At 44.2% G+C, this 144179-nt stretch overlaps 3 protein-coding genes across 5 annotated transcripts in view; 1 reads left to right on the top strand and 2 right to left on the bottom strand.

Annotated features, from left to right (window-relative positions):
• Positions 1 to 2103, bottom strand: part of tnfsf13b (TNF superfamily member 13b) — a 4798-nt gene extending 2695 nt beyond the window's left edge. The window contains exons 1-2 of the mRNA XM_036540761.1: positions 1873 to 2103; positions 1539 to 1644 (exon numbers count right to left, since the gene is read on the bottom strand). Of these exons, the coding sequence (XP_036396654.1) occupies positions 1539 to 1644; positions 1873 to 2103 (337 nt within the window). The remainder of the gene's footprint in view (positions 1 to 1538; positions 1645 to 1872) is intronic.
• Positions 2104 to 4308: 2205 nt separating this feature from the next.
• abhd13 (abhydrolase domain containing 13) lies at positions 4309 to 9786 on the bottom strand. 2 transcript variants are annotated; one of them, XM_036540666.1, is made up of 2 exons: positions 9620 to 9786; positions 4309 to 6650 (listed from the first exon to the last, which is right to left on the bottom strand). In XM_036540666.1, the coding sequence occupies exon 2, from the start codon at positions 6600 to 6602 to the stop codon at positions 5571 to 5573; it is 1032 nt and encodes a 343-aa protein (XP_036396559.1). In that variant the 5' UTR covers positions 6603 to 6650; positions 9620 to 9786; the 3' UTR covers positions 4309 to 5570. The 2 variants fall into 2 exon arrangements, with proteins under 2 accessions (XP_036396559.1, XP_036396558.1); XM_036540665.1 differs by having other exon boundaries at positions 4309 to 6647.
• Positions 9787 to 41696: 31910 nt separating this feature from the next.
• Positions 41697 to 134142, top strand: LOC118786200 (transmembrane protein FAM155A-like). 2 transcript variants are annotated; one of them, XM_036541291.1, is made up of 3 exons: positions 41697 to 42419; positions 132940 to 133111; positions 133815 to 134142. In XM_036541291.1, the coding sequence occupies exons 1-3, from the start codon at positions 41697 to 41699 to the stop codon at positions 134114 to 134116; spliced, it is 1197 nt and encodes a 398-aa protein (XP_036397184.1). In that variant the 3' UTR covers positions 134117 to 134142. The 2 variants fall into 2 exon arrangements, with proteins under 2 accessions (XP_036397184.1, XP_036397185.1); XM_036541292.1 differs by lacking the exon at positions 41697 to 42419 and having other exon boundaries at positions 132844 to 133111.
• The last annotated feature ends 10037 nt before the right edge of the window (positions 134143 to 144179 follow it).

The raw sequence follows: 144179 nt of genomic DNA, 5'->3' as shown, positions 1-144179 counted from the left end.
ACACTCACCACATTCAAGCGACAGGCTTTCAGTCTATAAATACACAGAAATATCAAAACAAAACGCTGTGCCGACAGCACTGAGAAGAATGCGTATTTAACTGAATCCGGTCGACGGTTTGAGTGAACTGGTCGACATTTGAGTGAATTGCAACTCATCTGCTATTCCAGCAGGTGTTCTCTACTGTCTGATCGTGACATACACTACTCCAGCTCTTCTCTTCGTAAACCCCTTGGGAGCAGCATTTCCACAGACCCCTATCTGCATACCAGTCACGCCCACTTTGGTCACGCCCCCCATGCAGACTCACCTGTGGCCAATAAGGGCAAAGCATGGACTGGCATGAGTGGGAAGGCTTTTCCTCACTCTGTGTATGCTTGTGCTACATTCTATTGCTGCTTCTGCTATTTACCGTGAAGATTATTGCTAATCCGTTCCCTGCCAATCCACATCATCACCCTTATTCTTCAAGCTCTCACAATACATGCTGCAGTGTTGTACCACTAAGATTTGTAATACATAAGTTCCCTTGTGCGTCCTCTAGTGAACAACTTCGTTGAGTGGTGTGGGCTGAATCACCTTCAGCTCACCACAAAAAACACAAAGGAGTTGATGGTGGACTTCAGAAGACCCTGATCTACCCTGACCCCTGCCTCCATCCAAGGGGTGAATGTGGAGGTAGTGGAGGAGTACAAATACCTCAGTGTGTATCTGGACAACAAGCTGGACTGGTCCAGAAACACTGAGGCATTGTACAAGAAGGGACAGAGTTGTCTGTATTTCCTCTGATGGCTCCACTCCTTTAATGTCTGCAGGGAAATGACGTACATTTTCTATCAGATTGTGGTGGCCAGTGCCATCTTCTATGCTGTGGTGTGCCGGGGCAGCAGCGTCGTAACAGCTGATGTCAACAGAATCAACAAGTTCCTAAGGAGGGCTGGCGCCATCCTGGGAGCAGGGCTGGATTCTCTAGTGGAGTTCTCAGAGAGGAGGATGCTCCACAAGCTGCTGAGTATCATGGACAACCCAGACCACCCCCTCCATGGCACACTGGCTCTCTAAAGGAGTACGTTTAGCAATAGACTCATCCCTCCAAAGTGCTCCACGGAGTGTCACAGGCGAGGCGGTCATTTCTACCAGCAGTGATAAAACTGTTTAAGCCCCCCCTCTTCTGTCGCGGGGAGATCACCGTATGATCCCTCACAGTGCAATAACTCATGTGCAATTGAGCATGAAACCCCTCATGTGCAATAAGCGCAAGAAGCTCACTTAAGGGCATTACTGAAATTCTGCAACTTGTTACTTTAATGGTGCAGTTGCAGTATTTATTGTCCAATTTATTGTACTGTTGTTTTATGTTGATTTTATGTTGTGTACCTCTGTTCCCAACATGCTTGACTGTTGGCAAGGTAATTTCCTTTTTGGATCAATAAAGCACTATCTATCTATCTATCTATCTATCTATTTATCTGGGTAAGAATGCCTGCCCCCAAGTGAATGATAAAACTAGTTAAAAAAGTGACACATGCTTGTTGTACCTGTCCCTTGGTCTAGGCTTCTCTTCTTCACGGTGCGTGCACCCCGCTGTTCTGCTGTCTCTCTGCTGGGCTCAGTCTCTGGTTGGCCGCTTGAGTGTTGTGGAGCCTGTGAACCGTAGGACAGTGTTATGTCACACACATCTGCACTGACAACCTTGTGAATTGCAACAGACTTCATGTGCCACGTCATGTTGTGTGTGCTCCCCATATGCAGCAGTGCCCTGACGGTGTATCAGACTGCATTATTAAGACTGGCAGGTGCTAGAATCCCACCCAAGATTCTGATTTTTTTTTTTTTTTTTTTTTTTTGGGAAACATCTGAGGTGCGACTCACCACCTCTGGGGAATCCCGCACGTCCTGCCCGACCACAGCGCTCCGCTGCTCCCCTCTCCTGCGGAGCACCTCAGTCCTCAGGACGGCCACCTCCGCCTTCAGGGCCAGGACGTGGTAGAGGGACAGCGCGGCCAGGGAGGATGAGGTGACGGCCAGCAGGGCCAGTGCCAGCACCGCCCAGGGCAGCCCCCTCTGCTGCGCCCCGAGCTCGGCGGCAGCCGCGGAGCTCATCACGCGCCCGCGTCCGTGCGTCCACCCGCCCGTCTTCACTCGGACATGACCGAATTCGCCCTCGGAAACCAGCACCCGCGCTCACTGTTGGATGACTCTCGCTGTCACTAACTCTACACTGCACGGGGAAGAAAGATACACAGCTGTGAAATAAGAAAAAAAAAACACAACAGAGACCAGCCCTCGCAGTTCTGTGCTGCAAACTTCCTGTCAGGAAGGCCACAGTGCCTCTTCTACTCTTTATTATCTGATTGTTTCATTTGGCGTGCGCAAAAAGCAGAAGTCCTCGCCTCGCGTGCAGGCCTGTGACAAAGTCTCCCCTGTCAGCCTCTGCGCTCATATAAATCCACATCTTGAGCTGTGTGCGCTCCCAGGAAAAGAAAAACTTCATAGGGAACAGCCTTGTAGTACAATAACATAAGAGGGTCTGCTTTGGTCCAGTCTAGCCCCAGCGACATCACCACACAGAAGCGCACACGTGGAAATTAGGGAAGTGGAGAGAACCCCTTTCGGCACACAAAATACCACACGCGTCACTTTGAGTAAACAAAGTGAAACTGGACACATTTCCTCAGCCGATTCCTCTGAGGGGAAGAAGGGAGCGAGATGGCTGGTAAATCTTTTTTAAGATACCACCATTTCACACGCCGAAACTACTTCCCAAAAAAAAAAAACAGGAGACACATTTTAGAACCTTGACTTGAATTTATTGCATGTAACAGTACAGAAAATAGAAAGAGTGATTGTGTATTTAAAAAAAGATTATTATTGTCATTATAATTATTTAAATATAGAAAAAACTCACACACCGATGGATTAGTGCGATGAAATGTCTCTACCATGGTTAGTCAACATTACACAATGGAGTACAATTCTTGTCCTCTTGTCCATAAACAGACAGGAAAACCCAAGCTGAGTGGGCAGCCGATCGATTCCAGCTCTGTGAAGGCGAGGTCAATGACAGCCACTGAACCACTGAGAAGACATTCAATGACCGCATGGTCGTGGTCAGCACGGCATCAGTATGACTCATGTCAAAGGCCTCACTGCATTGAACTCATTATAAAAACAATCAAAACGAAATCATAAAAAACAGTATAAATATAGAGGCCTTTTTGAACGTGGGGGAGATCTAGAAATGGTTACCTTGCTATTTATAGAATTCACAGAATTTTGGAAAATAAATAAAGCAAAAACAAACCTTTGACAATGTGTGGTGTGTGTCCGGAAATCTCTTGAGTATGAAATAGAGATAACACATTCTTCTCAGTAAAGCAAATCCAGAATTTCAGTGCACTTAAATTAATGACCAAGTGGTCACTTACGGTGAGATTTGACGAAGAGCTCTTCAAACAACTGAGACAAATTCAAGTTAAAATAGCTGTGAACCACTCAAATCGAAATGAATGAACCCAAAGGGAACTGGAGCTGAACAGCTGAGGCAGAGAGAGCCTCTTACCAAGCTGGGCCTACTGATAATGCCCACACACAGCTAATCAATGCAGTCTGAGTCCAGGCACGCCGTGCTTGCTTATATACACGCAGGTGACACCTCACTTGTTAACCTTTTTTTTATCATTCAACAGGAACGGCAAAGCATGAAAAGCTCCTCCCACATATATCACATCAGATGTGGCAGCTGCATCTTCAGGGCAACATCAAGCCGTTCCTATAATTACAGTACCACAATGGTGGAGATGAATGAATCTGCAACCACACACAATACAAACAATGGATTTTTACAGGTGAACAATTATGAAAAACAGAGAGACATAAATGTATTGTAGCACTGGTTCTTATAGCACAGCCACATGTATAGTGGTTTCAGAAAGTATTCAGACTCCTTCACTATGATTTGACTGATTGCTGCCAAATGTGCTTCTACAAAGTACTGAATAAAGGGTCTGAATACTTGTAAATGTAAATGAGATACTTCAGTTTTTGATTTTTAATGAATTGGCAAAAATTCCTAAAAAAAAAGCTTTTGCCTTGTCATTATGCGTTGTTTGTAGATCGATGGCCAAAAAGATACATTTAATCAATTTTAGATTAAGTCTATAACACAACAAAGTGTGCAAAAAGTGAAGAGATCTGACTACTTTCTGAAGCCACTGTAGTTCATACGATTCCATATTCCTACCATATTTTTGATTACACACCTTGTCTTTCAGTACACTGTGCAGATTCATCATTTAATGTGTTCACTGAATCCACAGTCCATCGTGCACCTCACTAACTGGCACAGAATCTGCATCGATGTGCTGTGCTTCTTTTTCCTAACCATGGGATCTCCTACAAATATATAGGTTTTTCTGCATGGTTGTGCAAAGTTTGTGTTATCAGTGCGAATACTGAACGCGAGTTGTATTGGATCTGGTCTTGTAGGTCAAGTTGTTTTATTGGCACATTAATGTCTCTGTCCTGTTGGTACGTGCTGTACACTTCGACAGAATGCAATCTCTGCTGCCAGGATGAACAATCATTTCATAAGAAATCATGGGCTTAGTTACATCTTTAAACAAAGGTAGTGCTATCAAAAATACCCAATGAAAAAAAAAAAACACACACAGAACATTAGTCATTTGTTATCTAGCATGGTTATATTCCCTGGAAGACATGCAAATTAGCTCAATTCATTTAGGGCTGTTTCTCGAGAAGCACATAAGGTGATGCTGAATTTAAAAAAAAAAAAACAAAGAACTAACATTACTCAATGCCCAGAGACCATTGGTCTTAAGTCCATCAGACAGTTTAGACATAAGTAGGATTAATCATAGATGTTAGCAATACTCCACCATACAGCTCTGTGGTCTTGATATCACCACTACATGAACCAGCCAGAGGCCTTTACAGCAACAGATGTGCTGAGCCGTCACTGGTTGACATTCAGGCTCTGTGGTTTTGGGGGCCTCCAGATTTGAGGGACAGACCACACAGAGTGATGCGTCTTCCAGGTCACGGACTACCAGAGTTTCTGAGGTGAGGTGAACAGTAGCAGTTGTTCCAGGGGAGCTGCTGTTAGTTTGGACTGGGCTAAAAAAAAATCAAAATTACCTAGCTTATGTGTTCTCATATAAACCACAATCTGCAGTACTGAATGAGATTTAACCTATAATGGCGCTAAAAAGGATGAGATTCACAGAGCCCTTGGTCTCCCATTCATACATTGGGCTTTTCATTCATACATGAAACAAAACTGGTATATACTCTTATGAAGTAAGTCTTAAGAGCCTGGAAAAGCGTGTGCACGGAGGTCAACCAAATACAGACAGGCCGTTATTAACTGAAGCGGTTAACCGTGCACTCGCAGCTCTTACATAAAACAGGCCTCAAGGGGGCGCTGTGGGCCCCATGCCCACCTGCTCGTGGCATCTCTTGTTGCCTGTACTGCGAGGAGAGAAAACAAGGAGAGAAAACAAACCCGAAAGACAAAAACGGAGACAGTACATTCTGCTGCAGCGAGCCGCTCAGATGACGGTGACGCTGGCCACGTCCTGGGCCGCCCCCTCGTGGCCGCGGCTCTTGGCCAGGTCCTTGAGGAACTGCTCGAGCGCGGCGAAGTAGCCCTGGCACTGCCACGTGTCGTTGTGCGTGCCGTCGGGGAAGACGGCCAGGCGCTTAGTCCGCGCGGGCGACAGCTCGTACAGCTGCTTCATCATGACGGGCGGGATGAGCTGGTCCGACAGGCCCGAGACGAAGAGGGTCGGCATGCGGCACTGTGCCACGTGCCGGTAGGACAGGAACTTGTTCTTGTAGCACCAGAGCGGCAGGTGCCTCATGGGGAGGAAGGAGAAGAGCGTGGCGGCCATGTGCGGGATGCTGAGGAAGGTGTTCTCCAGCACCACGGCCGCCACGCGGTGGGGGTTCTCAGCGGCCAGGCGAACCGCCACCGCGCCGCCCAGCGAGCGCCCGAACAGGACCACCTTGGTCTTGTCGAGGTCGGGCCGGGTCATGACGTAGTCGAGGGCGGCCTCGGCGTCCAGCCGCAGGCCCTCCTCGCCCGGCTCGCCCTCGCTCTTGCCGTAGCCCCGGTAGTCCAGCAGCGCCACGTTCACCTTCAGGTTCACCAGCATCAGCAGCGCGTTAGGCACGCGGTGCCCGATGTTGCCCGCGTTGCCGTGGAAGTAGATGACGGTGGGGGTGGAGCCGCCAGGCGGGGCCCCGGCGGGGGCATCGCCGGCGTGGCGGAGCAGGATGAGGTTGAGGCGCACGCCGTCCTTGGCGCGGATGAAGACGTTCTCGTGAGGGATACCTGTGGGCACGGGGACATAGAGGCGGGACGAGGAGGGCTGGTCAGGGAAGTACAGCAGCACGTCCTGGAACTTGTAGAGGATGCCGGCCACCGACAGCAGGATGAGGCCTAGCAGCAGCAGGCCGCCGTACAGGTGGAAGGTGAGGATGAGCGCCAGCAGGGACACGCGGCATGCGCCCCACGACCAGGAGCCCGCCGCCAGCAGCCACCTACCCACCACCCCCCACAGCCTCGCTGACTTCTCCATGGTGGTGCGCGAGAGGAAAGGGGCTCTTCTTACAGCTCGGAGACTCTGCTGACACAAGGCAACAGGAAACACAGAAAGGTCAGAGGTCAATCGTTTCGGCTGAGCTACTGAATCCATAAGAGCGGGCAACAGTCTAAAGCAAAGGGTGGGGTCACAGAGGATCATGGATAAGAAAAACACTTCATCAAAACTGGATGGATGAAATCCACTGACATGCCTGGTGGCTATGTACTCTCTGAAAAGCACTCAGTGTCTCCAGACTGTTCTTGTGAGACACTGTCTGAAATCTGCAGAATAGACAAAGGACTCTGCTGCCATCTGGTGGCACATAATAGTATGGCCCACTTCAGTTCTGTTTCATAATGTATTTTATTATCCTCCTATTATCCCACTTCAAAGTACATACACTGTCATTCATATACAGTACATGAAAAATAACAAGGCAAAACAACACACACTGCCAGTTGCTGGCAATATCTGTAAAATCTCTATCCGTAAAAAGGGCCAGCAGACGGTTTCAAAGGCTAATATGACAGGTGTGACAGTATACTGACACCATAATTGGATCCGCATTGTGGGCAGATGGGAGGTCGTTGAGAAAAGCTCCATTTCAACAATTGTAACACACCAGTTATTTTCCCCATTTATGGACCAGAAATAGTTCTAATGGGTGACCTCTTCAATAATTCCTAACTAAACAGATATGCTCCTGCTGTTCAATATAAAGGCCTAAGATTCACCCAGGAGCTACCAAGTATCAAAGTCCAAACATTGTTTCTCTTGTATTTGACTGCAATGGAAAATGGATGATTACGCTCTGCACATCAGAAAGTAACACTTCAAAATGTTGGAGTATTATCTCTGACTGAAACAGCTGTGAGTTTTCTTGGTGACTTTCACAAGTAGACGCGTCCAAGAATGTTTTCATTACAATGATAATAGCATTTTATGAAAGGAAATGTGGTGGGCCTGCAAAAGTGCTGTGATGCAGTAAGTGAACTGGGATTGTAACGCGAATAAATTAAAAGTATTATTCACCATAATCTTAAATACCTGAACTGTAGGGAGAGTCGATGTTTTGAATAAGAGTGCTTCTCTTGAATATGTCCACCGAAAGTACAACAAAGCCGGTAATTAATTTCCAGGAGGATGAACTCTGAACGGTATGAATGACAAAAAAGATCGATCTGGACACCTCTGAGACCTGCCAGGACCGGCATCAGATATACCTGTGGGAGGTTTAATCTCATTACACAGTTCAGTCGCGGTTTTAATGGAATTTGTAAATGGCCCGTCGATAACTCATTATTTCAGTAATGCTCACGAGCGTCTACAACGTGAACTAATCCGACTCAAAGTGTGTAGTAAACTGCAATATAGCAAAACCACGTACATGTTCACCCTAAAGTCTCCACATATTCGTGGTCATATTCCATTACATTACTATGCACAGCCGCAGCTGGTAAATGCATCGCTTTAAGAAATCACTCTCTTGACATTTTCACACTCACTAGCACGAATCTCTCCTTCCACAACTAAATCATCACACTCTTATTTTCCTTACAATGGTCCGTATCCTTTCCGTGAAAAAGTACACCATTCATTACAAACATATTGGTACTAATGATGCTGAAGTATATCTGAAATGAGCACAGTCATTGAATTGTCTGTTACTCTGAGGGTCACGGTACAAATCATAGTATAGCATGACGAAACGATGTTGGTCTTTTTCAAAGCCCCGTAGTCTCCATTGCTCGGTTCCGCTCATGTTGGCTTCTACTAACCCTGTAAAGCCACGCAATTAGCCACATAGCTAATTATGCGCCGATACATGGTTGACAGTACACCTATCCACGCATCGATGCATACTTAGTGTCAGTGTCAACCACTTGGCTTGCTAGCAAGAGGCATTACTGAGATACCCTGTGCAGCAGCAGCTAACTACACCCCTCGTAACAAATCAATCCCATTCGAACATAATGCAGTCTTTCAAAGCAAACTTGAAAGCTCTCAGTCCAAGACGACCATGGATGAAATTCAGCATGGAATTGGCTGGCGATGGTGATGTCGGACCCGGCCAACCAGCTAGCTTCCTAGGTAGCCAGACTAACGTTAGCTGGTCGAACACCTCTGATTGCCAAGTCGGACATTAATTGTATTTATGACAAGCAGTGACCAAACTGGCAAGCATTAATTGCTAGACTAGCTGCCTACTACTTAAGGAGGAGGAAGGGGTGGGGTCAAAATTTTACATTATGCAATTCAACGAAAAAGACTGGTTTATCCCGTGGTAAAGTGCAATTTGATAGCTAGCTCAACACATCTAAGGTACTGTGTCAAAGACAGCCAAGAAACCACCCATACGCATTTTGTAGTTAATGCTCATCCTCAGCAGAGCTAACAAGCTACCGATGAGGACGCTAGCTGCAGTAGCCGGCGTAAACTGATGAGGTTGGTCCATCGGTGCTAGCAGGCTAATATTAACGCGGCTATGGAACACTTAGTTAACAAACAATTAGCTATCTGGCTAACTAGACGTGATGTAAAGTGAAACCTGGTAAGCTAGCTACTTAGCCACAACCGCGTAATATCTACTCTGCATCAGACCAGCCAGTGTGAAAACAAGGCCATGTCAGCCACCTAGGTATCTAGACTAGCAAGATAAACAGGTCAGCACAGACATTTGCTCGCTAGCGCTGATCCGTATAGTTCAGCAGCTTGCAAGCAAGTCGCTATTTTAGAGTTAGCTAGTATCGTATTTTGACAGATTGCTGACTTAGACGGGCTAGACAGACTAGTTAATCGAATGTGTCATGTAGAAAGCTACCTTCGAAGCTACACTTTATGAAAACTAGCTAGCAATACATCTGATCCAAAGCTTAACGTGTTCGCTGGCGTTTCACCAAAAACACCCTGATATTGAGCTAGCAACCTAGGAAGCTCGGGTACAAGTTCTCATTGTGTAAAAAAAAGTATGGCTAGCTTGCTGCTCCAACTCGTATATCTGACACGCTTACCTTCCTCTCATTCTCCTGGGTTGTAACCGTACACAGTGACAAGACGCCTTTGATGCGGCCAGTTGGATGGCTAACTATCCGATTTTCCCTTGTATGACACCGATCCCGTGAAATGCAGTTGCTAGCTTATTAGCTACTCCGTTTCAAGAGGAGCTTGCTAGCTACTTCCCCCGACTGTCCGCTGTGTCACTATTTATAAATTCCGACTGGAACACAGTAACAGAAAGACTGTTGTGCAGCCTTTCTAATACTATACACTACGGGAAATTGAATAGCCTAAAATCCTTAGAAGACCAGAAAGTCTAACCACTCTTGTATCTATGACAATTGAAGTGTTTACTCTGGCTACTTTGATACTGGTTAATTAACGCAAAACATCTGCTTTTTAGCGTAATCGTCTTGTTTCTTGTTGTAGGACGAACTCAAACAGTTGGTTTCCGCCCGTTTTCAACACGGAAGTTGACTACCGTGCTTAATTTCATTAACTTATTTGTGCAGTGAAGTGTCTTTGTCTTTGTTGCCACCATGTAATGGATAAAGGACACATGCGATGGGATTCAATGAACTTTAAAATAATTAATAATTTTCCTTTTTGAAAAAAAAAAGATGGATGTAATCTAACTAGAATAGTTTATTTACGTAAGGGTATCTAAATTAGCTATAATAGATAATATACGATTAGCTATAATAGATAATAGATTAGCTATAATAGATAATAGATTAGCTATAATAGATAATATGCTATTACTTCACCGGTAAAGTCACCTAACGTTAGTAGTTAGTAGTTAGGGTAGCTGTAGTAGCTAGATAGTTTTCATTCTGCTTTCTACCCAGGTTTCTAGTCACCGAACTTGCACATTGTGAAGTTTACGGCAGTCAGAATGAAAATTAGGAAAAACTCCGCTTGTATGAAGTTCCACCCATGCCCTCTTCGGACATTTAGCGAAGTAATTTGCGAATGTGTGGGGTAGTGGTAACAGCAGGGCTCGTAACCGAAACGTTGCTGGTTCGATCCCCTACTGGGGCACTGCTGCTGCACGTTGGCTAAAGTACCCAGAGTGACCCTAGTAAATATCAATCTGTATAAATGGTTAGCATGTAAAAATCTTAACATATGTACGTCGCTCTGTATAAGAGCGTTTGCTTAAATGTGATGTTGGTACCCACATATCATAAGAACTCAATTCATTTCTGAACATGTGAATGAGTAAGTTGATGGTCACTTTCACCCCTAATGCGTCTCGTTGCCATCGTGCGCAGGTCGTGTATTCAACTTTTCGGTACCTGTGATTATTTTGTCTCATTGAAACGGCCCTCCTTAAGCTTATCATGTCCATGTTCCCAGTATTTCACTTTGGAATACATTCTTTTATGCCCAAATTCTCTTAAGAGTTATAGTTTCTTGATTCAGCCACTAAAGACGTGTTTTTGTTGCACTTTGCTGAGGAGATGTGGTAAGGAAATGCCACTCTACCTGGATATCAAAATCCTCTTTGACTCGACACATATTTGCAAACTTGCTTTTGTAATGGAGTGGCTTGTATTGTGACAAACTTTAAGCCCCTACTGGGTAAATTAATTAGTATGGCTAATGATCCAGTTCGCACAGATTAGGAGTATTGAAATACATTATGACAGAGAGGAATGGTTTCTTGGATATTTTTATTCAGCGCTTTATTTTCTCATTTATATTTCATAACAGCATTTTTCAAGGAGTTGGGGGGTGTTTGTCCTTTCCTGAATTAATTGGTTCTGTTTTCTACGAAGGTATTTGGTGCATCAGAGATGGTGGGTCTCCTTTGTACCCTATGGTTTTGGCAGCTAAGGCAACTCTCTCTACGTGTTTGATTGAGAGAGTCAGCTATGTCTTCAGAGTGCTCCGCTCTTTTACTTTTCCAAATGTGTAACGTTACGTATGCCACAAACCATAACGCCCAAGAGATTTTTGATCTAGAAGCGTCCTACTGTTGAAATGACTCCCTTGTTAGTTCGCATTGTTATTACAGTACAGTACAGTAATGTAAAAGCGCCTCTGAAGTTGCCGCTGTTGCGTAGAGTCACTTTCTGCAGCCGCGGGTCATTATCATTTAGGTCGGTTGGACATGCATTGTGCGAATGTGAGGATTAATGTGGCTACTTGAAGCACTGTGAACTGTACGTAGGTGAAGCACTTGCTTATTACCTTGCAGTACACGAGGAGACAGGGCACGTATTTTATATTGTTATTTATTTTCTTTTAATTAAGTTATTTCCTTTGCACCCTGTAGATCTCAGGTATGCCTGTTTTAGTAGTCACACGTTAATTACCACTATATGATCACAGTGTTTTGAGAGCATATTGCATATTGAAACATTATACCAATATATTCTAAGTAAATGCAATGTATGTTTTGGATTGAAAGGGACAGAGATGTTTATCACTGTCTACATCATAACACTGTACAGCCTCCAGTGAAAGTCCCAGAAGTTCTCTGTTGTCATGTCCAGGTCTTGGTACAATCTAACTACACTTGCCTGCCTTTTAACATCCTGCAATATTAAAAGACCTGCATGAAGGCTTTTTTATTTTTTATTTATTTATTTATTTATTTATTTTGCTTGAGCACCTTTTATATTTTCCTGCAATAAACCATGACATGCCAGTGTGAGTCCATTCAGGTCGAGTGTTGGCTGGAGACTGAAACACTCCACTGCAGAGTTCCAGTCACATGCCTGTGAGAAGCAGGGAACTCTGCTCTGACAGCATGCTCAGATTTGTAAATAAAAAAGATTCAAAATCAATTGTTTTCATCAATTGATGAAAAAAAGGTGTACATGCCTTTAACCAGCCATGGGAATCTTAGCTAGGGGTATCCTGCCATTAACAAGGTAAATGATGGCTCACACTTGGTTGCTCTTACCCATGCAAGGTAGTGGCGATACCTTGTCATCAAGAACCTGCTGTATCTATTCACGCAGGGGCCAAATGTGGGAGCAGGAGTAGCTCATCTGCATGATCCAAAAACACATGGACTTAGGTGTAAGAGAACAGTGGGTGGTTCCAGTCACATACCTGGATGCCACAGATATGTCTTCCTGCCTTACTGTTAGTTTGGAATAAACACAAGTGATTCCATAATCCGTCTGCATTCATCAGTTATGTCTGCATTAAGCCATCCATGGCCTTCAAGACAAGCTGGATGGTGAGACCAACCAGCAGCGAAAGTAACATCTCGGGGCATGTTGCGTGCAAGTGGTGGTCTTATGATGCTTATGTACAGTGGCTCTGAAGTGCAAAATGCAATAACAAAAAGAAACGCAAAAAACTTTCGGCCCTGAGGTGCAGATTGAGGTGCATTTTTGCACTTCAGGGCTCCACCTTTTTGTTTTTGCATGTTGCATCTGCACCTCAGGGCTGAAAGTTTTTGTTTTTGCATTTACTTTTTGTTTTTGTGTTTTTCGCTGTACTTAGGAGTGCAGGCTGCAGTTTGACCACTAGAGGGATCTCTCACTCCATTCATGCTGTGTTCAGGTTGCATGTTTTTTTGTAAACTGTATGTTTTTTTAAAAACTGCGTCCTGGACCAAGAGATGGTGTATGTGACCATGTGGCTGTCACCTACATATAAGTGGCGTGACATCAAGGGCTTAGCCTAGCCAGATATTTGGACATGAGGCACTGAGGCAACGTGGTATCACCCTCCAGGCTGTCTTTAAAACCAAAGAAGTACAGTTACAACTTGGTGTCAAGGCTAAGACCAAAACCATAAAAGGAGTGGTGAATGGCCTCAAGGAAGTAATTGACAATCACTAACATTATATCTGAGGTTTGTATTTGAGGGTTTGTAGTAAAAGACTTTTTTCCTGGAGAGAGGAAAATGGTATTTGTGATGTATCCAGATCATGTCTGCAGATCCTTTCACAGATGCCACTGTGTGAAAGGAGTTCTGAAAAAGTTAAAGTTTAAATTTGTTAGAGCATGTGTTCCTTTCACTCTGCGTTATTACATTATTGTCACTTAACTGACACTCTTATCCAAATCGACTTGCATACAATTTTATCCATTTATGCATTTGGATATTTGTTGAGGCAAGTGTGGGGTAAGTGCCTTGACCTAGGGTACAACAGCAGTAGGCCAACGAGAAAATGAACCAGCAGCCTTTTGATTCTGAGCATGCCCGTAACCAGGTATGAGGTCACCGAGGTCTGGACCTCGGTAATTTTTTTAGAGCTAAAAATAAAATTTGAAGGTAAATACAACTGGATAAAAAAAAAATCAGTGGTTGAGAACTTCTCCTCCGGGATGAGTAGATGCTTAATTCAGTTTAGAATTGTTATTTAATGTCCGCTGTGTGTGAGAGTTGTGAGAGGGGGCGTGAGCACAGCCCCTTACATCATCAGCACTTCTACTGACAGCAGCAATTGGAATTTATGCACGTTGGCAGCAGCAGGTGGCTTGTGTGTGAACTGGTAGCATACCATTTGGTAAAACAAAGTAATGATCGTTATGCCATTATCTGTAAGAAACGTTCAAAACAGTAACCCGGTACAGCGTCTGGAGTAAAGGCAATTGTGTGAAACATCTTAAATATGCGTACTCTGGCCATGATGAAGGATAGGGTATTTCTTCACACAATGCCATTGAATAAAAAACAGCTTATGTAGGCGACGGTATCAATAATAGTAGGCCTATGAAACATTTCAAAGCCAAACTTGGAAATGAATATAAGTGTATAATGGCATGTAGGTGTATAATTAGCTTTTAATGGTGTTACTCTCAAGCATTTTTCTTCTATTTTTATAGCTAGCTAAGGTTTCTACGTTTGTAATGTTTACTATTTTTCAGACCCTGGTTACGGCCATGATTCTGAGCACCACCTGGCCTACAGCTACAGTCCAACTTTATGGAGGATTTTTTGTCTTTTACCATTTTGGTTTGGGACGATCATTTTGGAAATCATACCTGTGTGTAAACTGTTCAGAACTGCATATCTTTATACAATTGTTAAACTAAAACTGATGGAAGTTTTTTGTGTGTATTTGCTGTTTTGGAGGATGTATTCTGATGAATAGAGTTCCGTGCAGCTGAACTCCATATGCCTCTTAAAGGTGCAAAAGTGTCATATGTGTCAAATACATAAAGTATTTGAATAATCCATGTACCGTATCTAAGAGGTCATATTAAATATAGATTTGAGTGAGCATCAGAGCTTCCACTCTGTCAAAGATAATTTGTTTTGATCTACTCTCAGAACCCAGTTTGTTTCTTCTCAACAATAGCTTGCAATTCAACTCTCAGCTTACCAAAAGAAGATCTGGTTTGCCGGCCTTACTGCAGCTAAAAAGCTTTTGGTTCAACACTGGACTCCTCCTGATTCACTGTCATGGTGACCCTGGATGTCTGTCTTATTAGATCTTACTTCTGCCAGAGCAAATCGTGCTTCTGTCACTGTGATTAGTACGTGGGAGGAGGCCCATTGCCGACGTGTCTGCAATGATCATAGAGTAGCCTAATTAGCACAATTCATATTTGAATTATTGTTATTGGTATATTATTGGCTATTGGTATCTCAATCTACAGCTCTGTTTTTAAGTCCTTCACCCATGATATGTATTGTACATGCCAGTCAGTTGGTCTATTGTGGAAGATGTAGGCTGCTTGGGGTTGAGTGATCTTTTATATTATATTTTTAATTTCTGTAAAGCTTTGGCATTGATAAATTTAACAATTATTGCAAAAGAAGAGCTCACAATGCAACATGGGCACTCAGGCCAGTGTTGGTTCTGAGCGCAAACGCAGGGGTTAACGGGCCATGCGGCTGTGAGTAGAGCAGCTGACTGGGCTCCAGGGCTGGACAAAAATAGAGAGAGGAAGTGTCTATCAGCGCCGAAGACAGAGGGGGTCCACCAAAATAGAACCCATCTGAGACCTTGCGGAAGATCCGCTTGTGTTTTTCCTAAGGTTTCCACTTCAGAGGCGAGGAAATATCACGGGATGCGTGACACAGACTGTGGCCCACAGTACCCTTCAAAATGCGCCCCTTTGATTCTTTCTGCCAGGAGCATGTGAAAAAATAATACAGAATGGAAAGACGTGTCCATGTTGCCCTCGCCAGTGATTTCACCTGCCTGTTTCATTTCCAGTGACTGCCTCTAGAGGTCGCTAAGTGTATTTGTCTTGTAATGTCTTATCTTGTGTGGTATTCTCTGGGATACAATGACGATACAATACTGATCAACGATTTAAGTGGTTTTCTATCAATCATGGCGTCCACAACATACAATTTGCCATCCAGTCTAAGCCATCCTGTCTGTGTGTAACATGAGCGCAGACAGAAATACTTTATGTCAAATACTGGTAGTGACTCCAAATTATTGATGATGCAGTGTCACTGTCTGGTTCAGAACAATGACTATGCTGCTGTAACGATTAAGTAAAAGAAGAACACACATTACAATCTGTGCAGTGAATTACTTCACTCCTCTGTTCTGCAGACGTCAATTTCCAGAGTTACTTATAGCGCTGACGTTTGTCATGTCACCTCCTTATGCTGCTGTTGTCCTACCTGAAGAAACAAAAGAAATGTGTTTAAGGGCAGGGCAACCGTGTGCTGCTCAACCCAGTTAATCAATCTTGCTTGCGATCGCTGTGTCATGCACCCTGGAAACACTTTGTTAGTCACTGACTTTGAAAGGTCTTCCATCCCCAACCTCAGCCAATCACACGTTGCTTTATGGACACACCCATTCTGGCCACAGCTGTCCTCCAGCAGCAAGGTCAACACACGGATCAGGAGAGCTCATTTCCTTATATGGACATGGAAGGTGATTGGAGGAGAACAGTAGGGGTGCAGGCAGAGGAAACAGTATCAGACATTATGTGGTACATATTTTTTCAGCAGTGTTAGTTACAAAACAAGGGAACATTACTCATGTTATTGACATGGATGTGTAGCACAGGTTTTTATGAATTAGAATGTAAGAGATGATTATGATGCACTGTCAAACAACATGGATGAACAAGTGTACATGAAAATAAATCAAGGCCGTACTGTATATGGTAAATCCAGAGGTGTGTGTGTGTGGGAGTGTGTGTGTGCTTGTTCATGTATTGAACTTTATACATTCAAAAGCATGATTCGTGTCCTATTATAATGGAACATCTATATAATTTCATATTACCATTTACATTATGAGGAACACATGCTTTGTCATTTGTAACATGTTGATGCAAAAGTTTTGTCACATACAATTAAAGTTGGACTGAAACACTAATGGGTTTAATGCAGGAGAGAGTGACAGCTGGTAAATACTCTCACCGATTCCCTCGACTCAATTTCTTTAGTCACATCAGTCCAAACAGCCCCAGGCGTCCACTGTACTGCCGAGTTAATATTGGATTTAAACTCGCGCTGACAGTCTCAGTTTGAATATGATAAGATCACCTCAAGGAGACATGCTTGTCGCTTGCTGTGTTTGCTAAATTTAAAGGTATTGCATGTTCCAAGGGCCTTAAATCTCATACTCCGTAGGCCTGTGCTGGTTAGACATTGCATTCAAAGTTCTGGCCACTGTTCTCAAGGTTATTGTTTTTTATATTTTAAAGGACAGTTAAACTATTGGGTGGCATCGCTGTTAACGCTGTGAAGCATCCAAAATCCTTGAATTGCACACACACACACATTGCAGAACGTCTTTGCATTTACCACATTTGTTGTGTGCATTTTTAATGGACAGCTATGGATTGCTCCTTATGCAGTTGCTGTGAGACATCTCTAGACGATGACAGATCACTGTTGACATTGATAGATGAACAGGGAAGCTGCATCATTGCGGATATGGCATATGCACTTTCCTCCCTCAAGCTAAGTGTGATTGTATAACGATTGACCTCTGTCGTCTTTTAATATTGTTATGATTGCTTGTTGTAACAGCATGCATCTGAACTACGGCATTTGTTGTCTGATTCAGCCACATAAGCCAAAGACAGATCTCCATTTTATGCAAATGTAATGGACCATGAAGCATTTTGACTATGATTTTTAATTCTCCTACAGCATGCCCCCAACACCCCGTCCTGCCTCTTTCTGGGTTCTTCCTTCAGACCTCTGTAAGCTTCTCCCCTCAGGTCATGCAAGGTCAGCACTGTCTCTACTAGGCCTCCAAGAGGGCATTGACCTTTCTCTCTCAGGCTCCTACAGGACATGCCCTCCCTCCAGGCTTGCACAGGGCATCTGTGTGGAGGTATTTCCGCTGCCACCTGCCACTACCGTATGGTCAAGAGGGATTATTTTATCCCACCCCAAATGGCCGGTCCACAGCCTCATCGCCATGTCCAAGAATTTGGATTTGCCTTTCGGTCTTAGCCATTGTATGTTTCAGTGCTGAAAGTATGGCCCTTTAATTTCGGCACGTTGTCTCAGAGTCCACAGCTCTGAATACTTCTGCATATTCCATAGATGTACCTCTGTGGAGACAGCCACCAGCTATCTCATCACAGACAGCCGCATCTGCAAGGCTGTTTTTTTCACATTTCGTCAAAATGCGGATGGACTGTTTTGCAGCTTGCTGCATTCTAACATGGTGAAACGTGCTGTTTCTGAGGCAGCTGAGAAGCTTTTGTCTTCTGTGGTGTCCTTGAGGGTTTGGTGGGACATGTTGCAAATGACTGTTCTTGCAAATAAATGAAAAAAATACAAAACAAACAAAAGACAAGGAGAACATTGTCCGAAAATCAGACGACAGCAGAATGAGCATGGTGCAAACCAACCAGGTTGGGGAGGGAAAAAGAAAATGTTTTATGATACCTGCAATGCTGGTACTTTATTTACGAGTGCACAAATCAATGCAGGACTTTCTGCTTTTTCCTTGTTCGATGCCAATCTCAAATGACTAAATTACAGCTGAGGCGTAATCAGTTAAACCTAGTAATTGGACCTATTTTGCAGAGGGGAAACAAACACCCCAGAGCCTGCCTGCTAAAATAGACTAGCTGGAAACAGCTGCAATTAGACGCCCCCCCCTGCAGAGAGGGTGCAGGCGTTACCCAAAAAAGGGTGAATTTCCCTTGCAAATGAGCATCTCTTTTTACCTCCCTGCGTGGGTAAATATCCATCATTCTTTTAACCCAGGGGAAGGGGCGAGGGCGGGGGCGCGAGCGATGTGGTGTTAAAACTGCTCATGGTTCGGCGGTTCGCTGCATGTCGCCTCACGGCAGCTACAATCCATGCCGGTTGCCTTTTTCACCATAAAAACGTTCAAACTGCAGTATTTTTTATGCGTGAACCAATGAGGGCCACAATAAAGCATCAGCCTGGTTCCTTTCAACTCACTCATCTCTGGCTGACCAAGGAGCTGCAAGGAATGGTGACCACATGGTTGGCAGAACCTGTTGAAGTAAAAGAGCCTGAAGTCACAGAAGGCCAGGACAGTTGGGTTACGGAAAACCCACCCGGTCCCTGCATTAGCAAAACTGTCACTGCATCTTTTCATCGGAGAAGCACAACTGGGTCAGCCCGGCCCTTCAGTCCTCATCTGAGGACAGAGCTTTGTGGTTGGTCCTTTAACATATACAGACACGTGCTCGGCTTGGAAGAGTTCTTAGTCTTTGCCTTGCCTTGCAGTGACCTGTGTGCTTGTACATCGTGACCATCATCAACTCTCTTCAATAAACTGAACTTTACTGGAACCTGGCTGAATTCTCAGATGTCTTGTCTAAGAATTCTTACACATGGTGGAACCAAACAGTGTGAAGCTTCCAGATGCGGTCTTTCCTTCTCCAGAAGATAGGATCAGGTTTTTGTTGTGAAGAATAATTGACCGCAGCGTAATTACAGTTCTTTGCATGTTTTCCACAGCTGTGGGCTTCCCGGGCTCCTTTACGGTCATTACTGAGAACAATGCGGAACATGTTCTGCCAGTCCTAGATCCCCTGTTTTATTCAAAGTTCGAGATTAAGCTTCTACGCCTCTGGGAAAGCATTAAGGAGAGAAATAAAGATACGATTTGAGTGCATTCCTCTGAATACTGTGACTGAGAATCCCCATTCTGTTTTTATTCACCTATACTTTTTCTTTGAAACATGTACAGATTTGATATTCAAAGGATCCCAGTCCCCTTATCATCCATAGTATTAGCCATCTCCTTGGCCTTCTGGCAGTTCTGATTGAGAAAGAAAGCTGAAAAATCTACCAATCTACTAAAAAATGAGTGTTCGTCTAACAAAGACATTTGTGAGGTAGTATTTACTTGTTCTGTGAAGTGTATTCTTGGTCTACACAAAATGTCTGGTTAGACTGCATGTGCCAAATTCAGATAGTTATGCTGGACTGAACACTAGGCTGGATCTAGCTTGAATTTACCAAAATTAGAGATGAGCGATTGGACAGCTCCACCTCAGGCATTCCAGATAATTGGGCCGGAGATATGAGGGTACCAAAATATATGAATCCTTAACTGATGGATAGCAATATGGTTAGGTTGATGGGTACTGCCAGTGATGGCTACCAGTATTAGTAGACAGCTTGTTTGCAATTTTTTCAAGAGTATGGATGCCAGAGCACACTGAAAATGAATTTAACAGTACAGCCTTAAATTCTAGGGTGACACAACAAACTTTGAACCATGTCTCTACGGTGTATACCTTTTATTACACTTTATTCAAGAGTAGTAGGAGTAGTCAGAAAAAATGCATTTGCAATTGCTACTGGTTGCTATAGCAGCTGATACTTACAAACTGCTAAAACGTTAGATGAAAGGGGGGAAAAATGCAAAAATAGAAATAACAAAAAACCCAAAAGAAAGCTGCAGCAGCTCGTGGGTAGTCTGATGACAGCCCTAGCCCTCTACAAGGCCGCATTCGAGTTAAACTCTCCCTTTCAGGAGCACATTCTGGTGGTTTGTTTACCTCAAGGTTGTTTCATTCGCACTCGGTCGGACCGCTGTGTTTCTAACAAAGTGAGGAGTGTGTGAACTTCGATAAGCGGCGTTGCCATGCCAGCGGACACTGCACTTTGTGGTGAGAGGGTAATCAGGGGGCAAGTCAAGGAAAGGTGTGTGTGTGTGTGTGTGGGTGTGTTTGTGTAGGTTGGCGGGTGTTAAGATTACAAGCGACTTCCTGCTCCTGGTTTGATTCAAAGCCAGAGGTGAAGAGTTCAGCCATTCGGGGGCTTTGCTTTCTTGAAAACAAACTCCCACACTATCATGCAGACTCCATTGTTGTGCCATTTGCTGGACAATGTCTCATCTCAAGTTGTTGGTGGTTTCTCCAGTGGTCAACTGTCACTTCCTCTGAATAAATGCACTTGTTCCCAAATGTCACGGGGCACACACATACAACATGGTTGCCCTATATCACCAGGGTCAACAGGGTTGCCAGCTTCACTTTAAAATTAACATGTAATATGACGAAATCTGGTAGCCAGAAAAGCAAAAAAGCCAACATTTGCTTTTTTAAAAGCCAACCCCACTTTCTACAACAAACTAGTCATTAAGGAAATGTCAGTAAAGAAAGGTCAAAATGCCAGCTGGCCGTAACTGCAAAACATAAACCGCTTCAAGCCAAAACTGGCAGTCCTGGCAAACATCGTAAGCTACACTTACACTCACACCTACACTTACACTTACACCTACAGTCACACCTACACTTACACTCAGGTTGCCCACTCCCTGGATTCCCTAGTAAGCATGCCAACTAGCCACACACTGTCTGTTAGCCTACTGCTTCAACAACACCTCTCCATCAATCAAGTGAGGGAAGTTCTGTGTTTTTCAGAGCACTTGATAACTATAGGGGAGTCTTAAAAGGGCCATACACTAGAAAGATGAGCCTTAAAAGGGCCCTGCCATTGGGACTCAAAAGTGGCTCAGATAGTTAAGGCACTTTCTCCCAGCACAGGCCGAACCCCACAACTTGGACTCAAACCAGGCTATGTGATGAGCGGCCTGTGGTGTGTCAGCCAGGGTTCCCATTTCATGCCACTTTCAGCACCCGGCGACTACTTGAGCACTAATTAGTGGTTCGGGTGACATCAGGGAGATGTGCTAATCCTTCATTCAGCACCTGCTTCCTGGTGTGGGACTCATAGCCTGAAAATACTAGGAAAATCCAACAAAATTAAAAAGGAATGAGTGAATTTATCAATCAAATAGATTGTGGATGTTTTGTGTTTGTAGAAGGTGGCTTCGGGTCAAAGAGAGATGTCTGTTCTGAGGGGCAGAGCAGCATGCCACTGAGCACAGGCAATCCTGCACGCTTGTCCCTGCACGTCAACAGAGATGATGTTCATTTTGTATATTCAGGCTCTGGACTTGTCTCCTAGTTTTCTCAGGGTTGACTTCAAACTCTTGAATGTGCCAGCAGTCTGATAGAGTTACTGTTCAAAAAAAAAGTGATAAAAGAGAGGGACTTCAGTCTCCTGAGTTTTCCTGCAGAAAGAATTCAAATTAATACACGCTTGCCATTGAATCATCCTGGGGATGAGCAGTTGATATGCGAGCGAATGACGCTGAGGGGAAGTGGCTCGTCTGAGGAGAGGGAGTCCGCTTCGAGCATTAGCACAGAGGAAGCGCAGTGCGGGAGTCACCGCAGGGCGAGCGAGACAGCGGTATGTTCCCCCGGCCTCGCACCCCGCCCCTCTCTCCTCTCAGCAATAAGTCAGCTTAACGACCTCTGCCCGAGGGGAGCCCTGTGATTTAAGGAAGAGTTTACGCTGCAGATCCGAGGTGTATTTCTCCCCTCTCTCCCTCTCGCTGCTGGCGGAAGGAGGTTAATTATTAGGATGCTCTAAAGCAGACGGCGGGCACCACGTAAGTAGAACTGTCATGAGTAATGGCCCCCGAAGAGGCCGTGGGTGGGTGTGCTCCCACTCACAGATCTGCAGCGGCTTTCCTCGACATGGTGGGGGTCTCTGGGAAATAAATCAAATGAGGCTTGGAGCAGAGCGGAGCAGCCAACGCTAAGGTGCGTGACGTATGGGCGTGCAACCTCAAAGACAATGGAAGCTGTTTGCTCACAGCCAGACCAGTCCATGGTGGTGGAGACCCAGCAGAGGAAACAGCCTGGAGTTCTAGGAGACCTGGGTTATGTGTATCTGCCATGAACAGCCAGGTGCAGCACCCCAAAATGACTAGCTCCCATGTACTCATCTAAACCAGGACAAGCTTCCCTCAGAACACGGCACAAAAACACTGTTCTTGCCTCTCATTCCAAGCTTTACAAGCTTTATCTCAGGCACTTTCACAGACAAAGTGGTGCATTCTGCCTCTCCATCTTGGGATCCTGCCACCACTCCAGCAGACATAAAACATCACCACCCCCCAAAGGGGCATCACTTCACAGTGAACGACTACAGACATTAGATTAGCTCACTTGCTAAGAGCTAACGGCTAAAAGCAAATGCCCTTCCCCAGAGTGGCTTACTCCACTTACAATTTTTATGTGCTATCCATTTATACAGCTGGATATTTACTGAGGTGAATCAGCTTAAGCACTAAAGGGTAGGACAGCAGCCTCTGCAGCCAGGAGTCAAACTGGCAACCTCTGGGCTACGAGCCCCGCTCCTTACCACCACATCCTGCGCCCCCATCCTGTGTGGCTGCTCCACCCCGTTTTCCGGACAGCATGCAATTATGTCCAGAGCGCAGCTGAGGGGGTCATTATGTAAGGACACCGACATGTACTGTGTGTCGCGGGAGATGGCCCTCACAGACCTGGACGGCAGGCAGGCGTGGGGAGCAGGTGGCTTCTGCAGTAATCCCTCATTACTGTCGCGGGACGGGAGGGGGTGAGACACGGGCGTCCATCCTCTGCTCGTCTCTGTGGCATCATACATCTTAAAGGGAGAGTCGGTGTAAGATCATCTGGCTAACCTATTTAGCATTAGCCATCCTAATTACGGTTAAGAAGCAAATACATAAAAAAAGCTCCTGCTACACACTGTTATTGACCCCTTTCACAGTTGCCTGAATTTAATTTACAAACTTGGGAAGTGCTCTTAGAGCAACCTGCATATCTTTGAGAAGCAAATGGCTCAGTCCATCACCGGATATTTGTTAAAGCAATTTCAGTTCATTTTTTTCTGTCTCAAGGGTGCAACAGCATCGTGTCATGAGGCTTCTGAACCTATAACCATTTTGCTTCAGTGCTCTGTTCCCTGACCACAGCTCTACATATATGTATTTGTATGTATGTCTGTTTGCATGTGAGTGGGTGTGGGTGTGTGTATGTGTGTGCACATGTGTACGTGTGAGATTGTGTATGCATGTATGTGCATGCGTGACCAGCCTGCTAGATACTTTGCCTTCATGTAATCCATCATGTTCACCCACACAATTACAGTTCCAGTTTCAGCAAAGTGACCAATGGAAGCTTACTGCTGTGCTGCTGGTAATGCATATTTCACATTACAAGTGATCTAAAGGAAAACATATTTTCTGATATCATATGACATTGTGTAACTCTTCAGCAGCAAAAAGGTCTAGCACTGCTTACTGCTTTTTTGTGTCAACAATGATACTGCTCCATTTCCTAGAGTTAGGCTTTTTTTGTCTAACTTATGAATGGTGGTGATGTTGGATGACAATGAATGGCATTTACTGTATATAGGGCCTTTCCTCCATTTCAAGAAGCTTCAAGTGCTTTATAGTGAAGGGAATGTGATACTCAACTGCCATCTAATCATAGCTCCAACCAGGGAAAGGCAGCAGACTGCTCACTACACATCAACCAATGCAGAGAGGGAGGGATTTATCTAACCAATCAAACTGCTTCTGCGATGAAGAAGCCAGATGTAGAGAGTCAGATTGGGAATTCAACCAGGACACCAAACAACTTGTGCTGTTCCATTTACCTTTGAACCCATGAGCACCTGATGTCAAAGCTATGGGTCCTCTCTCCTTTGCTATGCCCCTGTTTTCCTTCCAGTCATGTGGATGCTTGGTCCTCTGCTGTGAGTGCATGTTCATGCCGCTAACACACTGCATGCAGTGTACATGGAAAAAACCTATCTGCATCCTGCCCCATTTCCCAGCAGGCACAGTGTTGTCATTTATCACGCTTGGATAGGCTTCGAAAAGGGCTGGGCTCTGGGGCAGAACCTGGCTTTGAGGAGGCGTGGTCACTCCTCAGCACTGTACATCATGCGATCTCATGTCCCCTCCTCCAATTCTTTCCACGGACCCTTCCTTCCATCCCACCGACCTCCTCACCCCTGCGCTTTTAATTCCTCCACCCTTGTGCCTTAACATCCTTCAACTTCAGACACCAAAACCTGGGAAGCTAGGAGGTCCTCCACCCTTGCTTGACTTTCCTTTGCAGTCTGTTGTGAATGTAGTCACATACATCACAGAAGTACAATGTTGTGCCATGTGTATAAGGTATCGATATTCTTTGGTGCCTTTTATCTGAAATACATTGCACCTGACTGCAGTGCTAATTTCTACATTTCTTTAAAATCCATACAGGTGCATAGTACAGACGGTAGTTTTTAGTGTTAGTGATACAGTATAGTGACAGTAGAAACATGGCAGACCCACCCGGTTGTGTTCCAGTGGTGAGGCGCACTTAACCATGGGGGATATGTAAACAGATCTCACATATGCCGGGACCTCTCTGCCTCTTACTGCCAATGTTCCTCTCCTGCCGGGCAGTATATTAACACAGGAGCTCTCAGTGATTTACGCGCTGTCACTCCGGCAGAATCCGGCCTGAATACGATGGCTACACAAATACTGCTGCGCCCCGGCCTTGGCCGTGTAAATCACGCGGCTTCGCCCCTTTTACGAGAGCGCCATCATCGGGATGTCTGACGCACCCCGGGGGCCCCGTGAGGGGTGATTTAACGGCGGTGTTTATCTTACGGCGGCCTGGCCTCTGTGTCGACAGGAAGCGCCGGGGAAGAGGCGCATTGAGCCGAGGTGTTTCGGCGCTATCGGGGTTTGCAGAGACAAACTTTAGCCCTGACACCATTGATGAGTAGAGGGGGAAGGAGTGACGTCGTGCACAAACGGCAGAAAAAAAGGGACATAGTGATCCATGAGCTCAACTATCATTTCGCAACAATTACGCATTTGCTACTGTGCTGTGGAAAATTTTGAACTGTGGCAGCAGCCATGCTTTATCGTAAGGTTTTCTTTTGAGTAGTTATGAATGTTTATTTTTATAAATGTGCCATAGCTTTTTGCATGCAATGTCATTGACACATTCTAGGGAGACTGCCAACCCCAGTGAAATATCACAGTAGTTAGGGGACCAAAAATGTGCTTTGTATGTCCAAGGGATTCATTTACAATTACTTCATTCTTTCCAGAAATTTTGAATTGTGATATATACTGTGCCATTGCATAAGACAAACTACTTATAGTTTTAAGAACTTTACCTCTCCACAGGTATACGATTGTATAAAATAAATCAGCCACGTGAAGCCATTAACTGAAACTGATTGTGCAGCAATCACAGAAAAAGGTATGAGAGTATGAAGACACAAATTAGCATGTATGTCATAACATTGCATTTCATTAAACCATAATGACAACTCCATAATGACAACTCCATTTACTGGCATTTACCCATGGGAAAGACATCAAACTTATAGCATTGCAGAAAGTGTGATGACTTCACACAATAATGTCAGTCGTTGGATGGATTATCTTACATAGTCATTCAATTAATATTGCAGAGGACAGTGGTTCTACGTGGTCGCCTAGGTTGAACAATCTACAGATTAATTAAGAAAAAACTGATTGCATGACATCTTTAATTCAGATTATTCGAAACCACAAAGTTCAATTTCACAGTCCTTCAGGGATTAACACTGTCTGCCCTTAAAGATCTGATTTTGAAAGAAAGTACTTTTGATCAAAAGGACATTATTGAATATAGTTCTTATTCAAAGTCAAGGTCACCCAAAGACAGAGCTCCAAGGAACTGTAAGAGCACATGACAAAGCAGCAAATATTTCCTCCTGTAACGAGGAAGTTCTCTGCAATATGGGATGTGTGTACAGTCTTCATATTATTAGGAGTATTAAAAAGAATGACCACTTGCTCAGGAGTGTCCAATTTTGCTCTTGGACAGATGCAGCTTAGCTGAAAGCTGAACCTGTTGCTTAGGGCAGGGGCTCCCACGTTTTCCAACCCCATGACCCACGTATTGAGTAAGTAGCTTTTCTGTGACCCCTCATTACCATGTTTTGCAACATATGGAGGAGGAGAAGTTTTGTTTTTGGATGTACGGCAACATAACTGTACATGCACTGGGCAGAGAGGTAATCACTTCTGATTGATATAAATATCTGTTACGGTGGCTGCCACATAGATGTCATCTTGAGCCCCCTTACAACCCACACAGGGAATCACTAGGTAAAGGATTAAACCTCCTATAGCTGTAGTCCCTGACCAAAGTCAATGCTATACTAGTATTTTTAAATGGGAGCAACTCCTGAATTCACAATTCCAGTCAAAAGTTTGGACACACCTACTCATAGAAGGTTTTTTTTAATTACATTTTTTGTTTTGGAAAGAAATTCATTCATAGGCATCAATTTCACTCTTTATATTTGGCTAAGAAACAAACTGTAAGCATTTAAGCATAAGTCTTTAGATGAAAATGTGTTAAAGATAATGAGAAACATGCATTCAATTAGGTGTGACCAAACTTTTGACTGGTACTGTATATAACATATTCCAATAGCATAATTACATCTACGGTAGTCAATACGCTTAATAACTAACTATTGAACCATTTCATCTTTTATTTCTTTTTCAATTATGAGACATTCTGGTTTTTCATCAGATGAATCCATTAGATTTACATAGTTAATTCACTATTTCAGTATAACGTAATGCCCCATTTGTCACCTGTGGTGTTGATATAATAATGATTTCCCCCTTTTAATGACTCTTTGTCTTTCCATTGATCTGTCATGTTTCCTGAAAAGCACAACCCAGAGATCTCCGCAGCACGGGGTCTCCTGTATAACCCCTCTGTTGTTACGGCACCACGGGCCCACAGCAAAGCCATTCTTTCCGTTGTGCTGAGCTATTCAACAGAGACTGTGAGGTGAAGTGCTGCTGATGATTGTGAACATTTCTCCTGTAAACACGTCACACCGAGGAGCTTTTCCCTCACTCTAAAGGCCACGGTGCACACCGTGCTGGTGCCTCTGCGTATTTCTGATCACGCTCAGTGGGGGCTTTGTGACCTTCAGATTATAATTTAGCCTCTAACCGCCAGTTTGAGTCTGCTTGCTTTTATATGCAGCATGCTTTCAGCACTTTTCTTCAAGTAGACACAGGGTTCGGAATTAAAAGATGCTGGTGTGATTGTACGCAGATGCCTGGATGCATCATTAGCGCCTTTATGTGTGCACATTATGCTTATGCCATATTTATAAAGCAAACATCACAATTCAGTATGTTTCATTTTCTTGCAGAATGTCCATCTGTACCATGCACCAGCATATCACTGATAGCATATTGGTCTGACTGTATGGTGATGTAGAAGACATCATTTTGTAAAGCAAACTGGTTTCCTTTAGCCCAAAGCTGTAGCTTGTATGCTTTCAGCCCCCTCTAGTCACATGCTCCCCATGTTATATAATCATATGAAAAGACATCAGTATGATTCCTGATATCTTGTTGTATGTTCTTCAGCAAATAAGTAGCCCTCAATTCCCATGCATATCATTCAAGCTACATGGTTTCTTTTCACCTCCACCCTTTATTGTATAGAGGCAAAAGGAAGTCATGGGGCTTGAATCAGTCAGGTGGAAGCTACCTGGCTACATGTGATTCACATGAGATTTTATAAAATGCATGAGAATTGAGGATACTTAATTGCAGGAGAACATATACAACATGCAGCATGTAAAGGTTTAATGCATATGCTCACATGCTAAGTACAAAAATGTCCTTCCTGAAAAAGCATTTAAAAGTTTCCAATACCATGAATCAGGAGTCAACAACATCCAACAGCTCCACTAAATGCATTGCATGCCACAGTGCTGTGCCAGAATTCACTGTAATCTGCAAAAGTGATTATCATCAAACACTAAAAAACAGCCACTGGTAACACTCTGTGATATTGTATGGTTATAAATTTTTTATTTATATATTTTTATTTGTATTTTTATTATGTACAATTCAGATCCGAATGCCCCATCAAGAAATAATAACAAACCTTATAACAGACCTTAAGCAATTACAACAGACATACTAACATTGCTGTAAAGTCCCACCTGGGTTGCTATTTTGTGCTTGTTGATGGTCATTTTTCAGGACAGTTGTGTCCAGCATTACATTTTGTGTAAGAATTTCTCATGCACATCACGAAGAATGCAAATCATCAAGCACAACAAATAGAGACTTTCTGTAATTTACCTCCTGTAATAACACTGGTGCCTCTCTCCATGGCTGCTATTGGCTTGTGGCAGTTGCTGCATATTCAAAAAGCCTCCTGCAGAGCTGGTCTCCAATGAGCTGCTGTTTCTGCTGCAAACAACACCACTGCCAGGGCTTAGGGAAAGGTGCTAAAAGCAAACTGGAGCAGAAATAACACTCGCTTACAAATTTTGATTGCAACTGACGTGATTGACCAGGAGTCACCTGTGCTCATCGGCCTGTGTTGTTTACTGCTGAGAGTGTGACACAGGGGTTAAGGCTGAGGAGCCTGAAAACCAAAGCCATTCAGTCTGTAACATTTCAAGTGGCCGAGCCATTTCAGTAAATCTCCACCTGAGTGTAGGTGTCATAGTGCTCTGCTCTGGATAAGAGCCTCTGCCAAGAAAAATAAATAACACCACCGTCAGCACAATAGTGACAAGGTTCAGCCTGGAATCCAATCCACTGGAGTCCTGGGAATTTCAAGGACATTTATGTCATCACTCTGGTGGCTAGTGGGGGCATCTGTGAGCATGAAGGATTTTTCATACATGAAAATGGGGGGGGGGGGGTGGGGGGGGTAGATACTAGAGACATGGTTTGATCTGGGAGAGGTAGCATTATCAGGGATGTACACACATAAGGTCACTCATCAATCATTGTATGAAGTGCTTAGTTTTTTTCTGTCAACCCTAGTGCAAAAGTACAACAGTAGCACAAAAGCTTTCTTAACATTCCCATGGACTCTATACTCTCCATACTTGTTTATTAATTATTACCATTAAATTATTGCCATTAACCCTTTGGAGTTGCTTTGGAGTTGTTCATTCTTATTCTGAAACACTTGGGCTGCTGTGTGCCCTCCTGGTCCAGTGGATGAGTTCTTGTCTCTCTCTGTGAGGTGGAGCTAATGATGATGATGGAACTGGCTGAACAGAATGTTCTCTGCAATGCGTTTGGAGTCTGAGAGTCCTTTTATGTCCGATGGAGAATCATTATTTCTGCGATGTGGATGACACGATTTTCATGCAGTTCCTTATCTTGCCCAATGCTACCACTTGTGGCCTGGTTTGAAGAGAGTTTTGCTGCTCCATGTAATGACACTCGGGGTCACAACTGGGCCCATTGTCATAGTTCTGTTTCCTGGTCAGCTTTTACATGAATCCACCCCCCCCCCCCCCCAAAAAAAAGAAGTGTCACCTGAGTATGACGTCTGAGGTGCCATTGCTGGCAGAGTAGTTCTAGTCTTCATGTTTCATCTTTCACACACGTTCTGAGTGCATTCAGTGCCTGCTTCTGAAATCTGTTTGTGGCACAGCTTCACTGATGCTTTGATAGGAAGCACCCTGCCTTTCTGGTACACGAATACCAAGGAGGGAAGGAGGGAAGGAGGGAGAGAAAACTTGAAAATCTTGAAAATCTTTTACATGTCCATAGCTTTTGCAAACTTTTGCTAACCCGTCTCACAAATGAAGCATTTCTGAATTTGAGAGAGCGAGAGAAGAGAGAGACAGGGACATTTTTTGACTCTGAAATCAGAAGTGATTACAGACAAATGAAAAGAGAGATCCAGAGGGAGACAGAGTGAGACACAGGAAGAGAGACAGAGAGATGAAGCTATCTGATGTGGGTAGAGACTCCATTCTGGATGCCCCCCCCCCCCCCCTCAGGGAAGTGGTGCGAGGCGGAGCCGGCGTTCGCCCATCTCCCTCCGGCTGCCACCTGAGGCGCGACGTGTGTACCCGCACCAGCCTCACGTTGGCGAAACGATCGTAATTGGATGAGGGAAACTCCCGCCGCCACTCCGCCGCCAATGCCAAGCGGAATTGACAAGGGTCCCAGTTCTTCAAAGGCAGGCGCTTTCCGAAGCCCGGCGCCTGGATCCGTTTCCTCGCATTTCGTAACGTTTGCGATGAGTCAGACGGCGTTTAACGGGCAGACATTACCTTCCGAATGACAACCCCCCTATTCCAGTGGCATTTGCCTTGATACGTTGCCTTGGTATTCAACATTTAACATGATATTTCGTTTTATGACTATTCCTCTGGTTTATCTAATTACCGCATTAGTCTTTCATCATGCACTTAATCAGACCGCAAAGAAGGCCTATGTGGATTGGCAAAGCATGCTAATTTTATGGCTTGTTTTTTTTCTTCCTGCCATGTAATTCTGTTACAGTCTTTGGCCTTCACAAGCCGGTCGGCGGACTAGCGTCTGCACCCCAGTGTGTCTGGGGTGTAATGTTTCCTCTGCGCCATGCAGGCTCCTCTCCGTGGAGGCGGGGGCGCGTGCGAGCGATCCGGGCAGGCATCCAGGCCTCTGTGGCTGGAGGGGTTAGGGGTGGAGGTGGGGGGTGGGGTGGGGTGGGCGGAGTCCGGCTGGCCCGGGTCTCCCGGTGGTCTGGCCTTCTGCTGTTTACGCAGGACAAGCCAATCTGCAATGGTGTGGGGACAAGGCCCATTCCATCTGGACTGGCGGGGGGATGGGGGGATGGGCATGCCATGGGCTGAAGGAAAGGACTCTGGCACTGCCCATTGATTGCCACAGAAAAACCGCCCCCATCCGTCAATGCCACATGCCAGCGATGCGTTCCGGCTCACAGCCAGAGGGACGCAGGTGGGCCGGATTCCATGTTTCTTCCGATCCCTTGGCTGTTCTGCTCGGCAATATCTGGGTCAAACTTTTTGGGACACAAACCGGTCATGGGACATGGGGACCCAATGCCGAATCCAGTGGGAAATTTAAGACAAAACCTTCCTGTCTCTCCTTGCAAGCAGCTTATTATTCCGTGCTTTTTGGCCTCTCTGGGCCTCCCCCTTTGAAGCAGGAGATGGAAACCCCTGTCTGGAAAATCTAGGCCAAGCGATCAGCTTGTGTCTGCCACATGCGCGCACACACACACACACACACACACACACACACACACACAGACATACACACACACATTTCATCTGCAGAGTGAGAATAGCAGCAGAGTTGTGACCACCTCATGTCCACATTGAGAAAATCCTCTTTTAAATTAACACCCACTATCATGCACCATACTAAGAAACACAGACGAACAGGAGCCAAAGATTGCATTCGCAGCACATGGATTCAAAGCCCACAATGTGCCTCTCCACTCTAAATATACGTGTGCTGTCGCGTCACCAAGGACAGCCAATGCATTGCTAATAAGGAGACAGTGCAAACTCACAGCGAGACTCCCTTAATATATTCTGACCATCTGGACAAACTGCACCCATCTTTAATGCCACGCCGGTCTGTTTGCGATGATGTTGACATCTATTTGTGGCTCTGACAGATATTCACTTCTCTTCATATATATGCTTGTGACTGACACAAGCAGAAGCAAATATTCCAACACACACATTATTTACATCAACAGGAAACTTATCTACATGCAAAAATATCTCTGGAAATCTGCAGATGGCATCTGGACAGGAAGGAGGTGTGTGTTTCATTTCATTGTAATTTTTTGCCATTTAGCTGTCACTTTCATCCAGAGGGACTGACAAAGTGTGAGTACGGAGTGTAGCCAGTGAGGCTGCATGAAAAGCTGTGTGCATGAATGTGCAACCGGGGTCGTCTCTCAGTCCGACTGTGCTCTGCGTGGGGAGGAGAGGAGAGATCCAGCTCCTAACTCCAATGCCTACCCAGCCCATGACTGTGCTGAGCTGATATGGCATAGGCATCACCCCTCCAGCTGCCCCATCCCCCACTTTGTGATAACCAGATAAGGAATTCCCATCCTGCTTGCTCCCTGCAGGGCAGGTTTTAAGGGCCTTTCACACGGTGGAGACAGTAACACATCGATCCGCTTCGGTCCACAGAATCCCTGAGTCTCGGCCCCAGTGTGAACTCTAACCTCAATTTGCACACATCCAAAGAGGGTTCTGACAGCATGCTGCTCATGCGGCGCGATTGCGGAAGTGTGCAATCTGTCTTCTTGTGATGGCTTGGTTGCAACTGGTTTCATCCGGCTTCAAGTGTCCTCAATGCTAACAGAGTTTTAGAGACCGGGGACTTTATAGAGTCATATGTAAGGATTATCATGTAGCTTCTTTTCTCTGCATGAGGGAAAACAGCAACTGAGAAAGAGAGAAAGAGACAGAGTGAGAAAGGACAGGCATTACCTGGCAGGGGATATTTACATAATCACTCCTGGTAGGAGGTGCGAAGGTTGTGACTAACAAAACCCTGCGCACATACAGAGAGATGTTACGACCCGCACCGCTGTGAACAGTGTGAAAGCTGCCTTTTAATAAAGGGGCCAATCTGTAGGCTTTTGGCCCACTCCGAGACCAGATTATGCCGCAGTGCCTGTCTGATGTGGCTTTGCATAGGTGAACGATGTTTTTGTAAAGCTGCTCTTTGAAGTGTGTAACAAATCTGTCAGAGCTCCCACAATGCTTAAATCTCCAGAAGATGATGTTATTTTCTGGCTAGTGGCAGTGTTGGCTATTCTGGGGCACCATGCAAAAGATAGTTATGGGGACACCTGACTGCCCATTTGCCACCCACTGACACCTCCCACCCCCCACAACCACCACCCTCCATCTCATTGGTCAGTCCAGTATAAGCCAGCCTGACAGGGGAAATCACAGTATAGCCCTAAAAAACACCTAGACTCGGTGGGGAATTTATTCATGTGTAGACATCCAGTCACAGATGAAAATCAAGTTAACAATTTTTTTTTGTTCTTTGAAGACCCCCTGGTAGCTGGGGGCTCTGTGCGCCAGCAGGAATTTCACAAACCGAAGGCTGGCCCTTTACCTGCTCCCCAGGTTTCTGCACCAACATCTCAGATTTACCAAAGAACACAGTCTTGAGAAGGTCAAGCTGTCAGATTTAATCATACACACAAAACAGTTTGTTGACGACTACGCTTTTCACTGGAGAAACCGACTGCAGCATCTTACTCCTTGCCTTAAGTGAGCACTTCAGTGGCAAACCTCGCTGTCAGACAATATAAGCACCTACGGCAACTGTAGGATCTGATTTCATGCTGTTTGTAAGTTTGTACATGAAGACAGATATGTGTAAAGAACCTTAAACACATACAGATGCTAGTCTCCAGACTCACAAAAGTATATGCACAGATCTGACTGTATGGTGTGCATCCTGAACGTGGCAGTGCTGGAGATCGAGGCAGCCACTTTAGAGGGATTACTTACTGTAACCAGAGGTGTGAGTGAATGCCTTAACAACACCAGTAGGAGGAATGAGGGAATACATTAATATCAGCAGCTCAGCAGTTATGGAGATGAGTGAATGGATCAACGGCAGAGGTTATAGGGATGAGTGAATGCATTAGCAGCAGGAGGTGTAAGTTAATGCAGAAACAGCAGTTAGCAGGATGAGTGAGTCCAGCAAAGCTGCAGTGTAGCACAGCAACAGGGGTAGCTGCAGCACCAGTGATTGGACAGGAAGACAGAAACACATTAACCCAGGGTTTCTTTTACTCTCCCCCTGCTCTGGGGGCAGGAAAAATAGCCAACACAAGGGACCTGGTAAGGGGCCCAGACAAAACAAACGAATCTACAGCAAGCAGAAGAGCGCTTCTCCCTCTCACACGGACAGCACCAACCACCAGCCCCCTCAGGCTGCATCCAGGTCTCCTTTATCTCAGACCCAGTGAAAACAACAAGCCTCACGTGGGCTGATTAGCAATCAACCTCAGCTGGGCAGAAGCCTGTGCATGAAGCCGCCGCTGCACCAGGTCCTCAAGCCTCCCAGGATTTGGAAGACAGTTAACAGGACTGACAGCAGCCAAACAAAAGCTTCCCCCTGTGCTCCCACTCTCCCCCTCTCTGTGTCACGAGCAGGCGGAGGGATGAGTGAATGCAGTGAAGGGCAGCAATTAGAGGAGCAGCAATTAAAGGGATGAGTGAATGCAGTGAGGAGCAGCAATCAGAGTGATGAGTGAATGCAATGAGGAGCTGCAATTAGCAGGGATGACAAAAATACAGTGACAGGATGCTTTTCAATGTATTTTTACCTGCTCCTGAAAATGCTTCTCTAAAAACACTGCCTCTTAATATTGAACTGAAAGTTTATCATGTATCATGTATCATAATAATCCTGGACATACTCTGAGCACTGCTCCATAGCTTGTGTCGCCAGTGAATACAAGGGGCAGGGGAAAGAAAGAATGAGAAAGAATTAACAGCCAGGCACAGGAATGCTAATGAGAAGCCGAAAGCAGCAGAGAGTGAAAAACGCCTGCGTCCAGAGAGCATGTGAGTGAGAGAGCTCGGCACCAGCCCACACATCCGGCTGCTCTGCTCTGCCGTCTCTGATCAGATACAGAGCCCAGCTACCAGCAGCACCAATACCGCCGCCGAGACCACAGCCGGGATGGCCAGTGCAGCTGGGGTTCAGAGCACTGCAGAGGCACAGCTGCAGACCAGTCACCGGTGTCTGCATCCGTGGGACAGGGAGAGAACAGTAGCTGTGGAGAGAGGGCCAATCGGAGAGAGAGAGAGGGGAGGGGCTGGGTGCAACAAGGCTGTGACTGATGCATTGCTAATGGGGACTAAGCACCAGGAAGCAGTCGATGCTGCTGCAAGTCCTCTGCAGAGCGGAGGGCATTCTGGGCGTCTGCAGGGCCAACTCGGGCTGAGAGCTGCAGCCAGGGAGCATGCCAGGTTGCCAGATGCGTGCGTATTCTGCGTGGAGGATAGGATTAACTCAGAGAGCTGGGGAAGGCACATAAAGCACAATGAATGTGTAAGCCAGGCTGTTGGAGGATTTCTGCACCCAGTAATGGATGCCACATTTTTGGAGTGGAACAGCAACACAAAACAAACTGTTGTTACCATAGTGTTACAGCCCTTCTGGTACATAACCCAGAGAGTGTATTACCCACCTTTGACCACTAGAGTGCGCAATTTGGTTCTGACCATGCTCTCCTCTCAGCCGACAAGGGCAATGTACAGTATGCTGATTGGACACTCACCCACATGCTCCTAGCAATATACACATACATACTCATAAACACCCCCCCCCCAACACACACACACACACACACTTGCATTAGAAGGGTTACATGTCTACATCAGACCAACAGAATATGGAATGCTGCTCTCTGTGTTTATTATGTCATCCTGATATGCATTATTCTGATATGCACATCCTGACATGTGGGTGAGTTATGAATTATGAATGCCTGATATTAAGTTATGTTGCTGCCATGGCTGCAGGTTGCACCAGCTGCATATTTATGGTTTAAGGCTGTCAACGTGAACTTCACTGAAATTAGACATGGGTGTCCAAACCAAAGGTTTGAAAAGATGCACAAGTTCTCCAGTAACAGGAAAGGCAGCGCTCTCAAATAATTATCAGAAAAGAAGAGTAGCCGCGCCAGTTACCGACCTCGTTTAAGTTGCCTTCAGTCTCCACCATTAAATCCGATTTGTGTGAGTCGTCCCTCATCCCCATGGAGAGGAACGTATATGGGTTTGTGAGGAGTCAGGAAACACCGGCGTGCGCTCGCGAGCGGACAGGAAAGCCCTAGGCCACTTATTAAAAACACACTCTGGCATGCAAGCACACATATGTTGTTGATTAGCCACCTCTCAGGTGTTAGGAGGGAGGCAGCCACGTGCTGTGTCCGCGCGGCTGTCTATCGGGGTCAGCACCCGTGCCATATGGCTGTCCCAGGCTGGGAAAACACCCCCCCCCCCTCCCCTGTCCCACCCAAACTGCCCGTTCCTCAATGAGACCAGAGCGCGGGAGCTTTCCCAGAATGCCAGGCGGGCCTCGACTGGCAACAGACGGCCCCTTGCGCTTCTCTGCCCGGCCCACACGCATCCCTGACAGGGCGATGACAGCGTCGGTCTGGGGCGTGAAAGAGCGAAAAGGGGCGGGGGGGTGCTTGCCAAATTCACACCCTCGGCCATCCATGCGAGGGAAGCACAAGCTGTGATGGGGCAAAGCGCTGGGAAAAAAGTCACACTTTCGAAGGCTGGGCTGAAGTCTCGCAGAATCCTGTGAGTCTTCAGGAAAGAGGAACCATACAGGAACCAGCTAATAATGAGTGAGAACAATTAAATCATTATGATGATGATGATGATGATGATGATGATGATGATGATGATGTTGATGAATACTATTATTATCATCAACAATGATTATCTGTAAAAATTATATGTAATAATTGCATATATAATATTCCCCTCTCACTTAAATATTTATTTAAATCATATTAATGATAACAATAATAAGGGGTACTTTGGAGGTGATAATTAGAGATAACAATCAAGAATAACAACCTTATTATTCTTCTACTCAGTTACAGACACGAGTCTGAGGAGAACCGATCCGAGCCTTCACCTTTCTCAAAGAGGGAAGGCTAATGGTAGTGGTGACAAGTCGTGCCATATAGCGGTTGGAGTGACCACACGTTGTCCATTAATGACCTACATGAACCAATCTAAAGACTTTATTGCCCTTCATATAACGCTATGATTGGTTAAAACCAGTGTCACTAATGGCAGCTACACCCATTTTGGGGTTCACAAAGTCTTGCACTCTCCATACTAACAGATAGGGTCCAAGCGTTTTAGTTGTGCAGTGGCATGTGTAAGCATGTGTAATAACGAACATTGACCACAATTATTTTTCCAGGACAGGATAGGAGTCCATCACAGTACTGCTATCGCCTTAGTGTATCATGGTCTATCCCTCTGTAGTCTTGTACAGCCATGGTGACGGGTGTACAAGTGTTTTGCACTGTGAGTCTCAACAAGAGAGCTTGTTTCGCAGACCTAAGGGTAATTCTGCCCTGAGACAGAATCCAGCAACTTCGTGTTACTCATATTTGAGTTTGTTAGCTCAGTTTCATTTATCCTCGCCGTGATCTGTTTATTCAATTAGCGCGAGCCCCCGGGTTGCCGAGGGACCTCTGAAATTACGGCGCATTTAATTAAAAACCGCAGTGATACGCGCTGTCGTCTTACTCAATCTCCTGTTTACTCAGAACCTAGCTAGCTTTGTCATTGTATAGCCAAAAACAAAATATCCTGAAGGACTTATATCTGAAGACCAGCAGAGTTAATGAGAAACACATGCACACCATAACCAATTTCTTTCATAAAAATAACAACAAAGATAACTAGACCTAACGTCCGTAATTATGCGAATCTACTAACGTTTATGGGCCTACTGTTTGCAATCTTAAGCAATCACGGCACCACCACAAAAAGTACTCCGGGTTAGATTCCCAGCAGTGCCCACCAGACGCCAAAGAAGATTCTATAACAACGAGGATTGCTCCGGCAACCCCACTTCTGAGCCGCAGCGACTTCAGTCACCGTGTGCCTCCGAAGGCAAGGTGCCAGACAGCACCCTTCCTGGAGTGACGGACACCTGCCTCTGGGACATTACATCTGGTGAGGGCGCCCGAGCCTTCGTCCTCCTGACGAAGACTCGGCGCGTAGGTATGTTTACCCTAAATCCCACACTATAAGTGACGGCAAAAATGGACTCCATTGGACGCTCTCCGATATAATAATACGATACACATCCCTTGGCAAATTCTCTCCTGTTTGGACGGGGGCGGGCGTTGTCTGGGCCATATCATATTAACTATTATTTTCCTCCCCCAGGACCCAATGTGCTGACACTGAAATTTCAGCACGAACCGAGACTTGGTAGTTCGGACGAAGATTACATTCCCGAGTTAAAACGGTGTTAAATATTATAAAAATTAGAAAAATAAAAACGTGGCCGTGTCACAAGTGGGCACTTTTTTGCTGCAACTGGGAAATGACGTTGATGGACACGAGTGGCATGTCCGCGAAACTTTGGTGAAACTCGGATAGTTGCATCTCAAACAAATTTCAGATTTTCAAATTGTTGGAGGATTTGGATGGGATTGAAGATGTTGCTATAATTATTTATTTAATTTATACAATTATTATTTAATTTACATAATTATATAATTATTTATTATTTACTTTTTATCTATGTTAGCTTTAAATGTTATATTTAAAGTTAGTTGTGCATGTTAATTCGTGGCGGTGTATTAAATCCAAATGAGATGTTAATTCGCGCAGCCTTTTGTCCAAATAACGACCAGTCCACGGCCATTCTGTTTCTAAATGCACAGTTTATAAGTCCTTAATAGTTTGTGTACCATTGCACACCAATGTCAGATGGCAAAGATAAAAATACCTTCCAGCAGTCTCGATGTAATGGTATTTCAGTCACCGTTGGTATATGTTTAATGGAGAATTCCACAATACACTTTTTAAACTTGCGCCAAGGTCATATTTATCGTTAGAGCAACAGTTTATATAAGCATAACGCCATTTCTTTTTCATATAAAGTTGTTAACTTCTAAGCTGTGTGGATAACATACAACTTTTTTCAAATCTCGATGCTCATTTAACCCTGCCACCAAATGAAAATTTAAAATAAGGAACAAATCATCCGACGCAATCATTAATTATGAATAGCCTACTTCTATCTAAGGAGTAGTTTTCTCTTTAAAATCTGAGAGTATTACAAATCATGTCGAGTAACACGGATTCTCATTGGCCGTGGGGATATATTTCACGTTTATGTTCACGTTGTAACAAATAAAAATTTCGAACCAGGCAAGATACACAAGTCATTATGCAATCGCATAAACACGCCCTAGCCAAACACTGTTCAGCTAAAATGACGGGGAATTCCAGACTGATCTGTGACAAATGCACATCTTTTGACACCTTAACTCCCCTTTTGTTTTGTGCTGAAATGTGAAATCCCAACATCTTTGCTGACCGATTGATGCTAACGACTGGACCCTGGCTTTCACTTTCTAAACCTCCTTTCCCGCTCCCGGGCAAAAATGCTCAAATATAATTTTGATTTCAGTGTTTACCATTCATAAAATAACGTGTGCATTAATAATAAACATATATATTTGTCGAGAGACTTGACACATGGAAACATAAGCTTACACTGCATGACACTTGGACATGAATCGTACTGAGCCGTCATTTTAATTTTTATTAAAACAGTAATCTCCGGATTCTTTTTTTTCAGCGTAGGCTATACACCATTAACATTAAATAACAGTGCCGCGTCTCAAAGCTATTTATCTTGACAGCGATTTCGACAGCTCTACGGATAGACATGCAAATACAGCTCTTCCCGTCTGTATAAGAGCGTCTTCCTTCCGAACCGAACATTTTATACTATAACAACTAGCACGTACTCACAGACACACATCCGTCTAAAATTAAGGCGATTATAGGGACCGGATTGCGCAACTGCTGGCAGCATGTGTGTTATAATAGCGAGGCCAAGAAGTCCACACTGCAGGGAAAAAAAAACACATGCGCTCCGTACAAACCAGGAGGATTGTACATAATCTGTAGTCTCTAAACCTCCTTGGAACAAGGTTACAGGAAATGCAGTCGTTCCACACAAACATACACAAACCTCATATGTCCGCGCTTGACGACAGCGTGAAACACAGTGTAGCCCCGCAGACCAAATGTATCTGTGTGCAATTCAAAAGACTCGTCACAGACTATGTTCCCATGCATACAAATAAACTCTCAGTTACAATATGAAAAGGCAACGACAAAGCAATATAGCGCTAGATCGCATCGATGAATAGCTCGGTATTACCTAACCTTTTCTTTTAGTAATGATAAAATCCTGCTGTAATATCCCAATGAATTAATAAATTACACCATGGGCGCATGACGCCAGGAATGACATTTTTACATGAAAACGCCTCTAAATGAAGCAAAGAGCCATGATTAAGGAAAATACATCTTCGTTTAAAATCTAATTCGATGGGATCTATTGGGAAAATAAACGCGCTACATTGCAACTATATATTTAAAACGCCTATTCCAGACTGGTCGTTACCGAAATCTAAAACTGATATTTCTGTTGTTTGTTTTTCTGATTGTTTGTTTGTTTCATCAAGGTCTAAAACTGATTTGGCATTTAGCATTTCTTTCCTGTCTTCATCTGGTCTAATTACGTTAGCAGTCGCACCCAATGTCTAAACTATTGGGTTAGTTTTCAACAAAGGCTACCTGTTACAGGTATGGTTGCACGTTTCGAACACACGTCCCCTGGACTAGAATGGTCAGCGTGCGGTAGCGGTTGTATCCATGTGTATTAACACGAATCAATTGCTTGCAAGCACATCTGCAACTGCGCCAGGATGGAGCGATCTCAGAGCTGGAGATGACGCACATGACCCATCTCCCCCAAAAAGTGTTTCAAGACGAACATGGCGGCAACTTAACACAGGACCAAGATGACTGTGGCTATCAAAAGAAAAGATCCAAGGCATTCCGCCCAGATACGGGGGAGAAAATCACTTGTCTTAGACAATAAGAGCTTGTATTTTTCTATTTAACAAAAACCCGGAAAGCCGGTGTGTGGAACAGTGGTTTGCTCTTGCTGGTCCACGGAAAGGGGAGAGCTTAGCCTCGGAGATTGGAAGGCAGAGAGGCATGTTGTCACAGAAAGCAGGGTTTTTTCTCCGGAGAGCCATGGAGAACGCGGATATGACAATGCTTGGCTTAATCTCCTTGAACGCACTAATTGGATGTGAATAGCAGATCGTCGCCAGGAGTGAAGCCGGGACCACTTCCAATCCAACGTTTAAGAGGGAAATATCACAAGACAATCCCGAAGTCAATGAATATTGTGGCAAAGGAACCCTCACGGTGGAGTCGGCCAGTGCTGCGCTTTCCCAAAATATGACCAGGGGTGCTTGGATGTGTCGGCAGCAAGATGACGGCTTAAAAATCTGGTGTGCACCCCGAGAGAACGAAAAGCCATTTACTGATTCTGAAAGGGCCCAGAAATGGCGACTGTCCTTGGCATCTCTCTTGTTTTTAACCGTTCTGCTTTCTGATCACTTGTGGTTCTGTGCCGAGGCTAAATTGACACGAACCCGAGACAAGCGGCTGGACAAGTTAGCATTCACGGACATGGGCGACTACCCAAGCGCAAACCATATACTTTCATCCAACCTCCACCCCCTTCACAGCAGCCTCACTCAAAAGGAAAATGCTATTTTTATAGGAAATTCTACCAAGCGTTTGTGGCGACTAGAAACTTGTCATCCCGATAGTTTATCGAAAAACTGTTTTACTTTTGACGACGCTGAACCTGTTTGCAGCGGCCTTTCCGACACGACTGGGAGGCAGTCGGCAGATTTGAATTTAAGCGATTTATATCTTTCTTTTTGTAATTCCTATTCTCTTTTGGATTTGTTTTATGGGTTCTCGAGTCCGGATAATTTAACCTGCAGCCTTGACATGATTACGGGTGGCGATCAAGTAGGATGCAGTCAATGTGTTGAAGCGTACCAGCGCTATGACCGGTATGCTCAGGAGAAATACGAAGAGTTTGAGGTTATGATTCAGAAATATGAAACGGATGTTTATTCGGTGAGAACGTGTATGGAAGAGTGCAAGGTAGGATGGATTTATTTATTTATTTATTTATCTATTTATTTATTTATCTATCTTTTCCCCGCAACTGTTTTCACTAAATTGATACCAGGAGTTGGACCTCTCAGTCGTCATGGTAACTGATGTCGATTAAATGCTTTCATGTAAACCAAAGTATTCGTGAAAGCGACTTCATGTCCTCCCTGCTGTTTAGGCACGGTTATGTTGTTAATCCTGTTTGTGTGTGTATACATGTGAGCGTGCGTGCGAGCGCGCGGGTGTACTATGAGGAGTTTTAGAAACGGGTTATCAATTGTTTGTGATATGTATTAACCTACACTCATATCTATGATCCTAAAACACATAACCACTGGAACACTAAAGCACTATTTATTGATTTCTCGCTGGTGTAGGAATTCTCAGAAACTGACTGACGCTTCTGCAAACAATAAAGCAAATGCGATACGTTTTATTCCCGTGGACGGACCCCAGACATACACTGTTCAACAGATGCTACTAGGTTCTCGGGTGTCTGCTCGAGAGATACCTGGCCTGGGGGGACGTCTCGAGAAGAGAGCAGGTTGGGCTTAAACCCATTGAAAACCAGGCTTTCAGCTGCATCTCTGTTGCGACTTAACCCACGCAATTCGTGGCCTCTTCTTCAGTCCAAGCAATTAAAATAATAATAGAAAAATCCTTCCAGGTGTGCGATGACTGCCGCAGAGAGCTAGCAATAGTGAACCGCACTACTGTATGGTGGGAGAATTTCAATAACGTTAATAGTGCACCAGTGATTTTCCATTCTAATCCACCGGAAGGCTTTTCTATTGTTCATTTTTTTCCATGTTTGCTCACCATTCTGCTGCTGCTACAGACAATTGTCTTTTAATAGCCATCGACACAACAATGGATGTCAAAATAGAATTGATCCAGATTTTCGAGCTAAGCTATTAAGTGTGAAAGTCAGGCAGGTTAAATGTGGAAGTAGAGGTAGTTATCGCTGACTGCGACCTACTTTTTCATATCTGTCATTGCACCTTTTAGAAATTAACCGTAAACTCTAAATACCCCTCCCCCGTTAGGCACTCACACAGTGTTCTTATGCATTTGAAAGAACCGACTTTAAATTATCCTTAAAATGTTATGACTGTAATTGTAATTACAAAGACGCATTGATACAGGTAAAAGTGTCCAGCGCTTCCTCGGCAGGTGTGCACCATGAAACCGTGCGTAAGACTATATAGTTCGTTGCGGTTTTGTTGCAACGTGCAAGCGCTGCAAAGACGTTCTCTGAACGGGGCGGCCAAGGCCAGGCAGCAATGTGAAGTTTGTGTGCTGTCCTTGGTACTGAAAGGGCCACGAGGCGAGATCACGTTACGCAGAGGCACAGTCTTCTTGTGGCAAACAGCAAATATCTTCTAAGATTACGCGCAACTTGCCGTCACAATTCAACACACCACGGGGCTTGTAACGACAGTCAACACCTGCAGTCTTTTGTAAAACAGTAAAAGCATTTTTTAATTCTGTTTCTGTCGTGGAATAACAGCACTCAGAACAGGTATGTGTTGGGCTTCCTGCTGGTCTTAATGACTGCTTCAGAAAAGGCACTCGTAAAACCGTGCAGCTCTTTTCCTCAATATCTTTATAACACAACACGGCTCTACAGTCACTAGTGTTATTGCCCTCATTATTGTTATTAATGTATGCACTTGTTGGGTTATGGGAGATCTCGGGTCAGAGAGATAGATTAAAATTCTCTCAGTGTGGAGTAGTATATGGGCCTAGTGTGATTTATGTGTTGCATGGACTCGATTCCCAGTATGTTGGCCAAAATGTAGGTGCATAAACAGACAATATGCACTGAGCAAGGGAACCTAATGTCTCAGTTTAATAAGTGATGCAGAAAGGCACAAGGGAACAGGGTGTGAATGACATATTATTTGTTGGGAGGGGTGAGGAGGGATGGACTATCCTATGTAGTACTGCAGGGGGTTTGGTATAATATTGACCCCTCCTAATTTTCTAAAGTTGAGCGCACCACCCGGTCTCCCCACACGCTTAACTGATTACATAAGACCTAACACTGAAAGCCAAACTTGCAAGCAGCCTCTGTGCTGAGGGTTACGTTACATCACCCATATCCTGCCTGAGAGGGGATGCTCTTATCTAGGGGCCCGCTGCAGTGCTTACTGACCAGCACATGCAACGATCTTACTGGAACAGTTCAAGATAAGCAGCTCGTCTAACAGCACAATAGCAGTAGTGTTGCGACTGAGGTTAAGACAACTCCTAGCAACCTCCAGGAGTCTCAGGCACACAGTCTCAGCCAGTGTAGTTGTTCTTGGTCCTGCATCATTTTGAAGGTGGCGTACTGAGCACAGTCTTGATGTGATCTTTCCAGTAAATGCAGTGACACAGCACCAGGAGAGCCCCTGAAGGTAAAAAGGAGCCGCGGAACAAACCACAGGTGGCGTTTGAAATGACTCCGAGCGGTGATACGCCTGGAGTATCTGCTCTGGGGTTTGTCAGACAGTGTTCGTCTGTCGTGGGGCAACATGCGATGGTGTGTCAGGGCGGACCATGGCGCCGGGCGGCATCCGAATGTCACATCACCTGGCGAACACACTGCTGTCTGAGTGAGGCTGACAGAGGGAAACAGCGTGCGGAATGGCGCCAGGTGGACACACCTTTAGTTTGTGCGCAGGAAGCCATCAGTCAGTGCACGAGGTACTGAAGTGACATTCAGGGAGGGAGGGGGGAGCCTACAAACCCCAGAGCATTCTGTTTTAATGTGTATCACATTATTCATTCCCACAAGCTGCATTCATCCAGGGCAACTTCTGCTCTCTCGCTTAACATGTCACACAGCTGGGCGTTCGCTGATGACAAGTGAGTTTAGGGCTTCACCAAGAATGCCACAGCAGTTCCCCAACTGGGATTCAAGACAGCAACCCATCCTCCTATTCCCCATGTTAGACTGTGTCGTTTCGAGAGAAGAGTGTGTAGTTGTGGGTGGAGGTTCAGGATTGTCACCAGGAGATTTTAAGTTGGAGGCCCAAGCCAGCTCTCCTGTTGTGTTCTAGAGAGAGATAGTAATTGACTGCAGTGTAAATCCAGTTTTTTTCGAACAGATCTTATCTAACATGCACACGGTGGCAGTTGCCCTGAATAAGACTGGCCGCTAAAAAATGAAAAAAACCTGTTTGTGTAATATCTGTACTTTTCTTTGTTCTGCGAGGCAAGGAAAGGTTCTGTCTGGTCGATTCTCCGCCTTTTCTTTGGCTGATCCATGTACTATTGATTAAATAGATTATTTTGCTTCAATGAAGCCGATGACTATGAGATGAAATAAATCCAATTTTATGGCGCATCACTTTTCAGCATAAATAGCTTTGCTGTTGTGGAATAGAAATGAGATTAGACAGATTTTGCGTGTAGCAAAGATAACATCAGCTGGAAAGGCAATGCAGAGTGCTTGCAGGAATAATGCATGGTAGTCCTAATGTTGCAGTGTGCTTTCTGCTACTGTGTGTACTGTACTGCCACCCCTGCTTCCATTAATTAATAAGCCACGGAAATGCAAGCTCAAGACTTGGTTTCAAACTCCTCACTCCCTGTAATTCAATAAAAGTCTGAATCTCAGGAGCTGGCAGCCATTTAACGCATCTAAATTGCAAATGTGTTCTAATGTTCGCCTGACCTTTGCATAAGCACAGCACTTGGTGTTTGAATGGTTGAATGTCAGTTTAATAACTCACGGTTTCAGAATTGAAATAATAATTCAAGGGGGAAAAAAAAAATCATGTTTCTTTCTCTTTTTTTGTGAACCCCCTTTCCTGGCCTTGCATTATTGCAAGGAAGTGGAGCTATAGTGGTACTTTTGGAGGGTTGCTATCGCTTAACTCTGTGGCTTGGGGAGGGCACATTTGTTAACTGGCTGTGTGGGAAAGAGACAAGAGAGAACTCTCCTCTGCATTTCTTCAGTATGTGTGGGGAGATCATGGCCCTTGAAGAATCCCCTTGTATCTGCCTCTGATAAAACGGAAATCCCTTCTACTGACACCTGTAATTCACCCATCACTTTGCACAGCACACAAGGTAACACTCTTTCAGCCATCCTCTTTCCTGTGCCTTTGCTGCCATTCACAGCTGGTTCTGGTAAGTGATGGTATTTTTTGCTTGCCATTTTCTGTAACTGTGCCAGACTGAGGAAGTCATGGCCATTTGGAAAAGTGCCCGCCACAAAAACGAGGAGGTGTGAGGTTGGCCATCCTCTCAGTTTGGTTCTGCAGGTCACATGGGGCTGGGGCCAGAGGCTCGCCATGTTGAGGGTAACGTTTCAGGCCTTTTGAACCATGTGTTCTTATGGAGTGTTCCTTGCAGTGTTTGGTTATGGTGGCTGCTGCTTCCCCCCATCCCCAAACACTGAGCCCTGGATAAAAAGCATCCTGTGGGTACCGTTTCAAAAGCAGGGCATCTTCATCTCTTGACCTGTAACCTCCCACAGCATTGCCAAGGAGAAATCCATCCGCTAAACCCCACTCCCCATAACCCCACAATGTGGTCACTGTGACCTCGCCACAGGCTATTTCCTGAGCCCTCAGGTTCGTATGAGTGGGGTGAACGTGCTGAGAGTCTGTCTCACTTCAGATCTGCAGACCATGTGGGATGTCTAATTGTTACCTCCCTTCAGGTACAGAGCAGCCTATCACCGTGCAGCTGAGCCCGCAGCGGGCCATGGAAGCCATCCACCTCCAGCTAGGCCATTTTATTGGCTGTACTGGAGGAGGAGCTGCGGGCAACGGCCAAATCCTTTCCAGCTAGATGGATTTCCAAGTCCTCTCAGTCAATGAACCATGCCTGGCTCCTGTTTAACCTTTTCCACATGGGCCCAGAGGGAAGGCAGAGATATACTCCAGAGGCTGAAAAAAGGCCTGCTGTAACTTCCTGGAACCAGTTTCCAATAAGCAGTGGTCAGAGGCAGGACAAAGGGCAGGAGGCAGAGCAATTGGTTTCCCAGGTACCAGTGCCACTCACTTTAGCACACATAATTCAATTTCTACAAATAAGGTGCCGATGCTTTGGCATACACATACAAAACAATTCCAAACATGGCAAAGAAGCAACAATTAAAATGGAGATAATACAGCCCCAATGGAGGGTTAGTCATTCCATTACTGACCCTGGGAGGGTCCTTATGGAGGAGAACAAAGTGGGTGGGAAACACAGCGGCAAACAGAGTGGTGTCATGCAGGAGCTCTGAATGGATGACGAATGTTTTCAGGCAAATTTCACCGGCTGACCAGCTGAGTCAGGAGCACCCAGTGTCCCAGCTCCTCAGGTTACTTATAATAAGCTTCCCTGCTATCAATCAGCCAGTAACAACATGTGCTTGATGTTGGAGTGTTTCGGTAACACCAAGGAACAGCTTCCTGGTAAAATCTGATAGGGTCCTACTAGCTCCTCCCTTTTTTCACTTTTTTTTTTCACATTACACATGGCTTGTGCTAGAACAGCTGTCAGTTGAGACTGGATTGAGAAGTACTGCTGATCAGGAAGGAGCAGTAGCACTGCTGATCAGGGTCAGAGATAGCACCTCTGGTCTCATCTCACTCTGTTTTTCCCCTCAGAAAAAGAATGGCCTTTGGTTTGGTTCCCTGACTTTGAAGTCTGTGCTGTGCCCTTAACATTCGCAACTTGGGAGCAGAGTAGCAGTTATTTTCCAGGCGCGGGTAGGAAGCTTAGCTCCATATCCAGAGAGACCGGGGAGAGAGGGTAATCACCCACTGGCGTCACAGCCAGACGGCTAGATGAGATTTTCGGGTAAATAAATCCAGCATGGTTTCAGCATGAGAGAGTCTGGGAGGGGTGAGGGACACTGATGTACAAAGCCTGTTAATGGTGTGTGTCTGTGTGGGCATGTGCGTGAGTGTGTGTGTGTATGCGTGAGTGTGTGTGTGTGTGTGTGCGTGAGTGTGTGTGTGAGTGCATGTGTGTGGGCATGTGCGTGTGAGTGCTTGTTTGTATAGGAGGGTGAAGACCACGCCCATTGCAGCACATTTGTCAAACAGGAAGTATTAAGACTGTGGAGGACAACCTCAAAAAGAACACTTATTGTTTCTCCTTTTTGTGGCTGCATTGGGACTGATCTTCTGTGAAATGTGTTGTGCTGGCATCATCCATGTGAATGGATCATTTCCCCTTAGGAGCATGTGAGGTACGTGTAACCTTCACTGTGTTCCTGCCATTTGGCTGATGTAGGAGTCCTTGCAGGTGACACGATTGTGCTCATCGTTCCTGTTCTCAGCTATTTCAGAACGGACCCCTTTGCTCCTCTCTCTCTAGGTTCAGCACCCTTAAAATCAGCCCAAAACTGTTGCCTCTCACAAAATCATACACGTGTGGAGAGAGGCTGAAAGGCACTTATGGTTATCAGTGTGGAGCTAAACCAGTATCAGCCAAAATTGGTGACCAGGTCTTTCTCTCCCTGTTTTTTTTTTACCACAAGGAGGGACCTGCAATAGACTGAAGGCAAAAGCAATGTACAGGATTGTACAGAAGTAGTCAATCAGATATGAACTCATCTCAAACCACTGTTAATATAGAAGACCCAAAAACCATGTGTGTTCAACGATGTTCGCTTTCAAATTTTGACTGACTGAGGTGTATTTCGGGAGCGAAAACATCTCACAGAGAAACCTCTGCTCGTGGTCTTGTTGAAGAGGGATTCCCCCTAGGGGGAAATTTTACCTTCAGGGTTCCTTTAAAGAGGCTCCTGCATGAAAGGGTAACGGGTTAAAATGCGACCAGTGAAAGGCGCCCCAGATGAGGCCCATCTGCCGCGTGTATAAATAATCCGGAGCTGGGAGATTCAGTTGCCATCGGCTGCTCCTCTGTTGTGCAAATCAGGCTTTGGTGGAGGGGAGGACCGGCCACCGCGCGATTGTTGACCAGCCATTATTCCCGATAAAAAGATCAGGGATGATATTGCCATGGCGGCGGCAGTAAAAATGATGAAAGAGAATGCTTTTCTCTCTCTCTCTCCCTCTCATTTTCCCTCTCTCTGTCTCTCTCTCTCTCCTCCTCTCTGTTTCTCTCTCCCTGTTTCTGTCCGTTTGTTGCTCTCTCATGCACGCACACACAAACAGACATACACACACACACACACACACACACACACACACACACACACACACACACACACACACGCACACACGCACGCACGCACAGGCACACCAGGGTGTTTCCTGCAGGTGCTGACCTGCCTCTTCCTCCTTGCGTAATTAAATTTACCTTCCCGTGACTCCTTCCATGCAGCAGCCCGCTCTCGCGGGTGCTCCCCAGCAGACTGTTTGCGTACCGCAGATATCCCTTATCGGCACGGCTGCGCTTATAATTCTGCACACACGTGCGCACACAAATCTTACAGTCCCACGTGTGGTCGCTCGGACGACGCCGGCGACCTCATTTACTCAAGCCGCGCGGCGGGCAGCGTTTCCGCCGCACCGTGCCGCCTTCATCATTTAACCAGCACGCTGTTCAAATCTCATGCATTTCAGCATTTGAGTGTAATTGGGTATGCGGAGTTCTATTTGCATGTGTGCAGTATGAACAGCATTATCTGCGGAATGATATAGTCCTTCAATACATATTGCTTTGCGCTTACATGTCAATCTAGTAACGCATTTATGATCTCAGCTCTGTGTTTGGCGCTGATACTCGCTCATATGTGGTTAGTGGTGTCCTGCTTGTGCAGTTTTTACATGCCACTTTATTAGGTGCACTGTGTAAGTCGCTCTGGAGAAGGGCATCAGTCAAATGACAGACACAATGTAAGCATAATGTAATGTAAATACCAGAAATGGTTCAAAGCGTAATGCACACACCTTTGACTTCCATATGTGGACCTCTATCCCTTGAGCTTACTGCTTTACAGGGAGCAGGGAAAATGAATGCCATTCTGTTCATTCAGCATTGACCCCTCAGTCCAGACCTGTCTTTAGGCCGGGGGTTGGTGGTTGGAGGGTGCAGGGGAAGGGGGCTCTGCTGCCCACAGCCTCCAGGCACAAGGAGACAGTTAAGCGCCGTCAACGTTTTTCCTGTCGCAAGCAGATGATGATTGGTTTGTTTACAGTCCAGCTTGCCTGCCGACCCCCTTCCTTAACGATCTCTTTAATATTCCGCCGCTGTCCCCGGCGCTGAGGAGCCCTGCATTCTGCCATGACCCGGAGCGATATGCATATAAACAACGCGAGTCTATTTGTTTCCAGTGTCCTGAATATGGGATGGCGGCTGGGGACGGTGGGGACGGGGGAGCTGAAATTAATTATAAGGATGAAGGTAATACCCTGCCTCGTTAGAACCCTCCCGGGAACCACAAGGGAAAATAAAGAGATCATTTGCATGTAATCTGACACTCAGGTGCATTTGTTTGCAGGGAATTCTTCCCCTCTCTGCTCAGACAGACGCCACACCGTGCTGAAAAAGGCTGTATTATGAGCGAGGAGACTGTGTGAACTGCAGCATGCATGCAGTGATCAGTCAGGTCTGTACTCGTTTGCAGTGAGCTTGCAGAGATATTCTATCACTTGTACATGGAAACCCGTTATGGGGGTGAACCACAGTGAGCCTGAGACAGCTAAGCTACTGCATTGTTTTTAAAATGAGCTTTTGTTGAGATTAGAGTGGGAAACAGGTTTAGAACAAGTGGCATATGTTACGAATTAGAGATCAAAAATCTCTAGATTTCTTTACCTTGGGCATCTGTGACTGTGTGCACTTTAGGAGCATGGATATTCTTGGCCTTTTTGCTCCTTTATTTAGGAGAGGCTTCTGGCTTTAACCCTCACTGTGGAAATAGTCCTCCCAAACATCTCTCTTATCTGTTTCTCTCTGTGGCAGCCAGGCCTGAGCCACTATTCTCTTTTGACTCCTTCAGTGCATTTTATTGTGTGTAGTTAATCATGGACACTGGATTCTGGAAATAGATTAACCTTCCATTCAGTCTCACTGACCCCCTCCTCCGCTGGGGCATGATGTTTTATTCATTGTGTGCCGAACTGCTGCGTCATCACAACGTCGGTATTGGCCCATGGTGTCAACAGTGGAGGCTCATTGGCTCTGAGGGGTGGATGAATAACACACCTCACCTGTCCTGCATTTGAAAATTCACTTCTTGTTCCCCAAATCGACCTCCAGTTGTTTTTTTTTTCCAGCTTACACTGAGTTTTCACTCTTGCCAACAACTGCTTGCAGATAAAGCTGCTCTTTTGAATGCCAGGGTACAGGTGGTGATGGGAGGTGTCATCAACTCTGTGACGGGTGGAGCCAATTAAAAGGCCGCACTTTCCATGGCGAAACACTTTGATTGGTTTCAATAGCAGAGTCATTGAAAACATGTGAGGGCTTCAGCCATCTAAACAAAGATGGACTACAGATTATCTTACTCCAGGTACATTCTGTCTGTGACATCAGATCTAATGTCAGTATGCCCACCCCCGTTACTAACCCAAATCATTTCCCTCTGATCCAGGATCAGTTACTAAGGACAGAAAGTGGCCACACTGGTCAACTAGCCCTCACTAGAGACAGGCTATTGGTATTACTCCTGGTTCTTTATGCTTGTGTCAACAGATCTTAGATCAGCTTGCCAGCCCCCAGTGTTATTCCCAACTGTTTGGTGTTCAGCTTTGATTCTGGTCCAAGACCAGTTGCTAAGGGACCACATGCTGGCATCCCACACACATCACAGTTTATAGGGGTTCCCCTCACTACCCTGAGGGCATTGGACAGTCCCTGGAAAATGTAGTGTCCCCTGGACTCCTCTTCTGGACTGAGGCGCAGCCAAATTAGAGCGCACAATGCAGGCTTCAGCTGCTGCCTGCACTGAGGTGGTAGGGGGATATTCCACTCCCCATCTTTGGCAGGGTCTCTCCAATAAGGGACACTATGCCACACTACCATTGTCCCCGTAGCTTCAACCGGTCCACTTGACAAATGGGATGAAACCGGGACTAAACATTCACCATTAAACTGCAAATGCTTACTTTGACCCCCCAAAAAAGGGGGGGGGGGGGGTTGGCGTGGTAGGAAAGATACACTGTGCTGAATTTCTGGCAAACTCCCTTCCTTTCTCCTTCTCTCGCACAAAGTTTCACAGCTCTCTCTGTCTCTCTGTCTCCTCCTCTCTCTCTTTGCCTCTCTCCCTCTTTGTAATCTGACTTGCAAATATTTGTTCGTATGACTGTGCATGTATCTGTTTGACGAAGAGTGGCAGGTCTCCTCTGTGAGGACGCGGTGAGCGCTGCTGCTTAAAGGGCTTCCCTGCTTGTTTTTGTATTCTGCCATTGCCTCCTCGTTGTTTGTGAAGCCATCGACTGTAATGCTTCTCCAGAGAGCGACACATAAGAAACAGATATTTTGGCCGGCGAGGGCACTTGAGCATAGATGATGGACGGTTTGGAGTAAATGGGAGTAAAAAAAATTGCTTCCAGTGCATTTTTGGTTCATTTGGCATGCTCATTGCAAGGCTGTATTAACATGTAAGATTTTGAATGTTCTACCAGGTATAAAATTGCTGCTATTTAAAAAATAATAATAATTTGTGTTATTTTCGTCTTATTATTATAAGGTCAGTGGCTTTAGTACCTCCAACAGGTCAAGTGTACAATAGGGAAGCCTTTAAACTGTTGCTGTGCAGCCGGAGTGTAATTCAACAGTAAACCACTTTTAAAAGCCAGAGCACAGAAATGTCACGCCATCCCTTAGGTCCGTACAGTATTGTCATGAAAAACAGACTAAATTACCTTATGTCACCAAGGTCAGACCATCAAGGTATTAGTGGCCTATTCATTCAGTATTTACAGCAAAACAGGGTTTTCTTCAAGCTAACACACAGCTAGCCCACAGTAAAGGCATTAGTGCAAATTTTGCTGAATTGCATGATTATATTCCAGCTAGTGAAAGAGCAAGCACAAATCTGCCAGCTAGCTATGATGTATGCAGACATCAGAAATAACTTATGGAAGCTATGAAAATGTCCTTGATTTATAAAAATACAATGCTTTCCTAAATCAGTAAGCCCCAAGTGGCATAAATATCAGCACACCATTTCTGTGTGTTTAGGTATGTCATAGATATTGTTGTTTGCTGGGTGGGCATTCCTGAGTTAGCTACATTCTCAAATACTCTGCCAAGCTGTGCAAGCAGCTACTAACAGAAAATAGTAATGATATAGACTGAACGCGAGGCTATTTTTCCTCTTGAAGACCTGACACTTTGGAAGTGGGCTTGTGCACTGATCCCTTTGACTAACAGTTCTGTAAGAGAGGAGCGCATCCACTCCACTGACAGTAGAATACAAATTCGATTGAATCTTTTGATCGCTAAATTTCAGTGGCAGTGAATTTGAATTCACTGTTTTTTTATTATCTGTTGGAGTAAAAACATGTGATATGTATCATGATATTCTGCTGGGGAATTAAGAATGGGGGGTGGGGGAGTAAGGCTGGCTGTATTTCTTAGTGCAGTGAGAGAAAACAAGAAAACAAAAAAAGAGCTACGAAATGAAAACAATATTAACTGCCACAAAGAGTGAGTAATTATATTTATGGTAAGTGACCAGTCTCATTAAAGACACTATCATCTCTCTCAGTGAAGCGGCCAAGAGGCCCGGCAATATGACGGCGTCTCCGAGAGCCGAGCAGAGCCGTTATTGGCCTGGCCATGGCGAGATCGTTATCGCTTCCTCGAGAGTCGGTGAGCAGACGCGCTGGCGTTGGATGGGGGAGAGAGAGAGCTGGTGTGAGGAGAACACTCAAGTGTCTTAAACCCTGACGCCTCCATCAAAGGCAGGTGGCACATCAGCCCTGGCAATAGGAAAAAGCTTTTATTGTCCGCTGACAACGATCGATAAAGCTTCTGGGATTTTGCCTGATGCTTGATGATCCTGGCGCCGCGAGACTGACGCGCGTGCATGCCGTGGAGCTGTCCGTCGCTCGACACCTGTCAATCATGTGTGCGCATTGTCCTGCTCCAACTTCAGGATGGCCACATAGCTTGTTTCTGTGCCATATGCACCTGAAATTAGGAGTGTGGCAAACAGTAGGTCTCCAACATGCCTGAATGATACCATGACCTCACACAGACACACATGTAGATACACACACACACACACACAGAAACCCTCACACATACATAGATACACATCAAGCCACCTTCAAATTCACACCAACACACACAGACACACTCACACATACATAGATACACACAAAATCACCTTCAAACTGACACCAGCACACGCACACAGACGCACTCACACACACGTACAGAACACGTGGAAGCTGGCGCTCACACACAGCTGCGTGGCGATATTCACACAGGCTGAGTCAGACTGCGCAGCTGATGTCCCATCCTGCTCCTCCGAGCAGGAGCGCTGCGAGCGGCCTCTCACTCCCTCCCTCGCATGCGACAACACCGAGGATGTCACGTGACCCGGTCCCCTCTCTGACCCCTCCCTTCCCGTCTGTCCCCAGTGCGACGGATACGCTGTGTGCCACGGCCCAATCCGCCTGTAGACGTGCCTTTGTCGTGCTTCGGCTCCACGCTCACAACGCCTCCTGGAGGACTCATCAGACCGGAGACGCTCTCCGAGATGATAATTGGCTTTAGCTCCCAGCTGGGTTCAGCTGCCGAAGATCGAAATATAGCGCTTATTTCTGCATGTCTAGACTAGACGATTTCACTGTTTGGGATCAGGGCTGAAGTAGCAGCCACTATCGAGGCCGTCTAATGATGTATGGCTGACTCACGGCTACACTCACCTGGAGGGTTTTTGTAGCCTGCGCCTTCTCAAAGTGTTCCGAATTTAAAACGAAAACAAACACAGGAACGAGGAAGGTGTGACCTGCTCACCGCTGGCATTTTCATGGCAGTGTGGAGTGGACCTGAATAAGTCACGCATTCAATGGGATTCAGGGTTATCAGCTACCATGCAATTGCAATCTTAACCATTCTGTGACACTCAGTGTGTCCATGTGTGTGCCTGTGCCCATGCGTGTGTGTGTGTGTGTGTGTGTGTGTGCTGTTGGATGTGTTTCAGTGTTGGTGTGTGTACAGAAAAAAACAAGCTGACTTTTAGTTCTCTTGAATGGAATGTCAAATACATTCACCTTTCATTAAAAGGTACACTGTCTAACAGCCACAAACTTACTATACAAAACATTGTGCAACACTCAGCACTGAATCAGCTCTGTCCCCCCACACCCCCCCCCCCCCCAAATAAAAAGGGAATAACAACAGAAACTACAGCATAAAAAACTGCCACAGAAATCGCACCCAGCTCTTCATCAGCCAAGCGGGTCACATGTCCCCTGCACACCATGTCCTCAGGAGCCTCCTCACAGCTTTGCTGTCTAAAGGAATTCTGTGCTCTGAGTATGAAAACCCCTAAAGAAAGAAAAAAAAAAACAGCAACATCCCCCAACCTCAAACAGATGCTGCCAAGCAAGTGGGATAAATGTTTGCAAGGATCACATTGGGTAAATGCATGCAGAACATCCTCAGGCAGGCTACAAAATGGACCCCCTCCCTGCTAGTGGGGTGAGAGTGCACAGGAGCAAAAGAGAGGCAGAGAGGGAGAAGCGGAGGGAGTGTCAGGCATAAGGAAAGTGGCATGGGGAGGGGGGGGTGCTGGCTGTCCCTTGCCCTCCCACTCTCTCCCCCTCAGGCCTGTCGGGGCCCTGCATTCCTGAGCGTGAGGCTAAAACGGGGCAGGAGTGGCAGCGTCAGACCCACTGACATATTCTCCGTCGGGCAATCCGTTCGGACGGCCATGCCTGCCTAATCCGGGCCATTTTAATCAGGAGATCTGAGGGGCGTGGCTCAGTTCTCCAGTAGCTAAGTAACGCGGCCATGTTTACATAAGGCCCCAGTGTATCTGCGGAGCTTTATTTGTGTTTTCATGGTTACGCGCTGAACTAGTAGGTAGGAGAACGAGCAGAGCCCGGGGTCGCTGTGATTCACTGAACGCTGTTATTATGTATCCCTTTCTTGGGCTCACACAGCCACCTACACTGCCACAGAGACTTAGCACACAAGCGTCTTTCACTGCCGTGATTGTGTCTACAGCAGTGTTTGAACCTGTGAGACCGATACGTTTTCCTCTAGCGAGGGGAATGTGGGACATCACAAACACCACCGGGGGTGAAGGTATCCTGGATTGACGCTGTTTTGTTAAAACTATTTGTTTAGAGTGATGAGTCGCTGATGACACACAATAGCTCCCACTGTTTTGGGGTTTGTGAAGCCCCGCTGGTGCTGTTTCAGGGACTGTGTGCAGACATTTGTTCAGAGCAGGGGATACACAAGACTTGTATATCTCCTGGATGGGCTGACAGTGGGCGCAGATGATTGAGATGATGAGGTTGCTGTGTGCACGTGATATAAAGCTCTTTTGAGGATTTAAACTCTTGACTTCTGCTTAGCAAGACTGACCCCTTAATAAATGCACCAAACCGCCTCCTACTGGCCAATATAATATTGATCAGAGGGCCACGAGCAAGGACTCAGAGGGGGAAGAGACAAGTTCCTTCTCAAATGAATTACTCTGAGTTCTAGTCCGCCCCACACTTGCAAGCATTGGATACAAGTGGAAGTAACTGGTTTGTTTCTTAGTGATTCACTGTTTATAAAAGGGATTTGTTCCAACGCCCACGCTCCGGTAAGCCAGCACAGTGGTCACAGAGGAATACGGTGCGGATCTGTGGAAACGTGGGACCAAAGCAGTCCATGGCGTTCTTCTCGCAAGCGTTTCTAATGTCTGACTGCCTTATCCATACACGCAAAGCAGTCCTGTACTCGTGCAGGTTCCAATGGTTAGGGCAAGTTCTGATCGTTTGGGGAAGCTCCGATTCAGTTATTGAACTGCAATTGGAATTCAAGTTTGAATGAAAGAAATTTAATTTCATTTCCACTGAACATAAATAAACATAACATCAAACATAAATTCAACCAAATTGGTTGGATGTGTGTGTACATGTGTGTGCATGTATGTGTGTGTGTGTGTGTGTGTGTGTGTGTGTGTGTGTGTGTGTGTGTGTGCATGTTACCCACAAAACAGTAACAGCTTTTAGCGAGTTTTCTTGTGTATAAGTCTATCATCCTCTTCCTGCTCTTCCACCTTCTTTCAGTGAAGTACTTTTGCCATTTCTGTATGTTGTGCTGGTCAATACACTTCTTTTTGAAAGTAGGGAACAACTACAGGAAATAAGCAATATACAGAGAAAAAATAAAATAATAATAACATATCATACATTCTTTGCAAGAGAAAGAAAGAAATGCTTGAGATGTTTATAAGTCATGCCTAAGATACAAATGAAGTTATACTTAAACCCCAGAACAATATCCTTTAAAAATGAGTGGAACTGAAATGGAATTAAATGGTATTTCTTTTCAACTTTTTTTTAGATTCCTGGAGATTTGTGTTTACCATTTCATTTCCAATTGCATTTTAAGAAATGAGCTCAGTCAGAACTAAAAATGGCTACTGATGTGAGAGGGCTGAATTTTGCCACAGAGCTCTTCACGACCTCCAACATTAGTGTCATTCATGACCAGAGGGACATTCTCTTTGGGAGACGCCCCCCCCCCCCCTCCTTATAGTATGCCCTCTCTGTCCCTCAGGGTATGATATGTGGCTACATATGGAGCTGCTAGAGGGGCTGTGGGCCTCTTCTAGCATGACTGACATCTTCTCTGAGTCAATCATGTTTAGGAAATGAGGGAGGACAGTGGTTGCCCTTTTAAAGGATATCTCCTTCACTTTGGGGTATTTGTGACACTGGCTCTGTCTCAACCTTGCATTTCACAGCAACCACAGAAGCACTACTCACTAGGAGACCAAAGACACTCTCTGGCCAGTATTTGCCTCTCTCTCTCTATCTCTTGCTTTTTCCCTCTCTCAGTCTTATCTGACTGGATAAGTTAAAAATATGTTTCTCTTAGTTGCTTTATTTTTAGGTTGAAATACAGGAATGAAAAAAAAACATCTGTACATGCTCATTACTTACATTTTTGGAGGCCTGCAGAGATGGACGGGAAGTCACTGATGCTGTTTTAGTTTTAATGACAAAGATAAAGGCCTGACTGAAACTGGAGTGTGCCTTCTATGAAGTGACAGAAATATGTATGACATTAAATTGAAATGTTAAAGAGCGAGATTTTAAAAGTGTTTCTCTCTATCCATTTAAAACAATCATTTAAAAAGAAACAAGAATGCAAAGATGAAACCATTTCAAAATCCTTCCACTGTGTAGATTTTTAGATCTTTAGTCGAATTGTTCTTCTCTTTTTTTATCCTCTTCTCCTTTTTTTCTTCCAGTGCTACTGAGGAGCATTTCTCTCTCTACCCCCCCAACACCGTTCTCTCTTTCTGTCTCTATCCCTACTGCTCTCTCTCCCACCCCCTCTCCCTCAAAGCAGTGCAGTCCTCCCCTTGCTCTAGTCAGATCCACCATGCTTTTGTGTTTATATTGTATAGTAGGGAGGTGTATCATTCAGCGTGAGCTACAATTAGGCTGAGTGTGTGCTGGGAGCGCCTGGCGGTTAGATGATGCCGGTTTTATCCCATAAAAGGTTTTGACACGTAAATGCAGAACTGGAGTTGGCGTGATTGAAAGTGCTCGGTCAAGGTGTGTCTAGATTGAGTCTGGCACATTGCCCAGACAATTATCCGTAGAGCGGTTCAGCTTTTATTCTTTCTTCCTTTTTTTCAGGGGGTCTGTGGTCGATTAGGCCCATACTCCACTCACTGTAACCTTGCCCGGACGTCGCCTAGGGCCCTCTCTCACGGGATCTAATCAGAGTTCTCTCTCACAGTCTCAGGGTCTTAGTGGAACTGGAGACACAGTTTCCATGGATCCATAGTTCCTAATCTGCAATGACCCTCGCCATCCTCTTCCATTTGTCCACACCATTCTCTTCCATCTTCACCATCATCGGCTTTGTTACCTTTATATTCATCATCCTCACCGTCATTGTCACAGTAATTTTGATCGTCATCACCATAATCTTTGTCTTCAATGTCACCATCACTGTTATCGTAATCTTCAATGTCATCGTCACCAGCACTGTTACCATAACTTTCATCTTGATCGTTCTAGTTACCGTAATATTCATTGTCTTTGTCATCACCATTGTTACCATAATCTTCATCATCATCATCAACATGTCATTGTTATTGTAATTGTTACAGACTTGTTGCTTCCCTTTCTCAGTGCCCCACCCTCTTTCTCTGTTGCTGATGTGATCCAGCCCATGTTGTTTATTTCTTGTTTGCCACATGCAAGATATTCTCTCAGCAGGACATCAGGATCCCTTTCCCCCATGCTTCACTCATAATAAGCTGATGTGAGGAAAAGCACAGATGAAGGCAGCCACAGGCAGTAATATCCTCCACACAATCGATTTTTCAAAGTCTCTGTGGCGTGGGTTTAGTGAAGCGGCTACTGAGTTCCACATGGGTCCCATGAGGGGTGGCATAGACATTGTCTTCATCATCATTATCATCATCAACCATCACTGTCATGTTTTCAGAGGATATTTAATGTACTCTTTGTGTTGTTGGATTAGGCCTTTCCTGGTTAGTCTTGGTATAATAATAAAAAACAACATTTTATCATATAAAAGTGCATTCCTCTGTCTTACATGCCAAGATCATGATAAAATTTATTAAAAATTTGATAGCTGAAACGCCACCTTCAAAGACGAGGGCCCATGTTTGCATAACATACTGTGAGGATGTTTCACATTAATGGATCAGCTCTGATAAAGGCAAGCAACCAGCCACTGATCTGAACACAGATATGCTGGAACAGGCTCAAAAGAACAAATGCTTGCTGGGGCGGGTAGCGTGTTTACTCATTGAAATAACGGGAGATCAGCATTTTAAACCAGCTCCTTTGAGCATTCCCAAAATAGCTCAGTTTGTTAATTTTATTCATATCCTGAGGGTCAGCCGTGAGAAGCTGTCACTCACTCATGTCCTCCTATGCCTCCATTCCAGCAGGATCAGGACACAGCTAGCTGCTCATGTGGAAAACACACGCGGACAGGAACTGTGAAACAGATGGGAAGTTTTACTGCCATCAGAGAGCAGCAACAATGAAATGACTGTAAATGAACGCACAGTGACACGAACCATCACCGACACATTTTTTAAGTTGTATTTTCAATGTAAGATAGCCGGAGGTAGCTTTTTTAATCATTAAATTGCCATTGGACCTAGATTGTGTCTTATTCAGCGGTCTCTGTGTTCTGTTCTGAGTAACCATCTCACCCCTGTGAGCCAATCAGAGATGAATGTGTTGGAATTTGATTGAAGCCAGCTATTGCTTGGTCTGTGACACAGCTTGCATGTATCCACATACAAACTTCCCATCAATGCCCACAGGAGGAATTTTGAGTAGATATGTTGACTTGCAGCTAAAGTGTCCTTTTGCAGCATACAAGGCATATTCCACTGCCAGTTTTCAGGTCTTTTTTTGGCAAATTTCACATCAGATTTAGTGGCATAAACCCAGGTTCAGGAGTGATAGAGATACCCTCTGTTACTGCTCATGCCAGAGGCATTTCCCATGGCATGCCGGGGCACTGGGACCTTAGGCACTGATCTTGCCAGATCTGCATAATTGGTTGGAATCCACATGTGAGTGTGTAGCGCTCTTAGAGAATGAAGCAGGGTGAGGAATCCTAAAGCAGACCTCAACTTGCTCTTCTCCAGTGCCTCACAAACCCCAGGTTAAGACCGCCGGCGTGGTTGGCATGTGTTCATCTCATGTAGGTCTCAGGTGCCAGTGCATACATCATCTTACTATGTGTGAATATCTCTGTCCTCAGCACAGTAAGGTGTGCCAGTTTCTCTCTGATGGATCCAGTGAGTGGCCCCATTTACACCAGGGTGTTAGCAGGAAGTCACTGATACATTCCAGGGTCTGCAAATCTGTGCAAAGAGAGTTCCTGCCATTTAAGGGATAAATTACACATGGATCACACGGTAACTAGCTTGTGCTGTGATTTTCCATCAATCAATTTTTTGAAGTGGCAGAGCTCGTTTTGAGAGTATGATGGCCAAAAATTTTAGGTAGGCATTGGAACAGGGAAGTTGAGGTGGACCCTTCAAGCGAGATGAGAGAAATGAAGGCTGAGACTTTGGGTGTGGGCAAGGAGACTGGTGGTATGCACAAAGGTTTATTTCAGTTTCTACGATGTTCATGAAGGGATTAGCATCAGGGGAATTAAGGATATAGTGAGCCACCGTTTCTGGCAAGGTCTGGTCATCTCTGACACTCCACCTTCAGCAGCGCCCTGTGAATTAGAGGAGTGAAGCCCGACAGCACTAAGACCGCTTGATCCCAAGGGTGGCCAGCTGAGAAGACAGTGGCGGGTCCTTTCTAGAGCCTTCTATACAAGTGAGCTCATAAAAGCAATTACGCAAAGAGGCTGCATTAATAGATCAATAATTTTTAAGCTCTGCATTGGGTCTACTTAGGAGGTGCTCTTATCAGAGCAACTTGCTTACAGTTTTTACGTCATGGATATTTACCGAGGTGATAAGGTTAAGTACCTAGCCAAAGGTGCATCTGGGTTGTGAGCCCTGCTCCATGCCACACCAGCATATATCACTCCCCTCTAAAGAAGCTGATATAGCCACATACTGATTTACATAAGATTTCAGCTCAGCCATTTTGCAGTATCACTGATACAGTATCATTGTTATGTAAGATCCACTTGGTACTTAGAAGCTTAAAATGCTATTAATATAACATAAGATGGTGGCAGAGACTTCTCTAGGTGAGGTGAGAGGGAAAGATGGGTAGAAGTCATTTTCCCAGCATACCATTCAGTCATTTTCCCAAAATTACATCTTTCTTTTCATGGGTATGCTCAGTCTCCTGCTCCCTTACCAAAAAACGCACCAACTGTTTACACTAACCTTGGCATGCACATTTTAAATGCCAGTATTTCTCTTCACTGTAGCAATTTTATGAAATCAAAAATGCCATGCTAAAGTGTATCATTGGTCTCTGGTTCATCCTTGGGGGCAGCAGCATGCCACCTGTGTGGTAGGCAGGCTTTCACTAAGCATTCAGCAGCTATAATTACACAGTGTGACCCTGTCGGAGAGGAAGGCCTTAGCTTGGCGGAACAGTACACCATTTCCTCTAGAAACTGCGGATAGCTATGCCTCCGGTGTTGAAATGCAGACACACTCCGGACTTTCTCTGCTCGGCTCCTAACTAAGTTTCTATTGCTGGTCTGTGCATTCGCCAGAAAATGACACCTGAGTGCCAGCTCAATGGGAGACGTGCGTTTACCAAGAGGACACTCGATCATTTTAAAGTCTCCCATACAACTGCCACTTAAGTTTTCATTCCATTCTCACCTGGTCACACGTGAACACATATGCAGCACTTCAAATGCCAGCAACCCAGACAGAAGCGGTTTGCATTGACATTTTAGAGTACTTTTTCTTGTAAGGTCTTTCTGTGTCCTGTGTACCATTAGTAGGGAGGAGCGGACTGGATGTTTGGCTTTACTTGGAATGCTGATGTGAGTTCTACTGAAAGCCATCTCCTGGGACAGTTGTAACCTTCCCATGTTCAGATTTCAGGCCCTGGAGCAGATGTTGGAGGTCAGGGGGCTCCAGTACCGGTGCTGTAGTGGAATCTTCCTGTTAAGTCTTTACCAGCCTGTGTTTACTGCATATGTGTATGTATGTGTATGTGTGCACATATGGATGTGCATATGCTTGCGTATATGAGCCTGTGGGTGTATATATGTTGTGTGTATGTATCTGTGGTGGTATCTCTGTGTGTTGATGAGTGTGTGATTGTACATACATTTTCAAGGGTGTTGTGTGTGTGTGTGTGTGTGTGCAGGGCTGGCTCTAGCCATTTTGGTGGCCTAGGCAAGATTAGGATTTGGTTATTTTTATTTTTATTTTTATAAATTAAAATTACTTCTCAGACAAACAAATCATGTATCAAAGAATGAATAAGTTGTTAAATATTACCAACTACCTTTACCTGTTAGTAACATCCAAGACACTGGAACTTGGTTATTGATAGATTACACCCTTTCTCAAACCCAGGCCCTTGGGATGTTGCTAATTGGTCCCTGAGATTGTTGGCTTACAAGTGTTTAGTCAGTTTTACTACAATTTATTACTATTATTAATTACTAACAAATATGTAAGCAAAAGTACTTTTAAAGCTGCAAGAGAAAACGGTAAGAAAAAAAATAAATTTCTTCAAACAAGACAACTTTGTGCGCTGTTTTTCATTCGTTCAGATTTATGCTCTAGAAATGAGACTGTAACCTTTTACGTTGGTCTAATACATAAATCAAAATATTTCCTGTTTGCAGAGAACATTTTCCCACCACTGGTCATGCCTGACAAGAACTGAAATATGTGTTTTTATGGATACAACTTTAGCCATTATCACCGATATTGGTCAGCGAAATTTCAGCACAATGCCTTACGTTCTAGGAAGGAGCAATTATCTAGATAGCAAGTTACTGGCCATTCAGATTGATATCCTTCAATCTGTATCTGATTCTAGCAGCTAGCTAGCGCATCATTATCATTAGCTTTATTGCTAGCTAGAAACGTCTACACACAAAATGGCATTTTAATGTTGACATAAGACGACATACCTCTATATTGGGCTTTCCTTTCCTTTCTTTCCTTTTTCCTCCATTTTCTTCCTTGCGCACCTGAAGGCTAAGTTGGACCTTTTCTTTATGAAATAGAATGTGAAAATAAATATGCCTGTTGACATCTGTCCATCAGTCAGTCAAGCAATCTCTGGCACTTCTTACTTGGGCTGTCTGTGATGCACATCAAGCGGTAACCCATTCCCCACTTTCAGTGTGCACTTTCAGTGCAGGCCAGAGCAGTTGAAAAATTGTGAGGAACAGGGGAAAGTGGATTTCTTTCTTTCTTTATTTGTTCATTTGTTACCTCAAGGCAGAAAATGAGGAACGGTGCCCACCGGCAAATTTTTATTTATTTTTATTTTTTATTTTTCCTTTGAGGGCGACCAGCGCCCACCAGAAGGTGGTGCTTTAGGCGACCGCCTATATGGCCTATGCCTTTAGCCGGCCCTGTGTGTGAATGTCTGTGTGTGTGTGTGTGTGTGTGTAAGGGCATATATGAAAGGGACTGAGCAACATTGCGGGTCTCTTTTTCTCTCTTATTACGGAGAAAATTAATTTTTATTCCTTCCTTGTGACTTCGATGTAGCCCAACTTGTGCTTAGGTCAAGAGGGAAGAGGGAAAGAGAGAGAGGAAGAAGAAGAGATTGAAGGAGAGAGAGGGAGAAGAGAGATGCAGAGAGAGGCAGAGACAGGCAATGCAAACAGTGTGCGCTGCTCACACTTAAGCGTTTCCCATGAAATTGAATTCTCTGCTATGCAGAGAACAGTAGTTGGTCTGGCGCGGCGGGGGGGGGGGGGGGGGGGGGGGGGGCAGCGAATCGATTGCCTGTAAGAAGCTTTCAACAAAGGCGGGCCTGCAAGCCTGACCGGCCGAACCGAGCCCCTTTGATCCTTGATAAAGTTACAGTCCCACCCCACATTAGCCATGGATGTCATGCATGGGCGTTTCATCAACAGAGCGCATTCTCAATAGCACGTCCCCCCCATACAACCCAATGAGACACCCCTTGCTGGTTCAGTGCCCCACCTGCCACACAGTTATGCACTCTCTGGGGACTGATGGGAGGCGGGCTGTGGATTGGAGGTGTGTGTGTGTGTGTGTGTGTGCTGCAAGGTGACCTCCAAAGTGCCCGCTGTCCTTCTCTGTAACTGACAGAAGGGAAGGGGAAGCCAGCTGCATTCGCCTGGTGTGAACTCCACAGATGATGTGGGCCGAGCACCAATCAGAGGGAGAGTGGAGGCGGAGGGCGGGGGAGAGGCAAGTGCTGAGGGGACAGGGGAGGGGTGGATGGATTGTTGGTGGGGGAGGAGGGAGTGTTAGGGGGTGGAGTGATTGAGTGAGTGGGTGAGTGCGTGAGAGTCGTGAGGGTGGGGGGAGAGAAAGGGGGGTGGAGAGCAGGAAAAAGGAGAGGTAGAGGATATCTGTAGAGAGATACGGAGAGGAGGAGAAAGAGCTTCATGATCTGTCCTAAACTATACTAAACCCCTGCTCTACACGCTCATACACATACACATACACACACATACACGCTCACTCTCTCTCTCATCCGTGTCACAGTTATGCTTTGTTGGGGGACGTGCTCAGTGAGTCCAAATCTCAGGAGATATTAGAAATGTAACATAGAATCTTTTACATTGAGTGTTAGGGATCAGTGCTAGACTGAAGCCATTATTCAAGTCAAAGACTGTGTGATCAGAGAGCAGCATTTATGCAAAATATACATGTTTATGGGAAGAATGGCAACACAAATAGAAGCTTTTTTTCCAAAAATACTATTATTATGTTACAGGTTGTGGGAAATTTGAGGCTCCGTTCCTTCCTGGGACAGGCTTGATGGCTCAAAATAGGAGTATTGATTAAAAACGATCTCGGAAATGATCTTGCAGCAGGCCCACGTCAGCAGAGTGTCACATGTTGACCGTGCAATGCTCCTTGCTGAAGTTTGAAGCCCCAAAATAAATATCCCAGTGTGTTATCAGAATGGGGAGCAGGCTGACTGGTTTCCTTTCATGGGCTGGGCTTGATTAGCATCTATACACTTCTGTTAAAATACAAGCTGTGTTAGCTCTGTCAGAGTTACATAGGCTGGATTACACTTGCACAGAGAGGGCCATGTTGTCTGAGAGGTGTAAGGTATCTGTAGCTTAGTAAGGATGGCAAAGTGTTACTTTGGTGTGTTGGTGTTGCAGACAGTTTGTTTGGTGTGTTGGGCTGTACAACTGTAGGTTTAGTGTGTTAATGTCTCAGGCTGGTGTGTAAATCTGAGGGTCAGATTGTGTGTTTGGTGTGCAGGGTGCCTCAGGTTGAGGGTTTGGAAGGTAAGGCTCAACAGCTCATGTGTGGCTCAGCTCTGTCTTTAGGACGTAGGGTGTAAGAGCAGCCAGTAGAGCAACAGTCATTCATTGCATAGCAGCAGCCTTGTAAATGACTTACTGCTCCCCACTGAAACCAATATCCTGACAATCTGTAGCAGCTCCTCTGCTTAATGTGAATAGGGAACCACAACTGCACACACACACACACACACACACGCGAACGCACACAGGCTCATACATGCATACACACAAACAATCACACACACACACACACACACACACACACACACACACACACACACACACACGCATACACAAACACACACAATTCTTGCACACACTGTTACTGTTCTCTGTGAAAAGCTGATTTCTAAAAGCCACTTCCTATACAATGCTCTAGTGGCTCAGAGATGCTAAAGAATCAGATAGCATTGCGGTAAGAAAGGTTTAAGCAGAGGTAACGGTTGCAAAGGAACTGAAGCACTGGAAGAGAAGACTAGGGAGTAGCAAAGCTGCAGTGATCTGGTATCCTGCAGGGGAATGCACCACAGTTTCTGCACAACACAAATCAGGACAAGACATCGCTTCCATTAAAGACATCAGCACATTCTTTTATTCTTTTTTCCCCCATTGCAGCTTCACTGCCACTAGTATTCACGTATTTTATTGTAGTCAGATATTTGACTCTGTGCTTTGCATTGAAAGTACTGTCTCTAGCTCTGAAGAAGCTGTAAGTGTGTTGATTTCCAGGCCTGTTATGAACAGTGTAAGGGGTGTGATCTAAAATGGAGCTGCTTCAGCTAGCGTAGTAATGCAGACCACACTAGAACCTCTTAAACAAGGAAATAAACAGGACGGAGGAAATGCAGCAGCCAAATGTCTTGTCATAATATAGAATAGCTGTGTTGTAACTCTGAGGCAATAATGAGAAGAATGCACAGGCTATTCTGCTGTCATTTTTCTGCCATTTGTGCAGGCATTTGTTTGCTGAGAGTCATTTAATTCCTTTTAAATACTGGTAGTATATAATCCTATTTTCCACATGGACAGGCAATCAGGGAAAATTACTCTCTGAATCAAACAAATGTGTCTGCTAGAGAATAGCATTCCATTAAGAAAAATCATTTATAATACAGTAAATATCATACGGCTGTCCATTAAATCAAAATATCATAGCCATCCTTCTGATCGGCCTGTGAAAAGCACAGCTTCAGGTCAGACAATTGCACAATGCAAATTGGCTTTGCAGCAAATGGTCTCGGCCCACACTCTCCGGCACGCATTAAATACAGGGGAGCCTTCGGATGGCTGCGGAGCATGCGGAACACTGTGTGGGAACAGCTTACACATCACCACGGCAACAGCATCAGCAACAAACACGGAGGAAGATGCTGCCGCCCGCTCGGTGTCGCAACTTTTTTTTGCCGAGCACGACTGGTCGTGCGAAGGCGCCCACCGTCCCGGCTGACAGGCACAGGCGGGTCCTGTTTCAGCCCACACAGGTGGGAAATGGAATAGTTTCCCACCCCCACCAAATATGCCCAGGGTATGTGCATATGTATATGCATATATGAGTACAAATCAAAGAGTCAGTGACCACCACAGAGTATCTGGTGTGACCTGTTGAATGAGACAACTGAAGGAGTTGCCCAGTCCAAAATTCGAAGAAATGCAAAGACGCGCTGTGTATACAGTGAGAAAAAAACAGGAGAAGACACTGTGTGTATACAGAAGGAAAAAATGTGTACCCGATCCCTTGATTTAATATCCTCCCCAACTGCAATAAATCTGAATGACCCCATGCCCCAAAGTAAACACATCCTCGCACACCCTATGAAACAGGAGGTGGTCATCAGTGATGCACTTCCTCCTGCATTTCATTCAATGTGCACAAATTCAGCGTTTTCTCACAGACAAATGTGTCATGTGTCATACCATTGTTCATGAATTATCATTGCGGTCGGTACCATTCCTGCGATTATTGTGATAATCATGATTCTTAGTATTGTAATAAATTGATATTTTTGTTTTGTATGTTTTGAAAACTGTATACTATACGGGTATAATTATTAGCATTTATGTATTGCTGTATACTGTGAACATCCTTTCGAAGTAGCAGTGTCTGCAGCCATGCTAATAAAGCAACTTGAAACGGAAAAACCCAGAGGGGGTGGGGCAGAGAGAGAAGGGAGAGATTACTAAAGAGAGCATTACTAAATTTCCACTCACGTACTCCGTGATGATCATTGAAAGAGATCACAGAGTGAGACATGGGTCTTTAGAGAGAAAACGCTCTGTGAGAGGCATTCCAGGCCACGCAGGATTAGTTATGGTTTGTGTGTGAACACTTATAACCGGCTGTTCCCGTTAATGAAGACAGGGGTTTCCAGCAAACTGCAGCAGCCCATGAGCAGATCCTCATATTCACACTGTGTGGATGAGTGTTAGGAATCAGCAGACATCTTCTGCCTCAGAGTGAAACTGAAATGATTTGATGCGTCTGAAAAGAGTGTGTTAAACTCTTTGTCTTGTCAAGCAGCTGCATTGCTGCCAGGGGTCTTATTGCACCATTTGAAGCAGCTGTACTGTGTATGTTATTGACTGGAGCATTTACCCCAAGTAATATTCTAACCATGTAGCCTTTGTACTAAGACTACTGTACTAAGTAAGCTAGTGAGCTAGCGTGCTAAGAAGAAAATCTCACAGACATGTTTTGATTTTAGGCTCCTATTACATCTGGGTCTCGCTGGAGAAACAAGCAAGTGATAGATAAAAAAAAAGGGTATTCCATGAAATATATTTATATTTTATAGTAATATATATAATATATAAATTGCATATATTTATGTATATATTTATACATGTTGCCACACACATGGTGAGAGATGGATCACCCTTCTCAGGAACCAGTAAGTTTTTTCACCAAACCGTGTGGCATTTCTCAGCTCAGAGCAGCTTCTACGTGTCACAGCATGAGCATAGGGCCCTGCAGCTCACAGAGGCACCTTGCAGAGAGGGCTGCTGGAAAACAACAGCCGCGCAGACCCGCACAGATCCATACAGACCCGTGCAGACCCGCGCAGATCAGTGCAGACCCACGCAGACCCGTACAGACCTGCGCAGACCCGCACGAGCGCTAGGCTCTTTTCACAAGAGACGCAGGCACACCTCATGAGAAGGGATTTATGGCCAATTGGGAGGAAAAGCTGTGAGCCTATACGTAAGGGTTTACTGCAAACATTGAAAGAACAGGCAAACAAACATTTCACTCAAGGCCCCTGGATAATATGTAGGGCCGGACTCACACGGAAGGCTGTGGCGAGGAAGAGCGGGACCCGGTCAGCGCGTGTTTGCCTGCATGTGTTTGCCTTTGATGTTGTTTGTTCATTTGCAGAAGGGGCTTGGGATCCATATGCAATGTTTGAGCTCTGCGGTGGGGCTGCAGACATGCTGGGATCACCTGGGGTGTGCGGTAGACTGAGGCCAGGGAGACACGGCAGGAGGTATATAGGCTGCCCTTGGTAACGTGTGCATTTCTCTCCATATACTGCAGGATTCATAGAATACCACACAATCGGAAAAGAAAAATCTTTTTTTTTGGACAAGGAATGCAAAATGTTATTTTTATTTTTTTAAGCCAAAATTGACTTTCTTTTCTTTGTCAGAGGTATACTTGCAGCTTTTATTTGTGTGGATATAACTGAAATCAAAAGCATATGAATTGTGCATGAAATTTAGTTATGACATATTTAATATGTGAAAGTAATGAATTCATGCAGTTGTTTTTGTGATTTTGTAACACAAAGGCCTCACTCAGCTGTGCTAAAAGCTATTTTTGGGTAAAAAAAATCCCAAAACAAAAACAAAATACTTTGGCAAGAAAAGGCAATTTTGTAACGTGAGCTGCCCTTTGTTAGGGGTCATGTTTCAGAACTGAGGCAGACACAGACCATCTCTGGGAGCGAGGTGGAGGGATCCTGAGTTTGCAAGCCCATGATGACCTCACAATCAGATATTTAACTGGATGGGTTCAGCTCTTTCCCTTTATCTTCAGAAGTAATGTTAACATAAAGTCTATCTGCTATGCTGGGCTGAGTCAGTAAAGAACTGGAAAGCTATGGTTTCTGCACTGTTTTCTTGGTCCATTCACAGATCTTAAACAGAGGATTGAACAACCAGAGACTCATATACAAAGGCTTTCTCTTCTGTAGTCATATTATAACGGGAAAAAGGTAATCTTACATTACATTGGGAAAAGTACAATCTTTGTACTTTGTACAATGTGCTAACACTTATCACTTGACTTATTTGGAAACAGCTAATCAGTAGTAATTGTGTAATAACATTCTCACTCTGGTTGTTGGAATACTTCTTTTACCATGAACTATCCTTATTCTAATCTTTGATCATGACTAAATATTTAACTGTTAATACTTTAATGTTATATTGTCAGGTGACATGGATGCAAAATGAAATCTGAGCAGAGGGACTGTCAAGGCTCAGGCAAGGACTCAGGCGCGGACCATGGGAGCTTCGGGTTCCAAGCGTCTTTAATGAAATCGTCAGGCAGATCGCAAATCAGAAACGGGCAGGGTCCAAAACCGGAAGGCAGTCCGTGGACAGAATGAGAATTGGGAACCGGAGCAGGCAGGGTCAGGAACCGGACAGGCAGGCAATCAGGCGAACGTGGCAAGGCGGCAGGCAAAAACGAGGTCTGGATACGAGCAGGGTACGGGGAGAATGGGGAAAACACGCAGACAGACGCAATGGCGGGGACGAAACAGGAGAAACACACTGTGACGAACTAGCAACAGGACAGGGACACGCAGGGAAGATATAGGGCAGGGCTAACGAGGGGATGGGAAGCAGGTGTGCAGGCAATCAGGCGGGCGGAGACCGGGCGGGGAGCGGGGCAGGGCTAGAACACAAGGAAAACAAAAGCACATGGACAAGGAAAACAAAAACACAACAGCTAAGGAGGCGGAGCACTGACAGGGACACTATTAAAAAAGTATTATAAGTACAACTACGTGCATAATAGTTTTGCCACTATTGTTTACAAGTACGTAAATAGGTTCCTAAAATAAAAGGAACTCAATATGGAATATCTGAATTAGAGATACTCTATATGGACAAAAGTACAGGGACTGTAATGACATTGTATTCAAATACATATACTTTAATATGGAGTTGGTCCCTCTTTTGCAGCTATAACAGCTTCCACTCTTCTTGGAAGGCTTTCCGCAAGATTTTGTGAGAATTTGTGCCCATTCATTCTGTAGAGCATTTATGAGGTCAGGCACTGATGTTGGACGAGAAGGCCTGGCTCGCAATCTCCGTTCCAGTTCATCCCAAAGGTGATCGATGGGGTTGAGGTCAGGGCTCTGTGCGGGCCAGTCAAGTTCTTCCATACCAAACTCATCAAACCATGTCTTTATAGTCCTTGCTTTGTGCACTGGGGCACAGTCATGTTGGAATAGAAAAGGGCCTTCCCCAAACTGTTGGCACAAAGTTGGAAGCATAGCATTGTCCAAAATGTCTTGGTATGCTGAAACATTAAGATTGCCCTTCACTGGAGATAAGGGGCCTAGCCCAAACCTTGAAAAACAGGTGTGGTCAAATACTTGTCCATATAGTGTATGTTTGGCATGTGAAATGGTGAAAGCTCTGAGGTTTCCAGTTAGACATACTACCAAGTGTTTCTGATAGCTCTTTCAGGAAAGCTCAAATTAATCCCGCTTTTGCATGAAGCCATGATTGCACAAACAGCTGCATACATAGGTGACAAGGCAGGTGTTGATACTAATTTTGTCAAGTGTTTGTGTTCCGAAAGGGGGGTTTGCCTGGTGTCTGAACGGACAGCAATACACAATCCCGCGTTTAATCTGCATTGTTAAGCTGCCCAAACGGCAGACATATGGGGGTTCCAAAGGCTCCGCGGCTGTTTCGGTGCCTCCAATCTGCGCATTTGCATGCTTCCTGCCAATGCTCCAGAAGCGACGGCTCCAAACTTCTGGCGTCCCGCGGCTTTGATGATAGTGCGACTTTGGGCTTTATTAAGTCCTCAACCTCCGGTACGCAGCCAAGCAAGGGGAACGTCACCCCCCACACAATCAGCAGATGTCAGAGAAGCCCACGCACAAACTTTCTCAAAGAAACCCAAACACAGCGCTGATCAGCTGCTAAGCAGTCAGATGACGCTAGTATGCAGTACGGCGTCCAATTGTTGGGGTGTACCCATTTTAAGACCCAGCTCTGACCCAGCATATTGTTGCACAAGTAACTCATCGCACTAAATCATTTTTTGTGGAAACTGACTGTCAGATTTGACATTTTTTCCATGTTTCCTTGTACAGCATAATGGCGGTTTGGATCCAATATTTGTTCCACACTGGAGAAATTCCTCTCCTTTCTGGCACAGACCTGGACAGTGTGTGATGCGATCTGGTTGTAAGCTTCAGCTGCTAAGCTCTCCACGCTGTTTCCGCACTTGACCAACTGGCCGTTTTGGAACTGTCTCAAAGCAGCAAAGGAAAACTAACATTCTTAAGATGTTGCTATGAGGTCCATTTACAATGTGCGTCTCATGAAGGCACAAGCACAGCTGAAACTCTGTCACATGCACTTTAAATAAACCTTCTAGAGCTAAACAAACCTTTCTTCTAAAGCTGCTGCCTAGCTTGTGCTGGACTTGAGAGACGTGTGCAGAATCGAGTCACCTGATCTCACACGTGACCTGGGGGTGTCAGAGACCACCAACAGCCCTGGAGAGGGAGGGGAGGGGTGTGTGCACGAGGAGAGAAAGCAGGCAAGAGGGCGGCACTTAATGGCCTCTAATAAGCAGGACAGCTGTACATGGTGGTACAGAGAGCCATGCAGAGGTAAGCATCCCCCCTGCTCTTTAATAATTCATCCTCCATTACCTGGCGTTACGCTTCGTTAGTGACTGTAATCTTTGCTCCGCGGACGGCGTCGGGGGCGCAGTTTGGGCCCACTTGCCTACTCTTGAGATGCCACCACAGGGAAAATGCACCAATGCCACGCTTGCACCATCGCTCCGTTTGGAAGAATGAAACAGATGTGTGCACAGATGGAGATGGTTTTTTTTTCAATAATGGTGAAACATAGAATGTGAACATGAGTAAGAACACATGCAACCACCACTGTCACAACACCAGCTGTAATAGTGACTGTCGCAACATACGTATATGTGTATAGAGATTAAGGTTACAATTAAGGCTGAGGATGCCGCCATATGTAGTGTGCAAGGAGTTTGACTAAAACAAAACACATAGAAAACCTTATTGTGTATCACCACATATACTGTACGTATAAGCCTTTATTTTACCAGTCAAAAGAGGAAAATAATGCAGCCGACATAAGTACAAAAGAGCTTACAGAAGCATGGTCCTCAGACCAATATCAACAGTCACCCCCACCCCTACTCCCTGCCTCTCACACACAGCCTAAGTCACTCCACAGAAGGAGGCCAGTGGTGAACCAGATCACTCTGCAGATCGCTGCTTAATTCAATAAGGGGTCTCGACAGTATCTGGTAGTGAGATACGAGTGGAAGGAGAACCTCTCGGCTAATCAAATGGATGTGATAGCCCCAGTGTCATATTTCAGCTCGCTGGCTGGGTGACGTTGGGGAACCTTGGCGGTGGCTAACCTGTGGATCAATATGCCGCGCTGTCCCGCTGTCCCTTTGGCACCAGTAAACGGCCACTCAACCAGAGTGTGGTTTGGAGTGAGTTTATTTCACCCCCGCTGTGGCCATGCTCTCCCAGATCACACGCTTAAGTACACTGAACAGCTACCAAAGAGCGGTTGGTCACATGCATAAAACATGACTGGTGAACTCTCTCGGCTGCATTGACGGCACGATAAAAAGTGACGGCTGGTCCAATAACTGTAAAAGTAAGACTGATGGGGATTTAGCCCGGATTTAAACACTGAGACAGTCTCTGAATCCCTCACATGGTGAGGTAAGTAAGGTCATCGTTTACGGGCCCGCTGCCAAAATCCCCACCACCTGTTTTGCGATGATATCTTTTGAAATTTTGGGGATGAAGGAGTAACCACCTGCCTGTGATCAGAAGATTAGCAGCATTAGATGGAATAATTGGCCTTCTAAAGTATGACACAGTTACCCCAGTCAGTGCTCTGTAAGTGAAGGAGCAGAATTTGAAGCCTGCTTGCTGTTTAACAACGTCCCTAAGAACACAGGCTGACAAGTGACATGCTGTAAGGTTTCTTGTGCGTTTTTTAGTCAAACTCCTTGCAGTAGGATTCTGTGCTTACTGCGAATTGTGGAAAATACAATGTAGACTGCCAGACAGTGAGTATGTGTATTACGGTCACCTAGCCTTGAGGAGAAGTGTTTTTGAGGATGAGTTTTTCTACAAGAGATAGGACGCGTTTTGAGTCTGGCAGTGTGGCAATCTCTTTGAGATTAAAAGGCCGCTCTGGAAAAGTCTTTTTTTTTCCCCACAGAGATACCGGGGTCTAAGATTACACTGAGATCTCAAACCTTAGCTTTTGGAGTTAAAACAAGCCATCCATATCACATATCACAGAGGCTACTGGGAGCAAGAATTTGTGTTTTCTCATAGTTTTATTAGAATAGTCCAGGTTTCAACAGCATGCCATTGCTGCCATTGGGGGCAGCAGTGTGGTGTAGTTGTAAGGAGCAGGGCTCATAACTGAAAGGTTGCTGGTTCGATTCCCTGCTGAGCCACTGCTGTTGTACCTTTGGGCAAGGTACTTAACCCACAATTGCCTCAGTAAATATCCAGCTGTATAAATGGATAACTCATAAAACTGTAACTGTGTAAGTCGCTTTGGATAAGAGCATCTACTAAATGACAATAATGGAATGTAATGTCATTAAATTCTCTGCTGTTAGAGCTTCCATTGGTTTAATAGAGTTGACAAGTTGTATATACTCCACCTTTTAATTGTAATCAACATATTAGTTCACAAACAATCTCGGCAAATCACCCAACTAGTTAAATAATGTTCAGTTAGGTCATATAAATTATACAAGCAAAGGCTACCATGTTCAGAATGTGTCTTTGAATGCATTGTCTTCTCCCAAGCACATACAAACAAAATTATAATACTGCTTTTTAATTTTTTTATTTAGCTCCACAGGGGCTGAAACACCTGAAATTGCCTCTGCTTTTTGTTACATTGGCTTTAGATGCAGATGCCCCATACACGAAAAGCCTGTTCCCTCTCTGCATGCTTCGATCAGAACCTGAGCAACTCAATCCAGATTTGTCTGAATAGGCACATGACACTGCTGATCAAAGAGTAAAGGCTCCCAGTGCTGATGATCCTGTTCCCCTTTGTTTCGGGGAGTCCATTTCGCAACCCCTGGACCCTGGCTAAGGGGCTGGAACAAGGTCCCGTGGTGAAATGCAGGAGTAATGGTTTTAAGTGAATATGTGACTCCGTTCCCCTGTCATAGGTGAGCCAGGTGTCAATTGATATGGACAGGCACCACAGGGAGAGCTTCCATCAGATCTGTGGGTGGATCGGAGGGAAATCATCGATGTCGGCCTTCTGAGCGCATGCAACGAGCATGGCAAAGAACCTTTGTTTGTGTCCCACTCTAAGCGTTACGTCCACTGCCTCTGCACAAGTAATTACACACTGTCTGGAGGGTCTGTGCAGCATGTAATTACTCCATGTCTAGAATGCCCCTGCAACATGCAATTACACCATGCTTGGAGCATTTACCCTCTGTGAGGTGGCTGAGAAGGGAGGCACGGTTAGACTCATTTATTTTATAATTTATTACCTGTGGTGAGGATATTCTTTCAAAGACTGTACAGAATATAAGCCTGGGCATAGTGGTGCAGTAGAACCAGTGCAACCCAGTGGGACAACTGCTGCATAGAACCATGTGCAGGTTCAAAACTGAAGAAAGAAGTGCTTTTATTTTCCATGTAGAGTGTTTATGGAAGCAGGGATTTTTACCACAGAACAAGAAGTGTAACCACAACAGTGGGACAAGGGGGCATTCCGAATCCAAGATGACAATGTGGGCGCCAGGGAGTTGATCGGAGATGACCCATGGTTTTCCTGCTGACGCAGTGCAAAGTGACCGAACAGGGCCTACTCATGGAGCATGACAGCATCAGACCCATGGGGCCTGCATATGGCCACTCTGACATACAGTAGATGCAGGAAGGCAATTGCAGCCAATTATCCCAAAGATGTCATCTTTTGACCTATTCCTTATTGCGTGTCCAGCCAGGCCCGGGACAGGCGCACATGCGCAGACAGAGGAAGGCCACAGACACGAGGGGCTCAGACCTCTGGGTCTTTACACAGCACTTTGAAATGGAGACCAAAGAGAGAAAGGGCAGCCTGGCGCATTTTGCCGGCGCCAGACGCATTTCGCCTGCAGACCGGGAGCCTGGGGCCCGAGCCATGCTGCACTCACAATCACGCGTTGAAAGCACCGGACATCAAAGCACACCGGCGAGGGGGGTCAGGTGACCATGCTTTTGAAGTGCGCTGTGTCTCCGCAGTGATAAAAGGGTGTCCGCCTGCTCCAGGTGTTCCTTGTCTGTGCCTGGCGGCCTCTCGTCCCTCCGCACCCTGGCCCTGTGCCCCTGCCCCCCCTTCCCTTGGTCTGGCCCAAACCGAAGGCCTACTAGGCGGGATCCATTTATACAGCGGCAAGTCGTTAGCCCCATCAGACCAAACATCGGTGAGCCTCTCGTATCATTACTTTTTGGAAAATAATGGCACAGCAATTGAGCTGAAATGGCACATACAGTATGTCTGATATTGCAGTTATTATGGTTATGTCTGATAATCCTGGGGAAAGAAGAGCCAGACACAGAAAGCGAGGGTGGACTCCAATTCTCAGCTCGGCGAACATGTGAGAAAGTCACCTCAGGCTGAGTGGGATGAGGAGTGGGCAGCAGCGTGAGGCGGTGATAAAGGAAATTGATTTGTAGCCACGGTGTTTGCAGGTTCAAATCTCAGGTGGGGTGCTGTTGTTGTATCCTTGAGCAAAGCATGTAACCTGAGTCACTTCCAGTAACTATCTGGATGTGTGGTAGAATCCTATCTATGGCATCTTAGATGAACAAGTCTGCTAAGCAAACAAATAGGAACAGGTGTTTTTTTTTTCCCAAAATGTGTATGAATCTCTGAAAAAGCCCTAATATCTCAGCCTTCTCTGTGTTCTCCTTGTTGCCTCTACCTTTGATGTTTGAGGCCGTGTTAGCATTGCCGGTACCGTCCAATAGGTATAGACGTGCACGTGGGTTGGGGCAGCTCCAGTTTGCCGTCTTAATTCACCAACTGACATCCCTTCAGCCCGCCCAGCAGGGCACCAGGCCTCCCCGTCCCCAGCCGCCCACCCCCCATCAGCCCAGAGCCTTCGGAAATGAGCCTTAATATAGAGCAGGCTCTCTTTCAGCGGACACGCAGAGCTCCCAGCCTCCAGCCCCTCCCCTGCCAATTCCCGAGCCTGCCTTTATTGACAGGCTCTGCGCTGGCCTGTCAATATTCCCCGGTGTCTGGGGACAGGGGAGCTGTCATTTAGCCACCACCTTAGGGCTAGAGGCACGGGACCCCACGCTGCTGCCGCGCCCGCATCCTCGCAGGGGCTGCTGGGAGATCCTGTCGTCTTTTCATAGCAGGTCGAGCGCACTGAATCATTCCTCCCTGTCCGTACTGTCTTTTTTCAGGCCTCGCGCCTCCTGCACATCTGAGCTTTTTCTGCCTGTCAGAATTTTTAGAAATATTTTTCATAGATTATTGAAACTTTTACAATGCTTACTTTGTAACAAAACAGACACATTGAACACCTTGAGGTCAATCGACTTCTTCCAACAAGAGAGCAGTCACATTTCAAAATGTCCATATGCTGGAGCTTTTCTTCTTTCCTTCTCAGAGCTAATTACTGAAAATTGTGCTCAAAAGGACAGAGCAAATCCTGGAAAGAGCACAATGGCTTTGAATTAACTCAGACAGCACCAAATGTGTTTTGACTATTGTGTCATTATCACACAGCAAAGGTGCATCTTATAGCAAGATTAATATTGGAGTGATATATGCAACTGCCAAACCCACTCCATGGTCATATAAATATTGGAGGCAATCTTATTCTCATTCATTTCATCAGTAAGACACTAGAGCTAAGAACTTATCCTATGGCTTACAAGGGTTCTTTTTTCCAACTAGCCAAGCTGCTACTAACCTATCTATTTGTCTACCCCTTTGACAAATGCCACCACCTCAAAATAAAAGGAAACATAAGGGGCTACTCCAGGGGGCTGTGAGGTAGCTTGTAAGTATACGAGCTAAAACGAGATCCAGTTTTTGACCCTGCGATTAACAGTTGTGCTCCTGGACTCGAGCTGTGGTCCGACATATTGACAATCTTGTTATGGGGCGGCAGCATTTAGTGACCCCCGGGGGCTCACACTTCCTGTTTATAAAAATGACGTTGTAACCTTTAATTCACACCGGGCCTCCAGCTGGTCTGCTTTTCAGGCTTGCTGCTGCTCACAAATGAGAGGGCCTTTCATTTGCTTCCCGTGTTTTGAAATGAAATGCCACCAGCTGCCATCCCAACATTTTAAAAGTGTTCACTTGTCTCTGTCAAAACTGATTTCATCATCAAGCGATATGGAAGGTAGGTTCTCTGTAGACAGAAGCTACGTCAAGCAATGAAAACATCTCAGACCACATGGTGTGCTCTTTAAAGTACTCAAGGGCTTGCTTACAAAATGCTGAATCAAAACTGTCCTGCTGATATGTTGGCACATTTTGTAAATCTGTGACACAATCTGAGATGTGGCCGCCTTCATCCTCAAAAGAAATGGATGTATCTGAGATAAGTTGACACAGTGTGCACAATACCCTGAAACATCTCAAAGACCCACAGACTCCCAACAATTTCCGGAGTCCGTGTGGACTTTGTGTTTTGTGCTCACTGTCTTTTTGGGAACACCCCACAGTAGGAACGGGCCCTGCAATGTCCTCATGCCTTCTTTAATATTGGGAAGAACACACAAGCTTTATGCAGATGCAAATGCAGACGCATTTTAACCCTTAACCTACGATCCCACAGCCATGTTGCAGTCATATGAAGTTGCCACATTCTCTGCTTAATAATTCAGACATTTTGCATGTAGAAACTTCATGTTTCTTTTACCATGTACAGCTTGTCATGTTCAATATGCTAAATACATAATCAGTAGACACAGAATTGGCTCTGCTTATATTTTGTACATCATGACACACTCTCTAGTTTACTTAGCAAAGAACTCCAGTTCATCTCCGTTCACTGCCTTGGTCATGTCATAATTTAGAAACATTTTCTTTTTTCTTTCTTTCCCAGAAATGTGGGTCTTAAATGGCGTTAAATCAGATAAATGACAGGATCATATGCAATGAAGATTCAATCTCCACCTATTGATAGCCACAGTGTATTCAGATGAGCATCTCTCTCAGCTCAGCTGACCACGGAGACAAGAAGACTAGATTCAATTATTGAAAGCAGTTTTTTGTTTTATCGGTAATATGACTGAAATATGAACTGATTTATTTTTACATACATTTCTATTTCATTGATCAAAAAATGTATATAGTTATCTATATAGTTATTATACAGTTTTATTTATTTTCTTTCATTATTTATGTAAATAGTTCACACTTGATATATACTTGTTTTGCATTTACTTCATATCACTGCATTAGTATGCAGTATGTTAAAAATATAATGGACAATACTTTTATCTAACTTTAAAATGTCTGAGCATATTTTGCCTGGCACTCAGCTGATACTTTTTCACACTACAAAGAAATGGAATGTCCCTCTGACAGTATTTACATATATACAACCCAGGCAATCTGTTCTATCCGTCTCTGTAGAATTAACTGACGCATTTGCTTTTGAAGGGGTATTCAAGCAAACAGATTTTTTCAACAGGCAAGAATTGTATTACCTCATATAAAAAAGCATACAAATTTCACTATGTCATGATTAGGCATTTTCCATTATACAAATTAGCTTTGAACAAAATGATATATGGCTTTTGCGTGTAGCTAGTCCTGTGTAATCCGAAATCCGAAACGTCCAAACAGGGCAGTGTGCATTTAGAGAAAAGACACCCCATACCTAACAGCTAAATGCTCTGAGAAACAACCCCATGAGCTCAATGATGTTCTGGGAAGCACAAAAGAAATGTATGGTACATAGTGAAACACTTGACCCTTTATTGCTACAACAAGAAGCTGCCTGGATGCACCTTCCTGATATATCACTCAGTGAAGAATTGAAGTGCTTTTAGAGTTGGACAGACATACCATTGCTGGGCTGGGAGACCAGGTTTAGGTTTGCAACACAGAGAAGCTAGTTTGTATTCCTTCCCTTATAATTCTGACAGCATTGGTGTTAGAGTGGGATATACCCAGGTGAGTCTGCAGCATGCTGACCTAAGGGGGCCCGGTCTCCCGTCTATTCCTATCAGAAGAGCAAGGCACGGAGCCCAGAATACAATGGCCAGCTTGACATCGCCAGGCCGAGCGATAATTGCATTGCGGAGAGGGCCTCTCTCTCTCTTCCCAAACCTGTCCCTGGGCTTTAGGGCTTTCCTGTTCCAGCCTGCGGGACAACTGTGTGAGCAGTCGTACCACAGTGGTGCCCTGTATATTGATTCAAGGAATTAAAAAGTCCTCTGTGCACACTCCTTGGTTGTTAAGCTGTCGTAAAAATAGGAGGCAGTTCCAGCTGCTGGAAAATACCGAGCCACAGAATCACCCGCCAGCCTTCTAATTAAAACACAGACTGCTGCAAACGCCTGTGGTGCGCGGGAAAAAAACGCGTCCATTCCTCGTGTTTTTCACCCTGTTGTATTTGAGGGGATTTTTTCTCTTGCGTAAAAACAGCTTATTCCTTATGCGACAGACTGAATTATCGCTGGTTATCTGTCCAGAGGGTGGAAAAAAATGATTTGTTAATACAAAAAAGGACCATAAGCTTGCTTGGACACATTGTACAGTCTATTTGACAGGCACAGGGCACGTGTTCGACTTCACGGCAGCGACCTGGAAAAGTTTAACATAGTTAAAGGTACAGTTTTACAGTGCAGTACCTTCCATTGATATCGCTGGCATTAGATACGCTTTGACCGTTCCAAATACCTGGTGGAAAAATAAAATGGGTATTCACGCAGGGCGCTGAGGAAGAATAATCATGAAATGACACGACAAACGAGCACCACTAAAAGCTCCAGGATTTTACGCAACGAGCAGAAATGTCAAAGATTAGGCTACACATCGTGGAAATGGGAATAGTAAACGCATCTGTCACAACCACACGTGTACGCAAATAATTATTCCTGCCAAAACATAAAACATCTAGGGGCTTTTTGAAATAAGCACAGCTTTTTCTGTTTGTGGGAATAAAAAAGAAACCAAAAAATACATGCAAAAATGTGTCTGTGTGAACGAGGGAATGTCATGAATAGAACGTTGCGTACGGCTGCAGGTTTTTTGCCGCAGAGCACAAACAGCTATAATTCATAGCGGCAACACTCCGCGGCGCTCCATTAACATATGACTGCAAGGACGCGCAGAGTTAATGGACTGCTTTGGCGTTATGAAATGATAGCATCTGCAGCCCTTTGAGCACAATTCACAGGAACACAGGCGACTGCAGCAGCAAAAACAGTGAACATCTAACATGGGTCCTTTAATATTTCATTAACTAATTAACTTGTGCGTGGTTTTCCGGGACGACGTACTGTAGCTCCAGGGCGTCATCGTTATTACAGCTGGCATAATCATCACTTATGGGTTTCTCATACTCAGGAAGTACAACACAGGGCTCTCTGTAGCCGGGTTTAGGGATGCAGAGTGAGACTGGAGCTCCCTCAGAGCACAGGGCTGGTTTAACGCCTTTCCCTAGCCCAAAACACAGGGCTAAACCCATCACAGCACAGATATCTGCTACACAGTGTTGGCTCAGTGGTTCAAGCAGTCATGGCAGGTGGTGTTCAGGAGCCCGGACCCTCCTCAGGAGTTGAGCTGAAATAGTGGGTAACATGTTTTCTTTTTTACCCCTGAGTACGGCACGGTAAACGACTCAAAGCAGGGGTTCCCCAGACCAACCCACTGTGGGGTCGTGGGGTCGGGGCAGGGGTTTGAGGTCAGCAGGTCCAAGTGGGGAAAAAACTGCATGCTTACTGTGTATTCATTTGTCAAAGTAAACATGGCATTGCCTAGCATACATGCAGGTATGGGACGTCATATTCCACATACCACCAACAGCCTGGTTACATTTTCATATGGGTACTGCCTTGGCCTGAAAAGCTTAGGAACCCCTGTCCTAAACGAAAGAGGTACAAAGTAGCAGAAACACATTATGGAAATAGATATGAGAAAAAAAGCATGAACATCGCAATTCTATAAATTGGTGCTGCAAAATCATTGTCTATGTATGAATTTCACTTTGTATTTCAATAGTTCATGATAATGATAACAATGGATGATTATGATAATGACAATGAAGATTATTATTATTATTATTATTATAAAAACAGGAATGTTATTGTGGACTTATTTATGGGTTTATGCATACCTCAGTAAAACACACAAATCCTCTAATGATCTGCAGAGCCAGCCTTGTCACACACACACATGCGCACACACACACACACACACACACACACACACACACACACACACACACATACACGTTGTTCACGTTGTGCCAGATCCTGATATGGGTGTTTCAATGAAGTCTTGTGTCTCTGGGCAGAAAATGCCCCCAGGAAGCGCTGTGCTTTCAAATCCACAAGGCTGCAATCTGACATCGCGGATAAGAGGCCAGACTTGCAACAGGAAGGCAGTGGGTTGGAATCCCAGGGGAGGATCTCTTGTCGTTCCCTTTGAGTAGAAAAGGCAGCCTGCATTGCCTAAGAATAAATCCTTATGCATATATGTCTGTATGTATGTATGTATGTGTGTGTATGAATGTGTTTGTGTGTGTATATGCATTTGTTTGCATATGTGTTTGAAATGTAAGCTCTGAAAATGGCCTTGGTTTCGCACATGTGCTGAGTGCATAATTCAACATAACAGCCCCAGTTTATGGTTGACATTCCACTCTTCCTCTCCTTCTTAGTACAGTGTCTTCGAGGCAGCAGAGAGCGCCGTGGAGACATCAAGGGGCGAGCTCTGTTCCTGCCTTCCCCCCTTGGAGCAGGAGTGAGATGTTTTGCCCCCCAGGGGCGACTCTCACAGGGAAGCGGCTCTTCTTGTTGCCGTGGCATCTGGCGGAGGCCTGTTTGAGCTTGCGCGTGTGCTCTGGGAGGCAGCGGGCCGCTGGGCCCGGGAGGGAGAGAGCGCAGCACGAGTGGAGCCTTGCTAATGAGAGTTTGACCGCCCGCGGACCCGCGGCCCCTGCCAGAGAAGGAGGGGAGAGGCCTGTAGGGCTGAGGGTTTGCAGCATGCTCCTCTCATCATGAGATGCAGAGGATCATGGGAGGCGCTGTGGCGCAGTGCTTAAGAACCCCCGGCTCGGAGCTGGATCTTGAAGGATTGCGGGTTCAATCCCTGGGCGATGTGCTGAGATCTGCCCTCCAGCAGGAGAATTAGCCTGAAATGTTTCTGAAATATCCAGCTGTTTGCACAGGGAAAAACTCAAATCCATATAACTGTAAAACTGGGGATTTGCATGTGGGAAAAGTGTAGTACTACTAAAAATACTTGTAAAAGTGTAATACTAAGGAAAAATAAATGCTACACCTGTAGAAAAAGAGATTTATGTTAAATTTATTATTCATTAAGGGGACTTGAGGTGCTGTTGGGATGTTGTTTTTTTTTTTTTCTTTGAAATCTTGTCAGAATATTGTCCAAAATTATTTAAATAAATTCAGATACTGAAAACAGTACGCTCCATGATTAGAATACAGTCAAAATACAGTCCACTCTGCATTAAAGGACCAAGGCACCTGAGAGGAAGCTCTTGATTACAATGAGAAGACTTCATGCTGGCTGTGTTTGCGTGCTGTAGCAGTTTTCTTCACGTACTGTAGAAAAGTCCACTTTACATTAGTTCAACCTAAAATGAGTAAATCTAAGATCTGTGGCCTGAGAGATCTTTCGCTCTGTGACAAGATGCGCAGATTTTTTAATGGAATCCCCCAGCTTCCATCTGTCCCTTTAAGACGACTTTTGGAACAGAGCTGCGTGAGTCTGCTTCCTGTCAGGCACGGCCTGATGAGCTGTTTTCTGTCTGCGTTGCGCTGATTTGAGGGTCTCGGTCCCTCATGAATGTGTGTATTTTTCCGAGCGTTGAGCTTCCGCAAGGAACCCCCCAGGGGTCACAGGACGACTTTGCTTTACGCGGTAGCCGTCCCCGGCGTGATTCATGCATGCATAATCATAGTTCATGACGTCAGAGTGGTGAAGCACCCTCTGGTGTAATGAAACTTAATAGCCTTCTGACAGCGCCATCTCATCTCATCGCCACGCAGTGTTTTCTCTACATATATGTCAGCAAATATTCTCCCCGACAACATGTAATTATTATTATTATTTTACATGGACATGAAAATTGAAATGATGTAGCATGCAACGTGCCCGAGTATAACTCACCTGGGAGCCCTGGCACTCTCCTCTTCATCTTTTTTCTTCAGTGTCATCTTCATGTCTGTACCGTAGTAGTGACATTTCACCACTAGAGTGCAGTAGGCTGGCGGAGTCACCAGAGAAGCACAGTGCCTGTTTGGTTTTCATCACAGAATCACTCGAGCACTTTGAACTTTTGTCTGATATGTTGTTATTCAGTTCTTAAGAAATAGCATGCAAAATATTTTTTGCAATGATTTGGGGGAATTTTGAGTGTTTGATTCTTAAGTTGAGGGATAATTAAATGTATCATCACCCTTTGGAATCAGCTACATAGGAGCTCTTGAGCTGCACTGACTGGGGTCTTTTAGCGAAGTGGGCCAAGCGCATCTTGATGGACACTTGTGTGGACACTGTCGCCGACACTGCAAAGGCTGCAGGGCTTCACCCCAGGAATGGTGGTGAGCACTTGGTGGTGACCACACTCTATGCAGTGCTGAGCCGTAGCCCTTCTTTGGGGGAAGAGTCATCCAAAAGGCGCTCTTTGCGAAGAGCCGTTGGCTTTGGCGCTCTCCCTTGGTGGCATGACTGAGGCTGCACAGCTGTTGTAAAAGCAGATGGCAGACAACGCCTGCATCGTCGAGTCCAGTTCGCTCCGCTGCATCTAATGCTGGTGTGCGCTTCAAATGGAGAGCAATCAGGGAAGAAAAGAAAAAGGACTACTTTTTAAGTAAAACAGGCATCTCTGATGTGCCGATGCCTTTGTATTTCAATTACAACAAGGAGATCAGAGTGCAGTAAAACATTTTTGATCATAATGAAGATCAGACACAAGCTATTATTTATTAATTGGCAAGCCCATTAATTGTGAAAAGAATTGCAGTAGATTAGCCTGGCAGGTCCTAAGACGTCCAAAGATGTGTAGATCCAAAGAGACTTGCATATCTTACAATTTTACATGTCTGTTTATATTCCTGGATATTTACTGAGACACTTCAGGTTAAGCACCTTGACAAAGGGTACAACAGCAGGTGTCCACCTGGAAATCGAACTGGTAACCTTTGGGAAACAGGATTTGCTCATTACCACTACCTCATACTGCTATTAAAGAGAGGTAGTTCACTGCTTGTGCCTGCCTCTGCCCCCTCCTCATTTTGGTGTCCCGGACATTTAAAAAAAAAAAAAGCTTTGTAACAAAGCTAGCTGCACAGCCTACCAGTGGCTATTTTGGGTCTGTCATCACTTTATACTCCTGATACGTAACTGAAGAGGACAGGAATCTTGCCGTGACATTCCCAGAGTAACTGGCTGCTCTTTCAGTAATGGTGGTGGTGGGGTGGGCCAGAGGAAGGGGGATAGGGTCACAGCACTTGCGTCATGTGACGTCAGACAGCCGCCTGGGTCATACGCTCGGGGGATGTGGGACCTGCCTGTCGGAGATTTACCTTCAGGGGAGGAAACTGCTCTGTCACCCTGACGCTCATGCCATTTGTGTGATGGGTCTGCTATTCTCCGTACGGGAAAAAGGGAGCCATGCCTGAGTGTTTCATGGTGCTGGTACCAGTGACATCCTGGGCTGCGTGTCAGTGCTGATTCAATGTGTCAGCGGCAATCCAGCGTGTCATGGGTCATTTCCATCAGTCCTGTTGAATTATGTTTGACTCACGTGCCCATCTAAAAACGCAGACATTTGTTGTTAGCCCTGGAAGGACATCAGCAATAAACCCATTTTCACACCCTTGCCCTGTTGTGGCCAGAGTTCTCTGATTGGTCATCTGCACTGAGTCTTTCTCCTCCCACGCAGTGTTCAGTACCTCCCTCTGGGTGGACACGTTCTCTATACTAGTACTTGCTTTAGTTGTGTCACTGTGTTAATTGTTTTGTGCGTTAGTGTGGATTTAGTATATTTGAACTGGTAGTTCTTATTTAGTTACTTTATTCAGTTTTCATGTAATTGTGTAGGCGTGTAGGTTTAGTGTAGCTTTCATGTATTGGTAGCATTGGTTTGTTGTGTGAGTGTGGGTTCATTGTTTTAGTTTTAGTGTTACTCGGTGTGTTAATATGGGTTCGTTGTGTTAGTGTTAGCATTGCTCAGTGTGTTAGTGTGGATTTTGGCCCACTTCGCTAGTGTCAGTACAGGTTATGTTGTTATGGGTTTAGTGTTATCACAGATTTAATATGTAAAGTAATGGTGATAGCATATTTGTGAGGATTTATTGGATTACTGTAGGTTTAGCTTGTTCATGTGAGTTTTGTGGGTTAGCACTGGGTAGTAAGTGCAGGTTTAACGCGTTCATGTGAGTTTAGGGTGTTAGCACGAGATTATTGCTACTGCAAGTTTAGTGTGTCCCTGTGTATTTAGCATGTTTGGGTTGGGTAATTGTTACTGCAGGTTTAATATGTCCATATGCGTTTAGCATGTTAGTAGTGGGTTATTGTTAATGCAGGGCTAATGTGTTCATGTAGGTTTAGTGTGTTTGCATGAGGTTATTGTTACTGCAGGTTTAGTGTTCATATGCGACTGCTATATTGGTACAGGTTCAGCATCCAGGCACTTCTTGCCTGTCTACTTTTCTGACAAAGAGGAAATGCAGTGTGAATCCACATATAACATTACACGAGATCTCTTGATTCTCACCTGCCTTGAGCACACCTGCCATGAACTGTATTATCCGGCCACATTTTCATAATCCCTCGCTTTTACATAAATCAAAGCAGAATATTTATCCCCTGCCATGGAGGGTCACTTGCAACTCCTCACCCATTGCATTAATACCAGCTGTTAAATGTCAGACGTTGACTTATGACATCAAAACGTTGTCATCCAGTATATTATTTTCCTTGCACTAAAGTAGCCCTTTGGGGCTCACGGCGAGTCTGGAGATGAGCATGGCACGTGCTCTTTGCAAAGCTCCCGTCTGTGAGATTAAAGGAAGCAGGGCTGACGAAAAGCTAGCCCCAGCTCTTGTTATTTCATTAAGACGCCACTGACGGAGTGATGGGTATTTTCGAGGACCCCCGGTGCTGGGAAGACCCACATGGGTGGGATTGTCATCCTCATCTCTCATTCGCTCGCCCGCTCCCTCAGCAGTGAAACACAGTAGTGACATTTTACCACAGGACGTCAAAGAGGATCACAAGCTTGCTGCCACCATCGAAAAATGCCTGTTCATTTCTTACCATTGTTTTCTTGACATTTTTTCATTTAAATCTTAAACATGAAACATATTATATGTTTTGTAATGTTTCCCCATACTAAAGGAATGCATTGGAAGCAGAAAATTGTGGGACTGAGTATTACATTCTCTACTGTGCTTTGACACATCAATAAGACATTAGACAGACCGTATATATAATACCACTGAGGGACCTCTCAGAAGTATATTGATCATTAATTAAATAGATGTGCCTATTAAACATAATGATATCCTTAGGTCAGTACTAAATAGCTTTAAATTGTTTGTACACCCTGAGCATATATGAAATGGATGATGCATTGAATAAATATATAATGAATGGTGCTTAATTCATAATTCTCTATGTGGTAAATCTTAGTTTAAGTTCCATTTTCAAAAAAGGTATGGATTTCTCATTTTGCTTAAAGATATGTTTCAAGGATAGGTTATGTTAGGTTAGCATTAGGTCTTAGCATGTATAGTCACACCGGTGTGATTAGCACTTTTGCACAGCAGGCAAACCGGTGTGATAAGAACACTAGATTGGAAATAATTTAACTAATGTTAGCTTTGAGGACATGGTGATTTAACATTACAAAGTGTAGCAAATGCAGAAGTGAGAAGCTTGAGAAGCTTAATAATGCTAATGAAAACATAAGGAACCATGTAATGTAACACGTGGCCTACATAGCATAAAATAAGTCACATGCGAAAGGGTTAAAGGAAAAATAACATTATAATAGTCTTACTAGGGTAATGAAACATAAAAGATAAGTCTCCTTGCTAAAAAAAAAAAAAAAAACTCAGGCCAAAAAACAAGATAAGTACAGCAACCGCAGTCTACAAATTAATTAGAACTCAAAGATAAACATAGTTGCTGAGGAATGTTGCCTTGGGTTTTTAATTACTGCTGATTGCTTGGCTGGCACCCCTCTGATAAGTGGGAACACTGGACAAAGGCCTGCATGGTCCTTCCTCCTACCTACCTCATGACACAAAGACAGCCCAGCACTGAGAGGGTTGATGCACTTGTTGCATATCATTGCTTCTTGTTGCTATAGCAATGTACTTAAGTATTGCTATCACTTGCGTATGCATAGCCATTACTGCAGCTGTAGCCTAAACTCTAACCATGGAAAGGGACACTTAAGTGCACAAGGTCCCCAGACAGCATGGCTTTTGCCGAAGTCAGTTATGGCTGAAAGTCATTGCATCTTTTAGGACCTGTGAGAACCCTTCAACCAAACAGTGTGGCGCCATCACCATGATGCCTCTACAGACAGACAGCCAGAAAAACATTTCAGAAATGAGAGGTAATTGGCATTGGAATCAGCAATCAAAAGGAAAGGGTGGAAAGCTGAATATTTTTTCAGCATTATTATCCCCCAGTACCCTAGGTTGGCAGGTGTGGCGCTGTGAACTTCCCTGTGTGGGGAACGAAACACAGGATTGGTTGGCCGTGTGTGGAAGACAGGTGCCCATGCTTCACCAATGCACTAACATGCGGAACAAGTTGTGTGGTGTTGGTGTTAAGTTTAACTAAGTTAAGTTTAGTGTTAACTCCGTTAAGTTTATTGCCCTGGCTCCCGCATCGCAACAGCAACAGCAACAGGAATCATCCCTTGGTTATTGGAAGCGGGGAAAACTTCTGTCAACCAAAGAGAAGGAAGCCTCCCTCAGCCTAGGGAAGAGAGGGAAAAAATGTCCTTTTCTGAACACAGATTAGACTCCACAGGATCAGTCAAGCAAAGCTCTTGCTCTGAGTGCAGGCCGAGCCCCACAGAACAGACTCAAGCTTGACCATAGGCTTGCTCATTAGCCGATGATGTTTGGCCATTCATGGAGGCGTAACATAATTGGCTTTGTTCCGCCCTAGCATAGGTGGCTTTTATCGTCCAGGGTACCCCTCTTTGCGTCTCTCAATGGCACGCTGCAGCAACTCATCAGCCACCTATGAGTCACTCTGATGATGTCAGGAAGATGTGCCTGTCACCCATTAGCTCTCGTTGTGGGACCTGTAAGGAGAAAAATAGCTTTTGTTGGTGAGCAAGTGCATCTGGGGATCACGTTTGTTGCGCTCCTGCACATTTTCAGAGGAAGTTAATGTGTGGCTGGCTAACTGTAGCGCCAGCAATTTCAAACTTAGGGTGGACGAAGAGGAGGACTGCATGCAGAACAATGAACCAAGGTAAAAGATTCTAGCCCCTGTGCGATAGCCCGGAGTCCGACCTCACCAGAACGTCATGGTGTGTAAACGCAGCAGAGAGACGTTGCGCTTTGAGTTGACGCACATGGGGCATCCTTGTTTTCTCTGCATGCGTGAGCTCTGGTGCTGCTACCGCTGCCGCTGAGGCTGCTTGAAGCTGCTGAAACTGGGTAACTCAGGCCGGCGGAGCTCCAACACCCCCCCCCCCCCCAAACCTCCCCTGCCGGGCTGCCAAAGAGCACGCGCAGACCAGCGCTTTGTTAAGCCCAGAAATAGCGCGAGGCGATAATGTGTGAAGCCCTTGCGTTCGTCTGCTGTAATCTCGGTAATTAAATATAGCAGGTACCTCGCAACTATGAGTCAAGCTCTTTTTATAGCCCACCGATGTACTCATTCATTCCCCCACCTGTGGGCACGCGGAGATCGAAGCCTCCTGTGCTGGAGCCTGCACTTTCATATCCGCAGTAAATGTACTCCTGTCTTTATGGCCTCTGATGTTCACATTACCGAGGGCTTAAGCCATATTGTGCTTTGCAGAGGGGGGAGGAAGTCTAGCGCCTGCACACAGAATATATTGCCAGACGCCTTTATTACTGTGCATTTTTTTAAAAAGCCTGTGACGTTGGAGCAAAGCAATATAGCCGTTTGCAGAGCAGGTTACATCAGAAAGCATTATGTTAAGTCAATATCTATAAATAGCCAGTTTTTGAATACAGCACTGCAAATATTAGGTTCTCAAACAGTATATTTCTTTGTGTGTTTTGTATGGTGACAGCTCAAATAATGTAAATGAATTTAATTAGTTTTATGCTTTATTTTGTTGTGTTGCAAAATGTACATGTCTCTCCAAAGCAAGCAGTACCTTAGCAAAACACAGCATAGTTCACTGAATAAGAGCATTCCTGATATGTTTTAGCAGTGTAGTCTGTGCGATTAAAGTTGTTCCCCATCCAAGGTCATTGACCTGCAAAAAAGGTGCACTCCCGCCCCCAACAGGTGGGGTCTGCGTGCTCTTTGCCACTGAGTCATGCCGCGTCGGCACATGGAATAAAGTGCATTCTGGGTAATGGGACCTGGGTGGCAGCCACGCACATCCTGCCTCACACAGCGAACATTTCATTAAGCGGGTCATTGGCCACAGCTGATTGGCAACTTCCACCGAGGCAGCAGTCATGTGATGCGTTTACAATCCGCCAGAGTATTGTTGACTGCGACTGCAGTTTGAGGGTCCAATCAGCTCTTAAGCTGCCAGATGGCCGACGTTCAACAGAGCCATTGACAATATCATTCAGTGCAAAGGCATACCGTTTATGGCTTTTATTAATAACCCCTACACAGAGGACGCAGGTATTGCATTGGACAACAATGGCCATAAGGAGGGATTGTGACTGGCCATCAGGGCAAGGTTGTTGGGCCCTTCTGCAGACATAAGAACAGGAAAGTACACAGAGGAGAGGTGGAGAAGGGGGGGTAGGGAAGGGGCCAGATGACTTCACTGAAACAAGAATAGGTAATGTGAGTTTTTATCTTTTTGAGAAAACCAGCTTGTCTAATTTAATTTGCTGTAATTGCACAGAGGTGGTCTGACAGCTTGTCAGCTCAGCCTTTCTTTAAAATGTCTAATTAATGCTCAGTCTATCTATTAACATATCAATATGTCCTTAGTCTCCCATTTGGCGATTTGGTGCTCTGTGGGAGCGAAACACAACCCTGGGTCCACACAATAAGGTAATTGTGGCTGCATGGTATATGAGACAGTGGTGTTACAGGCATGCCAATTGCATGCGTGAGACCCTGGCTGTGGCAGAGTGTAAACAAGGCCAGACTCGATAAGCTCAGGACAGGGAACTGGAAATGCCAATCAGGTCTGTCCTGGACAAATGTTGAACCACTGCACAACCCTACCATGCACCAGGTCACTCAGGTTTGTTGTAGTCTCTTGTGCTATAGCTTCCCATATAGGAATGAGGAACCCTCAACAAGGTGGGGGGGGGGGGGGGGGGGGGGTGGCGGTGGTAGGACAGTCATCTTCACATGGGGAAACAGTTCTGTTGTATCTTTAGCCCATTTTACTCTGAAAACTGCTGTTTCAACCCCAATTTTTTCACACTCTAATTTTAGAAAGGCATGGAATGGAGCAGTGTCTTTTATAATCATGTCACATGTGCCATTAACACATAACATTAACTTGCCAACCCAGAATTGAGGTAGTCCTGCGTAAACGGGAGGGAACCCAGTAAATTCCTGGGGTCCCTCAGCAGTGTAAAAAAAGACTTTTTAGATAATTTTACAGCTAGAGTTCAGTTAAGTAATTTTAGGCAGGGCATATGAACATATGTGCCTGTTTCCTTTTTTTCTTTTTTTTCCCTTGTGGAGAAAGTTATCCACTTTAGCAAACTATTTATGAACTTGCCAGTTAACTTTTTTTTGCTTCACTGGTAACTAGCTAGCTTATAGGTTCAGTTATTATATCTTACAGTATCATGGTGACATACAGAATTCTGAAACAGACATGTTGATATTTTTGTTACACATAATAAAGTGTGCAGCGGTGTTAAAAGAAAAATGTAGTAGCCTAATGTTTGCTTTTTTCAATAGGCACTGCTCACACACCTTTTGAACAATATTGTGCTCTCTGTCAGTTAATATATGATGCTAATCTGAATGCAGTTCCCTGCAGTCTTGTGACTCTGCAGTTTGAGAAGCACTGGTTTATCCAATTGAATCATGTCAGATCAAGTCAAGAAAGGAATCTGAACTAAAAGTTGGCACTGAAGAAGAAGACACAAGCTTTTTTGATAAACTTCATGACAGAAATTGTGGGTACAGGTGTTGAGGAGTGTGATGTGTGCAAATAATGGAGCCTGGTTTCCCCACTGAGGCCTACCTAGAAATTTTCTAGGTCAGACCCAGCTCCAGATCTAAGTAATGCTCCGGAGTCCGATAACCATGGAAAAGCCATTTATACCAAAGGCAGACCCAGGTAATCCCAGGAAAAACCTGGGTTTCCTCGTGAGTGTAAAAAGGGTCTTTGAGCACATCTTTGAGTGCTTTAGCACCCCATTATTTGAATGGGTAATTACATAAAATTGAAGTGACAATCACAGTGGTTTCGTGATTGCTGACATGTTTGCTGTGGTTTCTGGGATGTAGTTTTTACTTTACTGTGTGTGATATGTGTACACATTGTGCATTTATATTACAGGGCAGGGCTTTCAGTGTAGAAGTTGGATTATTTTGGCCAAGACCACTCTTTGGGCTGGTTCTAGCTGTGTGGAGGGCCTCTGTCATTGCCAGGAGTGCCGTTTCAGTCGAGTGCCCTGGTCTGAACCCGGACTGGTGGGGATCCAGGAGGTTGTGCTTGTGGAGAAAGGGAGACAGTTGGTTAAGAACTGTACGTTCCAGGGATTTGGATACAAATGGCAGGAGGGATACTGGACGGTAATTGTTCATGTCAGATGGGTCAGTGGTAATTTTTTTTTAGTAGGGGGGTAACCAGAGCATTTTTAAGATCTGTGGGAACAAGACCAGTAGTTAGAGATGAGTTGATCAACATCACATAAAATGGACAATCCTGGAACTATCCACCCACTACATTGAATACCCTGGACTTCATGGGCAATTTAAAGGACCATTTATGAAAGGTCACGCTCAGCTTGCCCTCTTTAGGCAAGCTGAGGGTGCTCCAGCCTTGGCCTCAAAAACGACGCTGTGTGCGCTTGTATCAACAGGCCATTTTCGCCCTTGTATATGCAGCGAGCGCCCGCCATCGCCTCCCGTCACACATCTTTGATCCACGGGCCCTCTCGAGAGCGGCGATTATCTGAGAACAAATAATCAATACGTTCCACTTTACCGAATAAGGATAGAGGTTTCGGGTAAAAAAAGAAGAGCATGCCGGCTGAAGAATGCAGCATTGGCATCATTATTCATAAGAGGCGCCGTTGGTGAATCTGTAATGAGGGCTTGGCAACCGCATGCTGTGCATCCCGGAAATGAGCTTTCATGATAAATCCTTTTTTACACATCAACGTGTCTGTGAAAAAAAGGTGTCAGCATACGTAGGTCCTTCACCTTTCGAACAGCTGCACATTTTTTGAAGGTAAGGAAGGTGTTAAGGCAGCAGACAGGAAGTGGAGCATTACCCCATCAACCATGCTGTTTGCCTCTGTGGCAGATTGGTGGTCTTAAATATTTCCAGGGTACAGCTCCAGCTGAAACTTGAATGGATGGCAAATACAGAGGAGTTCTGTTGTTTTTTTTTCAGGCTGGTCAGGTTGTTGCGTTTGGCCCAGCGCTGCTGTGGGTTTCGGAATGTGGAGTTGTGTTTGCGCCCGGGCCTGCTCCACTCTTCTTTTCCCTCCTTCCTCCTTCACTTTTTCTACAGGGTCCCATTCTGAGCGAGAGGAGGCTGAGGCTGTTCAAGCTGGGCGCGGTTCGATACAGGCCTGTACTGCTAAAACGCAGAGCAGAGCCGGATAGCAGCGCATGTGTGGTGGCGGTATTCTGTGTGCATTGTGCATTTTAATGTTGAGTAGAGACAGCACAAAGCATCATCTTCAGCAGCTACAAACCTGGGCTGTCCTAGGGGACCCCTATTCGTTAAATACACAATGCTATAATAATCCATAATACAAAAAAATTAGCAAGTGAAGACAGGTTTGATCAGGATGTGTGAGACTTATTAGGACAGGATTTGGTGTATGTCTGTGTGGTATGTTTGTGTGAAGGAGCGTTTCTTATTATCACTGGAGACAGCGGAGTTCTTACCTGCACATATATGCACAGGTTATCAACACAAGAGCCACAAACCATCAAGCCATCAGCAGTGTGGTGCAGGTGGCTATGTGTTCAAATCCTTACCAGTGCAACATTTCTGACTGAGCTCTGTAAAGCCTTTACCAACACAACCCAGCTTTTTCCACAAATCACAGAATGCTCCAGGATATTATAACCTAATAAAAGCTGAGGAAGGCCCTGTGAAAGCCAAGCATCCATAATCCATTTCTTTCTGCATTGACTTGTTTACTCTTCTGTAGGGAAGAGGTAAAAACCTGAGCAAAGTGTGACTCATACGTCGATGTGAGGAGAAGGTGGTGGAGTAACATGAATCAGGGCACGGCTGTCCTTGAGGCTGATGCCTGAACTGCATCACAGCAGTTGAAACTTTCCTCCACCGAGACACTATATCATCTGAGCTGTTACTTCCTGAGAACGAACGTCAGCCTATCGTGTGGCCGTACCACATTCATCGACTCTCCCTTGTCCGCTATTCTCTCAGTTGTATCTGTTTGGGTTTTTTTATGCTTCCTTTGGCCGAAGGCGGCCGCGTGGCTCTGCGCCGGCTTGCCGAGCCTGACGACCGGATGGATCCTGCCGCTTTGGGTCTCAGGGATTTTTACTGCAGATGTATCGATTTTTCTCTTATCGCCAGGCGCGAGTGAGAGGAAGGCATTCTGGACGTGACCCCCGAGGTCCCAGGAGATGGGTCATAAAATCTGCCGTGTATAGAGGAAGCGCTGATATTTACAGCTGGGTGGAGGGTATGCGTCACGCTGGAAACGCTGGTAGAAAACCGGATTTAAGATGAAGAAGCGCAACGTTACACAGAGCCTGTGTTGTCTGATCCTTGCAGCACAATAGTGAGATTTATTCAGCACTGCAATGCACTCTGGTGCTGTTATGTGCTGATATAGAGCAGCCAGAGGTTTTCTAAGACCTCCCTGTCTGCTACATTCTTCTATTGTTTATTACGGTAGGTGGGATTTGCTATTAAGATTGCTATTATGACATCATTTCCTGCTGTGGCAAGTTGTAGGCAGCCACAGCGGCCAAAAGCAGACACTTAATTCTCCCAGTTTCTGTCACCCAGTTGATCGAGCGTGGCTCTTTGTGAACTTCGACTCAAACCCTTGACCTCCGCTGCTCATACAAAGAGGCTCTCTGGTAACCATGGTGATGCACTCCCTCACTCGCATCCACTTCTGTGGCTACGCGGCCGACATTCCACCGTCTGCTGTAGATTATACAACCCCCCCCCCCCCCCCCCCCCCCCCCCACCCAATCCATCCCTTCCTCTGGAGGGACAATTACCCATGCAGGAGCAGGGCTCCACTGGCGTGGCGTTGCACCCATCACTGTGTGCTGTGGTCATTTCACTGTTCACCCATCCGGTCAACATGAAGGAATGCCATCTGATGCAATGTTGCCTTAAAGGTTTTTTGGAACATGAACAGGTGTGAACATTATACAATTGCATGCTTTTACAGCTTTACATTTGTGAAGATGAGCGAATGTGATCCCTGATTTCCGAATCTCCTGAAAACCCCTGCAGGGGAGAGGTCGTGTCACATGCGGGACCGTGTGTGAAGCGTGGCATGGCTCGGCTGAGCGGAACCGCGGGCCTCCCTCTGTTTGTCTGGTGATAATAAAGCCTGGTGCAGTCCATCGCTGGCCTGGTTTCTCTGTTGTTATTCCGGCATTAAGATTATTAGAGCAGTATGAACGATCCTCAGAGACAGAAGTGCTCCTGTGCATTACTCTGTGGCCTGGAAAGCCTGTTCTGCTGATCTGTTGCAGGTTGGGGCTCATTCATATAACACAAGACTGTTTATAGGGGAACTAGGGCACAGCAAGCCACCGCTAACACATTTATATAGAGCGCATTATAAAAGGTGACCCTTGATATTAGTACTTTGTCTAAACCAACACCTGAATGCAGACAAGTGTATTTTTTTAAGTCAGCTGGGTCAGTGCATGGTGGCACAGTTTAAGGTCTGATGCTTTGGATGCCTGAATGAATGGGCCATCTTCCATTGACATAATGTTCTGATATAACACCCCGGTCCTCCCCCAGGACACACTTCAGCAAATAGAACAGAAGGTTGCTTTCATCAGATGACTGATGGCTAGTTCAGAGTGGAGAAGGAATAAATATGACCTGAGCCTGTGTTGTCGAACGACAGTATCGTATTAAGTCTTCTGGATGTATAGTTAAACCGAAGTGTTTAGCTCTTGACTTCCTCATTAACCTTCTGCGGCATCCGATTGGTGTTTGCCTAAGCACATTTTTTCCCCTCCCTCCCATTGGCTGAATGTTGGCTTGTGGTTCCTGTTGCTGTTGCTGTTTGTTTCTGTTTGTGCTGCACGTGGGCGGAATCCAAACGAGATGTTTTACTATCTGAAGGGATGGGGTGTGATTCAAATATTCACAGCCGCCGAGATCTCTTTCTACCTATGGTGTCGAAGCTCAGCATGCACCAATCCTACGCTTGCACAACCTGTCCAGTTCCAAGACACATCAATACAACATCAATACAACACTGGCACAGCCAACAAACTTTTCCTCTGACACCCAAAGCACAGAGGTGACCGCTTGGGCTTTGGCTGTGATTTAACATTCAGCTTCTGTTATAAATGTTTTATTGACATCTTGTAGCTGCGTTTCGGCCAAGTACTGTCAGGCCAGCTGCCCGAGCCAACATATCAGGCCTGCGGCCAACATATTAATCATTTGGCCACAGACAGCAATTCCAAGTTACCTGCAGGTAAAAACACACTCAGTAATGAATGGGGAATTGTTCAGAGAGAAAGGAAGCTATTGGCTCACACCTCCCCGGCTGCTCTAGTAGCCCCTCCACTGGATACTGACTCAGTTGAGAAAAAAGGCTTCTCCCAATTTTCCTAGAGCACACCTCAGCTTAACCCATTCTCTTACAGTTCCCCATCACATAACAGTTGTGTTATCATGAACATGGAGAGTGTTAAGACACAAGGTGCACATATTACATATATTTCATTGTTTTCATTGGCACATAACTTCTAGTGTTAATGCTCCACTATGTTTTAGAACAATCTGTATTCGGTGATTTAGGAACCACTCTCAACCTCCAACTCACCCTAGCAAAAAATGACTCAGCAGACCACTGGGAATCAGGCAGCAGATTGACCCACAGCCACTACAAATCAGCCTGACCAGTAGGGGTCGTTTTGAGAGGGTGTGAGATTCTTGTCTTGGAAACTGCTCTGTTCACTTTGAGACAGTCGCCCTGTGCAGGGGCTTACAGCAACATAATTATCCAGGCCCTGAAGTCCTGAGGGAGGGGTGGGGCTGCAGGGACCTCTGTTCAGCTGAGTTTCAGATCAAAGTGCTTGACGGGAGGGGTTTACACAGGGCCTTATGGGAAATGCAGTGCACTCAGTTTGAGTCCTGCAGCAGTGTGGTGCGAGTCACCACCTGTCACTTCCACTCCATTCCTGCTTTTGCTGGGAGAAAGACACTTTGCTATCAGGCCTGGAATATCCAGTTCCTCCCAACTGCAGAGCACAGACAAGTCAGGACAGTTCTGCGAATACATTTGGTGGGGATAATGTCTTTTTTTACAGTATCACAACATGACAGCCACACCAAAAATCCATCTAGGATCAAGTTGAAATGGTTTCTCGCATGGAGGCGAGCCATGGCGTATCTCGCATTTACAATCCCCTCTGCTGCAGCACTGCATGTTACATCAATAAGAACGCAGTGAAAACCAGAAGGGAAAAACTCTTGTGTGTGTGTGTGTGTGTGTGTGTGTGTGTGTGTGTGTGTGTGTGTCTGTCTACTGGGTGAGCACCTGCACACTTATTCATGTGTGCACTTGTAGTTCCTTGCAAGACATGACTAATCAAGCACTGAATATTGAAAATTGGCAGGTCCCAACCCCAAGGCAGCAGTAGACTTCAAACACAGAGACTTGGATGTAATTATTTGTGTGCTTGTTTATGTTTAACATGTTCAATGCAGACTGCCTTCTGGCTGTCTGAGGCCAGGAACAATGCAGAGATTAAATTACTACCTTAAATGTGGCCAAAACTTATCATGTGAATGGCACATGTGGTTGCTTGTTTGTGTGCGTATGCGTGTTTGTGTGAAACCAGCAGCATTGCAAGGCCATCAGCATTGCAGGGTCCACCTGTTTCACGGTCGACGTTAGGCCTTCCTTCCTGGTTGCTTACTGATCTGTTTATGCATTCCCAGTCCATTCCCATCTCCCCTCACTGCCGGCTCGATTGTGTATTCTGCGTTACGAAGACTCCAGCCCCTCCCCTTCCCCCTCCTGACTGGCCGGATTTCTCCACCCCATTACCTGTTTGCATTGGAGAACAGTAGATCCATGCAAGCTCATGCACCCCCCCCCCCCCCGCCCCCTCACCCTCCCATAAAGCATGAGGCCCCTCCATAACACGAGCAGATTCCTGAGAGGGGCTATCTCAGTTTGAGACGCCAAAGCAGCTCTTGGGGGTTTTGCATATTTAACGTTGGAGCAGGCACTGACGCGGGACAGATCAGTGGCAGCTGATTATTAACGGATTTGGACGATGCTGTTCCCACCTCTAATTATTAGCGAGCAGCAGAGCGGGTTTATAGTGAAACGCTCGTGGTATGCTTGCTGCAATGCTGCATTCCCGTATTTCCAAAACAAAAAATGAAAGCGGCTTCCGGTTGACAGCTTACTGTTGCTTTCCCTGTGCGGTGAGCGTGCGACACCTTAAACTCTGCGCTCTGAACAGCGGCCAGGCTCCGAGCGAGGAGCCACAAACACCCCCAGGGCGCTGAAAAAACCAGCTCTCTCAAAAGTGAAGCCATACATGCAAACACAGAGGCTGGCAGGTGCAGTGGCAGGCTGGTGTGTGTGGAGACAGATCCTGTCTGCCTGCTGCACAACAGAGGAGAGGTGGATATGTCAGCTGACTGCTGGGGCAGGGCTGGGGGGGGGGGGGGGGGAGAGATAGAGAGAGAGGGGGAGAGGGGAGAGAAGAGAGGGAGAGATAGAGAGAGAGGGGGAGAGGGGAGAGAAGAGAGGGAGAGAGAGGGACAAATAGAGAGAGAGGGAGAGAGGGGAGAGAAGAGAGGGAGGGGAGGAGAGAAGAGAGGGATAGAGAGAGGGAGAGAGGGAGAGAAGAGAGGGAAAGAGAGTGGGAGAAATAGAGAGAGAGGGAGAGAGGGGAGAGAAGAGAGGGAGGGAAGAAGCGAGAGAGGGAGGGAGAGATAGAGAGAGAGACAGGGGGGAGAGAAGAGAGGGAGAGAGAGAGGGAGAGAGGGGAGAGAAGAGAGGGAGGGAGGAAGCGAGAGAGGGAGGGAGAGATAGAGAGAGAGACAGGGGGGAGAGAAGAGAGGGAGAGAGAGAGGGAGAGATAGAGAGAGAGGGAGAGAGGGGAGAGAAGAGAAGGAGGGAAGAAGCGAGAGAGGGAAAGAACCTCAGGGTAGATGTTTTAGCCGTTTATCAGCCGGTCAGCTGACAGACTTCCCTCAGTCACCGGAAGAGGCAATGATGACTCCCCATTCCCCCTGCAGGAAATCTGCACAAATAATTCTGATCAGCTCAGTGCAACCACATGACATACAGTATTACAAGTGAATGATATGACACCCTGTACACTCTGCGAAAAAGAGACTGCCTCTACAATAATTATGGTTGAAAAGCAACATGAATTACTGTGACGCACCATACTGTATGTAAATAGGTTCAGTGTGTGGCTTCTAAGAAATGACATTCGCAATTCCACACGCTGTGATATAATAACTCTGCTCAGCAGAACACTCCCTGTTGTTTCTGATTAGGATTTCCTGGGAAAATGGATCGGCGGCTGTGCCTGCCAGGGCCTGCCCCCCCTCTGCATGCATCATGCTAAGCTCTTCCTGTTTGCATATGTATGAAGCGTTAACAGCTGGTCTGTTCATCGTGGTCATTATGGATTTCCTGGAACTGATCTGAAGATCGAGCGTGCAGGGGACACACGGCGACTCCGCAACATGTCAGCGCAAATGAACATCATTATTTTCCATGGAGGGGAGGTGGTAGCATTGTACAGACAGAGAGGAGCAGCATGGGGTTCAGAATGGGGATGCATGAGGTCACCGTTCACTGTGCCCCTTTGTGACATCACTGGGCTCCAGCCAATCAGGTAAAACTGAGAGCCATGGAATTGCGCACATTCTGTTACTATGTCACAGATACGAAGACAACACATCTTGGTGCCTTAATTAAGGCTTGACAACTTACAATTCCCATTATGCAGTAAATTCCGGTATTTCTGGAGTCATCCACTTCAGGATTTTATAATTGATATTCAGCTGAAACAATGAGGGTTGACAGCCAGCCCTCCCTTGGTTATGCAGTGATAATTAAGTACTGCACCTATTGTGAAACGATATGAGCTCCTTCATGATGTAATAGAACACAGTCCCTGAAAAAGTGGAGATAAATTAACTGATATCTGCTGTCAGATAACACAAAATGGAAAGGTTCAATCTCTTAATGAATCTTAATCCAAAAAACCCCAGATAATTTCTGTGTTACAGAAAAAAATGGACGAATTAATTTTAAATCCGTCCCATGCAATGTTTCTCGGGGCTTGGGCCAAAGGCAGGTCATTTCTGTTACTTAGGCTCAGTGATCCTATGTATCTTTGCATTAACATTTGTGCACCCAACAGTAGATGGAATGGACAGAGCTTGGTAAGACAGGCATCTGCTGGCTCTAGGACTGCCCAACGCACCAAGTGTTCGGCTAGTCCGTTGCCTGCAAGCTCACCTTGATAAAGTGACGGCCCCATCTGATGCATCCTGGTCATCAATCTTCGCCTCTTGTTCAGCAAATGTCGAGCTTTTAGATCATCTTCCCTGGTGGTTCAGAGGGAACTCGGGGTGGCAGTGAAGGCCTGTTGAATTTACAAATTAAAGCAGCACAGAAATGTATTGAATAATGCTTGTCTGCTGACAAAATTTACTTTCATAGTAGCATTGCACAGCACAAGCAATATTTTTAGTACATATTGAAATTTACTTCACAAAACACAAGGGTCACATTTGTTCACACCCCTGTTTTTAATAGGGGAGGAAGGGGGGTTCACAGTATAGCCAGCAGCAGATGTGACAGGAGGCAAGGAGTGGCCTTTAATTGAAGCATCCTTACCCTGGGACTGGGGGAAGGACAGAAGACTTCAGAGTGTAAATGCCAGGAAGGAGGAACCACAGCACAGCACAAGCAGGGGGTCACAGGGAGTGCCGTGAGTTGCCGATCCACATGGCCAATCACGTTTCACTGAGGGGACCCTCCTCTGAATGGTCTGCTGGTCTTTTAATCTGGGGCCAAGGAATCTGCTGCCTTCCCTCCAGTCAACAGAGCTGATTTTGCTTTTAATTTTTAAGTTTTTTTTTTTGAACCGCAGCCTAATTGCTGTGGGGGTTAAGGAGCCATCAGACACAAAAACACATATTGACTTTTGGTTAATGAAGTTTCGAGCTGCTAACTACAGGTAGCTTTTCAATTTACACAATATGCTAGGCCCCAGCGCAAAGCATCGGATGAGTGGATAGCTATCTTGTTTCATGGGTGGGCTGGGTGAGCCCTCCTACTGGCATGCTTTTTGGAAACAAGCGCGCCAACAGTCTGAATCAGTGTGTACTTTACAGATTTAAGGGAAGAGGCGTGGAGATGTATCATGTGACATGAACATGTGAGCATGATGCGAGCATGTGAGCAGCAATAACACACATCCCAGGGAGTCCACAATGGTGCTTACCTCACATGCATACACACATACACACACACACACACACACACACACACAGATGCAGACACACGCACACGCACACACACACACACACCTGCAGGGCTTAAAGCAACAAAATTTTGTGAGCCTGAAACAGGACACACGTCAAATTAACGTTACCACAACAGCTTTAATTCAAAATTGTGAAACAAAAAATAAATAAATAAATACAATTATTAATACAGTTTTTGTATTACAGTGCTCAAATTAAAAGTGCTTCCCTTTTTCTTAAATGCTATTAAAAATGAAAAATGCAACTTCAGTAAAAGTTGGTCGAGTAGCAAGATGCTGTTACAACTTTGTCCAAGTCATCATCATAGAATTGGACCAAGACCTTGAGAATTCTGTCCATGTTGCGGTTTGTTGACTCATAAATGTTCAGTGAAAACAGTGTTTCGACAGCTTGTGCGCTAAACATTGCCTACTGTGACAGGCAATGCCGTGAGTGGATAGGTAGCTGGCCTGTGTATTTGACATGCTAAGTTTGGAGAGTGCAGTTCTGTCCTGTGAGGATGTTTTGCACAGGTCAACTAGCGCTGGCGCTATCCTGAAAGACAGGTCATATTCCACTATAAATGTACAAACGCTGACTTTTTGATTGCACACGAGGTCTTGGATGGATGAAGCGGCAGCAGCTACAGTGGTCACAGCTCCTGGCAACGTTGACGAAGAGCCCGACTAGCTGCTTTGCGTGAGGGGTCTGTATCATGCAGAGACAATGCCTTTTGCCGCTTGTCCCATACAGGTCCCGGTCACATTTAATTTGTGACAACATAAGCCGAACGTTTGTCTGTCATTACCGTTATCTAATCATGCCTATCGTCATTTATTTTTCACCTCCTGTTCTATTGTGCTTGTGTCTGCGCCAGCCTTCACAAGTTTCGCTTCTGTGCTCCATCTATTTCAATGGATGCTAGCCTATTGTACAGTAATCAACTGATACAGTCCCCGCAAATACTTCCTGGCACCACCTCACAGAAAGTTGAAACTAGCTGCCGATTGGATAAGAACAGTACTCTCATGCCAGTGCATCGCCTAAACAGGCTTGGTTAAAACTCATCTGAAAAAACACCACGTCAGTGATAGTTTTTTAATAGAATTGTGCCTGGTATACGCTAGTAATAATTCACTGCTTGATCTAAAATCTCTGCCGGCGTGGGGCTGGAGATCTTTAACCAATATTCACCTGACAGCAACTATCTGGGGCCATAAGGATTATAGAGGACTTGAAAGATATCTCCCCTTATGCTCTCTCCTCTTATGTCTTGGCCATGTGACGTTCACTCAGGTGTGAAAGAGAAGAGAAATTTCATCAATATAAGGAGGAAAAAAGATGGCTGCTGTGAGGACACATGTAATGATATATATACTTTTTTTATCTGGAGCTGGAGCCTCTAGTCTAGGGTCTAGTGTCTCATCACGTGCTGTTTAGATGAGCAGAATGATTCCTTCATCTTAAATGCAGTGCATATGAACTCATTCGGGAGTGCAGGCAAAGCCTGCAGGTGCTGTAATCGCATGACACTAATGCCTGATGCTGATGACATCATGAGGCAGTGCACCTGAGTCCCAGTTCTGTCGTGGCTGATGTACCAGTGAACACAGGCAGATCTAAAACCTCGCCCCAGCGCAAAAAGCTTCAGGGCGGGATAACCTGGCATGAGCCATGTGGGCACCTGGACACACTCTGGATGAGGATGTTTGCTAACTGCTAATTCTAAAGGGGTGGATTAAGGATTGCACTGTAGAAGCAATCAGATCAGCACGTGGAGGAGATGACTATTTTACTTAACTGGGTCAGGCCAGGTGCAGCTGGAGTTATGGCCTGGTGCTGGAGCATCCGCATCTGGTCTACATTTGCAGAGGGGCCCAGGGTAATGCATCAGCGGGTTTATAGTGCTGAATGGAGGCAAACAAATGGATTTGAACCTGCGGTACCAGGTGGTCTACGTAATGGGGGAAGCAGAGAGCACGCCTGCTCATGGTAAAATTTCTAAATGTGTTTTTTTGTATTACTCTGCTTCGTTGACAAAGCAGGGGGCATTAAATGAGGATCATACGTTAGCAACACATTCGTTTTAACTTGATTTCATTTAATCTAGTAGTCATGCCATTCACATCATGAACAAAAGTTAAAAATTAAGGTTAAAAACTTAAAAATCTGTGATGATTCGTCATAACTGTAATTACTTAACATAACCGGATCTCTCTGTTCCAAACAGAACCAATTCAATGCAAGATGTACAAAGGACATGCTGTCGCACAGTAACTAATTAAATCAGCTGCTGCGGGGGATCCTGACTAAACCTGGCGAGATTGGTCATCACTTAAAAAAGCAAGTTAAGGGCCATTAAAGTTATATTTTCTGCCTTGTGGTGCACTGATGTCACAATGTAGTGATGTCACAGGTCAGTAGACTGCAGGTTCAAATCATCACAGCTTAATCGAACCCTTCCACCAAAAGCGGGAATGAAACCTGTTTAATATAGTACGGGACAACTGCATTTGCGCCAGCCTAAATGGTTTTGTTGTTTCCTGAAAGAGACAATGTTTTTTTCTCAGTTACAAAGAGGCGAGCCCTGAGGCTTGATTGACTGACCTTGGCAGGGAAAGCATGTTCTCAGTCAGCCGCGCTCCGCTCTGACCTGTTTAAGCCAGAGGGAGGCTAAGGGGATCAGAAGCGATGGATCTTCCTGGAAAGAAGACTGCTGAACATCAATTGGCAACCCTCAGCAAGAACCGTACCCCACCCCCTCCTCACCCCCTTCCTTCCTCCTCCCAGGAACTAGCCGTCCAATCAGAATGGGCAGTTACCGTGCGATCACAATAATTTCTTGGACAAGTCCAGACTGAATAAATAATTTGATTCAAAGTTGCATGTTTTAGATGATAATTTACATTTTGGATATTGGAACTTTGATTCAGATACTGTATTTACGTACTTTTAACAGTTTTAAAATTACTTATATATTTTAAAACATTTTTTAGATTTTTTTTTTTTTGAATAACTAATTTGAACTAAAGCTTTTTTGGTAACACCTACCTTTGTTTGTTTTAAATTTCTGAATATTATCAGACAACTTAAAATGTGAATCAAGAGCAACAACAGACACTGAAAAAAATGAGAATAACACAGCAAAGAGGTAATTTCCAGTGGCATATATGAATGTGATGATAGAGAAAGAAGGAAATGCACCCTATAGAACAGGAACACGTATTCAACGTTTTTAGGTTTTCACCTTGTTGGTGGAAATCAAAAGCATTCTAAGAAATACTTTTGAATACTCTGCAGTTGTGTTGTATTTCTACATGGGATAATATCTGACAAAACCACAGGAAGTATGCATCATTCCTCTCTGTGACTTAAATTCAAGGTTGTTTCTTTTTCTGAGTTTTTCCTGTGCCTTCAATCAAATCGGGGGACGACCTCGAGCCGATTAAACACGGTAAGTCTGTGTGCAAGGCAAAAAGATCACGGCGGTGAAAAAGACATTTGGTTTGCACACCGTTCGTGTCACATTGTAAGGCTTTCTCGGAAGAAAAGATGCATTTACGCAGAGAGTTGACAAAGATGGATTTCTCTCAGGGTCAGATTAGGTAAAACGCCCCTTGTGTGAGAGTAACAGCTGCATTTCTGCTGGGGCTCGTAGGCTTTCAGGAACCAGCCAAGGGCTCTAAGCATTATCAGACTGTCACTCCCCCACGGGTCTCTGCACCCAGGGCGTCCGCTCGCTGTCACTCCGATTGGATTAGACATGATTTGCTTCGCTGATGCCCTCATTTGACTTGCATCGCAAGTTCCTGCCTCAGCGCAGGTGTAGGGCAGCTCCGGTGCCTAAGTGCCAGGGATGTTTCTGGCCTCCTCGTCCACCCAAACCCTAAATTAAACCTTAAAACCATTAAGTCATCAGTTGAGCCAAACAGTTACAAGAGACCATGTACTAAAGTCATTCTGTGTCATTTGAGTATTGAGTGTTGTTAAGTAAGCCTGGAAAATCAGCGGGGCAGTGGCATTCTGGGAAAAAAGGGCAGCTTACCCTTGGTGCAACCCGTTTTCATAACTCAGTGTTTACTGCAGTGAATGATGAGTCGCTGGAGGGTAGTAGAACAGTTCGGCCAACACGAATTGGGTAAGGGGGGTAGGTTTGGGCCTTGTGGTAGAATTATCCTGGGAGACTCACTTGATTAGTGGGTGAAAAATAAGCACTTTATCAACGCTTCTCCTCACCTCAGTCTCATATGACTGCATATTGTGTGACTTTGCAGCGCAGTGATTTTTTTAAAAAGAATTTTATTCACCTGTTTGGTTGTGTGTTAACACAGAGTGCAAGGCTTAATTATACACTGAATATTAAGAATATTTTCTTTAAAAGTGACTTTAAGGACTAAAAAAATAGGTACTCCTGTTCATGCATAACCTCAGTACTAATGCATCATTCAGATATACTGTATTTTATACAGAGCACAGTATCTATTCAAAGTTGCATAATAAAGCATAAAATGAGAACCAAATAGGTGATATGTTCAACATTTGAGAGAGAACCATATTGAAACCATTTTCATGGCTGTTATCATAGTTATAATGTACCATATTAAACAATATTTGAGTACACAGAGTTTGATTTTACATCTGATGAAATAAATACAAATTCATGTAATGGGCTCAAAGTCAAGAAAAAGGTTCACATTCTATGAACAGTGGTTTACATGTGATCTAGTTATAAATCTATCTTATAGATATCAGACCAAAGGACCCAAGAGTAGGCAGAAAAAATGAACAAAAATTTGCAAGCAAAGGATGACTCCAGTAGATTCTCACCATCGGATAAACGCAGGTACTGAATACAAACGCGTACATGTATACCACAGGGGCTTAAAGGTTTACAATGAACCTGTACTGACTAACTATATTGCTACAACAGCACTGTCTGCACTTTGTGACCATCGTTCAATGAGTCAGATAAAGAAGCCATTGTGACTGGCTGCATTTTCTGCCTTAAAGAGGGCTGAGAGAACATTAAACATTAAAGGAGTACAGGCAACAGAACCGGTCTCAAAGTGTGAATATGGCAAATGTAAACAGGTCCTTGAAATTACTGAAAGGGAGCAAAACTTGTCGAAACTTCTCACAAGAAAAAGAGTAAATGACTAGCTCAGCAGTGAGGCTTAGTTCCATGGCCAGTGCGGAATGAAATGTGCACTAAGATGCAGACTCTGAAAGGGAGCCAGGGGAAGACAAGCAGATAAAGGCCTGAGGAGGCACACAGCCAGGCTTCTGATAAAGTCTGCCAGCTGAATGATGTTGAGGTCATCAGCAAACAAAGAATTCCAAAACCGGGTAACCCAGAGTGCAAAACTACCCAAATACAAAGGACAGGGAAGGAAACTTCAAGAAGCAAAAGGCAGCAGCAGCCTAACATTGTCGAGTCAAAAGTTTTCCTGACCAAGGCCTGCGGACAACGCGGCATCCCTTTGACTCCTGCAGCCGAGTCAGCCAGTGTGCCTGGCACTGCAAAATGATCGCGGAAGTTGCTTACTTACGCAACTTACGCAAGATGATTCTGAACACTTTTTAAAAGAGAGACAGCTGAAGCCACATGTCTGCAAAATGCGGCTATCTGCTGGTAAAATGCAGAAAGAAATACCATTTAGTTACATTATCTGCGTGCCATACTGGAAATGTGAAGTGGTTTAATAAAGTGTACTTTCCATGAGTTGTAGTCTTTTTTTAAAGTAACAAACAGACATGGAAGGGAACCGCTGTAGTTAAATGTGGTTTAACCAAGTTAGTCCTGTCAAAATAATGGTAATAAAAACAATAATAAAATTGTAGGAAGTGGTAGCAATTACAGAAATAGTCAGCAGAAAAGTCATTTAATTTGCTCCCTTTTGTGATAGTGAAAACCCAAGGCACCTTACAGCAACAACTATTCTGAAAATTATCTGACTAATACACATCTAATTTCATTCTTTGAATAATTGCACTGATGGTGGCTAGTGAGCTTCATAACTGAAATGTGTTGTTTTGTCTTGTGTTGTTAAAGTGTCACAGATACAGTCTGGGGAAATATTATCTAGGGAAAAGATTACTGTGGATTTGATGGCTATTATGTCAAATACATGTTGCTTCTAGACAGCGAAAGCTGGCTCTGTTAGTTAGCTACTTAGATTATGCATGTACTTTAACCAGATTAACAAGTTCTGTATTTAGTTACCATATGCATTTCACTTGTTCTAACGTCAATAAATTGAACTAGATCATAAATTAGACACATGATTTGTAACTGTTGACAAACATTGAGGTGTTTACAAGGTGAGGTAGCGTGTGTGGTGACCACTGTGCTTTCAGCTGAGATAACGTATGAACACAGGCTGAGCAATCAAAAGCTGTGAGTGACTGACCCATTAATCAGTGTATAGTAGGCATGTCTCATTACTGTGAAAGACAAGTGAGCAACCCGAGCGTCTCCTCGGGGGCGGTGCGCATGTACTTATCTCAGTTAACTGTGTGGATGTCAGATGTGTGCAGGGCAGGCTGGACGAGACACAGCCCGAGGTGAGGGAAGGAGAGGAGGCGTCGTTAACATGCACTCGAGTTTATGGGGGGCGGGGACGGCTCCTCAGAACGCCGCGGCTACTATGAGGGAATCATTTCCCCCCACCTTTCAATCTAAATGTAAATGTGCCATGCAGGAGCTCATGAACAAGAGAGAATAGAACAAAGGAAAAAAAAAACGTTTCTGTCAGGATTGCTCCGTTGGCTGAGCGTCAGTGAAGACAGTCTCTCTTTACATGTGGAAGGCCCTCTCGTCTGGGTTAAGATGATCCGCTCTCATCTGAAAGACCTCTGTGGGGCACATGAGACAGCCAAGGGTGCACAGTGCGGCTGAGGTACATCATAAGCACGACACCCCGCCTTAGCATCGGTGAATATTCATGCTTGCTTATGAGGGCTGTCTCATAGAATGAAATGACCCCAAACCTCACTGCAAACCTGCAGCAGTTTATGCCAACAGTCGTTAGTGGGTTTGTATATTCATGAGCTCCAAGAAAAGATTTTGTTGGGAATGAAAAGGTTACAGAAAGCCACGTGTGACCTACTTGAAAGTAAAGTGTTGCCTCAGTGTTTTACAGTATATGGCTTACAAGGGAAAGGATTTTGCCGCTGTATTTACAAAATTTTATGGGTCTCCGTTAAAGCTATCTACAGAATGATTGGAGAAAATCGATGGAATATGTACAGTAGGCACCTGATAATTTCAAGTGCTCAGGACTGTGTAATGGTATGCACTTAACCAGAGCAAAGAGGTTTATAGACTATGAACCTCCATGATCAGAATATGCACATGAATTAAGTGGGAATAATTCAGGATGAGCTGCTCACTATGCCATGAAACACATACATCAGAGCAATTGCAGGGAGCTGACTCTATAAATAAAATTTAATGACTTAATTTGATCTTCAGGAATGCAGAGATTTGCAGTCTATACTGTAATCTTAATTATCTGTATCTGCTAAAACTCACATTTTTCTTAATGTAAATTTTAGAGCTTGATAACACTGTTGTTCTCTCGTGAAACACAAATCAATTCTGTTTATACATTCCTGCAAATCATTTTGTTTTCAATGGGTTGTCCCTTTTTTCACGTACAGCACAGTGCATTAAGTACAGTGTTGGCCAGGTTATGGCCCAGCAGATTTGTGTTTTGTGGAAGATCATAAAGGTCAATTGGAAATTGTAACAGGAATAAAAAGTGCAATAAAACACGTTAGGATTCCTGCTGCTGCTGACATTTTGGTGAAACCAAAGTTAATGTACAATTAATAAAAAAAACTATCCTGCCAATTAATGTTACATTTTCATTTTAGGGTGTTTTGCTATTCACATTTAACATCACATACATACATACATACACCACACGGACATCCACTCACACACACGCACGCACGCACACACACACTCATGTGTTTCAGCATTGTTACATTTCCACAAAACAGACTTCATACACAAAGCTGTTCATTTATTTTCATTTTCACATGGTGTCTTCAAGACATGGGCCACGTGATATGCACTCTGCTGGGGAATGTAAAGGCATTCAATTTATTCTCAGCTCTATCTGCTAACTGCAAAAGGCAGTTTCTTTTGACTTATCATTCAAAATTGCCTGCTTTACTGCATTCAGTTGCCTTAGTAAATTGGTAGGCTTCAGTCCACATTGTTCAGCTCACTACTAAGACCCATTCATTAAGTAAAATGTTTGTCACTCTTTGATACCACAATACCAGAAAGTTACAATGTATCACTAGAAAGCCGCAGTGCAGACCACATCATCTGGATCAACAATATTCTTATTCATATGTTTCATACATTTGGATGAAATAAAATACATTTGGATGAAATAAAAATTTATACCTACAGTATAAATAGTATATAGTCTGTAGGTCCACTCTACACTTTACAGTAAAAACTGAAGCAACGCATCTCTGGCGCCATAACATCCAGATGGCTAAGTCAATTTAACTCTAGGTTTCAGAGAGTGGGGAACATGGGGTCTATGGAACACCACACTGCAGTGATAGCATTGCATGGAAAGTTTGGGAGGGAGGATCTGAACTTTCTGTTAACACACTGAAAATCCCGGGTACTTCACGGGCTTAAGAGCATTTCCGCTGCGCCCTAAAGCTGCTGTGATTACTGCTCGCACCGCGTCTCCACAGTGAACGGTGCCATATACAGATGGCAATCCATCTTTTGGGCAGTGCTGGGTATTAGGTCTAAAATATTGGGTGAGATGATGCCAGGAGCATTGGAACGCCTTGAATGAGTGAGCTGCAGTAGTCAGAACTAGACTTGCGACAAGAGGTTGCAGGCTTGAATCTTTTGGCACTGCTGTTGTAGCCTGATGCTTGGACTCACTCCCTTCAGTAATTTCCCAGCTGGATGAACAATAATACACAGTGCTTAAGTGATGCAAGCCACCCCACAGAACAGTGTCTGTTGAGGAAATGAATGGAAATAAGAGGTATTCTCTTAATTAGGGGATTTCCGTGTGCTAATCTAGCCACTACACTTCCAACTACAGTTCAGTTATTATTAGAAAATGTTATACATTCCTGTTATCTTGCTTCACACAACAAGCTAACAGCAGAGAGAACACGAATAAGACTATAGTCTTAAACTAAACCATCTTGTTACTGAAACTGAAAATGCATTTTCTTGCAAAGGTTGAGTTTGGGAGTAAGAAAAGATAAGAATTCGGTGCAAATTCGATGACAATTTTAGACCATTTGCCTAAAAAAGCTAAACCTGACATCTTTGGTCAAAACTTGAGCTATGATATAATATCTGCATTAGGAGGATTTTTATAATATAAGAGGTGGAAAAACAACAAAAGAAAGAGAGGGAACATCTTTTCCAAAACCTAATGTTAAACCGTCATCTGTGTGCTATACAGGGGGGAATGGTATAAGATTCATAATCACATCTGTCTGAACACCAGTTAAGGAAGCAATCACCATAAAAATCAGTGTTATCTAGTTCCAGTCCAAGTTCACCACTAATTGGTAGCAAATGAACTGTTAGTAGGCAAGCCATGTTTGAAAAGAACATTGAGCTTAAATTAAAATGGAAACACCTTGTGCAGCAATCATGAACTCATCAGCAGCTGAAAAATTAACATCATTTAAATACCTCATCACATGCACCTGCTAACAAGGGCCAAAAATACTGCCAGACTGGAGATGAAAAGAAAGAGAAGCTAACCATCAATACAATAATTAAGGATTCAGAAACAAACGGCTAAGTAATATCCCACCTCCCTGAATGAGTGTGATCTTAACAAAGGTCAATAAATACATATTTATGTCAATGGCGAGACTGAAAAGAAGGAAAAAAGAGTGTGCACTTTAAATGCTCATTGGAGGACAATGCCAATACATGTAGGTTTTGTGGCAGTACAGTGTTTTTTTTTATCTGTATTGTCTTTTTCTGACAATCACCCCCGCCCCCCCAAAAAATAAATAAATAAATAAACAAATGAAAAAATAAAAAAATAACACTGCAGTCTACAGTTTCATTACCTTTAGTAGGGTGACCATACGTCCTCTTTTTCCTGGATATGTCCTGGTTTTGGAACCTAAAACATGCGTCTCTGAACGAGGACGTGTCCGGGAAAAAGAGGACGTATGGTCACCCTACCTTTAGTCCAACACATATAACTGAACGTACCTTCATCGCTGCCCTTGATGAAGCATCTAGCTTTCGGTTATATTGTTGCATAATCAATCACAGATGTGCCATCCAAAGAGTTGATATCAACTTTTCAGTTGCCAGACATTTCTCTGATGCTAACCAACCCAACAGTTCTCAGCTTCTGTGTTATGGACATGGTCTTCAACAAGCCTGGACAGAAATATGATTTAAAAAAAAAAACTGTTTTGTAGTATTCATTTGTTCAGGAGAATACACAATTTACACTCACAGTTCCTTCAGAATCCAGCAGAATAAATTCCAGAAAGCTTCCAGAGGTATTTTGAATAATTCTACGATTCTCTGTACAGTGTGCCGTTCTGCAACAGTTGGCTCTCTAATTGCCTCCTGCGACCACTGCCACGTCACTGTCAAACCTAGCTCGCTGGCCCTGACCAACCTCCATCGGCTTTATCACCGTTTTACTTTCTTCAAGCTAAGAAAGAACCATGCCTGACCTCCAATCTGGTGCTGGTATGTGGAGTACGTCATAATAAGTCAGTCAGTGGCAAAGTGCCAGTGGCAAAGTGTCAATATACATATATAACTGTATTCCCAAGTCACCCTGTAACACTCGCAGTTACCAAGCTTTCCCTCCTATCGCTGGTTCTTAGTTGACTGTTTTTACACAGAATGAGCACAATGCCAAGTCACTGGGATGAATGACTAATTACTGGTAATGTGGACAAACCGTCTTCTTGACCCCTTACGATGGTCAATACGACCGTGACACAAAAACTACCTGCCAGGGCTGCCTGTGTCACAACTGGACTCTCTCTCCATTTGCAGATCTGAAACCTCCTCTTTAGTGTCCCTCTGTTTTAGTTCTGGTGCGTGACTACACTCGTGGCTGACACAAATAAGCAGTTTCCAGATTACTAAATGAACAAGTGAATAATTGCCATGAATTAGATCTTTAAACACGGCAGTTGTTTACAAAAAAATAGCCTGAACTGCAAATTGATGCATTAGCCCAGGGTATTTAAATGACATATCATCTCATTAAAAGGCTTTATGTAATTCCCACTGGCTCTGAAATGAATGTCATAAATCAGCACTATTCCTTCTGACAGGGGGTGGGGTACGGTGGGGGAACTACCTCAGAAAACAAATCTAACAATGTAAGATTTGTATTACTGTATGTTCATATATGTAATGTACATTTTTCATTTACTATACTAGTAGAAATAAAACATGAATGTACTGTGCCTTTCCCCATGACCCCCCCTCCCCCCCCCCCCCCCCAATTCCCCAATTGTAAATTCTCCATGGCTGCTCTGCAGTGTTACACTCAGTTAGAGCAACAACTTCCTAGCTGCAAGGTTTTGGTGCATTATTTGTATTTTGGCATTTTTATTGTGATTGTCAGGATTTGTGATTTTAAGGTGGGCCTCTAGGTCGCCTACACTATCATTGGCTGTTTTGTTGTTGTCTGCTTGCTCAAACCTCTGTGCCCATGTCACACAAGGTAGTACACCATCCAAACTAACTGTTGTGATCAAAGTCAATATCCAGACAGCTGCTCAAACCTTGTCATAGCATAGTGCCAGAGCCAGCATAAAATATAGGATTTTTGGTATATGCAGACTGTAATTCCTAAGTGTTGGTGCAGTTATTACATATGACAGCAGTGATAAACTTTCCATAGTCAATTTTCATGATCTCCACGTGTCACATTAATCGAACATTTCATTCTTTTCAGGGCTTGAATTGATTTTTTGTGAATGTGAAGTGCTGTTAAAAATGACTTGTCATAATGTGTGACCATTCTGTGGGAGAGCAAGTCTTTCCTTTTTTAATTCTCTATTCTCTCAGTTGTTTATGTTAGATACAACTAAAAATTGCCAATGTAAGTTGTGAAAGCCCTGTGTGTTTTCACTGATTTGAAATGTCTAATAATAGCATTTGCAACAAAAAGGATGAGCCTTGAAGTTCTTTTTAAAAACATAACTTACCAACTAATATACTGCTGAGGAAAAAGTCTCAACACCGATTATTTGTGCTTCACTGATTTCTGCACCTTCAAATCTGCCCCTGCTGCTTTCCTCCATAACCATAGATATTTCCTATTCTATGGAAATATCTGATCTCTTTCGAAGTTCTCAGTCTCTAACTGTAACAATCTTTTAGATGTCTCCCAGGTTACTTAAAATCACAGGTTGGTACACTGAACTTTCAAAGCTGTTCAGCACAAAGCTGGTATAGCAGGGCCAGAAATGCACTGTGCCCTAAATAGCTCTTTAAAAATACTGCCTTCAGGGCCTATGTATCCTTGTGTGCACTGGAGAAAAGTTTTCTTCTGCAGGAGTTTGACTCTAGTCCCTATTAACCTCTGGAATAAATGATCAACTGTCAGGAAACTGCTGCGTCTACACAATGCACAAATTAATGCGCACGTCTTGAGGGTTAGCACTGCAGACCGCCTCTGTCATGACGTCTCGTTATTTGCATTGGCATCATCATGTTATTGTCCGCTAAACATCTTATTTTCCCGTCCGAACTCTAGGAACCGTTTTCCTCATTGAGGGCAATGAATTGATCTAATCTAATCTGGTCTAATCCAATCTACACTGGATCTGAAAATCCTTGCAGGCCAGTGATTCTGCAGTATTGCTAATGAACAAGGACTTGAATCAGAGCTACATTTCTGTTTGCATTATGTTCTGAAAAAAGGCAAATTAAAATCTTTTCTGTGTTTATATTTTAGTTAATGTACCATAAGTATCAGTGCTTAAAAATTTGATTAGAATTTCCATCAATCACAATTAATTCTTGAAATAAAATGTTAATTGTGATATTTTTTTGCATCCTGTGGCATCCTGTAAATACACTGAATAGCACTAATATAAAACTTTTACACCTGTGAAAATCTTTTTCATATCATATATCTTTTTTTTTAATCTGTTAGCCTTTCACTAACAAACAAGATTCCATAAGAGACAAAACAAGCCTCTTCCAAAAGAATTAGGTTTATGACATTAATTAAAAGTGTCTGTTAGCATCTTTAAGAGGTTCTTTCTAGTGTGGTAGCTAGTGGCAGTGATAGAATCATAACTGATTGATAGGTATAAATAACAAAAAACACTGTCCTTGAGAATGTATGGCACTTTCTGAGCCTGTAAACCAGACCAGTATGTTCCCTTGCAGCTGTTCTGGGGTCTGTATCCTGTGCCAGACTCTGTATCTCTCTGTAGCTCTGCCAGGGTCTGAATGGTCTGGCCAAACAGCACCAGTCAACTGAAAGGACCACTGTAAAAGGTCCGTTCTGGTTTTCAGTCAGAATCCCTCAAATGGGCTGTATGGATTTGTGACAAGGCAGAAAGAGGTTGCACAGAGGAAGAGTCTGGATGAGCACAACAGAAAGAGAGTGCCTCTGCATGCTTGTCAGTCAGGGATAGAGAGGGTGGGGAGGAAGGGGAGAAGGGGAGGTCTGTCACTGTGGGGGCCATGGCCCAAGCTTTGAAACACAAACACTGCTACGTGTTGAGGTAACAGTGGAGGGGTAGGGAAGAGTGCGCTGAATCTGAAGGAGGAGGAACGTGGACTCAGTTACGCTCATTTTACACTGAACAGCAGGATTCCTGTGCATCTCCAGCACATGCTCTCCCACTCTGCTGTGATGCTAAATGAGTATGCTGTGCGGACACACCTAACCACGCATCTGATGTGGTTTATATTCAATCCACTGCCACGCCTCATGCTGAATGGTAACAGGGTCCGACATCAACACACAGCCATGGGGAACGTCTTGGCAGCCATGTGGTTGCACAACCAATCTGTGTCAGGCAAAGGAGTCCATTGTGAATTGCATCCAATCTCAGACATCGCAGCAGGTAAATGTTCCAAATACAAGCAAAGCAACATGATCTTTTACTTGTGTGAGCAGCATAGAGTGACATATAAACAAGTTATAGAGAGAAAGAGAGAGAGAGAGAGAGAGAGAGAGAGTGAGCAAGAGAGAAGGTCTTGTTGTAGTAGGTTTAGAGGGTGAACAGTCCATTTCCTCACTGGGAGTATCAGAGGCCAACAATAAGCAGAGTTAAAAGAAACAACCACAGACCTGTCACTGTAAGGAATCAGACTCCAGTACCCTATTAAAGAGGTACATTAGCCGAAGGCCTGCAGGCGTTAATGGCCCTAGGGCAGATGGGAGCAAAGCGCGGGAACTGCAGGAATTAGATTATTGATACCCTCCCCTGGTAAGAAGTTATTCATCTACTAATTAAACTGAGAGGCCCATTGATTTTCCATAACTTAGATGTGGGTGTGGCATTTATGCAGAGGAGAGCCATAGCTCCTTCATCTGGTTTGTGACTGGAGAAAGTGAGGATAAGTAGTGATACACAGTGCCCAAAGAACTCTGGTGATATTTACCAAACTGTGTCCTTCCCTTCTGATAAATACCATAAGCCTCTCGTTTTCACATAGCAAGAGTCAGACTCAGAGTCAGGGTTAGGGTCGACCCACACTGACCTACACTGCCTGGGATATCACACGTTGTGTTTGATTGAACAGTATATATATACAGAATATGATGTGCTCTTCCCACTGTGGTTGAGGCCTGAGTCCCCTGTGCACCACTCTTTTTGATCCCTCTCTCTTTACATTTTTTTTGACATCTTCACTGGCTTCAGCTTGTGCTCCTTTGTGAGCTGTGTTCTCGTCAGGCATCACTGACAAGTTGAATATGTGCGCATTTAGAGTTGCATATCCATTGGATTGTCTGACCCCTATTCCTGTTAAATATGTATCGGTGTTTGCGAAGCTCTTCTTTCCCTCTTTTTGAATATTTTATGTCTACATGAATCCATTATTACGTGATTCTGAACGATCATCCTTTTCAGCTGTTGAATATCCAGGGCTCGCGGTTGTAGATATAATCTTTAAGACTTTTTCTTGCTGCATTATTGAAATGCTGATGTTAAATGAGCCGTGATCTCTTTTTAATTAAGTCATAATTAAACGTGTTTTTTTTGTCCGTACCTATGTGCCTAGGGGCAAGTTACCTTCTAGGGCTTGTTTTCATCTCAGTTTCCCTTCAGTCTCACAAAACAGCACAAAAAAACTCCCAAGTATCCTTTTTGAAGATTCCTTCTTCACCAGCATTTGTTATTCAAATCTTAGAGATCCCATATCAGGTAGCGCGGCATTCTAATCGGCTTTGAATCGCAGCACTGAATGCGACCAACAACCATTACAGCCAATACAACGCTGGCAGCGGTTTTCATTTCCTCTGCGGAAAGCACTTAGAATATTGTAGGCCTGCATTAGACTAAGATATGGCAAATGACTTTCAGTGTCACTGAATTATACACAAGGCACTGAATCACAGTCTTGGGCCGCAGCAAAAATGTCGTCACCTTTAATTGAACCCTCTCATTGTTAAACTCTGCCGCGGCTGCCTTTGTGATTTGGAGGACTGCTTTTAATGCAAACAGATCATTTTGGAGGCAGCGGCAGAGGAACAGGGTGAATAGTCGTACCTTTTTTTTTTTTGCTGCCACAAAATGGTAGTGATTTACAGTCAGGTTTCATTGTTTGTGCCATGCTCCCTGTGAGATCAGAGAGTAGTTTGGCCTGGTCAGTATCAAGTTTTGTTGCTGTTATCTTGACATATACGGTACATGTTGACATTCATTTACAATGAAGCGTAGCATTTTATACAGTATGTGCTACAGATGTATGTGATATTCTACACGTTAGGCCATTTTGCATTATTTGATTTTGAATTCATGTTGGTTCACTGAATCTGGATCTCATTATATTTTTTGAAATTGTATACATGTCACTCTATCCTCTTTTAAACCTCCTCTTGCTGTGACTAAACTGAGATTAGATGCCTTTAGATCTCTTTATGATCTGGAATTACTCGTGCTGCTCCTCTAGCCACAAAAGCTCCTACATCATTAGGCTGTGTCCTTATGTCCTGACAAAAGAACAACTAAAATCCTGTATGTAGTTTAACTTACAGTTAAGTTATAACCTGCCTTGACTATAACAGGTGGAGCCACCATCCTGTACACACAATGTCTTAATGCTGCCCACAATATATTGTAACCTATCCATGCTTTTGTCAGTGCTGAATTTGCTTTTCCAGTTGTCCAACCATTTATGGCTCTTGTTCAAATCTTCCCGTGTTATCTTAGTGACCACTAAACTGTCTGCTTCATCCCATGCCCTGACAGCAGTAAATTTAGCTACTTTACTACTAATGTCCTAATCAGAGTCATTCAAGTGGCAGAACCGGGGTTCCTGGGGGACAACTCTCACACAAATTGGTCAGACAAAGACTGGCTGCTTGCTTTCTTGTTCTTTGAATGATGGAACCTTTGGTTTGGCCAGTTGAAAGTCTTTCAATTGGTTTAGCACAAATACAGTGCTGCCTCGAGTGGAATGGAGGAGCAGTGCGGTGGAGGGCCATTGTGGAAGTGCTCCAGAGCGATTTCGTCACCATGCCAAACACTATCTTTCGCTGTACGTAGATGAGCTGGCAAAGTGACAGCATGTTCATCCAGCAGCAGGCTTTCTGACCGCGGGGGACACCTCCAGCACCGGAGGAGAAGCAAGGCTAGCATTAGCATAACACGTCCCTGCCTTTACGGCTCGTGGGAACGGATCCTTAGACTTCAGGTCTCCTGCATGGATGTGTCAATCAGCCGTCCGGGTGTCAGATTCTGAGGCATTGCTCTGTCGAGTCGTGTGAAGGCGGGTGATGCTGCAGAGCCAGTGCTGTTGCCGGGGCACACGACGAGCCTTGCCGCTTCAGCAGGAATGTGGTTTGCCCGGAAGAAATTCCACCCTCAGCTCTCCTGTTGAGCGGGGCTGTGTGGAAATGGCAGCATGTCTAATTTCACAAAACAATTCCCCTCAGACAACCAGGGCCATGGAAGAGACATTCAATTAAAGCAGGTAATTGGGAACACAAAAACAAAATGGGAGCACATACCCAGGTCACTCCTGGGGTGGCAAAAAAGAGAGAAGAGGCAAAAGCATGCTGGGAAGGGATGAGGGGTAGGTAAAGTCCCAGCCTGACCTGAATGAGCCAACACAGGCCTCTCTCTGTGTTAAATTCATGCTCAGGCTATTTCTGTGTTTCCACATACCACATTGTTATAGGACAGCAGGGGTTCTAGTGTCTAAAAAGATGACCAAGATCTCAGTCAAGACCTTTCTCTGAGTATCACTCTCTCAGATGGCCTGCTCTCGCTTTAAGAAGACTGATTACTCAGTTCAGCATTCTGTAATTAACCAGCTGAGTCAGACCAGTTTCCACCAGCTATGCCCTCCCACTATTCCCAAAATGCAAATAAATATAAAATAAAAACATGTCCCTAAACCATCCCCAACACTTCAGATACAAAGCACGCATTTATGTGATGTATTTAAATTTATGACTGTGTGCATCTAACACTGATTTTGTGTAGCATTAAGGTCAAATAACGATTCTGTTAAGTGCTTGCGTGTATTGCAGAGTAATGATCAGCTGTTCCCTCACTCCAGCCCTGCACCACTTAATCGCTGTAAGACTAGTGCGGTACCAGCTTTTACAGATAATTACTTTCCATTGATATTTTCTAATGATCCACGGAAGCACTCTAATTAGATTTGAATCATTAATGTAAAAAATCCACGGTTAATGATGTTTTATTAAAAACGTCGTGACGAGTTAAAGCGTTCATACAGGGACAAGACACGGAGCCCAGCTGTTTCTGTGCCAGATAAACAGCAGCTAGGTAACTGGGTGGTACGCTTTCAGCAGGGATCGGCGCTGCTGCTGTGAAAGACACATAACCTCTGTAAGGGTCGTTCCTCTTGTACACAGAGCTGTTTATTCCAGCAGGACAGCGGGTGTTAGCGTTAGCGACATTAAAAAAAAAGACTAAGGAGTCATCCTGAATGGGTGTGCGGGTAATGTCATGAGGTCCAATAGCCTCCCTGCCAGGATACCAAGGGCAAGTCTGTCTCATTTCATCACAGTCCATTTCAGGAAAGTTTTTAATGCGTCGTTCAACAGGAGCAGAGAGTTGAGGATCCCGATGGCCCTCCGCCCCTCACCATGTAAGATCTCAACCCCCCCCCCCCCCCAACAGCTGCGGATCCTGCTCCTCTTCGTGGCAGAAGTAGGTGATGGGAAGAGTGGTCGGGTGACTGAAAGAACAAACTGCAGGGGTGTGGAATTTGGCAACCCTGCGCCAGCGACTCCCGTGTAGTCCTCTGTGGGGCTATTCGTCATCCTCTCTCCGCAGTACGGACCGCAGCGAGCAGAGAGCTTCCGCTCGGGGCACTCTGCGGCACTGTGCCTCACTCTCTCGCTCTCTCTGAGCAGGAGGGGCGAGGGAGTGAAGCAGCCACTCCTAAGAGGACAAACGCCCCCCTCCCTCCCCCAAGGGTTCTGAAGCCTGTTTTACAGTGGCATCCCATCAAAAATCAGTCGGGAAAACTCTGCAAACAGTTCTGTTCGTCCTTGCTATGTAAGAGCATTAAAACATATACCAGTCACTGTCATACACCTGGCCTCCATATGCAAAGACAGTATTGTACAGTTAAAAGGATAATGTAGGTGTTTAACAAACACAATGAATGAGCAGGAAGTATCTATATCAAAGCGTAGTATTGTTCATGCCTGAATGGAGATGCATACAGTGTAATTGCATAAAATGGCATTGTGTAGTGCATGTTTTCCCTTATCCAGAAGCACTCAGATTGTTTGAATTTTTACATGTCATCTGTTTATATAGCTGGATATTGACTACTGAATAAGCATATTACTCAAAGGTACAACAGCAGTACTGCGCTTAGGGATTGAACCAACAACCTTCGGGTTGCAAGACACACTCTTCAACCACTAGGCCATGCTGATATACAGTGATGGCAGTGTTTTGATGGCAGTACACAGCTGATGACCATATGAAATGGTTGTGCGATAAACACACTGTGGAGCTGGTGGAATCACACTGACTATAAGCCATAGACTCCATCACAGCCATGTTCCTACTGAGAGGGACACCGTGCTGCTCTCTCTCATTGCTCTTCCTCCACTCCACATTTCTTAGGAGAGACATTAGGCTCCCTCTTTGGCTTGTGCCATAAGAGCCCTCTTGTTCCTGTCAGGAAATGTACCTTGCTCCATATACTTCAGCCACTGACAGTTTCTGATCAAAGATTCCTTTGATTCCTGAAGTGCTGGGCAGTCTATATATAAATAAGCATTCAAAGCAGCTCCTGTGTTTTAGTTCTCTTTCAAGTGACTGTTTCCCAGTAGTCATGAAGAAAGCATTCCTTAACATCAGGTTAGGAATAATCAGACAATTTAATCCACAGCTTTGACTGAAATTGTTCACAAAGAACGTCATGGATTGTTAGCATAATTCAATTTATTTGTGAGTAATTAGGGGACCAGTACTGCATAGGTACCCTATTGAATTTGCTTGGATTATTTCATTTTTTTTATTATTTCTTAACTTTTCAAATGAGTATAACTTGAATGGATTTCGTTGTGCCAAATTCGAAAGTGATCCATTAAAAAATGCATCTGTGACAGCCAATCAAATGTCACCCTTTTTCCACCCATTTTGCACAATAGGCAATGCGTTAAAAATCATCTTGAAAAAAGATGCTGGACAAACTTATACAAACTTGGTGTCTAAATGGTGCTTATGGTGGTCTTTCTCAAGTGTGTTCAAGAGAAGTTTGTTGTAGAATTGAACAATATGTCAGCATCAGTTTTTAACACTCCAAATAATGATATGTACAGTATGCAAATGAGCATATCTCAGTCCTAGATGACATACTAGATGTGAAATTTAAAAAGCTGACACAGAAGCCTATGCGCTAACTCAGTGTTTTAACCCAATAAAAAACATGGAAAATAGAACCAATTATGACAGCCTCTGCTGTATCTACCGTGACAGAAGTATACGCTTCAGACATGAAATAATTATGACCTGATATAGGACGTATAAATACACCATTTATAATGCCATCAAACCCAAAAAGTCTCATGCTGTATGCTGAGCAATGTTGCAGTATAAAACTGCATAGAATGTGTGCCACACAGAGCCGTCAAAATTGTTGCCATGTTTTTCAAAGACAATGGATGAAATATAGAGTCACTATTTAATGCAAATAGAAAAATCTCAAATGCGACCTTCTGACAAACCTTGTTTTGTTGCCATAGCAGCTCTGAAGCAATGTTTTTTACTCTTGTACCTTTATCATATTTATATTCGAATGAGGCTGCAAACAACAATAATTCTGTCATACTTAGGTGCAATCCACAACTTAGAGTGTTACATACGGTTACGCCTTGGTGGTCCTCTTCAACAGGTCACCGGTAAAGACATTCCTGTTGCTGGGGAGGGTTTAATGTCTACAGTGAGAGTGGTGCTGTTTTACACACTGCTTTTGTGGATGTCTTCCCCTCTCAGCTGACATGAAAACATCTGCTCTAAGTTGGCCCAGGATTAATGAGTGGTGTTTTTCTCTTATCTTTTTGTTCTAAGACCAGCCCAGGTATTGATTAGGACTGCTCCAACAGCCAAGGGGCTCTAATCTTGACATAATATAGCTTTATTGAGTCGGTTTGGGCCGGGCGGCATGTCAAGACACGCCCCTCTGGGCTGGAGTGACAGCTGGGGCTCAAATGTGATGCAGAACGCAGGGCACGAATACACGCGTGCACACACACACACACACACACGTACGCCTATATACTCATACATACACATACACGCGCGCACACACATGTGCACCTATATACTCCCACATACACACACACACACACACACACACACATGTGCACCTATATACTCACACATACACACACACACACACACACACATGTGCACCTATATACTCACACATATACAGACACATACACACACGCGCGCCTATATACTCATACATACAATTAAAAAAAAAAACATTTGCAGGAGTTCAGCTGTATCAAGTTGGTAACTGTCCTATCCACTGATACATTTGGATTAGGATACCTCTTGAGTCACTTTGGGATTTTTACTTGGAAATCTGCTACTATGTTTTTATTTTACACAGATGGGATTCTGTGCTTTGTAGCCTTGACATTGACATTTGAACATCATGCCATCCATCCAAGGTGCTGACCTCTGCACTGAAATTGCCACAGAGGAACTTGATGTCATCACCATTGGAAACCACCCTGTGATTTATGTTCATTTATATGAGCCAGCTGTCCCTTCTTTTTTCCTGAATACACTGATCATTTACATTTTAATTCACTGTAATCATCCTTTCCAGCTGAAAGAAGTGATTTGCTGTCCAAGGCTCTGAAGAAGCTTTAGCCAGTCAGTGGCATTATGTAAGTTTTTACATAAGGAATGAGATAGGGCTGCATAAGTGGTGTGGTATATTTTCCATATTCCTCACAATGAATTGTTATGCAAGTAAACTCCATATTTCTGTGTGTGTGTGAACACAGTTCTTGAAATTCCACATACCCTCTGACCCTTAGGGGAGTGGGGGGGGGGGGGGGGGGGGGGCTATGTGAAAGGACCTCCACAGGGACCATGTTTGCTTTAGGGAACCGATTCTACTGAAGTCGTAGAGTCTTCAGTGTTTTCCCTTATGCTGTTCCGGGCTGCCCCTATGAGTTCCGGGCTCCGTCGGTTTGATCGACATAAGCTGGGGGGGAAGGAGACTTGATTTATGGGATGTCAGTTTGCGTCACACACACACACACACACACACAGCTCCCACCAGTGAGCACTAAATGGCCACTTTGCAGTGTGTTTAAAAGGTATAGTAAACGAGCTGCTTCGCCACCGTGAAGGCAAAAATGAAGATTTTTATTTTCCTCAGTAGTGACTTGATTTCATTTGGTCTTTGAATGTGCTGGAGAGCATTGTTCTGACACCTGTGAATTTTAAGTGCAAACAGGTTGCCTTGACATTATTTCTCTTCATAGTCCACCCTACAGATGATGTCAAATGTTTGATGATGGTAATGTTCGACCGGAAGATTGCTGATTGATTAATTGAATCTGCATTCGAGTGCTTGTTAATTAACAGCTTGGCACTGCTGTCATACCCTTGAGCAAAGTACTTAACCTGAATTGCCTCACTAAAATATCCCGCTGTTTAAATGCCTAATATGTCTATGAATATGTAAGTTGCCCTTAAAAAGAAGTCTTCTTAGCGAATATGTAACATAAATGATTTAACAACTTAAATTTTAAAAAGTCAGTGATGTTTAATTAAGGTTGTCACGACACCATAATTTTCTACCATGGCGTAATACAAGGCCAGCACGATATCTCAACACTACAACTGAAATAAAAACAATGAACTCAACTCAAATTTTAAAGCAAGCAAAGACTTTTATGACTCAATTGAGCAACTTTAATGTTGTTTTCTTATGTGGGTACAGATGCTGACAACTACATTGGTAACTAATGTTAGCCAGTTAACCAGAAACAGGTATCCTCCTTCATTTTAATGTACATCTATATATTAAACATTAACAATTCTTTTTATACATAAAAAATCTACTGGGAGTTACATTTATAACCGCTCTTGGACAATTGTCATTTATGATTGAAAGCACTGACTGAATCTGTGGCTGTGCGTGCATTCAGATATTTTTGCATAACCTTCCGCCTTGGCTTACACCCTGAATGTACTGGATGCATTCCCGCTGACTCCCAGAGGGCACTGCGGTCGATATTCCTAGTGCACGCTGGGAAATCTGTAGATCATTTGCACTGCAGTGTCCAGGGAGAGCTGTCTTTGCCCTTGGACCTGCATCGCTGCGCTAGCTGTGTGCAAATAGGCCAAAAAAGGCTCTTTCTTCTCAACACAATTTTTCAAAACCAGGTAATTCGGGAAACGTAGGCTTCCAGAACTCTCTACCCTTATGCAGTGAAATAATGTCCACCAGAGAAAAGAATGATGATTACTATTATTATTGTTATTATTGTACAATATGTAGTAATGTAAAAGGCAGCCTAGAGTGTGGCTAAGCCCAGCAAACAGGGTGTCATATGGTAAATGTAATATTTACAGTCAGTAGCTGCGCTGTCTGTCTCCCTTCCCAGGGGTTAGCTCTTCTAACCCTATTTGATGTGGGATATGACAAAAATGAAGATTTCACAGGAGTTAAGGCATACAGCTGCAGGTACATGCAGCTGCCATGCATGGACGGACAGAGTGAAGTCCCGGGCTCAAAGCCACCGCAGCGTTTTGAGACATGGCTACGCCTGCAGGTTAGAGGAGCTTGGAGAGGAATAAGGAGTCACAGAAACCACCAATGTGACACTCGAAGCCTCCTAATCATAGCTGAAGAGGCTGGCAAAAGGCCCTCCACCAATTACACTGCTATCAGGTTAATTGAAGGGAAATGGCGCGACCCACGCGACGACGCCGGGAAACGTGGGAGGTGCTCGAATCCCAGTACAGGACAGACTCAATGGAATGACAGGGCAGAGGCGAAGAAAGAAGGGTGCGTAAGAGAAAGAGGGAAGGAAATAAAACAGAGAAACTTGTTTTTTTCTCCAAATAAATGTGTACTCCTTGGCATAAACGAGGTTCAGTATTTGTCTTGAGTGACTCTCTTGTTAATGTCAGACAGTGGGTGCTGGATAAACCATCCACTGAAAGGGAGATTGCCTCCAGGCGTCTGTCACTCTAGAGCTGTTGGGTTTTCGACCCCGTAGTCTGTAAAGACAGATGAGGCATTACGAGATCACGCAAAACTTTTGCGCATTCTGAAACAATTTCCTGCCAGTGTTTCTGAGGGCTAGGAAGAGAAACTGAGGAGTCATTTTACTTTTGGAAACTTCTGGAGATTTAAACAGTCTCATTATTCACAACAGTCTGTGGTTCTCCATTAACCAACTATTCTGCCAGAACATCCATGTGTGGGTACATGCACCCAATCCTTCTTACTCAGCAATAACATGCTGTATATCCTCTCTTTACTGGACGTAAGGGAGGCATAGAGTGTATGTGAAACAGCCAAAGCAATGCTCTGAGGGATTGTGAGTAATTGGAATAAATGGTTTGGCAACAGTCTGTAATAAAGAGCCGCGGGGAGGTTAAGTGGACACGTTGGACCACTGGCCTGCCTGGAGACAGGGTCACATTACTGCCTGCAGGAAGTAGGCAGGCAAGGAGACGGGCCACGGCAGGGAAGGTTGTTCCAGTGACCTCAGCAGCAGCGCAACGCATTCCCCTCTCTTTCTCTCCCTCTATCCTTCTTCATTTCTCTCCTTCCTGCTCCCTTTCTCCCTCTGCCCACATTATTCCCTCCCGTCTCTCTTGTTCTCTCCCTCTCTCTTACCCCCCCCCCCCCCCCCCCCCCCCCGTCGTGTAGCAAGTTTTCTTGGACGCACAGAGGAAATGACAATGCACTGAACAGTGGAAAAGTTCAGCTGAAAGCCGTCTCTAGTCTCCATCCCAAAGACCCATAAATAATTAACTACGCACAAGTATTCTATTCGTTTCAGCAGGAATGAGAAAATTGAACTGCTGTCTCCACAGTTTTAGCAGCCTTGCGGACAAGCATTTTTACTCTCTCTGAGTTAGAGGTCTCTATTAAAGAGGTAAAAACTCTTTTCCCCTCTCTCCTTCCTATCTCCCTTCTCTCTGTGTCTCTGTAGCAGTGTGGTAATTTATCATGTCACACTGACAGAGACTGATCTGTGTGCCCTCTGTGGTTCCTCGACACAAAGCGCTGTAAGTAGGCCAAACTAAAGCAAGGCCAAGTCAACACGATTACCACTTCCCGCATCACTAGCGCAACTGGGCCTGCTATCCCTAACACTACCACCATTTTTAATAACACCAACACTGCTCATGTCACTAGCATGAGTGTCATTACTGTTCAGTAAATCTGATTTCTCCTAAGTTGCTTTTCAACTGGAAGAAATATATCCCCTGTAGCTGTTTCTCAGTAATCTGAGGTCTCTTGGCACATGAAAACTACAAGCACAGTGGTGTGGACATGTATGCTATGACAAGAGATGGCAAAATTAGCATTGACACTGGTAGCGTAAATGGAGGTATTACTCAGGGCAGGAGGAGACATCAACAGGAAGTCTGTTTGTGAACCACTGATTGGAACTGTAGTGCCATCTACTGGTCACTCTGGTAGCACAGTAGAAGCACAAAGAGGCAAACATATATGAAAAATCATCTAAGCTGCACCCAGAGTGCAATACCATAACAGTGATTGGTAATACAACCGACAGACCGGGGGATTTGCTGTTAACGAACACCTTTAGCGTTCACACATGGTATTGTCATCTCCATCTTTATGCGGCGTATGACACAGTTTGCCCTCAGTGAAGACGGCTAGTTTGCAGGAATGGTGAGCACAGACCTTCATATTACAACCTCCAAGGTTTAATATTCTTCACATTTCCTTTTCAAGAATGTATGATTCAGTTCTTTGTTATCAACCTACACTATTATACATTTATACACACACAGACACAGACAGACACACACGCACACACACACACACACACACACACACACACACGCACACACACACACACACACACACACACACACACACAGATATCAGTACACTTTTTTAAATCATGGAGACATTTAACTTTGTGTGGTATTGTATGTGAGTGATTCTGTGGGTGAATGAACTACACATTGTTCTAAGTTCTTTACTTAAAGTAACTTCTATAAGTGATGGTAGACAGCAATCATACCAGAATGGGCATGAGTAAGGGTTCACAGCTGTACAGAGGTCTAGAATCTTAGTCTGGAAGCTCTTCACCTTTACCTTTATTACACTCTCAGCTTTGCTGTAGTTGCACTGGAGGGCTAGGCTACGCTCTTAGCTCTGCTGTAGTTGTACTGGAGGGCTAGGCTAGCTCTGATGTAGTTGTGCTGGAGGGCTAGGCTACACTCTTAGCTCTGCTGTAGTTACAGTAGATATATCTTCCAGCCATTATCTAGTGATGAACACAAAGGTGGAGGCCAAACCACGGTAGTGGGACTGAATGCCTCCTAAATATTCATTGGCAGTTGCTAGATTCTTTCTGAGAAACATTTGCCCTTTCAGTTGGCAATATTACATTATTGCCACATCTCCAAGAAATCAGAGATTAATTTTACAAAAAAACCCAAAACAAAACAAAACATGGATTGGTTAAATGTAAGAAAACGTCAGTGGTGACACATTAAAAGCAGAGAAGACTGACGTGACATTCACATATTGATGGCTTTTGTTTCCCAGTGCAATTTGCAGCGATAGCAGAGTACCAATCTTTATAGATCTCAAGGAACTGCCTTTATCCTCCACCGGGGGTGTGACGCTGCCGCAGTGAGCTGGAGCAAATGGCTTTTGGATTAATGTCACCACGTGCCAGCTCAAATGCCACCATGATGGCCCTGCAGTCTGGCAGGCCAACGTTCAGAAATCATGCAACCCACATGCACACACATACACACAGACACAGACACACACACACACACACACATATACATACACAGACACACATATACAAACAAGTACACGCACACACATACACACAAGCACACCCACATTCATAAAGACATACATACACACACATGCACACACACACACCCACAAACACACACACACACACGGTGCTCATTTCTGCTGGCTTTGAGTGGAGCTTTGTAACAAACTCTGATTTGTGTGTTTGTGTTTGAGTCAGGCAGTAATAACTGATGGCTGGGTTTACTCACTTTAACACACGCTCTGAACCTGAGACCTGCCGGCTCCCAGACCCGCAGTCCATCAGAGTTTGTGTGTGCGGGATGAACACATCCCGACTCGTGCTCCGGTTGTGTTTTCCTTATGACACGTCAGCCTTTGTGGAATGTGAGTGTATGTACACCAGCTCAGCTCGGTGTACACCGCGTTTGAGAGGGGCGGCGGCAAATCCAACATGTCTGCCAGAGGGACCGGAAACAAGTGTTTCAGGCTAAATAAGAACACGCTCCAGTTTCGCCTCACACTGCATAAATAATTCAACTCTGCGGGAAAAGTGGCATGATCTATGATTACACTCGCAGTGAGGCACGACGCTGGCTTTAGGCGAACGTCCCAGACGGACAAATTATTCACCATGTTTGTAATTATATCAGTCATTGAGGACCGAATTATTGGCCTGATTTGTAGACAGGCAATCGCGCGAAGGCCGAGATGGCTCTCGCTTAAAGCCTGAGCTGAGCACCCCCGAGACAAATGGAAGTGCCCACCCCCACTTACATATTTCAAAAGTAAACATGAACAGGATCAATGCAAATTATATTTATGGCATTTGGTGTGCAACATGAGGAGCGGGAGGCCAAAGCTATTTATTTGTGTTTGGATCTGCAGTCTTCCTACAATCCACCGTTGCGTGCCTGAATTGGAAATAATTTTCATTTCTCTACATTTATTGGAGGGGAGTTAAGGACAATGGTGGGAGAGTAAGGCGGGCAGACAAGGGCATAACTTGAGTGGATGTTATGGCAGAATATATTAATATGAAGTGAAAGGATCACAACAGGAACTCTAATCGGCCCAAACATTATCGTGCCTTTACCCTGCTGGAGAGGGCAGGTTCATTCCAGCTCTGCTGTATGCACCAGGACCCAGAATGTTAGTAAGACAGACTAATGCTTTACAATGAGTTGACCATATACAAGTGTAACAGCACTGTAATTGCTTTGGGGTTCAGTATGTAATAACATGTCACTGCACTGTAATGAATGCAGAAGAGAACTGTCTGGTTTGTGTAATTACACGGGTTAGCTTACGTAAGCTTTTTCCCTCCCCTCATCTCCATCCCGCTTTAAGTTTAATTTTAATATCCCAATTCCATTTCAAGCCCTTAACCTTACCCTGACCCTAAATCTAACCACAAATTAATCTGAAACCTTGTTACTACGACTGAAGTAATAACTGCAACTACATGACATACAAACAACATTCTACTTCTAGAACATAGTAGTTATAACTTTATAAACACTTTATTAAAATAGGTAACTGTCAAATTAATTTGAAGTATGACAAGAAAAGGCTTTTTAGGCAGTCACACTTTACATTAAGTTTCTATCCAATGAGTCCTGAGGATTCAGTGATTAATGTTATGTACACAAGGTCCACAAACTGCAGGATTTTACATCCATGTGGAAACAATATGATTTATTACAGCTGAATTTACACAATTTGGTATTTAATTGAGTCTTGAGCAGCAGTTTAACTAGACTAATTGACAGATGTACATCTATTATAGCTATTGTGTCTGTGTGAATACAGCGCAAATTTTTTATAATTTGTTTGCGTCATTATCAGTTCCAATAGAGCAAACATCATATACAGCATATTAATTCTGCTGACAAGGGTTTTTTTTTATATATACCAAAATGTGGAATCCATTATTAAAATAATCCAAAAAAGGAGGAGGGTTGTAGGCCTCCATATCAATCATAGGTAAATATTACAATTTCCATTATAAACAAAAAGACAAAAACAGGAGTTAGGACATCCAATGTTGCATTTTACAGGTATAATTTATCCTTTAAATAATCATCTCATTTCAACCATCGTTTTTCAACCAGTAGCAATTTACCCCTCATTTATATGTAATCTGCTCCTTTACTTTGATTTGTTCTATTAATTCCCTCCATTTATGTGTCTGGGGACTCAGTTTCAGAAATCAGTTCTTTATTATTAGTTTCAATGCTGTTATTGTCATAATTCTGAATGGGTAACATGGTGCACTTGGAAACTTCAATGGCAGGGGTAACATTCAGTCCAAGGGCTCTGACACTGAAAATCTTTACAAGTTGCTTGAATCACATGATTTTGTGTCATATTCCCTACACACCCTTACATTTAACATGTTAAAATATAGTTGCATTTACTGTATATTGTACGCTGTACAATATAATTTTTAAACCTGCATGAAAAACTGTGAAAAAGAAACTATGGAAAATTAGTGTCAGCCAAGACCAGCAGCTGTGGGACTGGTTCAACATGTCTTTTTGAACATTGATGCCTTTTATCCAGTGCAGAGAGAGATTCATCCTCTGTATGTGGGACAAAATGTACCTTTGGTCGAAGCCTGAACTGAATTAAGTGGTTGAGCACAAAGTTACGGGCTCAAAGTATCCTCTGTCAGCAGCTAGCACATTGAACAAGCCTGAACGTGCTAATAGCCTGAAGACTTTCCTCCTGTATGGAGAGAAATGTATTGTATGGAGTGGAAAAGGTTGCTTGAGTGACACTTGACTAATTTAATGTGAGGGGAACATCCTGTATAAGCCACGATGAGCAGCAAAAACAAGCCCACACTATCCACGCCTGCTTCTCTGTGAACAAAACAACCCCCTAGTGGAGCAGAGCTCTCACTGCGCCACAGCACTGAAAAGCTGTACAATTACATAAGACTGTGCAGCTTGAATGTTTTTATTTTCACTTTGTGTATTGGATATTTTAATTAATTATTCTAGCTGTTTCACCTTGGCTGCAGCATGTGTTTTTGTATTCATGGTGATGCCTGTTATCACTGCGTGTGTATTTGTATCTATGTATGTGTATGGAAGGGGAGGGGATGGGGGTTGAGAGGGGAAGCAGTTCAGCAGGTGAATGTCACTATTACCTGTAAAACAGACTCAAATGAAAGCCAAATTCTCATTGAATTCTCACCCCCCTTGCAGGCCGTCTACAAGCCCTGGCTGTGCTCCCAGTACTTCCGGATGACGCAGATGCATTGCAGCAACAAGATCCCGTGCAAGCAATACTGCCTGGAGGTGCAGCAGAGGTGCCCGTTCATATTGCCGGACAACGATGACCTCATTCACGGAGGAAGCCCCAGCTTTATCTGCACAGGTAAACCGGGGGACTCTGGAGACTTCAACCACGTCCCTTTGTCTTTGATGTGCGCCCATGCATGTCAGTACCGAGACAGAATGCTGGGCTATCAATGTGAACACGCTAAAAGCCCCCAACACTGGAATCAGCTGGGTACCAGTGCCATCTAGTGGTCAGTCGAGGGATGGCAACATCAAAGCCCTGACTGTGTATTGTTCCATTGTCCAGGGAGAAGGTGGGTTATTGACTGGCTTTGCATTCCATTGTAATCCTGGATGCTGCTGCTGATCATCAGATGGTAGCTAATGTGGCTTGTCTTGTCGGATCACACTTTAATGGGCTTCAGCAATGCCATCAGGAGTCAAATAGTGCATTTAAATGAAAGCAATTAAAATTTCAAGCGTGTCAAAAGGTGTAATTACCTGTCTTTGTTCATGATTCTTTATTGCTAATACATCAGTGATTTAATGGATCTCCTTGTGACAGGGTAACTGCTTTTGCTGAACCCTTGTTTGCATTGGTGTCTACACACATACCTGAAACACATTAAAAACCAATCATATCGAAGCCATCATGAGTGGCATTGCCTATTTTTGACCGCAGTAGGCCAACATTTGCCCATTTGCATCTTTACTTTTACTGGGCCTTATTCTGGGGGGCTGTGATCTTCTGTTGTTAAAATGTTTTTTTTTTTCTTATTTTTATCTTTTTTTATTTACAGGGCTTTTAGAAAACTACCAGGCCAGCACCGAGACAGAGACAGAGTGCTGTGACGTCCGGTGGGACTTTAAACCCGACAGCCGATCCAGGGGGACGGTGCACAGGACTCACCCATCGTGCCACCACCGGACATCGGTCACCACCTCGGCGGCCGCCAGACTGTGCAACAGCAGGCTGAAGCTGTGTGTGCTGGTTCTGGTCCTCCTGCACACCGTGGTCACGCTGACCACTGCGCAGAACTCCACGGGGCTGGGTCTGGGGGCCTTCTCCGCCACGGAGGAGAGCGCCGCCAACGAGGAGTGACCGGCAGGGGGAAGGGGGAGGGAACACACCCCCACCTGGAACATGCCCCCCCCCCCCCCCCCACGAGGCTCTGCCCCACGGCAGCTGCGCAGGGAAACCGGGATTGTAGTGTGGAGCCTGCAAAGCCTTTTGGGTAGAGGGACCAAAGGCGGGAACGCAGAGACTGGAAACATACAAACAAACAAAAACACACAGAAACAAAGAGAAAAACATACGCTCACACAAGAGAACAAGGCAACGCTGCAGCCCCTGTGGAGTTAAAAGGCTTCTTTTGAACTGAGTTCTCTCACAACATTTTATACATTGTGTTTAACAGTTTGGAATTGTTTTTCACTAGATTGCTACAGGTTTTTTTTTTACTTTTGTCTTTGCTGGTTTTGTTTGTTATTAGGTCTATGGGCAAAAATGGGGTGGTGATGGGACGTGAGGGAGGACGATATAGCATATTGGAAAGCAAAGCTCTATGCATGTGTATGTGTATGTATGGCTGTCCAGATATTTATTTCTTTGGAGTTTTATTGTTTTGTAAAGCTGCATACAAACTGGGTCATCTCAACCATGTTGCATAGTTAACAGTTTACATAAGATTACATGTTGAACACACAAACTCAAGCACATGTTTTCCTCATATCCTCACCTGTGAAAATGTGCACTCAAAAAGCAGGCGTCTATGTGTGCAATTGCACGCCTGCCTGTCCACTTGCACGGTTATTGTGATGTCACTCCCTACTGCTCCACCCACTTCAGCAAAGGAATCTCAAGTCAGGGGCCAAAAACAGCATGTCAGAATCCTTTGTGGAGCCTCAGACTCTCTCGAGGTGATGGTCCAGACTCGCCCTGTTCATTCCCCATTTATATCAGTCTTTTTATTATTATTATTATTTTCTTTTTTTGGTTTCGCATGTGCTGGTCCACAGAGAGTTACTATCCATTTAAACTCAGTTCACTTATAAATGAGAGCTTTTTCAAGTCAAAGCCAGTAATCACACACCAAAAGACAGCTCCTGGCTTTCAAAACAAGTAAGATATTACACATGATAGTTACAATAATAATTATTATAATGATAATATAATATCATAATAGTGTCATGTTCCACCAAATACAGCACCGTATAACAAAAAGAGAAAGGTGTAAGTGTTGCCTTAGGTTAGCTTAACTGGTTGCACGATCATGTGCAGCTATGTTGCAAATGTTAAAACCCGAGAAGGAGATTTTTTTTCTGCTGGTTTGCTGAGGTCTATTTTTCATGAATCTTGCTTTGAGTAAAGGGCTCACTAAACACTCACACTCACCAGTACGTCTGCAGGTTATGGACTTATTCGAAACTGAAGACTCGCCTCAGTCAAAACCTCAAGAGATGTGCTGTCACTGCAGAAAAACTCCTACCGCCAAAGCCGGTGGTGAAACTGGAAGCATGGGCAAGTGAGAAACCCAGGCATGTGGCACGGGTGCGAGAGGGAAGCTTCATAAAGGGCTGGTCTGATTTTTTCTTTCTGTTTTTACATGTGGAGGATGAGGTGCCGGTAGAGTGCAGAACAGACAGCGCCGTTCAGATACATAGGCACAAAAAGAAGATCCTGACTCACAGAGGGATCGTTGGCATTAAGTCCAGGCAACTACACCTTCTCATGTATCGCGCCATGCGCACAAACCCAGTCAATGTCAGTGGGGTCCGCTAATTAATCTGGCACTGCAAAACCCAAATCAACAAATGGGAAAATGGTTACATTTTTCAAATGATAGCTTGAAGTAATGATATTGATACTGACGCTTTGAAAGGGTTACATGCCTGACAAGAATACTGTGGAAAAGACAGTATATAAACCTCCTCTTTCAAAGTCTTACATTTCTTTTGAAACATGCCTGGCAATTGAAATTACACAAGTGGTCAATTACCAATTTTTTTTAACATTGCAGCTGATGAACAATGAAAGCTCTATAAAAGAAAAATGTTTTTGGTAATATTTAGAAATGGCATTCAAATATATTCAGATATTATTGTCATACCGTGAATTGCATTTTCATTGAACCCCTTGTGAATGAGATGTGATGGAGGATGTGTTTATTACAGCAAGTAGAAGGAAATGCAATATTTGTGCATGGTCATGATTGGGGTTCTGTGGACGGCCATGTATGGTCTTTGCGGTAGTTACCCCGAAGGAGGTCCTTTTGCATGACCAATCGGTTTACTAAGTTTTCTCCTTTACAAAGTTTATTGATTTTCTCAAAAATCTACCTCTACCTAACAACGTCTGATTGGACAATGTGAGTTTGTGTCTTTGTACTTGTCATGATCATTGACACATTTCCATAGATGATTTCATCCAGGGTAACGAATCAAGGCCAACTAATATTAATATATCACTCACTTGGCCCCAGATAAGGTCATGCCTCCCCCTCCAATGCCACCTCCTGGTGTAACAAAATTAATCATCTAAACATAGTGAACAGGAGGCTAAAAGTTCACCTGTTAGGTAATTGCTCCAGCACTACCCTTAAAATTCACTAACAGCTGAATATTTCAGAACTTTACCCCTTTCACTTTAAAATCCAAAATATATACACATACTCATATAGCTTATGAATCTTAACAAAATATTGCTCCACAAATCCTTTTCTCATTTCTGTGGCACATATAAATGTTTTATTAACACATAACATTAACATTTAATTAAGTAAAAATTCTACAGAAATGAGGGATTTAAATATATATATATATATCTCTATTCATGTATGTATTATGTATACATTTATTTGGCAGAGACTGTTATTGAGGTTAGTGTGGTATTTTCCCAGCACTGTACCTTGAAGAGTGTGAATGATAGAAATGCATCGGTCAGTCAGAAACAGCAGATGTTATAGCAGAATTCCCCCTCATAAGTTAGCTTGTGTTATTTATTTATTTTTTTTCTAATTGTAGAATTAAATCACCTAAACCTAAAAGGTGCACTTCAGTGTGGGGCTGGGAGGTGTGTGCAATCACTGCTCATCTCTAATAAGTTCTTTTGAAAGACAAGTACAACCAGAGAACCCAAACAAAACTGAGAAATTTATCTGTTACTATGTATATTTAAGGCTGTGGTGAAATTCAGAGAAACATGCATGTAAGAAACTGTCACTGAACACAAAAAACATTAATAAGCATACTCCCCACCAGCTGCATGACTGAACTAATGATGCTTCACAGTACTAAATCAGGCCTGCTGCTAGAGACACAGTAACAACACAAGATGTGCAGTATTTCAGATGCTCCGTAAATGCAGAAACATGCTTAAGGCACATATATGCTATACTCGAGTTTCATTCCCTCCCCACAGATTTAGCACAATATTAAAGCCTGAAACTTCAACAGGAATTCTCTGATATAAATTCCTATGGGTGGGACTGTGTGTCAAGGTGCCTCCATTGGAAATGCAAAATAAATCAACAGACTGTCATTTTTAACAGAAAAACAAAGCAAATGGCAACTTGATCAGAAGTGCTCTAAGCAGTAACCCTAACAGAAGCCAGCGAGCTCAAATAGGCCTCTCAGTTATGGTCACGGGGTTGGAGAGTGACTTTTTGGCCTGGAGAAGCTGATCTTGGATCAAACACGATTTCACACTAAAGGGTTGGGGGTCACAATTAGGTTGGTTGGTTTCAGAAATATTAAGTGCAGACAATGCATATGGAAAAGGTTTAATAGAACACAGGTAATAGATATGTCAGAGCTTAAACTGTTGAATCCTCAAACTGGAAACTCTGGCTTTAGGTCATTGCTTGGCCAATGTGTGGAGTTCACTCACAGTAAGCAGAATGGACCTGGAACTATTTAACAAATCAGTCTTTTCCCCAATATACAGCACAAGTTCCTTATAAGCCCTTGACAAATTTCATGGTGCTGTAGGCCATTCTACATTGAAAAAGAACAGACAGAAGTGTTTAAAAATTAGCAAGTGACAATTTGGTTCAAAAATAAAACCAAACATTTTGAGCTCGTTGGCCATGCTACACGAAACTGCAAAAAGTCCCATACTTCCTGTCCATACTGAAGTCAACTTCTGCTTCACGTTTTGAGCATCTCTCTCAATTCCGTCTTTGAAGTAATGATAAACACAGTACTTATTAGGCGTAAGAAATATTGGGTAAAGGAGAACAATCTGATGGAAGTTTGCAAGATGGCTTATTTTAGCTGCACCATAAAGTGACACCAAACCACAAAATACAGAGTCAAATATTTCTTATTGTACATAAAAGAAATCATAAAAAACAAACAAATGATGAAACAAACAATAAATGAATACTGTCTAAACGGAGGCACAGCCATATATGGTGATCCACGCCACAAATGCGACTGCTGTTTCCAGTCGGACCAAAGCAATTGTGTCGCATAAGACAAAAAATAGCCAGGCCCCCACAGAATCTGTGTTCATTAAGTCGGCATTGGTGGTTCTGCATCCGCAAAGCAAATTGGAGATGGACATACCTGACCACTCTGCATAGATGGGATCTGAGAGCAATTTATGCAGGCAACTGACAGCTGAGATTGGATATTTTCATTTCACAGCTGGATCAAATTAACTTTACGTATATAACAATTAAATGAATGGAAGTGGGTGGTATCAAGTGTATCAGCGGTGAATGCAGCTTATCTAATGCCTACTTAATGCAATTTACAGGAAAAATACAATCACAAATAATGTGCACTTAAAGGTTTCGTTTTTTTTTTTCTCCTATCCATTCATCAAAAAGAGACCAGCGTGTAGATCGCACCTCCCCCACCAGATTTTCATTGGCTAGTCAGTTTCAGGTGTATTTGTATTTCTTTCTTTTTCTTTTTGATTTATTATAAATCCCTTGGATCTATGCAGTTGTAATTCCCGTTTATTTTATTTTGTTTTATTTGTAAATATGTCACAGAGATCTGGGGGAGACGGTTGTCTCCGTTTTTTTTTTCTTTTTTTCTTACTTGTTCCAATGAGCACTGGACGACATAAATCTATTTCTGTTGAAATACGCTGTGTTGAAAGCGGTGTTAGCTGACCAATAGGAATGTCCTGAGATTATTGGCCTTTTAGAAAATGCTTGAGATTTTGTATGCGGAAAAAACAATGAAAAGGGACTACGCTTTATTTCAAGGGCCAGTTTGTGGTGTTAACCGACTAGTAACAAATGTATCGTTACTTACCGATTAAAGCACTGAAATCTTTACTCACCGGTTAGAAAACAGATAATAAATGCTCTCCTGCAACTGACAATGTAACAACTAGGCCTACAAGATAACGTTAATACTCTCTGCAACACGCCCTGAAAGTAGTTCTTCAAAGTTTCCATCTCTTAATAAGTGGATAGCACACACATTTGTTACTGTTGCGTCTCATTTAACGACACATTTTATTTCTTTGAAGTCAATATTCCCCGATGTCATTGTGTTAGTTGGTGTAGAAATGTTAGATGCTTTATTTGAAAGCAATAATACATGAATTACTCATTTGTTAACAATATACACAGGCCCTTGCAATAAAGTGTCTATGAAAACAAGGCGCATCAAGATATTATTATTATTATTATTATTATTATTATTATTATTATTATTATTATTATTATTATACTACCAGTATATTGTAATATGATAGACACTTTAGTTCGGTAACTATCTTTAATTTTTTTTACAAACAACTTTGATGAAATACTTTATAAACAAACAGATGACTCATGATCTTTTCAAAACTATGAAAACAAAGCTACAATTATTAAAACGATGTTCTGACAAAAATAAATGCAGATATGTTCAATAACGTTGTGTGCCGTGTGACATTCAAGGACGGTGGAGATGCGTTTTACACTGCTGCAAGGAGAACTTCCCCATCAGAAGATACGGTAGCGTTGCCATAGATACGGAATTTTACTGTATGCCCGTGAATGTGAATGCGGCAGTCACCTAAAGGGATGATAATAATCTGATAAATGCCTGCACGTGCATACGCCTGTCATCCGTCTGACGAGGTCCTGGGATCTGTCATTCTCTTGCTGTTTCGCTTCACATTCATATTCTGATTTATTCCTTTTCATTTTTTTCTGATGTTTTGCCCGACGAGTAAGTGGACGTAAGGAAGTAATGGTTTTGAATACAAATACAAAACGTTCAAATACAAACGAGAGAACTGCGGACGGTTGTTCAGTGACAGCGGTCAAATTCCCCTGCATTACAGCATTATCTTCCTGTGCTGACAGAAAAAAAAAGTGGCTTGAACTATAACTGCTCCCCCCCAGTGAGCTGAAAACACATGTCGAGCTCACGTAATATCTCACGATCTTTCATATTACACTGTGAGGAGTACGCGAGACTACAGCACACCACACACTCCAACGGGATTTTTGCACCTTTCAGATCTTGTAATTTTTTATTATTATTATTTTTTGCAGTGCTTTTTAGTAATAGCTAATATTTCATAATAAGTTGATCGGAGATGCAGTACCTCAGAGTCCACTTGTTTACGCTACGATAATAGTTGTCTGTTCTCTCTACGCGGAATATAGATGGGTCTTACGAACATTTTTCCTTATTGCTACAGCGACGCTGAGGTGGACAGGTGCATACCTCCACTGTAGCTGTGATGAAACGACTCATCGAATCTTCTTGTGCCCGTGGAAATACTTACTCCAGCAGGTTCACTGTAATGATGAACTGTCCTCTAGTGGTTGTGCATGGAATTACCAGTATTAACCGCATGGAAGAACAATGTGTGACCCAGCCCGAGGCTGTTAGCTGTGCCTAAAGAGGCGTTGGAGGTTATGGAAGCCCATATGGTTTTCACCCTCATGTGCATATGTTCTACAACTTAACAAGTGTTACAGTAAAGTGACCATGATATTGAACCGTGATTGTATGTGACGACCGTGGAGCTGGTCTGCGCCTCGGCAACTAATATCCGAATCGCTGTTCTCGTTGCACAACCTACACGCCGTTACCAGTTGAACTAAAGGCAATTAGCCCCTAGCTTTATAGGCAACGACTCAGGGAGTGATGTCACTGCTGAACCAATCTGTTGCCTGCTACCCCCTGGCTTTACGGTAGTAGCCACTGCTTTCAGCTCTGCTGCATGTATAGCACCGGTCACATTTGTAAGATAAAGGATAATTTAAATTGAGCGGGACAGTTCACTTCATCAAGGTCATCAACATATGGTAAATGGTTGGATTGAATAATGCCATAAAAATATTTGCTTAAACATATTACATGTTCTTTAACATTACCAGTTAAATATTTTGATTATAAGTTTCCTTTGATGAATGTATGTATATTTTTGTACTTCATATATTTATATATTTAACTTCACTCAGCCTCTGTTCATTCTAATTATAGATACAATTATTGAATTCACTACATTAGCAGACGCTCTTACCCAGAGCGACTTACAGAGGTTATACTTTTTTTTTTATTTTATTTTTTTTCTACAATGTTATCCCTTCATACTGCTGGATATTTACTGAAGCACTTGTGGGTTACCTTGCCCAAAGGTTGCCAGCAGTGCCCCAGCAGGCTGGCAACCTTTTAGTCACGAGTCCTGCTCCTTAACCACTATGCTATTCTGGCTCTCAGAACTATACTATGTTGCTATAAATCATGGGTCATGCATGTCAGAAAAGGATCAAGGAATTTAGACATTCAAATTTCTTTTGATGTGTCTGTGACATTTTACCTTACTACAACACCAAAGTCTTCATCATTAAGTTACATTATATTATATTTAGTTATCAGACCCTCTTATACAGAGCAACTTCCAGCACAAAATAACAGAAGTCTACCCATTCAAGTAGAATGAACAACGGTGTCAGACGAGGCTAACAACACTCCCAGACCAGTGAGTGTGAGCATAACACTATTTAAGCCCTGCCACAAGTTAACTTGTGCAACCTGACTAGACAAGGGAAGCCAGATATAATGCCATATATCCTAATCACTAGATAACAGAATCCAAAACATGTCACAATACTACACATAACATAAACAGCAAGCACGACAAGTAGCAGGGGCGCTGATTGAGGTGGAACTGAGATGCATTCTGAAGGGGTCGGTCTTCAGTCTGCATCGCAAGATGGCCAGTGATTCTGCTGTCCTGGTCACTGTGGGAAGACAATTCCAGCTCTGAGGAACCAGTACAGAGAGAGATCGTGTCTGAGAGAAGCGTCTCTGTCGAGATGGGACAGTCAGTTGCCCCATGGTTGCAGAACGTAGTGAACTGGGGGGTACATGCCGTTTGAAGACTGATTGTGGGTATAAGGGGGCTGTCCCATTCTCTGTCCTGTACACCAGCACCAAGGTTTTAGACTTGATGCCAGCAATAACAGGAAGCCAATGAAGTGAGGTGAGGAGGGGTGTAACTTGACAATGTTGTTGTTGACAAGTCGTGCAGCTACATTAGTTGTAGGGGTCTGATGGTGCAAGCAGGAAGACAAGCAAAGAGGGAGTTACAATAGTCCAAGTGTCAGGGGACCAGGGCCTGAACTAAGAGTTGCATGGAATGCATAGTGAGGTAGGGGCATATCCTTCGCGTGTTCTGAAAAAAAGAATCTGCACGTCTGATTCACCGCTGCAACCTGAGAAGAGAAGGACAGCTGGCTATCAAGTATTACGCCAAGGCTTTTGACAGTGCTATTGGTGAAAAGGCTAAGGGACAGGTCTTGAAACGGGAGGAGCTGGATGGAATGTAAAGCATCTCAGCCTTAGCCATGTGAAACTTTAATCAATGGTCCACCATCCACCGCAAAATGTCCCTCAGACAAGCTGAGAAACACACAGAGACCTGTGTGTCAGATGTTGGAAAAGACAAGAAAAGTTGAGGGTTGCCAGCATAGCAGTGGTATGGAAAGCCATGACAGGAGATGACAGAGCCAAGAGATTGCATGTAAAGAGAAAAGAGGAAGAGTGTACACAGTACAGAATACAGAGCTAGGTTGTGGGATCTAGACAACCCACCATTTCAGGACACTCTGAAAGCATTCAGAGAAGTAGGATTAAACCCAAAGAAGGGCAGTGTCAGTGATCCCCAACATAGCGCAACATAACTCAGCAATACACACACAGCAATAGTCTAGTTTGTATGTGCTGACATACACTGTTGACATGATCTCATTACTCTCAAAGACTACTATTACTGTTAAAACCTACTACAAAATCCAACCTGTTGCTCCTCTGCCTCCGTCTGTCTCCACTCCACAGATGCTAGGATGGATGTATATATGCTCTTTGCACTGTATGCAAGTATATGCTAGAGTCATATACTTAAACATACTGTTTCAAGAATGATTTTCATCGGAAATGATTTTTCATCAATTGAGAAGGCCCATGGCAATGTGCCAGGTTTTTAAAAAATGTATGCACCTTTAATTGGTAGAGACCATCATAAGGCTGTCATAAGTTAACATTGATTTTAAGACAATATAATGGAATAGGTTTTTTATAGCAACCAATCTGAGACATCTAAACAACTAAAACTGTTTTTTTCAATTAACATTTATGTATAATGTATTACAATCCATTACTTGTGATAGCCCTTTAAAGGGCAAACATGGAAGGCATTCATTTATAACTCTTTCAGATGACACTTGTCCTGTCTGTGTCACTGATTCTGTCCCCTTAATCTGTCTTGCCTGGTAGCTGTAAACATATCAGGAGACTCCTCAGACAGTAAGCATTGATTTAATTAAGTTTTAGACAGGTGGAGCACAACAGCTGTGGACCACATGAGGGTAACAGATAATAAAGTCTTTGAAACACATTAATCCCAGGGTAATGACTTTTTATGTAAATATTCCCCAAGTGAATATTACTAGGTGGTAATTATGGAGCAGACAATGCGGACAATGTTGACTGAGATTTGGTTAGAGCAAATAAATGACTTACATTCTGTCATTAAATCTTACAGTATGTCTATCTGAGCAATTAAAGTACCTTTTAGTTATAACATCAGTAACAGTATTATGGCATTTTACAAGATAATATTTCCCTCGCATTATCTTTGTAAGTATTTATCATGCAAATGTCAGATGTAGACAATAAGGCATCCGGCTGATCGCCTA

The sequence above is a fragment of the Megalops cyprinoides genome, chromosome 11 (genome assembly GCF_013368585.1).
Source record: "Megalops cyprinoides isolate fMegCyp1 chromosome 11, fMegCyp1.pri, whole genome shotgun sequence".
NCBI classification, from domain to species: domain Eukaryota; kingdom Metazoa; phylum Chordata; class Actinopteri; order Elopiformes; family Megalopidae; genus Megalops; species Megalops cyprinoides.
Note: the sequence above shows the minus strand (reverse complement) of the source record. Positions and strands in the feature narration are given on the sequence as shown.

Coding starts and splice junctions, on each gene's coding strand:
- abhd13 (XM_036540666.1), bottom strand. CDS start 6,602: ATGGAGAAGTCAGCGAGGCTGTGGGGGGTGGTGGGTAGGTGGCTGCTG.
- LOC118786200 (XM_036541291.1), top strand. CDS start 41,697: ATGACCAGGGGTGCTTGGATGTGTCGGCAGCAAGATGACGGCTTAAAA. Junction 42,420..132,939: donor CGTGTATGGAAGAGTGCAAG/GTAGGATGGATT, acceptor CCCCCCTTGCAG/GCCGTCTACAAGCCCTGGCT. Junction 133,112..133,814: donor CCCCAGCTTTATCTGCACAG/GTAAACCGGGGG, acceptor TTTTATTTACAG/GGCTTTTAGAAAACTACCAG.